Source organism: Salvia miltiorrhiza, chromosome 8 (assembly GCF_028751815.1).
Source record: "Salvia miltiorrhiza cultivar Shanhuang (shh) chromosome 8, IMPLAD_Smil_shh, whole genome shotgun sequence".
Lineage (NCBI taxonomy): Eukaryota > Viridiplantae > Streptophyta > Magnoliopsida > Lamiales > Lamiaceae > Salvia > Salvia miltiorrhiza.
The window spans coordinates 4,122,161-4,266,339 of record NC_080394.1 but is presented as its reverse complement, the minus strand read 5'-3'; the positions used below and the strand labels follow the sequence as shown (position 1 = coordinate 4,266,339).

The 144,179-nt window shown below is 37.1% G+C and overlaps 9 protein-coding genes and 4 long non-coding RNA genes across 14 annotated transcripts; 6 read left to right on the top strand and 7 right to left on the bottom strand.

Moving 5' to 3' along the window:
• Positions 1 to 7,041: 7,041 nt before the first annotated feature.
• On the top strand, positions 7,042 to 9,103 carry LOC131000167 (premnaspirodiene oxygenase-like). The gene is made up of 2 exons (XM_057925944.1): positions 7,042 to 7,941; positions 8,272 to 9,103. Exons 1-2 carry the CDS (start codon positions 7,042 to 7,044, stop codon positions 8,899 to 8,901), a joined length of 1,530 nt encoding a protein of 509 aa, XP_057781927.1. The 3' UTR covers positions 8,902 to 9,103.
• Positions 9,104 to 22,359: 13,256 nt separating this feature from the next.
• LOC131000165 (uncharacterized) lies at positions 22,360 to 24,161 on the bottom strand. Its single transcript, XR_009093677.1, has 2 exons — positions 23,847 to 24,161; positions 22,360 to 23,781 (listed from the first exon to the last, which is right to left on the bottom strand). It is a non-coding gene; the product is annotated as an uncharacterized LOC131000165 (long non-coding RNA).
• Positions 24,162 to 24,877: 716 nt separating this feature from the next.
• LOC131000166 (uncharacterized) lies at positions 24,878 to 26,003 on the top strand. The gene is made up of 2 exons (XR_009093678.1): positions 24,878 to 25,095; positions 25,731 to 26,003. It is a non-coding gene; the product is annotated as an uncharacterized LOC131000166 (long non-coding RNA).
• A 2,424-nt stretch (positions 26,004 to 28,427) lies between these two features.
• On the bottom strand, positions 28,428 to 30,229 carry LOC131000164 (uncharacterized). The gene is made up of 2 exons (XR_009093676.1): positions 29,915 to 30,229; positions 28,428 to 29,849 (listed from the first exon to the last, which is right to left on the bottom strand). It is a non-coding gene; the product is annotated as an uncharacterized LOC131000164 (long non-coding RNA).
• A 716-nt stretch (positions 30,230 to 30,945) lies between these two features.
• LOC131000163 (uncharacterized) lies at positions 30,946 to 32,088 on the top strand. The gene is made up of 2 exons (XR_009093675.1): positions 30,946 to 31,163; positions 31,799 to 32,088. It is a non-coding gene; the product is annotated as an uncharacterized LOC131000163 (long non-coding RNA).
• Positions 32,089 to 32,514: 426 nt separating this feature from the next.
• Positions 32,515 to 35,876, bottom strand: LOC130997149 (uncharacterized mitochondrial protein AtMg00810-like). Its single transcript, XM_057922407.1, has 2 exons — positions 35,054 to 35,876; positions 32,515 to 32,565 (listed from the first exon to the last, which is right to left on the bottom strand). Exons 1-2 carry the CDS (start codon positions 35,804 to 35,806, stop codon positions 32,515 to 32,517), a joined length of 804 nt encoding a protein of 267 aa, XP_057778390.1. The 5' UTR covers positions 35,807 to 35,876.
• A 7,425-nt stretch (positions 35,877 to 43,301) lies between these two features.
• LOC130997148 (pelargonidin 3-O-(6-caffeoylglucoside) 5-O-(6-O-malonylglucoside) 4'''-malonyltransferase-like) lies at positions 43,302 to 44,576 on the bottom strand. The gene has a single exon (XM_057922406.1). It carries the CDS (start codon positions 44,574 to 44,576, stop codon positions 43,302 to 43,304), a length of 1,275 nt encoding a protein of 424 aa, XP_057778389.1.
• A 31,232-nt stretch (positions 44,577 to 75,808) lies between these two features.
• Positions 75,809 to 87,501, top strand: LOC131000161 (pleiotropic drug resistance protein 2-like). The gene is made up of 20 exons (XM_057925941.1): positions 75,809 to 76,367; positions 76,452 to 76,572; positions 76,810 to 76,898; positions 77,066 to 77,150; positions 77,318 to 77,608; positions 77,684 to 77,774; positions 82,772 to 83,672; positions 83,764 to 83,924; positions 84,038 to 84,141; positions 84,248 to 84,404; positions 84,506 to 84,583; positions 84,671 to 84,795; positions 84,870 to 85,202; positions 85,292 to 85,582; positions 85,667 to 85,750; positions 85,851 to 85,984; positions 86,088 to 86,315; positions 86,421 to 86,592; positions 86,666 to 86,920; positions 87,008 to 87,501. Exons 1-20 carry the CDS (start codon positions 76,000 to 76,002, stop codon positions 87,278 to 87,280), a joined length of 4,341 nt encoding a protein of 1,446 aa, XP_057781924.1. The 5' UTR covers positions 75,809 to 75,999; the 3' UTR covers positions 87,281 to 87,501.
• LOC131000162 (uncharacterized) lies at positions 80,978 to 82,495 on the bottom strand. Its single transcript, XM_057925942.1, has 2 exons — positions 81,635 to 82,495; positions 80,978 to 81,095 (listed from the first exon to the last, which is right to left on the bottom strand). Exons 1-2 carry the CDS (start codon positions 82,293 to 82,295, stop codon positions 81,058 to 81,060), a joined length of 699 nt encoding a protein of 232 aa, XP_057781925.1. The 5' UTR covers positions 82,296 to 82,495; the 3' UTR covers positions 80,978 to 81,057.
• An 8,906-nt stretch (positions 87,502 to 96,407) lies between the features above and the next one.
• Positions 96,408 to 98,028, top strand: LOC131000160 (uncharacterized). 2 transcript variants are annotated; one of them, XM_057925940.1, is made up of 4 exons: positions 96,413 to 96,783; positions 96,874 to 96,984; positions 97,642 to 97,722; positions 97,811 to 98,028. In XM_057925940.1, exons 1-4 carry the CDS (start codon positions 96,526 to 96,528, stop codon positions 97,883 to 97,885), a joined length of 525 nt encoding a protein of 174 aa, XP_057781923.1. In that variant the 5' UTR covers positions 96,413 to 96,525; the 3' UTR covers positions 97,886 to 98,028. The 2 variants fall into 2 exon arrangements, with proteins under 2 accessions (XP_057781922.1, XP_057781923.1); XM_057925939.1 differs by having other exon boundaries at positions 96,408 to 96,783; positions 97,642 to 98,028.
• A 23,000-nt stretch (positions 98,029 to 121,028) lies between these two features.
• Positions 121,029 to 122,060, top strand: LOC131000159 (stress-response A/B barrel domain-containing protein At5g22580). Its single transcript, XM_057925938.1, has 2 exons — positions 121,029 to 121,446; positions 121,572 to 122,060. Exons 1-2 carry the CDS (start codon positions 121,328 to 121,330, stop codon positions 121,777 to 121,779), a joined length of 327 nt encoding a protein of 108 aa, XP_057781921.1. The 5' UTR covers positions 121,029 to 121,327; the 3' UTR covers positions 121,780 to 122,060.
• Positions 122,061 to 129,878: 7,818 nt separating this feature from the next.
• On the bottom strand, positions 129,879 to 131,079 carry LOC131000158 (uncharacterized). Its single transcript, XM_057925937.1, has one exon. The coding sequence runs from the start codon at positions 130,870 to 130,872 to the stop codon at positions 129,982 to 129,984; it is 891 nt and encodes a 296-aa protein (XP_057781920.1). The 5' UTR covers positions 130,873 to 131,079; the 3' UTR covers positions 129,879 to 129,981.
• A 1,395-nt stretch (positions 131,080 to 132,474) lies between these two features.
• Positions 132,475 to 133,981, bottom strand: LOC130997146 (uncharacterized). The gene is made up of 2 exons (XM_057922405.1): positions 133,949 to 133,981; positions 132,475 to 133,110 (listed from the first exon to the last, which is right to left on the bottom strand). The coding sequence occupies exons 1-2, from the start codon at positions 133,979 to 133,981 to the stop codon at positions 132,475 to 132,477; spliced, it is 669 nt and encodes a 222-aa protein (XP_057778388.1).
• Between the last annotated feature and the right edge of the window lie 10,198 nt (positions 133,982 to 144,179).

Below are 144,179 nucleotides of genomic sequence, written 5' to 3'. Positions count from 1 at the left end.
CAAGATTGAAAAATTGGTTTGAAAATATGTAGCTCAAATCAATGGGATTGCAGTCATGATCTTAATTCCAGTGACTAATGATCAGATAGGTTGTAATTGTCCGTATATCAACAGAGACATAGCTAGGGGATGGCAGGTGGTGGCAGCCGCCCCTCAAATTTTTTGGCTTCTTTATACATACGTATACATATTATAAATATTTATAATAAAAATATTAACATATATTAAAAAAAAAGACTAATTATTAAATTTTCTGGCTTCTTATGTATATGTATACATATAATTATTGGATCATAACATAATAATATTAACTAATTTCTAAGCTCATTATTCAAGTTCTAGTCTCAAATTATTAAAATTCAATTTAAATAGATTGGTCTTTACTTAAATAAATAACCCTATATCTTTGAATATATAAAACCAATAATAGAATTTAATTTGGAGGAGAAAAAGTGATTTTGTTTGAAACTTTGTGTGGTTGAATACGGTGGATGTCAACGATAGTGTTGACTTGATTAAGTGAGATATGCATGTTAGTTACTAAAATTATATTGTCAAAATTGAAATTAGTTGCATAAGTCAAAACTAGAATATTAAACTTTTGTGTTTATTCCGCTGTTTCTATGTAACTGATCAAATTTGAAATTAGTTGTTCTTAGTAATTACTACCGTATAATTTATCATTATAATTTTTTTTAAAAAATTCATGTATAAAATATTTATAAATTGTGCCAAAAATATTACTCTCCCCATCCACGATAAGTGTAGTCTTTTAGGCATTTTCGTCCATATACAGTAGGTATGTATGGTCTTTCCATTGTAAGAAATAAAACTTTATATTTTTACCATCATTATTCACACACTATTTGCAAAAAAATCAACTCAAACTATTTATTAATTATCTAACCAATCAACTTGGTGGGTTCATTTCTTCAGTTTATACACATCTCTCATCCACAACACACTTATCGTGGACGACGGAGGAAGTATTATGAATTAATATTAAATATATATCAAGTTTTTATACTTTGGATTTTAAAAAGTTCGCCCCCCCCCATATAAAATTCTTGGCTCCGTCCCTGCGCATATATTAGTATCTAAGAATTATTATTAACAATGACTAATATATGATTACTATATATTTGATAAATTTAAATGGATACGGAACATATACGGGTACATAAATTGTAAAGTGATATGAGAATCTAAATAAACTTTTTAAATATATAAGTTCAAAAGAAATTAAAGAAACATGCTCATATAACTTTATATGTTTTCTAATACTACTTCTAATAAATATCAAAAATACTATCACACTGCTGCTGCTGCTGCTGAAATAAGATTTTATTAAAAAGAAAAAAAGAAACAACAACGGAAAACCGAAAACCCTTGAAAGCACAAAGCTGCAGACTAAGGGCCGAGCCTCGTTAAAACCTCAAAACAGTAGAGGAAAAAGAGTACTCGTCAAGGACCAAGGTTGACAGAGCTGAGTTAGGAGGTCTCAAGGATTCCGGCCGAACCATTACCCTTAGGCCTCCCGGCTCAAAACCGATCCAGAACGAAGAGAAAAAGAAAAAAAAATCCCAAAAAATTAAGCGAAACGAGTAAAATAGGGAATAGAAACATCCTCCTTGAGAAAATCATTTAAACCAGCAATGGCATGAGGCCAAAAACCCTCTTCCCTAGCTTGAGAAGCCAAAAAATCCGCCGATCTGTTGCCCTCACGAAAAATGTGAGAAATGCGCCATGTGAAAGTATGGAGTTTGGAGAGAGCGAGCTGCCACCGAGGCTTGAATCTCCAAGGAACCGTTTGAGAGAGCGACTGAAGGAGCTGGACCACGTAAGAAGAATCCGACTCAAACCAAACTCTGTCCCATTTGGCACGATGCACAGATTCAATCGCAATAATAATAGCTAAAAGCTCTGCTTCGAATGCAACCCCCTGGCCGCCTGAGAAATGATAACAACCAAGAACGTCATTGAAGGCATTCCTAAAGACGCCCCCCGCATGAATCCTTCCTTCACGAACCGAACCATCAGTATTAATTTTAATCCAAGACGGCGGTGGAAGGTGCCAAGCAACGTAAATATAGGAGAAAGGACAAAATTGTTGGCAGCTTCACAAAGAAAAACCCGGACCTGCTTGAGAATCAAGTGGCGCGAAGGTGCTAAATTTTTGTGTATGACGTTGTTGCGGTGAGACCAGAGACTCCAGAGGAGAGAGACCACCCCAGCTTTCCACAAATTGCCAACTTGTTTCCTGTTCTTCTGGTGGATAGAGAAGCGAATCACGCTGCCCACGTCCAACGGCAAAGGTTGCTCAATCAAAAACCAACGAAAGACATCCGCCCAAATAGAAGCCGAGAAGGGACAGTTCAACAGAACGTGATCCATCATCTCTTCCGCTGCCGAGCATAAAGTGCAGCGGTTAGGCCCCTGAATACCAAAGAGGCGATTCATATCAAAAGTAGGAAGCTTGCCAACAATAGTGCGCCAGACAAAGAGAGATCGCCTAGCGGGGATAAAAGGGGCCCAAATCCAGGAGCCCCAGTCGACCTTAGGGAAATGTGGTCGAATGTGAGCAAAGGCCGAAGCAGCTGTAATGTTCCCGAAACCCGAGTGTGTCCAGGATCTGTCGTCCGCCAATCCAGTAATGGGGGTAGATATGATGTCTAGAGAAATGCGCGAGAAAGACTGTATAAAACTAGAAGTGAGGTGCCATTTATTATCAAAGTAGTAGTCTGAAATTTTCTGAGAGAAATAGGGTGTCATGAACTCCGGAATTTGAATTTTGTCGATCAGCCGATACCCGAGCCAATTATCTCTCCAAAAATAAATCGTATCTCCAGTGCCAATCGTGCAGAAGGTATCCGAAACAATCTCCCGAATCGTCCTTCTCACACCAGTCCAAATCGACGAACTCGCCCATTGGGAAGCCCAATCCATGGTCTGAGTGAGATATTTTTGACGAAGCAGCCGATAGCCGAAGCTGTTCATGTTCATAATATGCCAGCCCAACCGAAACATGAAACTATTATTGATGTCAGAGAAAGATTTGACTCCAATGCCGCCATGTTCCTTCAGAGCACGAGCTCTGTTCCAACTCACAGAAAAAGAAGGTTTCTTCAGAGTACTTCCAGTCCAGATGAATGCTTTACAAGCTCTGTCAAGGGCATGCAGAAGTTTCGCTGGCCATTTATAAACAAGCATGCTATGTACCGCAGCACTGTTGATAACAGAAGAAACTAAGCAGAGCCTGCCCGCCATAGAGAGTTGACCACCTTGCCACCTAGGGAAATGGGCAAGAATCCGATCAAAGATAGGTCGAAGCTTAGCCGAAGAAGGTCGACCCGAGAAAATAGGCACCCCCAAGTATGTGAAAGGCATGGAGCCAATGTTGAAGTCTAAAATCCGTTGAAGCCGAGAACGTCGCCCAGGAGACACCCATTTCCCGAAGTAAAGAGTAGACTTCTGCTTGTTGCAGTATTGACCAGAGACCGTGGCATATAGCTGAAGAATTGAGTCTATCATAATGCAGTTGCGCTTTGAGGCCTGACAGAACAGGAGGACATCGTCAGCGTAAAGCAGATGAGAAGGGAAACTCAAAGATCTCGAGAAACGCATGCCGGCGATTAAACCCCGATTAGCAGCATCCTGAAAAATACGGCTAAGAACATCTTCCGCCAAGGCAAAAAGAATGGGAGACAAGGGATCTCCTTGTCTTACTCCCCTGCCGCATTCGAAATAGCCATAGAGAGCACCATTGAACCGAATAGAGATGCGAGCTGAGCTGAGAATAGTTTTGATCCAAGAGCAGAAAATATTGGGGAAGCCGAACTCTTGAAGTACGAACAGAAGAAAATCCCATCTAAGCGTATCAAAGGCCTTATGAATGTCGACTTTAAGAGCCATGTTTTTTCCGTGAAAAGACCTCTCCATGCAGTTCGCCCCTTCCGAGGCAAGAGTGATACATTCATGAATAGAACGTCCCAAAATAAAGCCAAACTGATTGTTGGAGATGATGGTGGCCGCAACAGCATTTAGTCGGATCGCCAGAATCTTGGCAATAACTTTGAAAAAGAAATTGCCTAGAACGATGGGCCGATAATCAGAGATAACCTTGGCATCAACTTTTTTGGGAAGAAGGCTGAGAGTATTCGAATTGAGACCCGAAGGGAGATAATGATGAGTGAAGAATCTTCTGATGGCGGAAGTGAAATCCTGCTCAATAATGTCCCAGGCGGAACGATAGAAAGTACCTCCAAAGCCATCCGGGCCTGGAGCGCTATCTTTGTTCATAGCAAAGACCACCGCTTTTATCTCCGTGGCAGTCGGACAAGTAACCAAAGCCGACTTCTGGTCCAAAGTGAGGCTACTGGTGATATAATTAGTAATCCACGAAAGATCGGCCCTAGGATTTGAATCCGCCGCAAAAAGAGATTTATAAAAGTTTTCCACATGAGACGCCAAAGTGTTATGATTTTCAACCAGGACTTCGTTAATCTCAAGATGCTTGATGGTATGGCTAGCGCGCTTCATTCTCACCATGTTATGATAAAACTGAGTATTTCGATCTCCATCCTGGAGCCATCGAATTCTACTTTTCTGGCGAAGCAGGTCCTCTTTCTGAGAGAGCATGACCGAGATAGAGGCTTCAAGCTCTACTTCTTAATCAAAGAGCGCCTCAGAATAGCCTGCATTATCGATATGTGCCTGAAGAGAAGAGAGCTTATTATAGAGCTCCTCAAGCGAAGTGTTGAAGTTTCCAAAAGTGGATTTATTCCAAATTTTTAGGTGCTTCCTCAAACGTTTCAACTTGAGCATCATACGCACCATGGGGCAGTTCGAATCAACAACAGGGGCCCAAGAACGTTGAACCATTGGGATAAAATCAGAGTGAGAACTCCACATGTTCAGGAAACGAAAAGGACGAGCGCCAGAGGTATTAGGAGGAGTGGAACATTTAAGCAAAATAGGAGCATGGTCAGAGCCTAGACGAGGCAAAACCAGGCTTTCAGTAGAGTGCCATTGCGCAGCAAAATCCTCGGAGAAAAGAGTGCGGTCCAGCACAGACTCAGTAGTCATTGGAAATTTACGCCTGTCCGTCCAAGTAAAAAAAGGCCCAGAGGTGGGGGCTTGAATGAGAGTATGACGATCAATGAAAGCTTGAAAATCTCTACTGGAAACACGACTGGGAAGCCGGCGTCCACGCCGCTCATGAGCTCCAAGCACAGCGTTAAAGTCTCCAAGAATCACCATTTGAGGGACCATACAAGAAGAGATATCATCCCAAAGAATCCTGCGAGTGATATAATTACAACTCCCGTGAACAATAGCCACTCTGAAAGAATAGCTAGAAAACAAGATGTCAAAAATAACCAGGAGCCTGTTATTCTACCGATCTCACTCTGAAAGAATTACCATTTTTTCGGATTGTGGTGCTACATCCGACGAGACGAAGTCGTTTTACCTTTGGGGAAGATACGCCGACGAGACCGTCTCTTCGGTCTAGCTATTCTTTCAGAGTGGTGCTACATCCGACGAGACGAAGTCGTTTTACCTTTGGGGAAGATACGCCTAAACCGAAGAGCACTACCGGGGCGATAATCTTCTTGCGGGAAGAGATTCATCTCGACTCGACTTATTTTATACGTATAATTTATTTATACTGTATATTTCAGTTGTATAAAATTATTTGAGTTGTAATTTCTCAAATTATTTTCTTTGTAATATTTTCAATTATTTTGAGTTGTAATATCTCAAAATATTTATTGTAATATTTCGATCGTGTACCCGGTTGAAATTCAAAGCGGTATTTCACTAGTACCACTATTATAATAAAGAAAGATAACAATTGAGGTAATTTAATGAAACAATATAGTCAAATGGCTTTAATGAAGATTGAAAATCAATTTTTGGCTCATAATCTTAAAACATCAAAATATGGTCATTAATTAGGTGGTATGCCTAATTTGCCCTTTTTACTCGGCCGCTGGAGTGATTGCGCGACCGCTGAATGATTGCGCGGCCGCTGGAAGCTTATGGGTGAGTTGCGCGCTCGCGGGGAAAAGCCAGCGCCCGCTGCGCGTATGGCACTTATGGCACTAATAGTGCTATAAGTGCCATACGCATCATTTTATTACTTGGTTTTATTTTGACTTTCCGTTGGCACTTATGGTACTAATAGTGCCATAAGTGCCAAAAGAAAAATTTTAAACACTTCCCCGTAGGGTTTAGATGTTCCATTTAGGGTTTATATTATCCATTTATGATTTAGATATTCGATTTAGGGTTTAGATTGTCCATTTAGGGTTTAGATGATCCATTTATGATTTCTTGATTCTATTACTGTTGTTTCTGTTGCACGTATGACACTTATGGCACTATTAGTGCCATAAGTGCCAAAATGACCATTTTACTTGGTTTTATTTTGGATTTTCGTTGGCACTTTTGGCACTAATGCCAAAAGTGCTAACGGAAATCCAAAATAAAATCAAAGTAAAATCTTGGCACTTATGGCACTAATAGTGCCATAAGTGTCTAACCCGACTCGGCACGCGACCCGCGTGCCTGATCCTACCTGGTCCGCCTCATTAAGGGTAAAAACGTCTAAATCAATAAAAATGGCCAAATTTTATATTTTTTCAATGTGTGCCATAACTTGTGTTTTATGCTTCATTTTGGCTACTTCAAAATTTTATTCTAATTTAATTATGGATTATTGGCGTATAGATATACTAATTTTGGACCAATTCTAATTTTTAACATGAATTTTAAAAGGTATCAAAAAATACAACAATTTATTAATTGCAATAATTTTAACTCGAATTAATTCTATTTTCGGCCAAATTAAGCTTACTTAGCATGCGGGAATACTGATGTGGACAAACCAAATTGTAGTAATTTTAATACGAATTTGAATTGTCGGATTATATTAAATTGTAAGCTAGACATTTATTTTGGTTTGTCTCAAATTGTATCTATGAAAGTAAACAGCTAGAATGGGTGTTACTAATATATGTGATTTTGTTTTTAGGGAAAATGGTGGGTGTTGAATGGACGTTGACAACTACTTGTGCTGTGGTTCTTCCTCTTGTAATGTTGTTGTTGATGAAAATTTGGAAGAAATCCGAAAATGTTGGCGTTGATCTACCACCAGGCCCTAAAAAACTCCCAATAATCGGAAACTTGCACCTCGTTTCAAGTGGTTTGGATTTTCGTAGTTTCCGAGATCTATCCCAACAGTATGGCCCAATAATGCATTTGAAGCTGGGCAGCAGGGACATCATCGTCGTCTCCTCGCCTGAAATTGCCAAAGAAATACTCAAAGATAACGATCCCGTTTTCGCCGAAAGGCCCCTAAACATGTTATTCTGGTTCAACAACTCCGACATCTTTTTTTCCCCATACGGTGAGTATTGGAGGCAGATGCGCAAGATATGCACCCTCGAACTCCTCAGCACTAAAAACGTGCGTTCCTTCTGCTCCATCAGGAACGATGAGGTTTCTCATCTTGTTGATTCTATCCGTGTCTCTGCCGGAGAGCCCGTGAATCTAACTGAGAAGATCATCTCATTTATGAGCTCCATCATTTGTAGAACTGCGTTTGGGAAGGTGTGCAAGGATAAAGATTCAGTGCCCTGGTTAGTGAAAGAAGCCATTGGCTTGAGCGCCACCTCTCCAGTTTCAGATATCTTTCCATCTTCCAAGATAGCTCAAGCGCTGAGTTGGAGGACTAAGCTGAGATTTATAAGGATGCGTCGCCAGATTAATGTGATTCTTGATGGCATCATCGACGACCACGAAACAAATCGGAAGGATTCTAGGAGAGGTAATGGAGTGTTTGACAACAAAGATTTGGTAGATGTTTTGCTCGGGATTAAGGAAAGTGGAGGGATGAAGTTCCCAATCAACTATGTCGACATCAAAGGCATAATATTAGTAAGTCATACTCCCTCCGTCCACAAACATTGTGTGTTTATTACTATTTTCGTCCGTTCACAAAGATTGTGTGTTTTTTCTTTTTTAGAAATATCCTTTATACTTTAAACCTCATTCACACTCAATATTTACAAAATATCCACCATTTAACACTAAAATCACATCTTCCAACTTTTTTATTAAAATCTGTGTCCTCCGATCCACTCCACCACACATTCTTTAATTTGTGGACGGAGGAAGTATCACATCGTATACGATATACGTAGGTGTCAAGTCAAGTAGTCTCATTTCTAATTACACGAGTACGTATTTTTGTTATGCATAATGCAGGACATGCTCCACGCTGGAACTGATACATCATCGTCAACCGTGCATTGGGCAATGACAGAACTATTAAGGCATCCACAAGTGATGGCCAAAGCGCAAGCTGAAATAAGAAAAGTTGTGAAGGAAAAAGGCAACACTCATAGCATGGAAGAAGAGGATATTCAGAAACTAAACTACTTAAGGCTTGTGATCATGGAGACTCTAAGGTTGCATCCTCCATGTACCCTCATCCCCCGATTATCGAGGGAGAAGTGCAAAATAGGAGGATACACCATACCTGCGAAAAGCAATGTGGTTGTGAACGCGTGGGCGATGCATAGAGATCCTAAGTATTGGACTGATTCCGAAAGCTTCAAACCTGAACGATTTGCAAATGAGGCATCCTTGGATATCACAGGAAGTGATTCTCGATATCTACCATTTGGGAGTGGGAAAAGAATTTGTGCAGGAGTAACATTTGGGTGGGTTGGTGTTTCGTTCATTTTAGCTCATCTTCTTCATCACTTCGACTGGAAACTCCCTCATGGTGTCCATGCCCAAGATTTGAACATTCCTCAGACCTCTGCGGTTGCAGGGCCAGAAAAGGATTTGGTCGTCGTTGCAACTCCCCATCAATCGTTGCCGAATGAATAAATTTTTAAACACCATAGATTCAAAACCGAGGCTTCTGGCCCCAGACTTTGATTTCTATAATAAATAAATTTTAGTAGGCCCGTCGTATCAAATATATATTGTCCTTACAATATTATACTCCCTCCGTCCCCCATAAATATGTATAATTGACGACGGCACGAATTTTAATAAAAAGTTGTTTGGAATATTGATAGTTACAAAAGAGTCCTACATTGAGGGTATTGTTAAATAGTGCAAGTTACAAGAGTAAAATTGCGAAAATTATGTGTGAGGTAGTGTCCAAAAATAAAGTGTGCATAAATTTGGGGATCTACCAAAAATAAAAAGATATGCATAATATGGGGAATAGAGAGAGTATAAGTTAATATATTTGTTTTACTTCTCATACCCCAATTATATATATGAGTGAAAATTTAAAATGCTCTATTCCTTAAGTTTTATAGTAAAAATGCCATCTTTTATAAATATAAGCATTCTATGCCCTATTCTTTAAATACCCTTTGATTTGATGGGTTTGCTTGGTTTTTTGTGAAAGTCTTACACATTTGACCGATTTGACAGCTATCAGTCAAGAATACATATAAATGATGGGTGGCTAGATCATGTGTCCGCCCAGGCAGACACATGAAAAGAAAAGAGAGATTTAATTAAAAGTAGATTTTTTTAATATTATTTTTCTCATGATAAATTTACAACAAAAATGAACGCATCCTCAATCATTTACTTTATATACGTTCTAATTATAGACACTATTTATAATTAATTTTTATTACAAAGTCATTTTAAAATGTAGTTTAATTTTCTTTTTGTTCAGTGATTGAGTTTAAAGTAAATCATGGTGCATTATTAGTTTTGTACTACAAAAAAATATGTTTCTAGCGACGGATTTAGTGATAGAAAAGCGAATGAGTCGCACACTACGATGGATTTTACGACAGAAATTTCACATGGTTGTAGCCGAAATTCTATGACGGAATTTTGAGATGGAAATTCCATCTCTACGATTTTGCGATGAAATTTTCCGTCTCAAATCTTAATATAAAAAATTCAAAAATTTATTTAAATTCTAACGATAGATTATTTTATCTCAACTCGTAAAATTAAAATTATTATAAAAAAGAATTGAAAACTTTACGCCTTCTTTCCATCGCAAGATAATAAATCTAATTAAATAAATAAATAAGAATTTGTCGTGGATTAAGATTTTGGGTTTTCAAAAAGGTGTGGTCGAGTCGGTCGAGTCGAATTGTGAAAGGGCGTGTGATGCTTTGTTCTCGACTGAGAGGAACATTTTGGAGTTAGGCTGCATTGCTTCTTCTTGTCGAGTTGAGCTCTCTTCGATGCCGGACGTCTATTTGCGTTGGATCAAGCGTGAGCGTAATATTATTGCTCATTGTCAAGCTAAAGCTTCGAGAGATATTTCACATCATGTTTGGAATGAACCCCCGTCTTTTGCGGTGGGTCATCTTCATCTTCCATGTTCTTGTGATCAATAAGATTATAGTATCTCTTTTTCCTCAAAAAAAAAAATTAAATAAATAAGATACAAATTTTTAGAACAGAATATTTCAGTCACAAGATAATTAAATCAAAATCCCCTTCGTTCTTATATTCTTCAAAATTTTCAAATCCCTAAATCCCAATTCCGGTAGCTGCCGTCCACACTCCACCGCCTCTGTCAGCCACCCACCTCCGTCCACCGACTTCGACCCAGCTACCACCGTCCACACTCCACCGCCCCTATCAGCCAGCCACCTTCGTCCACCGACTTCGACCCAGCTACCACCGTCCACTGTCTCCGACCCACTCACCACATCCACCGCCACCGACTACACTCCAAAAATCCCCCATTCCAGTCGCCGCCGACATCCGTCAACCAGCCACCATCGTCCACCGCCGTCGACCACCGCCACTTTTTCATCACCTCCGCCTTCGACCACCGGATCTAACATCAGATGCTTCGTTTGGAGATTGATCAACCCTAAGTCCAATCATCTCGCCATTATTTGGGAATTAGCTACTGTTTTCACTATTTTTTCAGGTTTGCCTCACTCCCTTTCTATTTTTTTTTTTTTTTTTTTGCGATAACAGTGGAGGATTTGAGATTGTAATCGTTGCTTTTGTGTTGATGCTTGTTGCTTTGGTTATTATATACATCTTTCATTCATCGCGAATTTTATGATGAAAATTTCAGTTTCTTGGTTTAATTAGTGGACTGCATTTGTTTATTTCTAATTTATGCTTCGAAGTTTTATTCTTTTTGGAGTTGGATTCCTTTCCTTTTTCTTTTTCTCCATCTGCCGATCAAGTATGTGTGCTAGTTTAATTGTTGGATTTGTTTGGTTAATTCGAAAATATTAATTACCAATATTCTTAAATAAGTACATATACAATTTATTTTAGAATCAACATTCTTAACACAGATGCTAATGGCCAACCGCCAAGAGATTTATTTAAAAGTTTAAGGATCAACAGATTCGTAGCCAAGGACCACCACTGCAGCTTCGAAATTGGAATTATATTTCATATGTTTTCTAAATAAAAGTTTAAGGAGTATTACTTAGGATAGGGTGGTAATCCAAGATATATATATTGATATTATGAGGAAATTTAGAATTTAGGGTGGTTCAAAAAGAAAATTTTGAACTACTAGGGTTGCGCAAAACTAAGAGAGCCAAAATCCTTTTTGAGATATGGAGTCCGATCTTCTTCCATGGAAGTTGACAGCTACTTGTGCTGTGACTTTCCCACTTGTGATCTTCTTCTTGATCAAGAAATGGAAGAAATCCTCAGCCGGTGTTGATCTGCCTCCGGGCCCTAAAAAACTCCCAATAATGGAAACTTGCACCTCATTTCCAATCCTCCTTTCCGCAGTCTCCGAGACCTAGCCCAACAGTACGGCCCGATAATGCTTCTGATCGGGTGAAGTCGACACCGTCATCGTCTCCTCCCCTGAAATCGCCAAAGAAATGCTAAAAGACAACGATCCCGCTTTCGCAGACAGGCCCGAAAGCATAGCCCTAAATATATTCTGGTACAATCGGGGGCGGATCCAGGAATTCTGTTTGGGGGGGCTGAACTTGTACGGGAGTTCGGGGGCGGTAGCCCTCGAAATTTTTTTTTGGGGATATAATATATAGTAATTAATAAATAATTGTTTTTTTGTCATTAGTTCAACCATAATACTCCCTCCGTACCGGTATTAATGGCACGTTTCTTTTCGGCACGGGTATTAAGGAGAGTTATATTAGGAGATAAAGTGTATGTCCCACATCTTTAATGTTATGATTAATTAGTTTTAAATATTATTAACAAAAGAAAATCTCATTCATCCAATATTATGATGTTGCTGTCGACGGCGCTTTCATCACCGTCGAGGCCGGTGGCGCCGCCGTCGTCCCTTCACCTCTTCGTCACCCTCCACCCCAAAAAACAGAAATGTGATGAAGATCTGCCAATTTCCTTGTGCAAAAAAAGTTTCTTTAAGCAATTTATTTTAAACGATGGAGCAGACATCCGCAGATCTGGAGTCAGGTCTCTGAACTTGAATCAAAAGCTAAACGAATAAAATTAAGAAAACCCAGGACCAACTCAAGATTTGACGAAAGTGGAGGAGACGCCGCAGATCTGGCGGAAGTGGAGGAGCCGTAGATCTGGCGGAGGTGGAGAGATGCCGCCGCACCTATCTGGCGGACGGAGGTGAAACCCTTTTCCGTCCTGCTCTCTATTTCTCTCCCTGCTCTGTCAAGCAACGAGAAGGTGGGTGGAAGCGGCGAGACTGGAGGGCGGAGGTCGGCGGCGACAGAGAAAAGGGTCGAGATGGAGAAAAGCGGCGAGATTGAGGCGGCGGTGGGGTGGTGGAGAAAAGGGTCGAGATGGAGAAGGCGGCAAGGCCAAGCAGAGAGGGAAAGTGACGAGCAGATTTTGTGGGAGAGAGGCAACATGCGGTGGAGGATGGAGGCGGCGCTAGGCAGTGGAGACGGCGGAGCTAGGCAGTGGAGGCGGCGCTAGGGTTTGGTGGTGGAGGGATGAAGAAGAGGATAGAGAGAGATGGAAGGGGCGTGCGTGAGTTTAGAGGAGAGAGAGGGAGTTGCAAAATAATTGGGGAGATTTATTTAGGTGGACAATTAGTGAATTAATTAAGCTCTAAGTGATCCCTTATTATTTCCCAAAATAGAAACGTGCCATTAATATTGGGACAACCCAAAATGGAATACGTGCCATCAATAGCGGGACGGAGGGAGTAATAAAAACGTACAATAGTTTCATTCATTACCAAGTCTATTACTACATTACAAATAATCTATGAAATAATACTTGGCGAACTCGAGCTAGTCGTCTCTGTTTGAGAAAGCAATGACAGTTGATTTCGACGTGTACTCATTGACTGAAAACGTTGCAAAACCTTCTCGTTGTCAATTGTTGAGAAAATTTCCTTCTCAATATTCATATGACCAAATTAAATTGAATGTGGAAAACTATTGCAATTATAAAAAATAAAAATGTGAAAAACTATGTACTTGAAATACATAATTTAAGTTTGAGTTAAATGCATGTAATATCATGAACTTTAGTTGAATTTCAAATTTAGCACGACTTTTTAAAGTTCCAATTAATATGATCAACTTTGCCCCATGTTCAATTTTAACACCGATTTGTTTTCCGGCAGAACCACGTGGCAATGACGTGAACCACATGGTAATGACGTGTCTTCCAAATGACACGTCATAATTTATAACTTAAAATCATCCAATTTAAATGTGTAACTTTACTTCGTGTTCAATTTAAATGTGTAACTTTACTCCATGTTCAATCAAACTTGAGTGTTTGCTATCGGTGGGAGTCGAGTTCAGGAGACGGTGGTGGTTCAGATCTGTTGCTTGTCTGCCGAGAGAGAGCGTCAGTGAGGGCGGTGGCCTGTGGCTGGGTGGCCGCGATTTAGGTGTTTGAAGTTGGGGATCTAAGGTTTAAGGAAATAGAGCAGCGGCGACCGATGTTGGGCGATAGAAAGTGGTGAGGGGATGAGACTGAGAGGGGAGAGTTTTCAGTGAGGAAGAAAGGAGGTCGAAGGGTAGAGGCACGACTTGAGCTGTGTCGTAGCCGGAGGTCGCTAAGGGGGGGTCGGCGACGCGAGCTTTGCGTCGTGCTTGGAGGAGAAGAGGCGCTCGCCGGCGGGAAGAGAAAGGGGTGTTAGAGGAGGAGAGGAGCTTGCCGGCGGGAAGAGGAAGGGGTGTTGGAGGAGAGGAGCATAATCCGGTGAGTAAAACGCAGCATTTTGCTCGCGTTTTACTCGCCGGCCGAAAACTTATGCCGGCAAGCCACATCATTGACACGTAGGATTCAATTTGGGGGGAAAAAACGACGTTAAAATTGGACACAGGGCAAAGTTGGTCATATTAATTGGAACTTTTAAAATTCGTGCTAAATTTGGAATTCGACTTAAGTTCATGATATTACATGCATTTAACCCTTTAAGTTTTTCTTTATCTAGATCTCCAATGATTAAATTTAATAGAATATCAATGTGGGAATTATGAAAAGCTAAAATATGAATGAAAATTAAGCTTTTTATTTAGGTTGTTATGAGTTAATGTGAAAATGAGGATTATTTCAAATTATATACATGATGAAATTAAATTGAAAAACTTATTTATTTAATATATATATATATATATATATATATATATATATATATATATATATAGAGGGGGGTTCTAATAAAAACCTCTCTTAAAATGAAAACTAGGAACCTAATCTAAACCATTGAAATTTTAGATCTAGTGGTTTAGATTTGCTTAACTTTAAAACAGCCTAATATTGATTAGTTGGTTTCTATTTGGCGAGTTTTCATTTTGTAATTAATTTGGAGGATAGTAGTGTCTTTTACAATACTATTAAATAATTAAAAGATGCTTAAACAGTTTTCAAAATCTATACTACACGTATTTATCTAATCTTTTTTCAAGTTTAGGGTTTCTTCGTTTTTTACACTTCTTGTTTATGTTTTGTTTTTATTTTTGTTTTTTTTTTTTTTCTCATTCATTTTTCTTCCTAAGTGTTCCATAGTCTTCCATATTTTTAATATCAATTTTGATTGAAGCTAGTTGAAGCAAGTTTTTATATACAATGGGCAACGAAGGTATTTATGAATATTTAGTAATTGTTGTTTTTTGTAGATTAATTTCTATGATTTAGTTTCGAAATTTATTCCTCATCTTAATTTTTTGTTAGAACATTTTTTTTTAATTCATAAAATAGGTAGAAAGTTATATTTATGCAGTTTTAATTATTGTTGTTTCAATTGTTGATTGTAATATATATAAGTTTCATAATTTAATTTTTGACTTGCATAGCACATAAATTTCGCAAGTGCATGGATATGTGTTTATGTTGCACAGCTTTATTTAAGTATAGTTTGTTGCACATTTTTTATATTCGATGCACAAATGTTGTGCATGTGATTGCACATGTTTGTTTTCTAATTGCATGTATATGTTTGTTGTGGTGCAATAGCTTCTTCCACTACTTTTTCTTTCCCTTTCTCAATGTTCATGTCATCTCCACTGAAATCATCATCATCAATGCACAATGCTCCCTTCATTTTACGGACAACGCCCATTCTAGCACTTACAACTCTTAGCTCATTCACTGAAAGATTGGAAAAGTTGCACAAATAAGAATCCTACTTTGAATAATACTTAGTATTCCAATTATATATTGTGGGTTAAAGATCTTATGGATTGTGTCTTGAAAAGACGTTTGATCCTTTTCCTTTCCTTTATTTTTCGACAATTTTTCTTGAATACAATCATCGATAATTTTTCTCACGTTAACTGCACAACATGAATTATTTAACATTGCATGCAAAGAAAAATTAAAATTAAATCACAGATGACATAGTTCAAATATTTTTAATACCTTGTGCGTCATCATGTCCAAATTGCTCATTTCTTGCATCGTCATTTTCATTATATATATATATATATATATATATATATATATATATATATATCTTATTATCATTTTCTTCATTTCATATGATCAAATTAAATTAAATTACTTATTTGTTTAAAATATATCTAACTATCATTTTATTTATTTTAACTAAGTTCAATTTAAGAACCTATTTATTTCAGAAACATCTATACTTTTATTTAGGTTTGCAAATATTGAAATTTAATTTCAACTTTTTAGATTTTGAATTATAAAGTTTAATATTAATTTAATGTGAAAATCTACTGCAATTATAAAAATATGTGGAAAACTATTTATTTGAAATACATATTATAAGTATTTCTTCATATAGATTTTCCAATGATTAAATATAATATCAATGTGGAAAATATAGATGGGATTAATGTCTACATGAAGATTGAGCATTTTATATAGATTATGAATTGATGGAGTTTAATTTCAATGTGGGATAGATGAAGAAAAGATGTAAAAATGTCATATAGTATAGAATTGAGAATGATCAAAATACTAAGTTGTGAGGGTGCCACATAGGATAGAGAATAGTGGAGAGCTCTTCAATATGTGTAACCTATTATATGTTGGAGTATAAAAGGATAATTGGAGAAATTAATAAATATTGGAGGAATGAATTTCTTTAAATTTTGGCTACTATGTGGACGTGTGTGTGCGTGTGTATATGATGGAGAAAAAACTTATGAAAGCAAATTTGCTTATTTTCTTTTCTGCACATCACAACTCCAATACAAATACATATTTATAGGTGGAGATTGCCACCATATTTGACATATTGTTGCCCACCATATTTGACATATTATTGCCACCATATTTGACAAATTATTGCCCACCATATTTGACATATTATTGCCACCATATTTGAAAAAACTAATATTCTAGAATTCTTACTAAATTAAGTTTATTTATTCAACACTCCCCCTTAAACTTGATTTGTCACTCCGAGCAAAATTCTGAACTTGACGAAATCCTCGAATTTGAGCGGCTTGGTAAAAATATCGGCAACTTGATCTTGTGATTTCACATGCTCCACTTGGACCTCCTTCTTTGCGATGCATTCTCTGATGTAGTGGAAGCGGGTGTCAATATGCTTGCTTCGATTATGAAACACCGGATTCTTTGAGAGCGCGATTGCTGACTTATTATCCACGCAAATCGTTGTTGGCTCCTTTTGTGGCCATCCAAGCTCTTCCAGTAAACTTCGTAGCTAAACTGCATGACAAACACTGGATGTGGCAGCCACATATTCAGCTTCACATGTTGACAGCGTGACTATGGGTTGCTTCTTGGACATCCAGGTGAAAGTAGTGTCTCCCATGAAGAACACGAATCCGCTTGTACTCTTCCGATCATCATTATCTCCAGCCCAATCGCTATCACTATACCCAGCAAGCTTATAATCATTAGTACTTGAATAGAACAGGCCATAGTTGAGCGTACCTTTGAGGTAGCGAAGAATTCTCTTTGCCGCCTTAAAATGCGTAGTGGTTGGATTCTCCATATAGCAACTCACGAGTCCTGTCGCATAAAGAATGTCCGGCCTTGTGCAAGTTAAGTACCGTAAACTTCCAACCAAGCTCTTAAACAATGTCGGGTCCACTTTTTCTCCTCCATCATTCTTGGATAATTTTATCCCGCATTCCACTGGCGTGTTGATTGCTTTGCAGTCCTCCATCTTGAACTTCTTGAGAATTTCCTTGGCATATGCTTCTTGTGTGATGAAGATCCCATCTTCGAGTTGCTTGACTTCCACACCGAGATAGTACGCCATCAGCCCAATGTCGGTCATCTCAAACTCCTTTGACATGGCCTTCTTGAACTCCTCAATCATCTTTGGATTATTTCCTGTGAAAATCAAATCATCTACATACAAGCACACAATTAAGACTTCTCCTCCATTGGCTTTTACGTAGAGAGCATGCTCGTGAGGGCATTTGGTGAAGCCATTCTCCTCCAAGTACTTATCGATCCTGCTATTCCATGCCCTTGGTGCTTGCTTTAGTCCGTATAGGGCCTTCTTTAACTTCAAGACTTTATCTTCTTGCCCTTTCACCTCGTAGCCCATTGGCTGCTTGATATAGACTTCTTTGTCTATATACCCATTCAAGAAGGCTGATTTGACATCCATTTGATAAATCTTCCATCTATTTTGGGCTGCAAGAGAGAGTATTAGTCTGATAGTTTCTAAGCGAGCGACAGGAGCAAATACCTCATCATAATCGATTCCAGCTCTTTGGCTATATCCTTTTGCAACCAGCCTTGCTTTATATCTTTCAACTTCACCCTTGGAATTCTTCTTAACTTTATACACCCACTTGACACCAATAGCTTTGTGCCCTTTCGGTAGTGTCACGAGCTCCCACGTATCATTCTTCTTTATAGCCTTGATTTCTTCATCCATCGCGATTCGCCAATTTTCACTATCTGCTGCTTCTTCAAAGCTTACAGGTTCACAGTCAGCAAATAGGCAGAATAAGGTAAGATCTTCTAACCTTTCAGTATCCTCATATATCTCGCCCAAACTCCTTGCTCGTGGTGTGGCTCTTTCATTTAAGAAAGATGGTGGCGAGTCTTCAGTGACTGGCACTGGTGAAGCTGGTGGAGTCACTGGCTCTTGTTGGACTTCTCCAATTTGCTCTTCTGCACTTTGTTCTTCTAACTGTGGGATGTAGGTGAAGTCACCGTTGGAGCTGAAATCCCATACTCCTTCTTCGTTGAACTCGACGTCTCGACTTATCACTGTTTTCTTGGTCTCTGGGTTATATAACTTATAGCCTTTGGAGCTAGAGTCGTACCCGATAAAGATGAATGCTTCACTTTTGTCATCGAGCTTCTTCCTTCTCTCATCTGGTACATGCACGTAGGCTTTGCTCCCAAATACCTTTAGGTGAGAAATTCCTGGCTTTCTCCCGCTCCAGGCTTCTTGTGGAGTCATTCCCCACACGCTCCTTATCGGCGATCGGTTGGACAGGTACACCGCGCACGCCACTGCTTCTGCCCAGAACTCCTTAGGCAAATTCTTCGTCTTTAGCATGCTCCTCGCCATCTCCATGATTGTCCTATTTTTTCTTTCTGCCACTCCGTTCTGTTGGGGGGATCTCGGAACTGTCAGGGGCCGTCGAATTCCATTTGCTTCGCAAAATTCTAGAAACTCCCTTGACGTGAATTCTTCGCCTCGATCGGATCTCAGGGCCTTGATTTGTTGTCCGCTCTCCTTCTCGACGGCAGCTTTAAATTTCTTGAATGCATCAAATACTTCTGACTTCTGCTTCAAGAAATATACCCACGTTTTTCTAGAAAAATCATCAATGAATAGCAGAAAATAATTATTTTTACCCAGGGAGCTTGGATTTATTGGCCCACACACGTCAGCATGAATCAACTCCAGTGGCTTTTGAGCTCTTGAGCTTGACTCCTTTGGAAACGGCTTTCTGAACTGCTTCCCGAGTAGACAACCTTCGCAGAGTTGATCGGGATGTTTGATGGATGGTAGGCCTCTCACCATCTCTTTTTTAGACAATAACTCCAAACCACCAAAATTTAAGTGCCCAAACCGAAGATGCCACAACCAAGACTTATCTTGGTAACATGCTTTCAGGCATTTTGCCACATCATTTCTAATATTTAATAGAAACATTCTATTTTTCGACATTGGCACATTGGCAATAAGATTATTTTTGTCATCTCTTATTGAAAGGTTATAATCTCTCATGTGAATATCATAACCTTTCTCTAAGAGTTGTCCCAAACTCAAGATATTATTTTTCATATTGGGCACGTAATAAACGTTGGAAATAAATTCATGATTTCCATTCTTCAAGCGAATTAAAATTTTTCCTTTTCCTTTAACTGGAACTTTGGATTCATCACCAAAGGAGACGTTGCCACTTACTGACTCATCGAGCTCCACGAACATGCTTCTCTTCCCGCACATGTGATTGCTAGCACCAGTGTCGAGGTACCACGTGTCATCTTGTCTTCCAGCTTCTCCTTTATATGCCAGAAGCACACTACCAATATCTTGATTTGTACTTTCGGCGTAATTGGCCTTCTCTTCAATCCTTACTTTTTCACTTCTGCACTCGGAAGCATAGTGCCCAAATTTATGGCAATTATAACACTTTATCGAAGATTTATCGTACCTCGATTGCGGGTTGCTCCTCCCCCGACCATTTGTAAACTCCTTTCTTTCACTACTGTTGACGAAGCCTCCTCGTCCTCGTCCACGTCCACGACCTCTTCCTCGATCTTGACCTTGACCACGTCCTCTCCCGAATTGTCCATGGCCACTACTCGAACTTTCTTCTTTTTCTTTCGGGCTTACTTGCAACTTTAAAAGTTGCTCTGAAATTTCTTGCTTCTTCTATTGCTTCTCTTCATATGCTTGCAACGACCCCAACAAGAGATCGATTGTCATCTCCTCCAAATTTTTAGTTTCTTCGATCGTCACCACAATGTGCTCAAACTTTGGAGTTAGTGACCGTAATATTTTCTCCATAATTCTTACATCCTCCAATTTTTCACCATTTCTTTTCATTTGATTAGACACCGCCAAGACTCTTGAAAAATAATCCGAAATTGATTCGGACTCTTTCATATGCAAAGACTCAAACTCTCCTCTTAAAGTTTGAAGTCGTACCTTTTTTACTTGCTCTGCTCCTTTGCACGCGTTCTGGAGCTTCTCCCATGCTTCTTTGGCGGTGCTCGCGTTTGAGATTTTCTCGAAATCGTCATCCCCTAGCGCCTGATAAATGAGACAGAGAGCCTTCTTGTCTCTCTTTCTCGCGTCTCGCAATCTATCCTTTTGTTGTTGGGATAGTGCGGCCTCGTCTTGCGGCTCCTCGTAGCCGTTCTCCACGATCTCCCAAACGTCGTGGGCTCCCAATAGCGCCTTCATCTTGATGCTCCAATTGTCGAAGTTGCTCTTGTTGAGCATGGGGACTTGAAACGATTGTAAATTCGCCATACCACAAGTAGAATCTTGTGGCTCTGATACCACTTTGTTGGAGTATAAAAGGATAATTGGAGAAATTAATAAATATTGGAGGAATGAATTTCTTTAAATTTTGGCTACTATGTGGACGTGTGTGTGCGTGTGTATATGATGGAGAAAAAACTTATGAAAGCAAATTTGCTTATTTTCTTTTCTGCACATCACAACTCCAATACAAATACATATTTATAGGTGGAGATTGCCACCATATTTGACATATTGTTGCCCACCATATTTGACATATTATTGCCACCATATTTGACAAATTATTGCCCACCATATTTGACATATTATTGCCACCATATTTGAAAAAACTAATATTCTAGAATTCTTACTAAATTAAGTTTATTTATTCAACATTATATAATAGATTAGATAGATTATATAATAGATTTATATGCTTTGAAAGAAAAAATCATTTGGTAGACTGAATAGTGAATACTTATCGAAAAACAAGGATCACACAAAGGTCAAACTTATTGGCAATTCAATTTATTAGAGTGTGCTATTTAATTTATTTAGATTTTTTTTATTTAATTATACATCTTTATTTATTTTTATCATAATTATAACTATTAACATCCATCGTAGGAGGATTATTCTAGTACATTCTACCAAATATGACATTGATATGTCATCTAGTGAGAGACATATATATTAGTCAAACATATCACGTCTTATTCTATATCACATATCAAATGAATCCTAACAGAAGAACACATGACATGTTACTAAACAGTACCATATTTCTTAGGAACAAGTAGAAGTGTCTTTTTCTTGGCCACTAGTCCAGTCGTTGTATCTGTATCCACATCTTCTAGTCAGAGATGCCTAACGACAATTCCCAATAGAAACTATTGACCAAATTTGCAACTACAAGCTCCACATTCACAAGCCCCATAATCATACCGGGGCACATTCTCTGGCCTGATCCAAATGGAATAAGTCCGAAATCTTTTCCTTTTGAGTCGATATTGCCATTCAAGAATTTCTCAAGCATGAACTCGTCTGGATTTTTTCAGTATTAGGGATCTCTTGAGATTGCCCATGTGTTAATGTAGTAGCCCGCTCTTTTATTTATGATAAAAACTAGTAAATGCAATTTTTATAAATAAATCCAGTTTATGGTCCTAATTTTTTTTTTTATCAGAACGAAGTTATTATTTTAGCTTTATAACGTATGAGAAAAACGCGACGAGGATTATTGAGCTATTCAATAATTATTATTTCCAAGTTATAACTGACTTAGCAAAGTCATGTTATTTATTAATCGAAAAACAGAAGCAGTTATATTTTATTAGTACTACTTGAAGTCGAGAAATTATTCTGACTGCCACGCAGATTAAATCTACGGATTTAATCTAGATATTAAATGGCTTGTGAAGTGAATTAAATCTATGTATTTAATTTATACACGAATAATGAGCAGAAGCCAGTATTTGATTGCAAACACGCGATTAAATAGTAGATGCACTGAGTAACCAAGACACAAAGATTTATTATTATTTACAATTAGAACTTCAACCACCACTATCAATCAATGCAGTAATTGATTTTTTTTCTGAGTACAAGAAGAAATCTTTGCATATAAGCTCACCACTGGCAGCAAGAGTGACACAGTACATTTGGGTAAAAAAATAAAACTCTCGAATTTGCTGGCTTTAGGAGGAAGATCATGCTTAAGACAATCATCTTCCACTATCTAATTATTTATCAACCACTACCTCCACTTAACAAAAATGAGACCTACGCACTAGCCTGCACCACCACCCTTTTTCTCCACCAAACTTTCCACTTACTTCATTCCTTCTCTCATACACCAAGCACCAGAAAGGGAGATGAAGTTCCTGCTGCCAACTGCCAAGTATCGAGAGTTTCTTCTCCATTGAATTCATTATCAACAACAGCAGCTACCAACACAAAATACTCAAGGTAATTTGATATCCCAAATATTCAACTCAGTTTGCATCCATATCTAGCATATCACAGTTCATCTACATCAAATAGCCTAGATATTTCGTACAATAGAAAGTATAAACTTCACAAACAGGCTGCACTCTAGAACAACAAGCATATGAGTTTATGCAAAACAAAGAAAGAATACACCTTAGCTCATAATCCAACACAGGGCTCATTGACGAGCATATAACAACGCTGTTATTCATTTAGCACAGTAGCAAAATTTCCACGGCTTATAAACGGAATTAGGAAAAACCACAACCCCTCGTATTAAACTTTCACATCATAAGCAAATGAATCAAGATACAATAGTAGAATGAAACTAGAGAACTTAGCTTAAGAAATAGGGCCGATTGCCCTGCTCTGAATCGGGATTTAACGGCGCCGAGGAGTAGGCGAGGCGACACCCTTCGCCGGGAACAGCGACAGCAACGGCGAAGCCGGCCTCCAGTAGCAGCAGCGGCGGTGGCGTGGCACAAATCGAACCCCGTCGACCCCGGAGAACAACGAAGGCGGACTTTACCTGGTCGCCGGAGGAACGCGAAGGAGATGGCGGCGATTCGTGGAGGAGAGCGAAACCGGCAGTCAGTTGCCGGATTTACAGAGCCACGGCGACCAGCCATCAGATTCTGATGGAGACGCGGTGCAGCGGCGACCTGGTATTTGACGATTAGGGCTCGCCCTTCCACTCTCTTCTTCCCGAACACGGATTTGAGGCCGAGACACCAAGTTTGGAGGGGGGACGACAACTAGCGGTCGCCGGACTTACAGAAACGGCGGAGGATTCGATCTCAGGGAAAGCTAGGGCTCCTCCTCTCAGTCGAGTTTGAGAGGTAAATCGAGAGAGAGGAGATGAGGGAGCAGACCGACGTCGGGGTTCTGAGCAACGCTGGCCTCGCCGGCGGCTGGAATGGTCAGAGTACGGAGCGGCGACGGCAGATCTGCGGGAGACAGATCGGGTGAGAAATTGAGAGAGGGAAGTAGATGGAGAGAGAGAGAAATGGACCAGGGGCGATGTCCTCGGTTGGCCGTCGTTCTCGCCGGAGCCGTTCGCGGCGGAGCTCGCGTAGAGCGGGCGAGAGAGAGAGAGAGGTCTTGAGCGGCGCTGGCGAGATTTGGGAAGAGAGGCTGCTGATTTGGGTGGAAGAATTGAGGAACAGAAGCCGTGAAAATGAGAGAGAAAGAACCGAGATTTCATCTCTTGGTTGGGCCACTTTGATTAGTTGGGCTGGAGTTTAAAATGATGGGTTGATTCTTTTCTTTATTTGGGCTTCAATTATTTTAAAGTTTGGGCCTCACATTTTTAAGTATTGCAAGCCAAGATTTGGGCTTTTCCTTATGTTAAATTCGAACTGGGCCTTCTTTTTAGGTGGGCTGCAAATTTTAAGTGTTTTTGGGCTTGAATTAATTTAAGGAGTCGGGCTGATGCATATTTTATGATGGGCTATTATTCTAATCCCATTTATATTTCGTTGGGCCAGTTTAATTCATCATTTGGGCCGATTAAATTGCCTATTGGACTAAGATTAATTCTTTTCAGTCCACATTAATTATTATTTGGACCCCTATTTTAATTGTTTTGGGTCGAAGACTTTTTAAGTTGGGCTTTAATTCTTTTAAAGCTTGAGCTGAAGTTACTTCTTTCAGTTAAGCCTTGCAGTATCTATTTTGATGAAGCCCAATTATTTATCAGTGAGCGAGCCGATTCTTATTCAGTAAATGAGCCGCCCAGTTTATTAATTAATGTTTTTGGACTTCGGACTTTAAAGCGAACTATTATCATTTATTTCTTTAAAGCCACTGGTTTATTTAATTAATTGGCTACTCTCTTTTGAGCCTATTAATTATTTGAGGTTACGCTAGTAATGATGTTTCTATCGAAAAGCCCGATAATTTCTACAAGGTCACACCTCGTTTAAAGCCGAGTTAGTCCTTTTTCAATCAAGTACAAATGCGAGGTTTATTTCACAACTAGAATATTCCGATGAGGAAGGAAGAATCACAGTTTTATTCGACCGCGCTAGACGAGAATTAGCTAAATCTATTTACGAGGATTAATAGTAGAATTCCCGATTATCGCTCAGAAGATTAGTTCATGCATACCAGATTCATGCATAGTTACAATTACGCTTTCTCATTAATTAAGAATTTTCCTCGAGGCAATGTCTTATTTTTATATTCTCGTGATTAAGGTCAAGCGCAAGAATAAGAACTACACAAGGAGTTAGAGTACCTTAGCAAAACTTTGCTATCAGGTGGGCAATTTCTTACGCGTAAATAAAATGCTATGCAAGTGTTATGCTTTAAATGCAAATTGGATCTTCAAGTGTGGTATGCTTTATTACGCTTAAATGAGTTAAGCTTTATTATGATGCACGTTAAATGATTACGCTTATTTACACTTGAATGCTTTACGCTGATAAGTTTATGCTTATGTTTGATGCTTGCGTCTGTTGGGGGAGGCCTCCCTCAACAGTACGATGCCGTGTCCGCTGAGGAGGGCCTTCCTCACGGCGCGATGCCCGTGTCCGCTAAGGGAGGCCTCCCTAGCGGCGCGATGCCAGTATGCCAGTGTTACAGCGTCTATTGGGGGAGGCCTCCCTCAATAGTACGATGCCGTGACCGCTGAGGGAGGCCCCTCTCACGGTGCGATGCCCGTGTTCGTTGGGGAAGGCCTTCTCCACGACACGATGCGTGTTGATGATTGTTAATGATGAAAAATGCGCTCATGCTGTTTATGAATATGGAAATGTTTAATGAGCAAAGGATTTGAAAGAAACTTATGCCTCTTATGCGAAGTTGTGTTTTGTTGTTGATATTATGTTATATGCTTGGCACTGCCCACTGAGTACTATTGTACTCAGCCCTTCGTATGTTTATGTTTGTGCAGGTTGAGTTGTGATGGGCGATGAAGTGTTGCTGAGTGGAGTTTTTGTTGAACTTAAAGTAGGCTCAGAAAGGATACATGTCTTCATACATGTATCTCAGTTATGCATTCCGCTGTAAACCCTGATTATTTCAGTTACGCCTTCCGTTGCAAACTCTGATAATATTTTAGCCAAGCCCCTAACGATGCCTTTTCCTTTTAAGGAATATAACGCGTATAGAAATTCTTTGAGTACCCTTTTTATGCGAACTATGCCTTGTTCGTTTGTAAGGAATATTTCACGCGTATTCAAACTCTTTGAGTATTCTCTTATGCGCCCCTTTCTATCCCGCTTCTTATCTCCAATCCTTAGTCATGGTTTCCCGGATTAATTATCCCTAATTAAGGCCGGTCGTGACAGAGTGGTATCAGAGCAGTTCGTTTGCTCTGAGCCAAAGAGTTATTTAAGCCAAACTTAGAATGGATCACTAAAGTGTCTAGAATTCAATCGACAAAGCTCAGCACTTCATCGCATCACACTCAACGAAGCAGAATGGTAAGCTCTTTCAAGTTTTGAGATAATGTTTACAAAAAGTGACAAAGTGTGTAACTGTTAATAGCTATGTTATGTTGTTACTGAATGAAATGATTTACGCAAGCACGATTAAGTATGCCTATGGAATGAATCCCTATGAACATAGAGCTATTAAGATATGAGATCACCACTACGACAGAACATAGAAGCAAACATAGAAAAAAATTAGATTGTATCTTTTGGTGGCTATAGTGAAGGAAGCAAGATAAGTGATACGTATAGAAAAAAATTTTCTTAAGCTGATGATATTATAGCCACTATAAATCTCCATGACTTATGCTTAAGTATCCAGTTTAGATGATGTGATAATATATGCTTAAGGATTGTTATGACTCATAGATTTGAGATGCTAAGGACCCTTAAAGCTTACTACATCAATGATCAATGATGTCATTGGAGTCATGACTTGTTTACAAGTTATATTAAGTTGACATTTACAAGAATTCTTTTGAGGCTTGTATTAGATTATGCTAGAGTGTACTAATTGGCACATCTTTGCTATCAGAATGCCGCCTAAGAGAGGACGCCCTGCGAAAAACAATAACAATCGCAGAAACCGTAACGCTGTACCCGAAGAACCACAAGATGCTCGAGGACATAACCCATCCCCTCCGCCTCCGACTAGGAGAGTCGAAGAACTCTTTTTAAGGCAAAATCCACCTACGTTTGACGGAACGAGTGAACCGGCTGAAGCTGAGATTTGGGTGCGTGCAATGGAACGCATTTTCAACTTTCTACGTTGTACTGATGAGGAGCGCCTATCTTGCGTCTCTTTCCAACTAACAGGATCAGCTGACTTCTGGTGGGAAGCACGTCGAAAAATTCTGACACCTGAACAATGGGCAAGTTATACTTGGGAAGATTTTAAGACGGGATTATATGATAAATATATTCCGAAAAGCTATAGGAAGAAGAAAGAAGCTGAGTTCTACGAGTTGAAGCAAGGAAATAAATCTGTGGTTGAATACGACAAGGAATTCTGCAACCTGTCTAGGTTTGCTCCGCAACAAGTGGACACAGATGAGAAGATGGCAGAGAAATTTTGTGCCGGTCTACGGTACGAAATTAGGATGGCTCTAGCAAGCCACGGAGGACTCTCATACACGGAGTCTTTGAACAGGGCACTTGACGTTGAAGCTGCAATGCCGTCGGACAAGTCAGCCCCATTGTTGATCTCAACGCCAAATGATCCACCAGTAGCCTCACATACTCTCAAAGGGAAGCGCAAGTGGGACAACAACGAAGACAATATCAATCAGACTAGTAAGAAAGTGTGGCAAGAATATGAACGGGCCGAACAGTTTATTCAACCAAGGCACGAGGCACAGACTAACCTCGAGCGAACTGGGGGTAACCAAGGTCAGAAAGGAGTTTTACCTTGCCCAAATTGTGGTAAGATGCATAGGGGTATTTGTCGGGCTGGAACTAACGGTTGTTACAATTGTGGCCAAAAAGGTCACTACTCCACGCAATGCCCCAATAGACAACGAGGTTCAGCAGTTGGGAACACCCGCACCCCCTTGCCAGCAATACGTGGACACTTGCGAAATCAGCCTCAATCACATCAGTGAAAATCTTATGGAGACACCGCAGACAAGAAAAGCTACGTGGGAGCTTGAAAACAAGATGAAGGAAAAATACCCCGAATTGTTTTAGCAGAGATATGCAAATTTCGGGACGAAATTTTTGTTAAGAGGGGTAGTATGTAGTAGCCCGCTCTTTTATTTATGATAAAAACTAGTAAATGCAATTTTTATAAATAAATCCAGTTTATGGTCCTAATTTTTTTTTTTATCAGAACGAAGTTATTATTTTAGCTTTATAACGTATGAGAAAAACGCGACGAGGATTATTGAGCTATTCAATAATTATTATTTCCAAGTTATAACTGACTTAGCAAAGTCATGTTATTTATTAATCGAAAAACAGAAGCAGTTATATTTTATTAGTACTACTTGAAGTCGAGAAATTATTCTGACTGCCACGCAGATTAAATCTACGGATTTAATCTAGATATTAAATGGCTTGTGAAGTGAATTAAATCTATGTATTTAATTTATACACGAATAATGAGCAGAAGCCAGTATTTGATTGCAAACACGCGATTAAATAGTAGATGCACTGAGTAACCAAGACACAAAGATTTATTATTATTTACAATTAGAACTTCAACCACCACTATCAATCAATGCAGTAATTGATTTTTTTTCTGAGTACAAGAAGAAATCTTTGCATATAAGCTCACCACTGGCAGCAAGAGTGACACAGTACATTTGGGTAAAAAAATAAAACTCTCGAATTTGCTGGCTTTAGGAGGAAGATCATGCTTAAGACAATCATCTTCCACTATCTAATTATTTATCAACCACTACCTCCACTTAACAAAAATGAGACCTACGCACTAGCCTGCACCACCACCCTTTTTCTCCACCAAACTTTCCACTTACTTCATTCCTTCTCTCATACACCAAGCACCAGAAAGGGAGATGAAGTTCCTGCTGCCAACTGCCAAGTATCGAGAGTTTCTTCTCCATTGAATTCATTATCAACAACAGCAGCTACCAACACAAAATACTCAAGGTAATTTGATATCCCAAATATTCAACTCAGTTTGCATCCATATCTAGCATATCACAGTTCATCTACATCAAATAGCCTAGATATTTCGTACAATAGAAAGTATAAACTTCACAAACAGGCTGCACTCTAGAACAACAAGCATATGAGTTTATGCAAAACAAAGAAAGAATACACCTTAGCTCATAATCCAACACAGGGCTCATTGACGAGCATATAACAACGCTGTTATTCATTTAGCACAGTAGCAAAATTTCCACGGCTTATAAACGGAATTAGGAAAAACCACAACCCCTCGTATTAAACTTTCACATCATAAGCAAATGAATCAAGATACAATAGTAGAATGAAACTAGAGAACTTAGCTTAAGAAATAGGGCCGATTGCCCTGCTCTGAATCGGGATTTAACGGCGCCGAGGAGTAGGCGAGGCGACACCCTTCGCCGGGAACAGCGACAGCAACGGCGAAGCCGGCCTCCAGTAGCAGCAGCGGCGGTGGCGTGGCACAAATCGAACCCCGTCGACCCCGGAGAACAACGAAGGCGGACTTTACCTGGTCGCCGGAGGAACGCGAAGGAGATGGCGGCGATTCGTGGAGGAGAGCGAAACCGGCAGTCAGTTGCCGGATTTACAGAGCCACGGCGACCAGCCATCAGATTCTGATGGAGACGCGGTGCAGCGGCGACCTGGTATTTGACGATTAGGGCTCGCCCTTCCACTCTCTTCTTCCCGAACACGGATTTGAGGCCGAGACACCAAGTTTGGAGGGGGGACGACAACTAGCGGTCGCCGGACTTACAGAAACGGCGGAGGATTCGATCTCAGGGAAAGCTAGGGCTCCTCCTCTCAGTCGAGTTTGAGAGGTAAATCGAGAGAGAGGAGATGAGGGAGCAGACCGACGTCGGGGTTCTGAGCAACGCTGGCCTCGCCGGCGGCTGGAATGGTCAGAGTACGGAGCGGCGACGGCAGATCTGCGGGAGACAGATCGGGTGAGAAATTGAGAGAGGGAAGTAGATGGAGAGAGAGAGAAATGGACCAGGGGCGATGTCCTCGGTTGGCCGTCGTTCTCGCCGGAGCCGTTCGCGGCGGAGCTCGCGTAGAGCGGGCGAGAGAGAGAGAGAGGTCTTGAGCGGCGCTGGCGAGATTTGGGAAGAGAGGCTGCTGATTTGGGTGGAAGAATTGAGGAACAGAAGCCGTGAAAATGAGAGAGAAAGAACCGAGATTTCATCTCTTGGTTGGGCCACTTTGATTAGTTGGGCTGGAGTTTAAAATGATGGGTTGATTCTTTTCTTTATTTGGGCTTCAATTATTTTAAAGTTTGGGCCTCACATTTTTAAGTATTGCAAGCCAAGATTTGGGCTTTTCCTTATGTTAAATTCGAACTGGGCCTTCTTTTTAGGTGGGCTGCAAATTTTAAGTGTTTTTGGGCTTGAATTAATTTAAGGAGTCGGGCTGATGCATATTTTATGATGGGCTATTATTCTAATCCCATTTATATTTCGTTGGGCCAGTTTAATTCATCATTTGGGCCGATTAAATTGCCTATTGGACTAAGATTAATTCTTTTCAGTCCACATTAATTATTATTTGGACCCCTATTTTAATTGTTTTGGGTCGAAGACTTTTTAAGTTGGGCTTTAATTCTTTTAAAGCTTGAGCTGAAGTTACTTCTTTCAGTTAAGCCTTGCAGTATCTATTTTGATGAAGCCCAATTATTTATCAGTGAGCGAGCCGATTCTTATTCAGTAAATGAGCCGCCCAGTTTATTAATTAATGTTTTTGGACTTCGGACTTTAAAGCGAACTATTATCATTTATTTCTTTAAAGCCACTGGTTTATTTAATTAATTGGCTACTCTCTTTTGAGCCTATTAATTATTTGAGGTTACGCTAGTAATGATGTTTCTATCGAAAAGCCCGATAATTTCTACAAGGTCACACCTCGTTTAAAGCCGAGTTAGTCCTTTTTCAATCAAGTACAAATGCGAGGTTTATTTCACAACTAGAATATTCCGATGAGGAAGGAAGAATCACAGTTTTATTCGACCGCGCTAGACGAGAATTAGCTAAATCTATTTACGAGGATTAATAGTAGAATTCCCGATTATCGCTCAGAAGATTAGTTCATGCATACCAGATTCATGCATAGTTACAATTACGCTTTCTCATTAATTAAGAATTTTCCTCGAGGCAATGTCTTATTTTTATATTCTCGTGATTAAGGTCAAGCGCAAGAATAAGAACTACACAAGGAGTTAGAGTACCTTAGCAAAACTTTGCTATCAGGTGGGCAATTTCTTACGCGTAAATAAAATGCTATGCAAGTGTTATGCTTTAAATGCAAATTGGATCTTCAAGTGTGGTATGCTTTATTACGCTTAAATGAGTTAAGCTTTATTATGATGCACGTTAAATGATTACGCTTATTTACACTTGAATGCTTTACGCTGATAAGTTTATGCTTATGTTTGATGCTTGCGTCTGTTGGGGGAGGCCTCCCTCAACAGTACGATGCCGTGTCCGCTGAGGAGGGCCTTCCTCACGGCGCGATGCCCGTGTCCGCTAAGGGAGGCCTCCCTAGCGGCGCGATGCCAGTATGCCAGTGTTACAGCGTCTATTGGGGGAGGCCTCCCTCAATAGTACGATGCCGTGACCGCTGAGGGAGGCCCCTCTCACGGTGCGATGCCCGTGTTCGTTGGGGAAGGCCTTCTCCACGACACGATGCGTGTTGATGATTGTTAATGATGAAAAATGCGCTCATGCTGTTTATGAATATGGAAATGTTTAATGAGCAAAGGATTTGAAAGAAACTTATGCCTCTTATGCGAAGTTGTGTTTTGTTGTTGATATTATGTTATATGCTTGGCACTGCCCACTGAGTACTATTGTACTCAGCCCTTCGTATGTTTATGTTTGTGCAGGTTGAGTTGTGATGGGCGATGAAGTGTTGCTGAGTGGAGTTTTTGTTGAACTTAAAGTAGGCTCAGAAAGGATACATGTCTTCATACATGTATCTCAGTTATGCATTCTGCTGTAAACCCTGATTATTTCAGTTACGCCTTCCGTTGCAAACTCTGATAATATTTTAGCCAAGCCCCTAACGATGCCTTTTCCTTTTAAGGAATATAACGCGTATAGAAATTCTTTGAGTACCCTTTTTATGCGAACTATGCCTTGTTCGTTTGTAAGGAATATTTCACGCGTATTCAAACTCTTTGAGTATTCTCTTATGCGCCCCTTTCTATCCCGCTTCTTATCTCCAATCCTTAGTCATGGTTTCCCGGATTAATTATCCCTAATTAAGGCCGGTCGTGACAGTTAACATATACGATCATTTTGTGTTAAATTTCATAGCCATCTAGGATGCCCTTTTTAATTGTTTCTCTTGGTGCAAGAAGTGGGACAAAAGGGTATAGAATTATTTATCTTGAGACGAGCCTTAATTAGTTTATTTTATTTATTTAATCTGACAACTAGGATTAGAATAGAGTTTTTTCAAATTACTATTTCATAATACTTTTTGAATAAGAGTCATGCATAGTTAAATTATGCATTCTTATTAATTGAGAATTTTTCTCGAGCCAATGTCTTAATTTATATTCTCGTAATAAAAGTCAAACGCTAGAGTGAGAGCTACTCAAGTAGACAACACCTTAGCAAAATTCTTGCTATGATCAGGTGGGTATTTCTTACGAAATAAATAAATGTTATTGAAGAACTATGAAAGTTTTATGCTTTAAAATGCAAAGGTCCAAAAAAGAATAATTCTAAATATATCGTGTCATTTGGTAAGCCACGTCAAATTTTTGGAGCCAAAAAAATGAACGAATGGTACAATTTATACAGAATAGATAGTTCAAGATAAAAAAAATTATTTTCGATAATTCATGATATAATTAATAGTGTGAAAATAGTTTAAGGTTCAAAGTGACATTTACCATTTTTTTTTATCTGCAATAAAGTTCATTAATCATAATTAAATTTTAATTAATGAGTATGCACTGTGTATTCGTATGTATCAAAGTATGTTTAAGTCAATTTTAGATTGGAACAAATTGTGGTTGTGTTGGGACCGGACTTAATAATAATTCCGGCTGGTGACTCTCCATGATCACTAGTTTTAAGTAATTCATTTTCTGAATATCTTTATATATATATGGGTGAGCTACCGTGAGAGCTGTTGGAAATATAGATGTTATATATATGTGGGAGGATTTACAATGATGGAGGATTTGCTTTTGAAAATGTGTAAAGTGGGGTGGACGTGTATTTCAAAGAAAAATAAAGAAGTTGATTTGAAAGCTATCAACTTAATTTTTTATTTCTCCACTAACTTTTCTTCACACCTTAATTTGCATACAAACTACAAACATATTTATAGCCTACAAAGGTGGGTTACTAAACCGACTTAGTTGTTGCTAGAATAATCTAGTGGCTAAGCAATATTATATTAATTAGTTCTAGAATTCTCTAATATGTTCTCATATTTTCTTTTGTTTTCTTTTACTATTTAATATTTTATTTCTTTCTTTTAGTTTCTTGTTAATTCTAGAATACTCTACATAAATCAAGTTTATTATTTTTCCAACACTCCCCCTTAAACTTGATTTGTCATTCTCAGCAAACTTCTGAACTTGATAAAGTCTTCGTATTTGAGCGGCTTTGTGAAGATGTCGGCGACTTGATCTTGTGATTTCACATATTCCACTTGAACCTCCTTCTTCTCAATGCATTCTCTGATGTAGTGGAAGCGGGTGTCAATATGCTTGTGTTCGCTATTATTTTCACCACGCCGCAAGTATACGGGTAGTTGTAATATATGGAAGCAAGGTCGTATCCCACAAGGATTAGTAGTTCAATCTAGTGATTATCCTAATTCATTTTACTAGACTATTTAGACTAAACGAAGGAGTGATTGGTTTGATTATGTAACTAAATACTTAACAAGTGTAAAGACAAATAAAAACAAGTAAGCAAAGTGGATTAATAAGATGATTAAGGCGATTTAGGGACTAGGCATCGATAATTAAGCAAAAGACTTCAATTATAGCTCAATATTAATCTTGACAATCCTAATTATCTAGAGTGATCTCCCAACTAGTTCTAGCCCCCTCCCGGACGACTAGAACGGTAGATTACGGGTCATAGTTGCCGTCCCCGGTCAACTTCTAACCTATAACTCCCAAAAGCACACAAAGATCGACATACTCTCACCCAACTCTCAACCTCCCGGTTATCGAATTGATATGTTTCAAACACCTTATCTATTGCAATTATTCTCTCCCGATTCAAATTGCAAATTAGAAATGCATAGAATGTGGCCAATAAACCATACAAGAAATAAAACAAGGGTTTGAAAAGATAATGTGCAAAGGAACAAACAAGATTTATATTGAGCACAAATAATCAATCCATTACAATAATCATCTAGCCTAATCCCCAAATCAAAGAGAAATTTAGCCTATCATGTTCAACAATAACATACCCAATGAAAAGAGAAACATAAATGAAAGAGAGAGAAAGAATGAACAAATCCTATTGAGAAGCTTGCTTCAATCCTCTCTCCTCTTCAATGCCTTCTTCAAATGGGTAGGAATGAGTATTAATGGGGGTTAGGGCTTGGATATGGAGGTAGGAAATGAGTATTGAATGTAGGGGATGATGAATAATGTGAGGAAAAGGGGGAGAAAGGGGTGAAAAACCCGACTGGGGCTCACTTGGGGAGGCTCCGCCCTTTTCCCGCGGTCCTGGCCCGCGCCCGCGGCCGGCAAACGTGGGGGAGAGTCAGGGGACCCGCGGTCCCGCCCCGCGGCCGCGGGTGGTGACCGCGGGTGTCTCCTGAGTCGGGAACAGCTGACCCGCGGTCTTACCCCGCGGTCGCGGGTGGTGACCGCGGGGTACTGGGCGTTTTGCACAGTCCGCTCGTTTTGCTCCGTTCTCCCTCGTCCGGACTCGGATTTGGTCGCCGTTTGCGCTCACGGATTCCTCTCGAGACGTACTTCAATCTCATATCTTCAAAATCCTCCAATTAATCATTGATGTTTCCTGAAATTACTCCAAAACTACACCAATATATCAAATCTTCATAAAACTAAATATTCGGGCACAAACAAGCATTCACAAGCAAAACATGAAGGGAAATGACAACAAAACATGTGGAATTGAGGTACGAAAACCATGTTTGTCAGCTTGCTTCGATTATGAAACACCGGATTCTTTGAGAGCGCGATTGCTGACTTATTATCCACGCAAATCGTTGTTGGCTCCTTTTGTGGCCATCCAAGCTCCATTAATAGGCTTCTGAGCCAAACTGCATGGCAAACACTGGATGTGACAGCCACATATTCAGCTTCACATGTTGACAGCGTGACTATGGGTTGCTTCTTCGACATCCAGGTGAAAGCAGTGTCTCCCATGAAGAACACGAATCCGCTTGTACTCTTCCGATCATCATTATCTCCAGCCCAATCGCTATCACTATACCCAACAAGCTTATAATCATCAGTACATGAATAGAACAGGCCATAGTTGAGCGTACCTTTGAGGTAGCGAAGAATTCTCTTTGCCGCCTTAAAATGCGTAGTGGTTGGATTTTCCATATAGCGACTTACGAGTCCTGTCGCATAAAGAATATCCGGCCTTGTGCAAGTTAAGTACCGTAAACTTCCAACCAAGCTCTTGAACAATGTCGGGTCCACTTTTTCTCCTCCATCATTCTTGGATAATTTGATCCCGCATTCCACTGGCGTGTTGATTGCTTTGCAGCCCTCCATCTTGAACTTCTTGAGAATTTCCTTGGCATATCCTTCTTGTGTGATGAAGATCCCATCTTCGAGTTGCTTGACTTCCACGCCGAGGTAGTACGCCATCAGCCCAATGTCGGTCATCTCAAACTCCTTTGACATGGCCTTCTTGAACTCCTCAATCATCTTTGGATTATTTCCTGTGAAGATCAAATCATCTACATACAAGCACACAATTAAGACATCTCATCCATTGGCTTTCACGTAGAGAGCATGCTCGTGAGGGCATTTGGTGAAACCATTCTCCTCCAAGTACTTATCGATCCTGCTATTCCATGCCCTTGGTGCTTGCTTTAGTCCGTATAGGGCCTTCTTTAACTTCAAGACTTTATCTTCTTGCCCTTTCACCTCGTAGCCCATTGGCTGCTTGATATAGACTTCTTTGTCTATATATCCATTCAAGAAGGCTGACTTGACATCCATTTGATAAATCTTCCATCTATTTTGGGCTGCAAGAGAGAGTATTAGTCTGATAGTTTCTAATCGAGCGACGGGAGCAAATACCTCATCATAATCAATTCCAGCTCTTTGGCTATATCCTTTTGCGACGAGCCTCGCTTTATATCTTTCCACTTCACCCTTGGAATTCTTCTTAACTTTATACACCCACTTGACTCCAATAGCCTTGTGCCCTTTCGGTAGTGTTACGAGCTCCCACGTATCATTCTTCTTTATGGCCTTGATCTCTTCATCCATCGCGACTCGCCAATTTTCACTATCTGCTGCTTCTTCAAAGCTTACAGGTTCACAGTCAGCAAATAGGCAGAATAAGGTAAGATCTTCTAACCTTTCAGTATCCTCATATATCTCGCCCAAACTCCTTGCTCGTGGTGTGGCTCTTTCATTTAAGAAAGATGGTGGCGAGTCTTCAGTGACTGGCACTGGTGAAGCTGGTGGAGTCACTGGCTCTTGTTGGACTTCTCCAATTTGCTCTTCCGCACTTTGTTCTTCTAACTGTGGGATGTAGGTGAAGTCACCGTTGGAGCTGAAATCCCATACTCCTTCTTCGTCGAACTCGACGTCCCGACTTATCACTGTTTTCTTGGTCTCTGGGTTATATAACTTATAGCCTTTGGAGCTAGAGTCGTACCCGATAAAGATGAATGCTTCACTTTTGTCATCGAGCTTCTTCCTTCTCTCATCTGGTACATGCACGTAGGCTTTGCTCCCAAATACCTTTAGGTGAGAAATTCCTGGCTTTCTCCCGCTCCAGGCTTCTTGTGGAGTCATTCCCCACACGCTCCTTGTCGGCGATCGGTTGGATAGATACACCGCGCACGCCACTGCTTCTGCCCAGAACTCCTTAGGCAAATTCTTCGTCTTTAGCATGCTCCTCGCCATCTCCATGATTGTTCTGTTCTTTCTTTCTGCCACTCCATTTTGTTGGGGGGATCTCGGAACTGTCAGGGGCCGTCGAATTTCATTTGCTTCGCAAAATTCTAGAAACTCCCTTGACGTGAATTCTCCGCCTCGATCGGACCTCATGGCCTTGATTTGTCGTCCGCTCTCCTTCTCCACGGCAGCTTTGAATTTCTTGAATGCATCAAATACTTCTGACTTCTGCTTCAAGAAATATACCCACGTTTTTCTAGAAAAATCATCAATGAATAGCAAAAAATAATTATTTTTACCGAGGGAGCTTGGATTTATTGGCCCACACACGTCAGCATGAATCAACTCCAGTGACTTTTGAGCTCTTGAGCTTGACTCCTTTGGGAATGGCTTTCTGAACTGCTTCCCGAGTAGACAACCTTCGCAGAGTTGATCGGGATGCTTGATGGATGGTAAACCTCTCACCATCTCCTTCTTTGACAGCAACTCCAAACCGCCAAAATTTAAGTGCCCAAACCGAAGATGCCACAACCAAGACTTATCTTGGTAACACGCTTTTAGGCATTTTGCCATGTCATTTCGAATATTCAATAAGAACATTCTATTTTCAGACATTGGCACCTTGGCAATAAGATTATTTTTGCCATCTCTTATTGAAAGGTTATAATCTCTCATGTGAATATCATAACCTTTCTCCAAGAGTTGTCCCAAACTCAAGATATTATTTTTCATATTGGGCACGTAATAAACATTGGAAATAAATTCATGACTTCCATTCTTCAAGCGGATTAAAATTTTTCCTTTTCCTTTAACTGGAATTTTAGATTCATCACCAAAGGAGACATTTCCACTTACTGATTCATCGAGCTCCACGAACATGTTTCTCTTCCCGCACATGTGATTGCTAGCACCAGTGTCGAGGTACCACGTGTCATCTTGTCTTCCAGCTTCTCCTTTATATGCCAGAAGCACACTACCAATATCTTGATTTGTACTTTCGGCGTAATTGGCCTTCTCTTCAATCCTTACTTTTTCACTTCTGCACTCGGAAGCATAGTGCCCAAATTTATGGCAATTATAACACTTTATTGAGGATTTATCGTACCTCGACTGCAGGTTGCTCCTCCCCCGACCACTTGTAAACTCATTTCTTTCACCACTATTGACGAAGCCTCCTCGTCCTCGTCCACGTCCACGTCCACGGCCTCGGCCTCTGGCTCGATCTTGTCCTGGCCACGTCCTCTCCCGAACTGTCCATGGCCATTGCTCGAACCTTCTTCTTTTTCTTTCGGGCTTACTTGCAACTTTAAAAGTTGCTCTGAAATTTCTTGCTTCTTCTTTTGCTTCTCCTCATATGCTTGCAGCGACCCCAACAAGAGATCGATTGTCATCTCCTCCAAATTTTTAGTTTCTTCGATCGTCACCACAATGTGCTCAAACTTTGGGGTTAGTGACCGCAATATTTTCTCCATAATTCTAACATCCTCCAATTTTTCACCATTTCTTTTCATTTGATTAGACACCGCCAAGACTCTTGAAAAATAATCCGATATCGATTCGGACTCTTTCATATGTAAAGACTCAAACTCTCCTCTTAAAGTTTGAAGTCGTACCTTCTTTACTTGCTCCGCTCCTTTGCACGCGTTCTGGAGCTTCTCCCATGCTTCTTTGGCGGTGCTCGCGTTTGAGATTTTTTCGAAATCGTCGTCCCCTAGCGCCTGATAAATGAGATAGAGAGCCTTCTTGTCTCTCTTTCTCGCGTCTCGCAGTCTATCCTTTTGTTGTTGGGATAGTGCGGCCTCGTCCTGCGGCTCCTCGTAGCCGTTCTCCACGATTTCCCAAACGTCGTGGGCTCCCAATAGTGCCTTCATCTTGATGCTCCAATTATCGAAGTTGCTCTTGTTGAGCATGGGGACTTGAAACGATTGTAAATTCGCCATACCACAAGTAGAATCTTGTGGCTCTGATACCACTTTGTTGGAAATATAGATGTTATATATATGTGGGAGGATTTACAATGATGGAGGATTTGCTTTTGAAAATGTGTAAAGTGGGGTGGACGTGTATTTCAAAGAAAAATAAAGAAGTTGATTTGAAAGCTATCAACTTAATTTTTTATTTCTCCACTAACTTTTCTTCACACCTTAATTTGCATACAAACTACAAACATATTTATAGCCTACAAAGGTGGGTTACTAAACCGACTTAGTTGTTGCTAGAATAATCTAGTGGCTAAGCAATATTATATTAATTAGTTCTAGAATTCTCTAATATGTTCTCATATTTTCTTTTGTTTTCTTTTACTATTTAATATTTTATTTCTTTCTTTTAGTTTCTTGTTAATTCTAGAATACTCTACATAAATCAAGTTTATTATTTTTCCAACAAGAGCACATTTTAAAATAAGAAATAAGAGCAATTTTTAATGTATGAATTTTATGTAGAACACGTATAAATTCGTTGTATAAATTAAGGTATGAATTGTGAAAAATAAATTTTTGCTACATTTGGGATTCGAACTCAGGACCATAAATCCATCCAACATGATTACGAATCAACCGTAGATCTTGATGATCTAAGGGTTGAAAATGATTCTTATTTTATATCTTAATAAATGCTCTTATTTTAGCCCTTATTTTATATATATATATATATATATATATATATATAGGGTGCGGTTATAGTGAGAACCATAATTATCGTGAGAACATAAAAACCATTAAAATTAATGCATCTGCTATATAAATTAATGCATTCGTTGTTAAATTTAATGCATCCGAAAAAAATAAATTTTTTGCTCCCTTCAGGATTCGAACCCAGGATCTGCATTCATCCACCAAGATGATGCATCCACCGTAGATCTTGATGATCGAATGACTTAAAATGGTTCTCCGTTCTAATTTTAATTAGTGGTTCTTATTTGAACCCCTCCCTATATATATATATATATATATATATATATATATATATATATAGGAATATGATCATGTAGTATCCAAGCTTAAGGTAGTACCGTAGTATCCAATCTTGACCACACATTCGTGACATGTGGCGCATCAAGATTGTGACATGTGGCAAAGAGCTTCCGAGCATTCCAAGGCAAAATCTGCAGAGTGGTAAAATCGGAATATATTTTTCAGAATTAAAAGTTTTATATTTTTTCAAAATAAACATATTTTACATGCATATAATATCATATAAAAATGCATAAAGCTTGAAACAAAAAATGCATAACTTTGAACAGAAAAATGCATTTCATTTTTACAAATTTGGAATTTTCGCCACCCCACCCCACACCATCCCCCCAAACCCACCCCCCCAAAAAATATACATGTTTCACATGCATACATATAAAATCAGACAAAACTAGTTTAAATTATACAAAAAATGCATTTCATTTTTACAAATTTGGTATTTTCGCCACCCAATCCCCCACCCCCAACCAATTTTTTTTTTATTTTTTTTTCACAAAACTGATTTTTTGACCGTTGACCCCCACCCACCCCCCCAAGCCATTTTTTTTTTACAAATCTAAATTTTTCATAATTTTTTTAATAGCTAGGGTAGGGGGGTGGGGATGGGTCAGCGGTCAGTTTTGTGAAAAAATAAATTTTTTTTTTGCTTGGGGTGGCGAAAATACCAAAATTTGTAAAATAAAAAAAAGGCTTGGGAGGGGGAGGGGGGTAGGGGTGGGGTTCGGGGGGTGGTGTGGGGTGGGGTAGTGAAAATTAGGGATGCCAATCGGGTCAACCGACCGGGTTTCGGGCCAGTCCTATCGGGTTTCGGGTCAATCGGGTGCGGGCTAATCGGGCTGGGGATTTTTTCGGGTTATAAATCTCCAACCCTAACCCTAAACGTTAAGGTTTCGGGCTAACCCATCGGGCTAATCGGCTTAAAGGCGTAAAAATAAAATAATCATTTGTATTTTGTTATTTTTAATGATCTAATGTATAATGTATAAAATATACATAGAAATCAAAGATATAAATTATATAGCAAGCATTAAATGCAAAAATATGAGATATTGTAAAAAACATCAAGATTACATAACATATAAAATAAGTTGGTAACAATAAAATGTTCAATTTTGTTAAAGAAAAAATAATAAAATATCCAACAATAGTTTGAACTCATAGAACCAAAGCATCTCAAAAAAAAAAAAGTGAAATGATGAGATTTTATAATATTTTTTTATTTTTTTATTTTTATATCTAAATATTCTAAGGTAAGTACTCGGGTTTCGGGATAGCTCATCGGATTAATCGGGTCGATCCTATCGGGCGTCGGGCTATTCGGTTACGGGCTAATCGGGTTGTAACTTTTATCGAGTTGAAAATATTCAACACTAACCCTCTCGGATGGCGGGTTAATCGGGCCAGCCCAAGGATTTCGGGCTAGTGAAAATACATAATTTGTAAAAATATAATACATTTTTATGTTCAAATATATGCATTTTTGTGTGAAACATTATACATTTTTGTGTGAAAGTATATGCATGTAAAACATGTCAGCTTTTGGGGGGTGGGGGTGGGGGTGGGGTGTGGGGATTGGGGGGGACCGGGGGTGGGGTGGCGAAAATACCAAATTTGTAAAAATGAAATGCATTTTTATGTGAAATTTTATGCATTTTTTATATGAAACTTTATGCATCTTTGTGTGAAACTTTATGCATCTAAAATATATCTATTTTGAGAGGAATATATATATATATATATATCTATTTAATTCCGATAAATATATTTCGATTATACTCCTTTGTAGATTTTGTCTTGGAAGCTTCTTGCCATGTGTCACAATCTTTATGCGCCACATGTCTATTATAGTATTAATTCCCTGTAAATTCACAAAATTTCATTTATGCAATTTCATCATCATATGCAACATGGAGTATATATCACCATTAAAAGTTTGTTAGTGAAAATAAAAATACTCAATCAGTTATTTTATCAATAATGAAAAATAAGCGTCTACAGAAAACAATTTTTTGACTCTCTTTTAGGTGATGGCGAGGAGGGCCTTATGAACTACTCTTCGAAACAAGCTTCCCCCATCCGAAATCAGCTTCGCGGAATCCGAACCTACTCCAATTAGAGATTATAATAGTAATGGGACAGTGCTGACTTGTGGTTCAGAGTTTCAAACCCCATCAATTTCTCTTTTCCAGATCAAAATATAAACAATATTTTGTCAATTAAAGATCTCGATGAGAACTTTAATTTAATATATAAAATATAAAAAATAGATTAGAAATAAATAAGTTATGAACATTTAAAGTGTCAAAACTAATTGTATATATATATTTGTGTGTGTGTGTGTTTAATAGATATAAATAAATATTTATATATGTAATATTTTAAACAACTAATCCAATCATTACCCTTTTATTTCTTAGGTTAGTTTTTATTGTATAAATAAAGGGGTAATTACCCCTAAATACATAAACTTTCACATATTTCTGGAAGTTTACGTATTTAGGGGCAATTAGCCCATAAATAAATTAGAAGTAGTTACGATTCTTGCAACTAGGGCTGTAAACGAGCCAAGCTACTCGTGAGCTATTCGGCGTTCGATTCGATAAAAGGTTGATCGGTAATTTAATGAGCAGCTCGTTTAGCTAAACAAGCGAAGCTTGAGCAAGACGATACTCGTCTCGTTAACTCGTGAGCAAGCTCGTTAAATAATTTATCCTAAAAATATAATATTATTAATTGAATGTCGTATATTTTGTACTATAATTAGTAATATTTGGATTAAGTATCTAATTAACATCATTTCTATACAAGAAAATAGTAAATATATTACATTGTTGTGAATAAAATATCTTATAGTATATTTGAAAATTAACTTATGCATTAGGAAAATAATTAAAATTTTAAATTTAAGAAACTCGATTAGGCTCGGTATTGTATTCGACTCTATTAAAGCTCGATCAATAATTAAGCAAACAATTTGTACAATTAGCTAAACAAGTCAAGCTTGAACAAGACACTATTCGACTCGACTCGGCTCGATTACACCCCTACTTGCAACAACTACTAATTAATGTGCGGAGAAGTTCAATTTAATTTTGTGAAATCAACAATATAACGATAGTGAGAGGCTCAAAGACGACGTATACACTACAAATGCTTATAACTATCGAAATTAACGACTGAGATTTTCGGTAAACAATAGTACAAATTATTTGTAGGACCACATTTTCTGGTAGTGATAGCAACTAACACAAATTAATAAGTGTAGTTTAGAAGAAACTTAGTTATTTGTAAAGCAGAGATTCATAAACAACTAGCTAGGATATGAAGGGTTTGATCTCCTCATCTTGCTCAAAGTAATGCACTTCATTTTGGTTCAAATAAAACCATGCCTCAATCCCATCTCCCTCTCTGTCGCTCGTCAGCACCACAAAGTTGTTGATCGGCGGCCAAAATCCGTTGCCCGTCGAAACAGGCTTCCCCCATCCGAAATCAGCTTCGTGGAATCCAAACCTACTCCAATCAGTGATTGATATACCATTGATCTCAGGATCGCAAAAAAGTCTTCCGTAGCTTTCTATACTATTTGTGTAGATATCGCGTCCATCCCAATCAGGAGACAGTATCTCAGCATGACGAGCTATGGCGCCTCGAATAGAATCTCCCAGTAGACGAACAAGTTGATCAACACCAATTTCCTCCTCAGCTTCTATGCGTCGCGTCACTGTTGGGATCCAGAAATTCCCACAAGTGTGTGTTGACTGAGGTGGGATTGATCTCCCTCGCATGTTAACCCCTTGAAATACGACGGAGCTTCTGCTTCTTCCGTGGATGGCGCGATCTAGTCGGATTCGGGCTTTGGCCGTAACGGCAGACACAACACGCACTCCAGATAAGGGTTTTCCGTTGGTTTGGCTTATTCTTGATTTCAGCCTCCTTAAAGCCTCCTTGTTGAACAAAAGCCTCTTCACAACAACCTTGTGACCGGAACCCGGGGCCGGGGCCGGGGCCAGGTTGTCGGATGGAAGCAACGAGGGGAGATGAAAAGACGGGCTAATCACCCTCTTATCATGATCCGGATTGGTGGCGTCCGTCCAGGCGGCCACCAACGTCGCAAGCGACGACCCATCGAAGATCTTGTGGGAGACGCTGATGCCGATGGCGGCCCCACCACACGAGAAACGTGTGATCTGGATTGAGAGGATTGGATTATCAGGAGCTTCGTGTCGTCGGAAATGTTGGTCGGGGAGGAGATTTTCGAGCTGATCGGACTCTATTTTTGCTACGAGCTCGATCAGCTCGACATCTAGAGCCTCTGCTTCGACGAGCTCGGCTCCCTCGTCGCAGCAATCAATCGAACTATAATTATTGATGAATCTTCCTGCAAGAGGATAGAATTCAACCAAGATTCTGGCCAGTGATTCTTCCAACTGGAGGCCGCCGTCTTCGGGTTTCGATTCGTAAAACAGAATAACTGCAATATTTAACTGGGGGCTAGCCTCATCTAGATACGATAACTTGTAATTCTTGAGGTTTTGAGGAGTTGGGGTGTGTGGTTTTATCAACTTGCTACTCATTTTGTTCATCTTCATTTTTCAGTTTTTTTTTTTTTTAATATTGGAGTTGATACTTGAAATACACAAGACTAGTAGCTCTATATATATAAGCAATCCCAAGTCTCACAATTTGATATGCTCCACCATGTATTATTTTAATAATATTTTTATAAAAATAATTTTTATCATAGTATAATTATGAATTTATCTTAATTTTTATTTTCAAAAATTATAATTTAATTATATTATTTTATTGATTATCTACAATTAGCATTTTCCACGATAGCACTCAACGTGGATTTCATTGTTAGTGTTAGCATTTTGCCATATCAATACTTTATCGTAGTATTTTGCCACGGTAGCATTTTTTTCATGGTACTTAATATTTTTCCATGGGTTTACTGCTAATTCTAGAAGGACGCACAAAGGTGGGACCTCTACCTATCTAATATATAATAAATAAGCAATAGACACAAAGATAAGGTGAGATCTCTACCCACACAAAAGTGGGAACACTATCCATGCAAAAATGGAAAAACTACCTGCACACAAGCTGGATTTGAACCCAATACCTCTCATAAAAAAGAGTCTTTGGATGCCTCAACTTTGCCACTTGAGCTAAGCCTTATCGGCAAACCACTTATGCTTTAATTGGACTCGAAATGTGGGGAAGGAGGTTGAAGTTGTTGCTCGCGAGAGTCAAGATTGATTTTCACATGAAATAATAATATTTTTTTCATAACATAAAATATAATAATGCTTCTTTAAATAATACTGTTATTTATGTACACAATGATGTTTCAGTTGTCTTTTTTAGCACAAATTTTAATTTAAGTAGTTAATATTAAAAACATCAAAAACATCTTTGCAGTTACAACATATATAAATTCGCCCTAAGTAAAAAAAAAACATATATGAATTCGAATTTGGGAAAAAACGGGGGCAATTATGGAAAGTGTAGAAACTGTTTGTAAAAATGCCTGAATGAGATGCCCACGGATTTTGGCTACACATCGAGATGCATTTTCTTTGGGTTGGAATTAAATCTACCCACATTGATAAAACATCTTACAAAATTACCCACTTTGAAAGTCAAAGACCGAAAAGTACACTTGATGGTGATGGCTTGCTTGGTTTTTTGTAAAAGTTCTTACACTTTTCTTACACAAGTACAATTGTGTAAGAAAATGTGTAAGATATGTAGTTAAAAATGCACAAAACCAGATAAATGTGCAATTATTGTAAGATGATTGACGTATAATGCCCTAAGTTTGAAAATAATTAAGATAAGTTTGTGTATAATAAAACAGTAATACGAGGATGTAAAAAATTGTACTTTAAGTATATTTGGAAAAAGAAAAAAATTCTGAACCTAATGCATACATTACCCGCCAGTAAAAAATAGCCGCTCGCAAAAGCCGCCGGTCGTTTATCCCGGCGGCTTTTGCGAGCGGCTACTTTTTACTGGCGGGTAATGTATGCATTAGGTTTATAATTTTTTTTTGTTTCCAAATATACTTAAATTACAATTTTTTACGTTCTCGTATTACTGTTTTATTATACTCAAACTTATCCTCATTTTGAATTTCTTTTTTTAAAATATATTTTATGAAGTAAAAATACATAATAGGCTTTTATTTTGACAAATTTGGATTATAGTGAGGTAATAAGTCTGGAATTTTTTATTTTATTTTATTTAACATGAATTAATATAGCCTAACACATAAAATAATAGAAAATGTTGGATAAAAAAAATATATAATCATATATTATGAAACAGTAAAATATTAGAAAGCCTACCACATACATACCCGCCAGTAAATCGTATCCGCTAGAAGTAGCCGCGTGAAAGAAACCTGTAGCGGCTACGTCGAGCGGATACTTTTTACTGGCGGGTATTATTACCATGTCATTTATAACTGGTTTTTATATCACAATATATATAAATTTTATTTATTAGAGTTCATATTAATGGTTGTTGTATTTTTTTCAATTTTGAAGAGCTAAAGCTAATTCAATTGTGATTGGACAATTCAACCGGCAACTCTAGGATGGGAATCTATAGGCTTTGCAGAAAATTGTAATTCACGGGTATTGGAATAGAGCGGGCACGGCTTTTGTGGGATTTCTTTGACCACATTGAAGATTTGATATGGTCGAAAAATTGGGTAGGGCCCATTAGGGTAATTTTTTATGTTAAATTAGGGTAGAAGGTTGAGAAGCAGCCGCACCATCATTTGTTCAAACGGATACTGAATTTTTTCGTGTGAGAGTGAGAAGCAGCCGCTGTTTCATTTTTTCAAACGATACTTCATTCGGTCTTTCTTCAAATCCATTCACGCCATGGCTTCTTCTTCAAACCAAGTATACTACATTTTTAAATATTATTTGGTATATGTTCGGCCAAGTAAGTTTATTTGTTATTTGTTTTGTATATGTTAGATATATTTATATGTTAAGAATCTATATGTTTTGTATATGTTTAGAATTTTGTATATTTTTAAGTAAGTATGTGTTTTGTATGTTTCGAATTTTTATATGTTTTGTATACGGGTGAATTTTTATGTTAGAATTTATATGTTTTTATGTTAGAATTTATATGTTTCGAATTTTTATATGTTTTGTATAGTATTGAATTTTGATTTAGATATAGTATTTGTTAGATTTATTTATATGTTTCGTATATGTTCGATATAGTGTAGTTGAGTGTTGTTACAAGTTTGAGTATAGTTTCAGTGTTGTTAGAATTTTTATTTAGTTGAAGCATATTTAGATATATTTAATCGTCTATTTAGATCATTAGGTTAATTTTACTGTATTACGCATAAAATAATAACGTTTTTTTCTGCCTCACAGACCCAGTATCCGCCAGAAAATCGTACAACGGAGCCAGTAGCCGCCCTATCTTTTTTGTTAGCGGCTACTGATGGCGAAAATAATTTTATGGCGGATACTTTACTTTTTGGCTATAGAATATTATTTCATTTCCGAATATATGAATTTCAAAATAATTGGTATATAATTTCTTATTATTTTATGTGCAAGTCTATTATTTTATGTGCAATCAAATCATGCATAAAGTGAGTGTTATTACCCCCACTATAATCCAAATTTTGGCAGATTCACTATCTCTCATATTTCCCATCCATGTGTACTTCTTGTACTGTAAATATTTCACTATCTCTCATATTTCCCCTTGTAAAATTAAATAAAAATCTAAAAATAACGGTGCATATGTAACAATAAAAATTCACGAAGGATAAAAATTCACAATTATGTTAATTATGAACAATTTTTTTTTGAAGCGAAACACAAGTACCCGCCAGTAATTAGTAGCCGCTGAACAGTAGCCGCCGGTCACAAACGTGAGCGGCTACTGCGGCCGGCTACGAATTACTGGCGGATAAGTGGTTCATTGGTTTCAAAAAAAAATTTGCTTAAGAATTGACATAAATCTGTTAGTCAAAAGTTGCGGATTGTTAAGTCAAAAGTTGCAGCAACAACTTTTGTTAGTCAAAAAGGTTTGGCTGCTTTCTCTTCAAATATTGCAGCAAAGATTTGGCTGCTATTTCTCTTCAACTTTTGCGGCATAGGTTTGCCTATAAAAGGAGCCTTGCAGCAACACAACAAATACACCAAAGCAGAAAATCTTCTTCTGTTAGTAAGAGAGAGCAAGTTTGAGGGTTTGAGATAAAAGCTTAGTTAGAAGCTTTTGGTGTGAGAAAAACGGGTTGTGAGTTGAGTGTTGTGAGTGTTTGTAAACACTGTATATTTTTCTCCCTTTAAATAGATCTGCAGCAGCTCCGGAGACGTAGGCATAATTGGCCGAACTCCGTTATCAAATTTGTGTCTTTATTATTCCGCATTTATCTCGCTCTCGCATATCTGGTTAGAGGGAAATTGCACCTAATTTCCCAACAACTGGTATCAGAGCCACGTTGGTGGCAGATACTTTCTGATATATTTTTCGCTGTTACTATTCACGTGAATAGTGAATTCCGTGAATAGTGAAATTTGTCGGCGGTTCCAGTTTGTCGACAAAAAGGTGTTCTAAACACAGGTGGTTAGCTGAAAAAAATCAGAAACGATCCAAGGAGTCCAGATCGAGTGGGAGCGATGGCTGCAGATGAAGGAAAGGTGAAAATTGAAAAGTTCGATGGTGCGGACTTTGGCTTCTGGAAAATGCAAATAGAAGATTATCTGTACCAGAAAAAATTATATCAACCTCTCTCAGGAAAACAACCAGAGGGCATGAAGGATGAGGACTGGATCCTTCTCGACAGACAAGCCCTCGGAGTCATTCGACTGACGTTATCCCGTAATGTTGCCTTCAACATAGCAAAAGAAAAGACCACGGCGGGTCTTATGACGGCTCTCTCCAGTATGTATGAAAAACCATCGGCCTCAAATAAAGTCCACCTGATGAGGCGATTATTCAACCTACGGATGGCGGAAGGTGCATCGGTGGCTCAACATCTCAATGAACTCAACACAATAACAACCCAATTGAGTTCTGTGGAAATTGAGTTTGATGATGAAGTTCGAGCTTTGATTCTCTTATCATCTCTACCAGACAGTTGGAATGCTACTGTTACAGCAGTTAGCAGTTCATCGGGAAACAACAAATTAAAGTTCAATGATGTTCGGGATCTGGTATTGAGTGAAGAAATTCGGCGGAGGGAATCGGGTGAATCGTCAACCTCTTCGGCTCTACACACCGAGTCTAGAGGAAGAACTTCAGAAAGAAATACAAATCGCAGTAGATCCAAATCTAGAAGAGGCAAATCTAGATCGAGAAAGAAAGATCTTAGCTGCTATAATTGTGGCAAGCCGGGTCACTTCAAGAAGGATTGTCGAGCACTAAAAAGGAATGGTGGTGCTCAAGAATCTGCCAACGTAGCCGAGGAAGCAGGTGATGCTATGATTCTAAGCGTAAACAGCCCGATTGAATCATGGATTTTGGATTCAGGGGCATCATTCCATGCTACCCCATGCCGAGAAATCATGGAGAACTACGTCACTGGTGATTTCGGGAAGGTTCATCTAGCTGACGATGAAGCTTTAAAGATCGTGGGAAAAGGTGATATACGTTTGAAGCTGCCAAATCAGACTACTTGGAAGCTGCAAAATGTAAGACACATTCCCGGTCTTAAAAGAAATTTGATCTCGGTGGGTCAACTTGATGGAGAAGGTTATTGTACAACCTTCTCAGATCATGAATGGAAGATTACCAAAGGAGCACTCATCATTGCTCGTGGCAAGATGAATGGTACTCTCTATGTAACCTCAAACTTAGAGAATATCATTGCAGTAGCAGACGCTGAAGGGGAATCCAGTTTGTGGCACCAACGGCTTGGCCATATGAGCGAGAAAGGGATGAAGACATTGCTGTCAAAAGGGAAGCTGCCGCATCTGAAGAAAGTAGATGTCGGGCTTTGTGAAGATTGCATCTTTGGCAAACAAAAGAAAGTTAGCTTTGCAAAGATTGGCAAGGAACCCAAGACGGAGAAGTTGGAATTGGTTCATACAGATGTATGGGGACCATCACCAGTTCCATCTCTTTCAGGCTCAGTGTATTACGTCACCTTCATTGATGATTCCACACGGAAGGTGTGGGTTTATTTTCTGAAGAAGAAATCAGAAGTCTTTGATACCTTCAGAAAATGGAAAGCGATGGTGGAAAATGAAACCGGGTTGAAAGTCAAACGGTTGAGGTCTGATAATGGAGGAGAATACAGAGATAGGAGATTCAGAGAATTTTGCGCAGAAAGTGGAATTAAGATGGAGAAAACAATTCCCATGACGCCGCAGCAAAATGGCGTGGCAGAGCGCATGAACAGAACTCTGAATGAACGTGCCAGGAGCATGAGGATACATGCCGGCTTGCCCAAAATGTTGTGGGCTGAAGCTGTCAACACCGCGGCCTACTTGATCAATCGTGGGCCATCAGTCCCGTTGGACGGGAGAATACCAGAGGAAGTTTGGAGCAAAAAGGAGGTAAACCTTTCACATTTAAGAGTGTTTGGTTGTGTTTCGTACATACACATTGATTCCGCTAAAAGAAGTAAACTCGATGCAAAATCTAACAAATGTGTTTTTGTTGGATATGGCGGAGACGAGTTTGGCTACCGATTTTGGGACTATGAAAATCGAAAGATCATCCGAAGCAGGGACGTCATATTCAATGAGAATGTGATGTACAAAGACCGGATGACAGCAGAATCAAGAAGCCCAAACAACGATGCTGAAACAAAGGAGGAATTTGTTGAGTTCGAGGAGATTTCTGAAAAAGATGTTCAGGTCAATCCTGAAGCAGTCAATGGCGAACCAAGCACGCCAGTACTGAGACGCTCCTCCAGAGTTCCCAAGCCAACCCAACGCTATTCGCCTTCTTTGCACTATCTGTTGTTAACTGATAGTGGAGAACCAGAGTGTTATGATGAAGCCATGCAAGTGGAGAATTCAGCCAAGTGGGAGTCTGCCATGAAAGATGAGATGGACTCACTCATGTCAAATCAGACATGGGAATTAACTGAGTTACCACCTGGCAAGAAAGCACTTCATAACAAGTGGGTTTTCAGGATCAAAGAAGAGCATGACGGGAGCAAACGCTACAAAGCGAGATTGGTTGTCAAAGGTTTTCAGCAGAAAAAAGGTGTTGACTACAACGAAATTTTCTCTCCAGTCGTGAAGCTGACTACAATCAGACTGGTGTTGAAAATTGTAGCTGCAGAGAATTTACATCTTGCGCAACTGGATGTAAAAACAGCTTTCCTTCATGGTGACTTGGAGGAGGAAATCTATATGAAGCAACCAGAAGGCTTCATAAAAGCAGACAAGAAAAGCCTGGTGTGCAGGTTGAAGAAGAGCTTGTACGGTTTAAAACAAGCTCCGAGGCAGTGGTACAAGAAATTTGATAGCTTTATGGGTGAAATCAGTTTCACTAGATGCCAAGCAGATCATTGTTGCTATATTAAGAAGTTTGACAATAGCTTCATTATCTTATTGTTATACGTAGATGACATGTTCATTGCAGGTTCAGACATGCAAGAGATTGATAATTTGAAGCATAAATTGTCAAAGCAGTTCGCAATGAAAGATCTGGGTGCTGCAAAGCAAATTCTTGGCATGAGGATCAAGAGGGACACAAAAAGGGAACTTTGATGTTGTCGCAGGCCGAGTACATCAACAAAGTACTCTCCAGGTTTAACATGCAAGATGCTAAACCAGTAAGTACACCTTTAGGTGTTCATTTCAGGCTTTCCAAGAAACAATCAGCGAAGACGGAGGAAGAACGTGCACATATGGCTAAGGTGCCATATGCCTCAGCAATTGGAAGTCTGATGTATGTCATGGTTTGTACCAGACCAGACATTGCTCAAGCAGTGGGAGCAGTGAGCAGGTACATGAATAATCCAGGCAAGGTTCACTGGGAAGCAGTCAAATGGATCCTCATATATCTACGAGGTACCACTAACAAAGCACTATGTTTCAAAGGTGGAGATACGACATTGACAGGCTATGTGGATGCTGATTTAGCTGGAAATGTTGACGTCAGAAAGAGCACTACAGGGTATATCTATACTCTGGGCGGAACAGCAGTGAGTTGGGTTTCTCAACTGCAGAAGATAGTTGCTCTCTCCACAACAGAAGCAGAATATGTTGCTGTCACAGAAGCCAGCAAGGAAATGGTCTGGCTACAAGGTTTCTTGGAAGAATTGGGCAAGAAACAACAAGACAATGTCTTGTATTGTGACAGTCAGAGTGCTATCCATCTAGCAAAGAATCCGTCTTTCCATTCCAGAACGAAGCATATACAGTTGCGGTATCATTTTATCCGGTCACTTCTGGAAGATGGGATTTTGAAACTCGAGAAGATAAGTGGAGCTCAAAATCCAGCGGACATGCTAACGAAGACGGTAACCATTGATAAACTGAGGTTGTGTTCAACTTCAGTTGGTATGCTTGAGTAACAAGACCAGAGGAGCTGTTGCATTAATCGGGGTGTGAAGACAGATTGAAATCAGTCTTCAAGTGGGAGATTGTTAGTCAAAAGTTGCGGATTGTTAAGTCAAAAGTTGCAGCAACAACTTTTGTTAGTCAAAAAGGTTTGGCTGCTTTCTCTTCAAATATTGCAGCAAAGATTTGGCTGCTATTTCTCTTCAACTTTTGCGGCATAGGTTTGCCTATAAAAGGAGCCTTGCAGCAACACAACAAATACACCAAAGCAGAAAATCTTCTTCTGTTAGTAAGAGAGAGCAAGTTTGAGGGTTTGAGATAAAAGCTTAGTTAGAAGCTTTTGGTGTGAGAAAAACGGGTTGTGAGTTGAGTGTTGTGAGTGTTTGTAAACACTGTATATTTTTCTCCCTTTAAATAGATCTGCAGCAGCTCCGGAGACGTAGGCATAATTGGCCGAACTCCGTTATCAAATTTGTGTCTTTATTATTCCGCATTTATCTCGCTCTCGCATATCTGGTTAGAGGGAAATTGCACCTAATTTCCCAACAAAATCGTGATTTTTTTGGCCTTCGTATTAATGTTTGTAACACACAAACGTCCCCTAATTTATTCAAAATTTTCAAATCTATTTAATCTTATAATGCATGAAAGTGACGTGAGTTCACATTTTCTCACATTTTGTACCAATTTTAACTGTTTTCTTACACAACTCTTACACAATTTCCATCATCATCAACTTTTACACAAAAAACCAAGCAAGTCATCACCATCAAACTTGCTTTTCGGTCTTTGACTTTGAATGTGGGTAGTTTTGCAAGATGTTTTATCAATGTGGGTAGATTCCCCTATTAACACATTTTCTTTTATATATTTTTGAAGCATGCCCACGGATATTAGCTAGCTGAAGCGGCAAATTAATATTAGCGTGACTAGACATCTAACTATATTGTTTAGTACATCAGCCGTTTAAGTCATGTAAACATTGCAAGTGTTAGGTTTTAGCATTAATTTGATAGCAAATAGAGCTGTAAACAAATCAAGTCGCTCGCGAACTATTCAGAACTCGACTCGAAAAAACCTCGTTCAAGTTCGTTTAGAGAAGCTCGATAAATAAACAAACTAAACTTGAGCTTAGTAGTATTCGGCTCGTTAGCTCGTGAACATGTTCGTCAAGTGATTCAGCTTGAACAATATAAATTATTAGTAGTAAATACAACTTATATTTATCCACTAAAATTAATAATAATTGTATTAAATCTCTAATTAATTTTGTTTGTAATAAGAAAATAATTAATATATATTATTTTGAATAAAATAATTTATTTTTAAAATAAAATAATCAATATTTTGAATATAAATATAAATTTAGAAAGTTCGTATAGGCTCGTGAGCCTCAAAATATTCGGTAAGTAAAGTTCGAGATTCGATTCGATACTAAATAAATCAAACTTGAGCACATCACTATTCGGTTCGGCTCGGTTGGATTACATCCCTAATAGCAAATGACAATCATGTGAAAAATAAAAATAGTTGAAAATTCATGTATTTAGGTGCAATTTCCCTTAATTAAATCATAATTACAATGAATTTAATTTATGTAATGACTTTGGTGCTACCGACAATACTTATAATTTAAGATGCAAACGATATGTTTCCTATTTCTACTAGTCCAATTTTGAAAACTTAGTAGGTGAGAAATTTTGTAATAATAAAAAATAAACATTAAGAAGATAATGGCACAGAAAATTGATAAATCCTAACTAAAGGGGTGTATTCGTTCAAAAATTTTGTAGATTTTTAAATTTTAAAAGTGTATGAATTCCACACAAATTCTTTCGTGTATTTTGGAATTCTAATAGGAATCTACACATATTTTGAACGGATTTTATCATGAATTTAATGTGATTTTTACGGATTTGAAATCAAAAATCCCAGCATCCGTTGGCTCAAGCGAGCGCTGGACCCAGCGCCCAGTGATCGCTGGGAGCCCCGCTGGCTTCTTCTACCTGCTATCCGCGGCCGTTGGATCTCAGCCGGCGCTGGCATTTCAAGATTTCCGAATTCTCGTGGTCCGAGCTCGTATTTGTTCATGTGTATTTTTTGAATGAAATCAATGGAAATCAGTCCAATGTTAAAATCCATAGATTTTTAAATACACCCAGATTTTCATAGAGTTTTAAAAGTTTTGAACGAATACACCCAGATTTTTATAGACTTTTAAAAGTCTTGAACGAATACACCCAGATTTTAAAAGTCTGTAGAAATTTATTAAAATTCTAAACGAATACACTCCCCTCAATTTCAAACTCAAAATTTAGAAAATATAGCCCCTATTGGGAGTTTTAAATTTAATGAAAATTTTTATTATAAAATTTGAATAGTCATATGAGATTAAAAAAAAAATCTCGTACCTATCAACTATCATCCCAAAAAATCAAAATATGTCTTAAATAAAATTATTTGACCACAAAAATGTATAATGTCAACTCTCAACTCTTTCTCGCCCCACTTTCCTTGTCTAGACAAAGAGGGTGTTTGGCTGATCTTATAAGCTCCTCAAAACAGCTTATAAGTTGTTTAGGAGTTTATAAGCTCCTTCAAAGTGTTTGATAAAATAAGCTCATAAACAGCTTATAAGCTCCAAAAATATGTTTCAAGAGCTTATAAGCTCCCCAAAAAATAAGTTCTTTTACCCCAACTTATTTTTTTATAATCTCATATAAAACAATCTTTTTACAAATATTTTTCAATTATAATTTATTATTTTCATCATATATCATTCAAGATTATTTTTTTTTATTTTCTCTCTCTAAAAAAATATTTTCTCTCTCTAACTTATAAGATCAATTATCCAAACGCTTTGACAACTTATAAACTCTTAAAAATTACAGCTTATAAGCTCTTGAAACATCTTATAAGCTCTAAGAGCTTATAAGCTCTTTAAAATAAGCTTAGCCAAACACCCTCTAGAGGATGTTTGTTTGGTTGAGCTTATAAGCTCCTCAAAACAGCCTATAAGCTTCTTCAAAGTGTTTGGCAAAATAAGCTCATAAACAGCTTATAAGCTCCAAAAATAAGCTCCAAGAGCTTATAAGCTCCCCAAACAATAAGTTTAAAAGTAAGTCTATCTACCCCAACTTATTTTTTTATAATCTCATATGTAACAATCTTGTTACAAATAATTTTCAACTATAATTTATTATTTTCATCATATATTATTCAAGTTCATTTTTTTTTTCGATTTTCTCTCTCTAAAATTTTTTTCTCTATCTAGCAAAAAAATTCTCTCTCTAGCTTATAAGCTCAATTATTCAAACACTTTGACAACTTATAAGCTCTTGAAACATTTTATAAGCTCTTTAAAATAATCTTAGCCAAACACCCTCTAACTCTCAAATCATAATAATTTTTCTATACTCACAATTCTTGCTCTCCCCACTCTCCTTGTTTAGACTAACTCCCAAATCATAATGATTTTTCTACTATCAATCTTTCATTCTTGCAATAATCTTCATTTATCTTCTCCACTAAGTTAATTAATTTATGGGGCAAAATGAGTGTATTTCTATTTCTGTCTAGTAAAACTCGCTTACGTGGACAAATGCATTATAACTCTTGCTCTCCCCACTCTCCTTGTCCAGGCTAGCTCTCAAATTATAATAATATTTTCCAGCTCACAATTCTTGCTCGCCCCACTCTTCTTGTCTAGACTAACTCCCAAATCATAATGATTTTTCTAAGTCAACTCACAACTCTTGCTTTCCCCACTTTCCTTGTGTAGACTAATTCTAGAATCACAATAATTTTTCTATTATCAATCTTATTATTTTTGTAGAGGTGGTCTTCTGTACACCCGGGTGTACCATACACTTGAGTTGTACCCTGCACGGATTTTGATTCAATTGAACTATTTTGACCCATTTTTTCTTGGAATGACACTAACACTATCTTGAAATGACACCAACATTATTTTGTTTTATAAATGATATGTTATATAAATAACATTATCTCGAAATAACATTAACACTATATTGAAATAACATTATCATGTTATATAAATAACACTATCTTGAAATGACACTAATACAATATTGAAATGACATTAACATTACATGTAAATGACACTAATACTATATTGAAATGACACTAATACTTGACATCCGGGCAGAATAGTTCATCTGGGTCAGGATTCGGGCAGAGTACAACTCGGATGTATGGTACACCCGGGATGTACGTAAGATTTTGTGATTTTTGTAAACTATAGCTGCATTGTTAGTATTGATATATACAATATTTTTGGCTCTCCATATCTACACTCTCAAATCTCTAGCAAAAAAATCACAATGATCCTTCTATTATTATCCATATTTCTTCTCATAATTGTTACCTTAATTTTGGGCCAGCTTATAATACTCCGTATAATATAAAATTTATTATATAATATTTTACTACATAAAAAAAATTGATCTAATTGATTGTTTACATAAGGTTAAATTACAGTTTTTTTAAAATTGATCTAATTGAGTATACTATATTTAATAAAATTTATCTAATTGATAATATTATATTTAATTAAATTACAGTTTCTTAAAATTTAAATTATCATTAATTTAACCATCATTGCATTTGATTTGTCTAAAAAATTCAGATTCGTAATTTCAAAATGTTTCTCATGTAATGTTTTACGACTTTGATTCATATATATGGAAGTGATCACTATACAAACTACAATTATCGTATAAAATGAGTCCATTATGAATTCGCTATGAAACATTGTAATTAATTTGTTATAAAAATTATGAATTCATGGTACATGATTTGAACCCTGCACCATGAATTCATTTAGCAAAGTCATGAATTTATCATAGATCGTCACGATCTAAAGGTTGAAAAATTATTCTTATTTTATACGATTAATACATGGACTCATTGGATTGTGAAGATTAAACCTTTAACGCAGAGGATGTTCGCCCATTGAATGTCTCAAATGAACATTATTTTTTAAATTGATATTTAAACAAAATAACCGAGTAAATATGATTTGAATATGCATTCAATTAAAAGAATATGCTTTCTCCATCCTTGAAACATCTTCCTAAGGGGAGGCGATACAAGTTTTAATAAAAGTTCAGTTGTACATTTGATGAGTGGAGAAGTGGTCCCACAAAAGGAGAAGGATCTTCTTCGGTGGATCCCTCTTGTTCCTGTTTAGTCCCCTTCATTTCGGAAGCTGTTTCTATTTCTACATCTCTTTCTTCCGTTTTTGAGGTTTCTTTCAGTTTCTTAGTAAAAAGGGGTGACGGTATTCTGCCTAAATAGTAGACACAGGTAATAAATAAGAGAATACTAAAGATCCGAGCCATAGAATTTATCAATTCTGATACAAGGTACTTATTAGATCGAATGTACTTATTCGATCTAATAGAATGATTTTGCCGTATCCAGACTAATACCAACCCAAGCCATTTCATGAATAAAATGTGACCAATTAACCAACCAACAAAACTACTTGTTACAAGTATAAATTGTAAGGGTAATAGTTAGTGGAATTGTTTCCAAATATAAGAAAATGTTTTGAGGACAGACGAAAATGGAAATAAATGCAGATGTTTCAAGAACAGATGGAGTATTAAATTATATGCAAGTAGTAATTTTTTACATCTTAGGATATCGATATGATATCTAATTATTTCTACTTGCTTTTGATTTTTGACGAATTTATATATTTATATTTATTCTCAATTAAAAACAATTAATTTATATTTTAAGTAATGAAATTTTATGTGTTTTCTAATTAAGGTTCTTTATTGAATAATTGGTGTGGAATATGTTATTTAAAAAAATAATAATTTACACTTACTCTTATATATATATATATATATATATATGGTTGGGTTCCGGTGGATCCCTATGCTTATAATAGATCCGTAGATCCAAATCTAGACCACACATTTATGACATGTGGCGCATCAAGATGGTGACACGTGGCAAGGCATTTCAAGGCAAAATCTGGAGAGGGGTAAAATTGGAATGTAATTTTCGAAATTAAAAAAAAAAAAGAAAAAATTAGATTTTCTCAAAATAGGTATATTTTAGATGCATAAAGTTTCATACGAGAATGCATGAACTTTCATATAAAAATGCATAAAGTTTCATATAAAAATGCATAAGATTTCACCCCACCCCAACCCCACCCCCCACACCCCTGAACCCCACCCCCAGCCACCCCCTACCCCCCACCCACCCCCCCACCCCCCCCCCCACCAAATTTTTTTTTTTCAAAACTGATTTTCTGACCACTGACCCACCCCTACCCCCCACCCCCACCCACCCCCCCTACAAAAATTTTTTTTATTTTTTATTTTCTCAAAAACTGATTTTCTGACCACTGACCCCCCCCCACCCCCCATCCCACCCCCAAAATTTTTTTTTTTAAAATGAGTTTATTTTTTTTTTAATTTGGAGGGGGGTGGGGGTGGGCCAGCAATCAGAAAATCAATTTTTGAAAAAAAAAAATTGGGGGGGTGGGTGGGGTGGGGTGGCGAAACTACCCGATTTATTAAAATGAAATGCATTTTTTGTATAATTTAATGCATTTTTATGTGAAAACTTTATGCATTTTTGTTTGATTTTATATGCATGTGAAACATGCCTATTTTTGGGGGGTGGTAATGGATGGGGAGGGTTGGGGGTGGTGTGGGCTGGATTGGGGGGTGGTATGGGGTGGGGTGGTGAAAATACCAAAACTGGAAAAATTAAATGTATTTTTCTGTTCAAAGTTATGCATTTCATGTGAAAACTTTATGCATCTTTGTGTGAAACTATATGTATCTAAAATATATCTATTTTGAGAAAATCTAAAAAAATATATATATTTTTTTAATTATTAAATCCGAAAATTACATTCCAATTTTACCCCTCCAGATTTTGCCTTGGAATGCTTGGAAGCTCCTTGCCACGTGTCACCATCTTGATGCGCCACATGTCATAAATGTGTGGTCAAGATTTGGATCTAGGGATCTATTATAAGCATTGGGATCTATATGATCTCATTCCTATATATATATATATATATATATATATATATATAGGGTGTGGTTCTAGAGAGAACTTCATTATTTGTGAGAACGTGAGAACCATCAAATCTAATGCATTCACTGTAAAAATTAATGCATTCGCTGTTAAAATTAATGCACTCAAAAAAATAAAAAAAATTGCTCCCTTCAGTATTCGAATCCAGGATCTGCATTCATATATCCAACAAGATTATACATCCACCGTAGATCATGATAATCCAATGGCTGAAAATGGTTCTCCGTTCTTTTTTTATTTATGGTTCTTTCTTGAACCTCTCCCTATATTTATATTTATATATATATATATATATATATTTATATATTTAAAATATTATTTAATTTCGATGGTCGCCGTGCAACGCACGAGCGAAGATGCTAGTGGAGTTGATATTTGAAACAGTACTCAAACAAGACTAGTAGCTCTATATATAAGCAATCCTAAATTTTTGGGATGGGATTATTCTTCATTTTTAGATAAATAAGCAGGAATACAGTACATTTTACACGTAATTAATACATTATTTTATTTGTTGGTGAAACACATTTTACACAAGAATATAAATGTGATTATCTTAAGGATAGAATTATTATTTAATTTAAATTAGCCACAAACGTAGTTGGGCTAAGAGTTTAATTATGTTCGTACTTTTGGCCCATAAACTTGCGTCAATTTAAATTAAATATGAACTTTGGGGGATAGGAGAACTTGACTTTTTCTTTGGCAATTAACTATCTCTGCGGCTGGAAGAAGAATAATTGAGCAGCTAGTGAATTTCTAGTTTGATTTTTTGTTTGTTTTTTTTTTCTTTACAAGAGAATTGCCTTGGATGCGGGTGATCACAATTTTCGTAAGAATATGAGAACTATTAAAATTAATTATTGCATCTGTTATATAAATTAATGCATCCGTTATTAAATTTATTGCATTCGAAAAAAATAAAATTTTTGCTCCCTTCAGGATTCGATTTCAGGTTCTACATTTATCCATCAAAATGATACATTCACCGTAAATCTTTATGATCGAATGACTTAAAATGGTTCTCCGTCTTATTTTATTTCTTCGTTAAAACTAGTGATCATGTAAAGTCACCGGCCGAAATTATTTAAGTCTGGTCCCAACACAATTGTTGCCACAATTTGTTCCAATCCAAAATTGACTTGGACATAATTTGATACATACGAATACACAGTGCATACACATTAATTAAAATTTAATTATAATTAATGAACTCTTATTGCAGATAAAAAAAAGTCAACTTGTGAGATAGTCATATTAAGCAATGAAACTTAATATTTGGCCTCCCATTTTCTACGTTTTAGGACTGTTTTGCCCTTAATTAGTGCGGACCGGATTCAAATTTGCGCGCGGGTTGAGCTTCGGGTTTGGGTTGGGGCACGCGGGTTATGATGGTACAGTTGATACAAATGGGTAAATTCGTGCCAATTGTGTCATTTATTATGTACACATGACACAATTATGCCCATTTGTGTCAAATGTGACTGAAGATTGAATGAATGTACAGTTATTTCCACGATTTAGTCTTTTCTTCACTTCATACTTGAGGGCAAGTATGATTCAAGTGTGAGGAGATTTGATGTGTGCAATTTAGTTGTCTAGATTCGTGCTTATTATCGTATGTTTTTATTTGATATTGTCCAAGTTTGTTGGTGTTTGACGCAGGAATTGCATGGATCGTGGTTGGAGGCTCGTGATGAAGAAAGCTGGTAAAATGAGTAAATTTGATGAAGTGATCGTGTGAATTGGAAAAGAATTAGAGATTGAGCTTGGAGTTAATTATTCTAAATTTAATTAAGCTCAAAACTTTTGTTTTTTTTTTTTTTTTTTTTTTGGGCCTTGTGTTGGTAATCGCCGAATTAAGGGTTTAAATCCCTTGATTTTGTTTTTATTACTCGCAGCCACTAGTCTGGGAAGGAAAAAGTTAGGTTTTATTTTTAATTCTCTAGTGCTACATGTTTGATTAGTTTTAATTAAATTACTTGTTTTCTTGCTTTTGGATTTTTGAGATTGGCGGCTGGAACAAGATTGGAGCATACTACTTTTAGTTCTTAATTTGTGGTGACCTTTTATTTTAAATTTAATTTATTTAGTTTAACTTTCGGTTTTGAAGTGTGGTGATTGGTTTCGTTTAATTGTAATTTATTTTATTGTTTCATATTTGCTTTAATTTATTTGATTGTTCTTAGTTTAATTATGAGTAGCTAAATCATTAGTTCGGCGAGAATAGTGAAATATTGATTTAATAATCTGTGAGACCTAATTGAGCATATAATTGTTTCATGTTGATTCCGATTTATTCCTTATGTTTAAAGACAATTCTGATTTTGTTTAAGTCTGGTCAACTAAAATTTAATTGGATTAAAGTCAATTGGTTCCTCCAATCCATAATTGTTGGAATATGGCTGATTAGTGATAAAGCTACCATGTTCATTTTCTTGGTGGGTTCATTTTCTTCACTTTATGCACATCTCTCATCCACACCACACTTATCGTGGACGACATAGAGAGTATTGTGGATTAATATTAAATATATATCTAGTTTTTATACTTTGGATTTTAAAACAGTTCACCTATATAAAATTGAAACAACATAGTCGCATGATCATTTTGAAAAAGAAAACACAATATTTGGCCACTAATTGAAAAAATACAAAATATGGCCATTTTTTACGTTTTATGATTGTTTTGCCCTTAATTTGGGCGGACCAAACAGGTTTGCGCGCGGGTTAGACACACATGACACTAATAGTGTCATTAGTACCATATACTCAGTGTTGCACGAATGATACTTATGGTCATATTAGTGTCATTAGTGCCATATACCTGTGTGCTGATATTATTTAGACGGGTACAGTTATATGACCATTTTGAACACTTTTCCGTAGGATTTAGATTCTCCATTTAGGGTTTAGATTCTCCATTTAGTATGCTGCACGAATGGTACTTATGGCCATATTAGTGCCATATACTCTCTTATGTAGTGTTGCAAGAATGGTACTTATGGCCATATTAGTGTCACTAGTGCCATATACTTAGATTTTTTTTTTCGGTTGGCACATATGGCACTAATAGTATCATATGTTCCTAGCGCGCGCGTAAACCCGAATTCGACCCGAATCCGATCTGCCCTAATTAAGGACAAAATAGTCTTTACACGTAATGAATGACCACATTTTATGTTTTTTTAATTAGTGACCAAATATTGTGTTTCCTTCTTCAAAATGACTATTTCAAAAGTGCTCTCTATAAAATTTCTGGCTCCGTCCTTGCGTATATACTAGTATCTAAGAATTATTAACAACAATGACTTATGCATGATTACTATATACACCATCTGTCTCACTAGAATTGACACTTTTGAGTTGGGCACGGAGATTAAGAATAAAATATTATAAAGAGTGTAAAGTAGGTAACCAGGGGGCTTAGCCCACTGGCCACCAGGTCCTCACTTAAGTGAAGTGACCCGGGTTCGATCCCTCTTGGGAGCGAATTTGGAGATTGGAGATATAAGGTGGACTTTGGTGAATGGGAGAGATAAGGTGGTTCTTGGAGTGGATGGGGAACTAATTACTAACATCTAACATGACTTTGCCCGATCAAAAAAAAAAAAAAAAAAAAAAAAGAGTGTAAAGTAGGTAGGATCCATTTATTTTATGTGTGTAGAGAATGTAGGGACCACATACCATTTTAGGAAAATGTCAATTTTAGTGGGACAAACAAAAAAGGCAAGTGTGTCAATTCTAATGGGACGGAAGGAGTATTTGATAAAATTAAATGAGTATGGGACATATACGGGTACATAAATTGTAAAGTGATATGAGTATCTAGATAAAGAAAGAAAGATAACAAAGAAAGATAACAATTGAGGTAATTTAATTCTAGATTATTGGCGTATAAATATACCAATTTTGGACCAATTCTGATTTTTAACATAAATTTTAGAAGTGTCAAAAGTTACACCAACTTATTGATTGTAGTCATTTTAACAAAAATTCTATTTTTGACCAAATTAAAGCTTACCTAGCATGCCAGAATGCTGATGTGGACAAATCGGATTGTAGTAATTTTAATACGAATTTGAATTGTCGGATTATATTAAATTGTAAGCTAGACATTTATTTTGGTTTGTCTCGAATTGTATCTATGAAAGTAAATAGCTAGAATTCGTGTTACTAATATATGTGTTTTTGTTTTCAGGGAAAATGGTGGGTGATGTTGAATGGAACTGTGGTTTTTCCTCTTGTAATGTTGTTGTTGATGAAAATTTGGAAGAAATCCGAAAATGTTGGCGTTAATCTACCGCCAAGCCCTAAAAAACTCCCAATAATCGGAAACTTGCACCTCATTTCAAGTGGTTTTGATTTTCGTAGTTTCCGAGATCTATCCCAACAGTATGGCCCAATAATGCATTTGAAGCTGGGCGGAGGGGACACCATCGTCGTCTCCCCTCTGCCGGAGAGCCGGTGAATCTAACTGAGAAGTGTTGAGCTTTCCACATCATGTGGACCCCACTTTTGACATTGAGGATCAACTTTTGACATTTGCAGTGGATGGTTCAACAATTAGCTGCAGCCCACCAAATTGGAAGAAGAATTTGCAGCTTATTTTCAACATACGATAGCCCAAATCTCCTATAAATTGCGGAGCTCTGCAGAAGGTGAAAGGTGCAGAAGAGAAAAGAAAAGTGAGGCAAAACAAGAGAGAGTTTGGTGAGTGCATTTTGAGAGAAGAAAATTGTGAGGAAAAATCATAGGATTTTTTCTCTCTCTTAAAATAGTAGCTCAGTCCTCTTGTGTTTTCCAAGTTATTAAACTTGAGATTTGTGTTTCCCCTATTTTGTGTAGGGAGAATTTTGTAAGCCTACTATATACATAGTGGATGATTTCTAGACTACGGTCTCGTGGTTTTTCCCAATTTGGGTTTTCCACGTAAAAATTCTTGTCTCATATTTTCTTATATTTTGCACCAAATATTTTTCTTGGTTTGGATCCCATTTTGTAATCCAGCAAGAGGGAAAAGAATTATCCTGGTTCCGCTGTGCAAGTGTCATTTATTTTGAACACTCGTGAATATTTATTCACCACTTTTCCAACAAGTGGTATCAGAGCCACTTTGGTTCTGAGGCGGATTAAAAATGGAGGAATCGTCGTCGCTTGGTGGTATGTTCAAATTGAACGGATCAAATTACTCAATTTGGAAGCCAAGCATGTTGGATCTTCTCTATTGTAAGGATCTCTATTTGCCCTTACATGGAGATGATGCCAAACCAAAGGATATGAGTGATGATGAATGGGTCATCATGCACAGAAAAACAGTTGGTTACGTCCGGCGCTTCATTGAACACAGTATTTTTCATCATTTTGCTAATGAGGAAAAAGCTGACGTTCTTTGGAAGAAAATGGAAGCTATGTTTGAAAGGAAAAATGCTTTAAACAAAGCTTCGATCATCAGAAAAATCGTTCGCTTGCGATATGCGGAGGGTGCCAACATGACGGAGCACCTCAATGCATACCAGGGTCTTATCAACCAATCCACCAACATGAAGATTTCTCTTGATGATGAAGTCGTAGCTTTATTGCTACTTAGTTCGTTGCCGGACAGTTGGGACACTCTTGTAGTGTCAATCAGCAACTCGGCTCCAGGTGGAGCACTGACCTTGCAGATGGTCAAAGATTGTCTTCTTAATGAAGAATCCAGAAGAAAAGATCAAGAACGTTCTTCTGAGACAAAGGCGATGATTGCTGAAAACGGAGATCGAGGGAAAAGTAAAAGTAAAGGCTCTCAATACTCGAGAGATAAATCCAGGGGGAAGTCTAAACCCAGAAAAGACTTCAAATGCCATTATTGCGGTGGTCCAAACCACTATGAGAGAGATTGCAGAAAGAAGAAAAGAGATCAAGCGCGTGGAAATAATGAAAAAGCTGAGAATGACACAACAGCAATTGCAACTGATGGCGATGTTGTCGTAGTTTGCGATGATGCTTTTGTGAGTTCGTCATGCCAACAAACAGACTGGATCGTTGATTCGGGTGCATCATATCACATTTCACCACATCGTGATATGTTTGCATCCTACACCGGTGGCAGCTTTGGCAAAGTCAGAATGGCCAATCATGGTGTGACAGAAGTTGCTGGTATAGGAGACATTGTCCTGCTTACTGACACTGGATGTAAGCTTATCTTAAAAGATGTCCGACATGTTCCTGATATCAGACTCAATATTATTTCCACTGGCAAGCTCGACGATGATGGCTACATCAACCATTTCGGCGGAGGAAAGTGGAAGCTAATCAAAGGCTCTCTAATTGCAGCAAAGGGTAGAAAGCAAAATTCTCTCTACATAATGCATGCAACGTTGTCCAATGGAGAGGTGAATGCAGTCGTCAAAAATTCCTCCATTGAGATATGGCATAAGAGGCTAGGGCATCTAAGCCAGAAAGGTCTGGAGATCTTGGCTAGAAGAAGCCTCATCCCTGAGGTAAAAGGAATGCACTTGGAAACCTGTGTTGATTGTTTGGCCGGAAAACAACACAGAGTTGCATTCAAGAGCTTCTCTCCCTCAAGAAGAGCTCAACCTCTTGATTTGGTGCACACAGATTTGTGCTACATGAAAGACAGAACTCTTGGTGGCGCACTATATTTCGTCACTTTCATTGACGATTTTTCGAGAAAAGTCTGGTGTTTTGCTTTGAAAACCAAAGACCAAACGTTGGAGGTCTTTAAGAATTTTCAAGCAAAAGTCGAGAGACAAACAGGAAGGAAACTGAAGTGTGTTCGTGCAGACAACGGCGGTGAGTACCAAGGCCCGTTTGAGCAACACTGCAGGAACCATGGTATCAAGCTTGAGAAAAGCGTCCCAAAGACCCCTCAACACAATGGCGTGGCAGAAAGGATGAACAGAACAATTTGTGAGAGAATCAAATGCATGCTGTCGCACTCCAAACTGCCAAAATCCTTTTGGGGTGAAGCTATGAGGACCGCAGTTGACTTGATCAACCTTTCTCCATCAACTCCTCTGGGTGGTGACATTCCAGATAGAGTTTGGTCCGGGAAAGACGTGTCTTACAAACACTTGAGAGTGTTTGGCTGCAGGGCTTTTGTTCACATTCCAAAAGATGAGAGATCCAAGCTTGATGATAAAACCAAACCATGTATATTCTTGGGATACGCTCATGAAGAGTTTGGTTATAGATTATGGGACCCAGTTAACAGGAAAGTCATCAGAAGCAGGGATGTTGTATTCCTTGAAGATCAAGTTCCTGATGATGCGAAGGAAAAGCCTGAATCTAATTCAGAAGTTCCTGTCAACTTAGATCCAGTTCCTTCACCGACACTCCAGAATTACGGGGGAGATACCCAACCGGAGCATGGTGATCCAGTTGATGATGAAGCAGGTGACGATCAGACTCCACCTGTACAAGATAATGTCCCTCCAGTCAGAAGGTCTACCAGAGAAAGACAACCTTCTACCAGATATAGCCCACATGAGTATGTAATGCTCACTGATGGAGGAGAACCACAGAGTTTTGTAGAAGCCATGGCGCATGACCAAAAGGAGAAGTGGTTAGAAGCCATGAAGGAGGAGATGAACTCCTTAGTTGAAAATCACACCTATGACTTAGTGAAGTTGCCAGCCGGCAAGAGATCGCTGAAAAACAAGTGGGTCTACAGATTAAAGGCTGAGGAGAATAGCTCACAACCAAGGTACAAGGCGAGACTGGTTGTGAAGGGTTTCAGTCAGAAAAAGGGTGTTGATTTTGAAGAGATTTTCTCACCAGTGGTGAAGATGTCTTCAATCAGAGTGGTGCTCGCGATTGCTGCCAGTTTGGACCTGGAGATCGAGCAACTTGATGTGAAGACTGCATTTCTGCATGGAGATTTAGACAAAGAAATCTACATGGACCAGCCTGAAGGTTTCAAAGTCAAAGGAAAAGAGAACCTTGTATGCAGGTTGAAGAAGAGCTTGTACGGCCTGAAACAAGCTCCCAGACTTTGGTACATGAAGTTTGAGTCCTTCATGTCAACCCATGGCTACAACAAGACCACCTCAGATCACTGTGTTTTCTTCAAGAAGTTCGCAGGAGGTGATTTTATCATATTGTCTGTCTACGTTGACGATATGTTAATTGTAGGCCATGATGCCAGCAAGATTGATAAGCTGAAGAAAGAGCTGAGCAAGTCTTTTGCGATGAAAGACTTAGGCGCAGCTAAGCAGATCCTTGGAATGAAGATCTTCAGGGACAGGAAGAGCAAGAAGCTCTGGTTATCTCAAGAACAATATATTGAGAAAGTTCTTGAAAGATTTAGAATGAGCAAGTCGAAGCCAGTCGCCACTCCACTTGCGGGTCACATGAAGCTAAGCTCAGCACAATGCCCGACAAGTGAGACAGAAAAGGAAGAACTGCAAAAGATTCCATATGCTTCTGCGGTGGGGAGTCTAATGTATGCTATGATATGCACTAGACCTGACGTCGCTCATGCAGTTGGTGTGGTAAGTCGATTTCTCTTAAACCCAGGAAAAGAGCATTGGACAGCAGTGAAATGGATATTTCGGTACTTGAGAGGTACTTCTAAACTTTGTCTGAAGTTTGGTGATAACCATATTCTACTTGAAGGATATGTGGATGCAGACATGGCTGGTGACATAGATTCCAGGAAATCCACATCTGGATACCTGATGAGACTTGCAAGGGGAGCTATCTCGTGGCAATCGAAACTTCAAAAATGCGTGGCATTATCCACAACGGAAGCTGAGTACATTGCTGTGACGGAAGCTTGCAAAGAGGTGTTGTGGTTGAAGAAGTTTCTACAAGAGTTGGGCTTGAAGCAAGAGAAGTATGTGCTTTACTGCGACAGTCAAAGCGCAATTCACTTGAGTAAGAATTCGAGTTTTCACTCAAGAACGAAACATATTGATGTGAGATATCACTGGATTCGAGATGTACTTGAAAGAAAACTAATGCAGCTCGAGAAGATCCACACCGATGAGAATGGTGCAGATATGTTTACCAAGTCCTTACCCCGAGATAAGTTTGAGATCTGCAAACGTGAAGCAGGTCTAGTTGAATCTCCACATGACGTGGAGGGGGAGAATTGTTGAGCTTTCCACATCATGTGGACCCCACTTTTGACATTGAGGATCAACTTTTGACATTTGCAGTGGATGGTTCAACAATTAGCTGCAGCCCACCAAATTGGAAGAAGAATTTGCAGCTTATTTTCAACATACGATAGCCCAAATCTCCTATAAATTGCGGAGCTCTGCAGAAGGTGAAAGGTGCAGAAGAGAAAAGAAAAGTGAGGCAAAACAAGAGAGAGTTTGGTGAGTGCATTTTGAGAGAAGAAAATTGTGAGGAAAAATCATAGGATTTTTTCTCTCTCTTAAAATAGTAGCTCAGTCCTCTTGTGTTTTCCAAGTTATTAAACTTGAGATTTGTGTTTCCCCTATTTTGTGTAGGGAGAATTTTGTAAGCCTACTATATACATAGTGGATGATTTCTAGACTACGGTCTCGTGGTTTTTCCCAATTTGGGTTTTCCACGTAAAAATTCTTGTCTCATATTTTCTTATATTTTGCACCAAATATTTTTCTTGGTTTGGATCCCATTTTGTAATCCAGCAAGAGGGAAAAGAATTATCCTGGTTCCGCTGTGCAAGTGTCATTTATTTTGAACACTCGTGAATATTTATTCACCACTTTTCCCAACAAGAAGTTCTTCTCATTGATGAGCTCCATCACTTGTAGAGCTGCGTTTGGGAAGGTGTGCAAGGATAAAGATTCATTGCTCAAGTTAGTGGAAGAAGCCGTTGAAATGGGCACCACCTCTTCAGTTGGGGGACTAAGCTGAGATTGATGAGGATGCGTCGCCAGCTTCATGTGATTCTTGATGCCATCATCGACGACCACGAAACAAATCGGAAGGATTCTGGGAGAGGTAATGGAGCTTTTGGTAACGAAGATTTGATAGATGTTTTGCTCAGGATTAAGGAAAGCGGAGAGATGCAGTTCCCTATCGACTATGGCAACATCAAAGGTATATCATTATAGTAAGTCAGATATATATCATTATACTCTCTTCGTACCATGAGAAAGTTTCATATTTTTCATTTTCATACGTCGCATAAGAAAGTAACATATTTTCATTTTGGAACATGGCTTCACTTTCTATTTTTAATCATAACCACTCATTTCTGCATAACTCCACAATCAATTTAACCACAACCATTCATTTTCACTCAACACATTATCTATCAACTTTTTCTTAAACACATGTGGCATCTGATAGAGTTAATTGTTAAAATATGACCGTAATTTTTAGAGCTTTTCAAAAAGAGGATTATATGTTACGGAATTTGAAAATGAGGACTATAGCTTTCATTTTTCGATATCTGCCATTTGGGAGTGGGAAGAGAATGTGTCCAGGAATGGCATTTGTGTGGGCTAGTGTTGGGCTCCCTTTAGCTCATCTTCTTAATCACTTCAACTGGAAACTCCCTCACGGTGTTGGAGGGTGCTATAGCTCCCCCTAGCTCCTCCGCCAGTGGTCGTGATTGTGTGTGTATTAAAATAAGCAGTGAAGCCAATAATTCATCTTTGGTCACGAACCTTGGACATTAGTACTGGATTGAGAATTGTATTATGTGATTCAAATTTAGGTAATTAACGAAGAAGATCAGAAAAAGCTGGTGATGTTGAATCAAGATGGATAGCATATAGTTGTCAAAATATTGCACATTAAGTGATTTTAGATATCTATGGAATTGCAAAGGAATTTAGTTTTGGTTGTATAGATTACTGTTTGGTATGTTTTTTGCTCTTGAGCTTCTGCGCTTCACGACGATGTAGATGTCAAATGCTGATTGTGAATACTCTCTCTGTCCCGCAAAGCTTGAGCAGTATTCCCTTTCGGGTTGTCCAGCGAATCTTGAGCACTTTCCTTATATGACAAAAGTTTTTCCATTTATTCACTTTTTCATTTACCACACTTAACACACAAAATACTAATTCTTTAAAACTCGTGCCAAAAAAAAATTGCTCAAATTTCGTGGGACGGAAGGAATACTATGTTTGATTGTGCACGTACATAGCCAATGAGAAGATGTGACGAATTATGTATGTCAATTGTTTCAGATTATCTGAGAGCGTAATCCTTCTTCTTAAGATATATACTTTGTTTTTGAGTGATTCTTATTCAGTATAGAGTCATTTTCCTGCTAGAAAAGCTTTTTAATACTCTCACGTTCCCCCATATTTATGAATATTTTTCTATTTTGGTATGTTCTCCAAATTTATGCACATTTTATTTTTGGACGCTACTTTACATATAATTTGGATAATTTTACCCTTGTATCTTAGAGTACTTATTTTTACCCACATTTTTTATTTAACAATACCCATGAATACTTTAAATAACTTTTTACTATTAAAATTAAGTACCTTATGCATATTTATGGGAATGGAGGAAATACATGATATCTCAACAGAGATGGTCATGTATGTCGATCAATTCATGATCATGACCCGTTGTCTGTCTACAAAAACTTGACCCTTTCTATTTTTAGTAAGTTTATCTCATACAAACATCTAATTTTATTCTTAAATATGATTACTTCTTATTTACTAATATTGTCATTCTAGACCCACCGCACAATCAAATTAAACAATTTAAAATTACTATAAAGATGAGATTCTTAATCTGCTCACAATACACTCAACGAAATTTTTGAAACTCGTGCTGTTATAAAATAAATCAAGAATTGATGGATGAATGGAGTAAGTAATATTTAATTAAAATTAAAAGCGTGAGTTAAAATTTGATGTCTAGAATAGATATTTCTTTTGGTGTAATGTCTAGAATATATATTTAATAATTGATTTAAAGGGAATTGTTTTTTTTTTTTTTTGATCGACAAAGTCATGTTAGATGTTAGTAATTAGTTCTCCATCCACTCCAATCCAAGAACCACCTTATCTCTCCATATCTCTCCATTCACCAAAATCCACCTTATATCTCCAATCTCCAATTTGCTCCCAAGAGGGATCGAACCCGGGTCACTTCACTTAAGTGGGGACCCGGTGGCCAGTGGGCTAAGCCCCTGGTTATTTAAAGGGAATTGTAAGTAATTAAATTGTTGTTTTGGCCTACAATCATACGGCCGGCATTTGGTTTCGTCATTTTTATTTAATTGTCCGCATTTGAAAAGCGAGAAAACAGCATAATTCATGTAAAAAGACTGAAATGTGACAACCACGTCTTACAAGGCATTTTTGGCCAACCTGTAGACCTTCTAGAAGGTCTAAATAAATAAGTCTGCGTATAATTATATATCTTACCATAAATATAATCCTTAACAGAATCTTCCAAATTATATAGTATCTTACTATATGCGAGCACACACACACTCATAAGGCTAGCTGTAAAATTGATTGCAATCGAGTATTGATTAGGTTGCGAACTCATCATTCTCTAACACTAGAACGTCCATTTGTGCGATGCACGACGAACATCGAAATTAACGATATATTTAAATAAATATAAAATATATTTTAAAAATAAAATAAAATAATTCACGTCAATTATTCAATAAAATCTTGAATTTAAAAATTATATTAACAACTTTGTATAAAGTGTAATAAAAATTATTCAATAACAAAAATTAGCATTTACACATTATTATTATAGAGTTACACGTCATACTAAATATTTTCATATACAAACATAAATAAAAAGTTATAAAATTTTAATGAAAAGAGAGAAAATAAAATATTTTAAATGTTTCATAACTTAATCATTTTAAATTTATTTTTGATGTTTTTATAGAATAGTAATTTAAGATGCATATTGAAAAAAAATCATGAATTAAATTTGACAATATTTACAAAAGAATTAAATTATGAAAAACTAAAAGAAAAAAAGAATGAAAAAATTGATGGAAGAAGAGAGAGAAAAAGAGAGGGAAAAACTCCTCTTTTATATATTATATAGATTACATATCTTTGAGAGAAAAACAATTGTAAAATAAAGTTTTTTGGTACAAATACTTCCTCAACTAATATATAATAATGTTACAAAAGATGTTCTTGTAGCATTTTTGGAGTTCTGATTTAGGTTTTTGTAGATAGTAAAATGTAAAAGTAAAGTCTCCAAAAATCTATACTATATTAAAAAGGTAAGATTTCAATTTAAAATTGAGTGATAATTTTGTAGTTGTAATAAAATTGAAGATTTATTTGTAAATTATATTTTTATGCAAATATTTATTTAAAATATAAAAGTTATATTTATTTAAACTCTCATTTCTCATCTTTTTTTGGAATAAATCTATTTTTCAATTCTTTTTATTTTTAACTTATTTTTTTGCCTTTTCATAATATCAATTTTTATTATTGTGAATTCTTCTTTGTTTTTTTCAATATTCAGCAAAAATATACAGTTATAATTAATTTTTTTGTTATATTTATAAATATTGATAATTGAGTTGATATCAATTTTATATAAATATAAAAACATTTCCCATGTATTGCAGAGGGTACAAATACTAGTTTATACTATGATTGAGTATATCCACTGATTAAATTGAAATCATTAATTAACTAAACACCTGAAATATTATCCCAGGAAAAAACAAAAACAAAAGAACAAAAAAAAAAAAAAAACTCCATTTGTTATACCCTTTTAAAGGTCATTTTCAAAGGTGTTCAGTGCTATTAATTACAAAAATATAAGATTGGTTACAATTGGGACTATTATTTGGATTTTTAAATCCATAATCCACGTCAACACTAATTTTTAAAATGGCAGTGGTTTTAATAGATTAATTAAAATATACAACGAAATGCATTATTAGATAAATATCGTAGTTTAAAATACATCATATTTTGTATCGGCTTAATAACTTCCAAACAAATTAATACTCATCTTTTCTCTTCCATTAGTATTCTTTTAAATTTGAAGCTGAATATAATAACGCAATCAATTGTTTGTAAAATAAACTACCACGAGACCCATCTAATTTCCTTTACAAAACTCAGCCCATGTGACTACCACAAAATCTGGGAATATGATCGTTTAAATATATCATTATAGATTTGTAATAATATAATTTAGTATTTTGTTATTGAAATATAATTAGTTAATTAGTTATTAGTGACTCATTTGACCCTAAATACGCTTTTAAGCATACTCTTACATGATTTTGAACGTTTTGATGTTATTTAAAAAATATACTAGCAAAGTAGTTCGTTCCAGGAAAGCGGTGACTTGGCACGCTTTTCCAATACACTAAAATATTACTACTATTTATCAGATTTAAAAATATCTAATTCTAAAGCACCAACACGTTTTAAACGAGAGACCAATTAGTTGTAAGTATTTTACTCATTATTTGACATTTTGTGGATTTAAGCGAATCTTAAAATAACTTTAAAAGTTCCCCTCACATCTGTAAAAAAGCAAACTAAATTATTATTCTGTCTATATAGAACGCAGTTGATGACTACTATTATCGTCATTAAGAAGATTAATAATTCTCTTCCAAAAAAATAAGATCAATAATTCATAAAGTTGTTAACAATATGTCGATCCAATAATATTATTTATTTGATTCAATTGATAAAAAATGGACAAAGAATGACTAATAACATTGCACCTAAAAAGAAATATACCCTATGTTGCAAATATATATATATATATATAGAGAGAGAAATGTTATGCTACATATCTTATGTGAGCACCAATCATGTTTAGCCCTCGTTAGTGTTATTTTTTTTGTTTTATATATTTATTTTTATTCTAATATTTCGTAAATTTTTATTGAGATCATTAATTTTATAAATTACATAAAAATCAAAGTTTAATTTGTTCATATTCCCTTTAACTTCAAATAATTAATAAAAAGGACAAATCGGACTTTGATTTTTATATAATTTATAAAATCAATGATATATATCAATTACAATTCATAAAGTATTAGAATAAAAATAAATGTATAAAACAAAAAAATAACACTAGCGAGGGTTAAACGTTATTGGTGCTCACATAAAGTGCTCATACAAGGTATGTAGAGCAATATATATATATACAAGGTTTCTAGTTTTAAGATGAAGAACTGAAATCGTAACATTCAACTAAAAAAACATGGTGAAGTTCAAAAAAAATAAAAATAAAACACACATTAAATGAAGTAGGAGGAGGTACTTTAGAGTATCTTATTGAATTAAATGTTTCATATTAACATGCTCCGATTAATTATAAAAAGAATTGAACAGCGAAGTTTAGTGTTTTCGAATGGAGGAAAATAAATTTTGTAGACCCCAATTACTTTTATAACATGTGTATGTGTTGAAGAAATACTGAAATGCATAAGATATTATATTTATTTTTTAAGTTTAAAAGGTAGACCCTTTCAAATTTTAAAGAACTCTATCAAGCCCAAAATGAAGATAAACTCCAACTTAAACGAATAAAAGTAGACTGACCTGATTAAAAGGAAAAACACATATACCTAAATGTGCATTTATCATGTTACATCTTACTATATGGAGTAATTAATATATATGCAAAAACATATCATTGCATGCATAGTTATGTATTATTTAAAAAAATTGTTGTTAATTACAACACTCGATGCATTTCTTGAAGAAAAACATCTACATGATAAAAAAAGAAACAAATAAGATGTGTTTAAGTTCATTTCGGTCCACTATAAAAATTGTCGATTTACATTTGAAATTCAATGCCTTGAGCCTAGTGTTTAAGATTTTTAAAATAATATTATTTGAAATAAATATTAACTGACATAATAAAATCGTTAGTGGTATAAAATATTGAAATAATTTACTAAAGAAACAGACGGAACGACAGATGGCGAGGCGCTTCTAAACAAAACGGCCAACGTGGGAATCTTCACGATGCGTTTTACAACAATACGACGACGTGAGAGAAGAAGTTCCCATGAGCTGGTAACCACCACGTCAAACTCCACGTTCCAATCCGAGATCGCCACGTCATCATGGATCAAATCGGAAGCAATTTTACTCCCGAGCTTACAGTGGCTGCGTAACACCCGAACGACTTCATCTTTAACATTCAGATGCTTGACCAGTGTGCATCTCTAATTGTACCTAGTTTTCCAAATTTGACCAGACTCGAGCGCGTGGGCACACGCGCGGGCCCCCACGCAACATGCATGTGTATATAAATATATGTTCAAATCGTCTCTCACTCTGCATTTTTCTATTTCTCAATCTTCTTCGCCAAATTCAGTGAGAGAGAAACTGCAACTCTGCAAAGCATCTACGCAGACAGAGTGAATATAAACTTTTGATTCTTCTTTTTGTAAATTCCTCGACATTTTGAGCTACGCACGAGCAGAAGAGAGTTAAGGTGGCCGAGAGAAGTGGTTAATGGCGGCGGCGTTGGGGAGGGATGAGCTCGGGGCCTCGTCGAGCAGCCGGCGGAGCTGGCGGTCGCAGAGCATAAAGGAGGTGTGGCAGGGGCCGCCGGACGTGTTCACGAGGAACAGCACGCGGCGGCAGGACGTGGACGACGAGGCGGAGCTGAGATGGGCGGCGATAGAGCGGCTGCCGACGTACGACCGGCTGAGGAAGGGGATGCTGCAGCAGGTGCTCAGCAACGGCAGGGTGGTGCAGGCCGAGGTCGACGTCACCAACCTCGATGCGCAGGATAAGAAGCAGTTGCTCGACAGCATTCTCAGGGTTGTTGAGGATGACAATGAGAAGTTTCTCCAGAGCCTCAGGAACAGGACTGATAGGTCTCTCTCTCTCTCTCTCTCTCTCTCTCTCTCTCTTGCTTTGCATATATTCAATTGATTTTTTATGATGGATGATTCTAACAGGGTGGGGATTGAGATTCCGAAGATCGAAGTGAAATTCCAGAATCTAAGTATTGAGGGAGATGCATTTGTCGGAACAAGAGCGCTTCCAACTCTGCTCAACTCAACGCTCAATTCATTAGAGGTGTGCTTTATTTCTTCTAATCTCCCAATTTCTTGGATTCTGATTTGTTCAAGCACTTTGACTTTTTTTGCTTCTTCTCTCTGAACTCAACTAATAATGCATCTCTGAGATCCAACACCAAAATATTTAATTTGATGAAAGATCAAAAGAACTCAGCAGTTTAATGTAGGAATTAAACACTAGTTTTTAATTATCCAATTTTGTGTTGGTTCTGAGTTTGGAATAATGATGTAATAGGCAGCAATTGGGCTGATTGGGATGTCTCCATCAAAGAAAAGGGTTGTTCAGATACTTCAAGATGTTAGTGGTGTTGTAAGACCATCAAGGTATGCTTACATATCAAGCAGATTTTCTTTTCTTTTCTTTTCCCCTATAATAGAATTGACATCTTTCTTCATACCTTGATCCAATTTCGAACGCTAGCTGAAATTGCCCTTTTTTTGCAATGCATTTCATGTAATTTTTCTAAATGAAGCAATACAATTGTTTTCAGGATGGCACTGCTTCTCGGGCCACCGAGTTCCGGGAAAACAACATTGCTAAAAGCTCTAGCTGGGAAGCCTGATGATGATATGAGGGTATGCTGCTGCACCCTTTCTACTGCTTCTTTCAGTTTTTAGTATAAACTGCACATTTTCTATTTGCTATGCAAATACTCTTATTTCTTTAGTCTATCTATTTGTTTTGTGTTGGTTTTAGATATTCAAAATAGATCCTCTAAAGCTTATATTGCATTCTTGAACAGGTGACCGGGAAAGTCACCTACTGCGGCCACGAGTTCCATGAATTTGTTCCCCAGAGAACTTGTGCTTACATCAGTCAGAATGATCTCCACTATGGTGAGATGACGGTTCGTGAGACACTTGATTTCTCAGGCAGATGCTTGGGGGTTGGGACGAGGTATGATCTGCTCACTGAGTTGTCAAGAAGAGAGAGAGAAGCCGGCATCAAACCTGATCCTGAGATCGATGCATTCATGAAAGCCACTGCCGTGGTTGGCCAGGAGACGAGCTTGATCACAGATTACGCCCTCAAGGTTCCTTTGCATTTGCGTTACACCTTAAATTTTGATCTGCAAAGGAAAAGCCTAACATGAATGTGGATTTTTCAGATTCTGGGATTGGATATCTGCGCAGATATTATGGTCGGAGATGATATGAGAAGGGGCATTTCTGGTGGACAAAAGAAGCGTGTCACTACTGGTAAGCAAGCCCAAGTTGAGTTCAATCTTCTGTAGTAACAACTGTTGAAACATTGTATCATCATAATGCATAGAGAAAGAGAAGCTAAAGATTGTAATTGTATTTCTTATATCTTCTGCTGATACACTTCCCCCATTTATAGTGTTGGAAGGGAGATCATATTTAATATTTGCTTCTACAACATCATGAGGATTCCTACAACATCATGAGGATTCCTACACCATCATGAGGATCCCTATAATTAAGGGATCCTTGATTATCTTTTGACTAACTTTATCTTTTGACTAACTTTATTTGTCTGCTGACTTTTTATTCTCAACACTCCCCCTCAAGTTGAGTGACGGGATTTCCGATACTCAACTTGGAAAGAACTTCTGAAAAACTTTTGAAGTCTACAGCTTTGGTTAGGATATCAGCGAGCTGATCTTCGGACCTCACAAACGGGAGCTCCACAATCTTTTCCTCAATCTTTTCCTTGATGAAGTGCCTATCCACTTCGACATGTTTTGTTCTGTCGTGTTGAACAGGATTTTCTGATATGCTGATGGCAGCTTTGTTGTCGCAGTACAATTTGCACGTCTTCGTTGGGTGAAGGCCTAATTCCATCAACAATCTTCTTAGCCAAAGGACTTCAGTTAACCCACTCTTGATCCCTCTGAATTCTGATTCTGCACTTGAGAGAGCAACTACCTTTTGTTTCTTGCTTCTCCATGAGACAAGATTTCCTCCCACAGATGCAAAGTATCCAGCTGTTGACTTTCTGTCATTCGGGTTTCCTGCCCAGTCAGCATCGGTGTAAGCTTGTATCTCAAGGTGTCCAGCCTTTTTGAACAGCACTCCATAGTCAAAAGTCTTCTTCAAATATCTCACAATTCTGAGCGCAGCTTCCATGTGGTCAGCCTGTGGTTGGTGCATGAATTGACTAACAACACCAACAGCATAAGCAATGTCAGGTCGAGTATGGGAAAGGTAGATTAGTTTCCCTACCAGACGCTGATATTGTCCTCGATCGGCTAACTGAGCTCCTTCCACAATTTGTAGCCCATGATTTACGATAATAGGAGTTTCTGCTGGCTTGCAATCTAGCATCCCAGTTTCAGCTAGGAGATCTAGAGTATACTTCTTCTGGTTGATGAAGATCCCCTTCTTTGATCTGAGAACTTCAATTCCGAGGAAGTATTTTAGTTTTCCTAAGTCCTTCATTTCGAACTCTTTGAACAAGCTTTCTTTCAACTTTTGAATCTCCTCTGTGTCATCCCCTGTTATAATCATATCATCAACATAAATGACCAAACAAGAGATCAGATCACCTCGTTTCTTTAAGAATAAAGTGTGATCTGAGTTGCTTTGCTGGTACCCAAACTTCTTCATGGCTGCGGTGAATCTTCCAAACCAAGCTCTGGGAGACTGCTTGAGCCCATATAAGGTTTTCTTCAACTTGCAGACTTCACCCTCTCCAAAATCTCCTGAAAAACCTTGAGGCACCTCCATGTAGACTTCTCTCTCTTCTTCAAGCTCTCCATGAAGGAAAGCATTTGTAACATCGAACTGATGAAGATCCCAGTCCTTATTAGCAGCAATTGAGAGGAGCACTCTGACAGTGTTCATCTTTGCAACAGGTGAGAAGGTCTCCTCGTAGTCGATCCCATACATCTGTGTGTATCCTTTTGCGACCAATCGAGCCTTGTAACGCTCAATAGATCCATCCGGTTTCCTTTTGATTGTGAAGACCCATTTGCATCCTACCGTTTTCTTCCCCTTTGGTAGTCTACACTTCTCCCATGTATGGTTTCGATTCAGTGCACTTATTTCTTTCTTCATGGCATCTCTCCAATGTGGAATCTTTAAGGCCTGTTCCGCATTCTTTGGGATCTCTTCGTCATACAAAGCTACTTCATAGGCAGCTGCAGTTTTGGATAGGTTCCCTTTGGCGATACCCCCAATAGAATACCGAGAGTTCTTCCCAAACTTTTCTGGTGAATAACGTTTAGGAGGAATTCCTCGAGTACTTCTAGGGGGTAACACATATCTCCCCTTGTCTGCACCCATTGTATGCTCCTCCTGTACTTCCTGTTCTTCTTCTTCAACCACTTGAGAAACAGGATCAGTAGAACCCGAAATCATAGTAATAGGTTCAGAATCTCTTACCTCAGATATCAGTGGTGAAGAAGATATTTGGGGCGGCGGTGGATTGGATTGCTCAGATGTGGATGAAGTAAGCTCGGTGGCTAGGTTAACCTTTTCTGTTGGATCTGCTTCCGGGACTGGCATTGGTAACCAACTTAACAAGTCGATCTCACTCTCACTCTCCCCCTGACTGGTAAGGTGGTTATCGTAAAAATACTCAGTTTCAAGGAAATCACAGTTCATGGTGGTGATGATTTGACGGGTTTTTGAATTGTAACACCTATATCCTTTTTGATTAACTCCATATCCTACAAACACACACTTGACTGCACAAGGAGAGAATTTGGTGCGTTCATGTTTAGGAATGTGAACGAAAACAGAGCACCCAAAGACCCGTGGTTGAAGTGTAAGGGCAAGAGGTATGGAGGCCAGAGTAGACAATTTCTGTAATGGTGTTTGAAGTTTCAGAGTCCTAGTAGGGAGACGGTTAATAAGGTAAGCCGAGGTTGCTACGGCCTCGGGCCAAAATGAGGAGGGAACATGAGACTCAATCATCATAGAACGAGTCATTTCAAGTAAAATTCGGTTTTTTCTTTCGGCAACTCCGTTTTGTTCAGGAGTGTGGGGGCAAGTAGTTTGATGAATAATCCCTTTTGTTTGACAAAATATTTTCATGGAATTATTAACAAATTCCCCTCCATTATCAGTTCTAAGGGTTTGGATGTTTTTCTGAAACTGAGTTTGAACCATAGTATGGAAATGAGTAAATTTTTCAAAAACTTCAGATTTGTGTTTTAAAAAATATACCCATGTCATCCTAGTGCAATCATCAATAAATAACAGAAAATATTTAAAACCTTGTCCCCCTACCACGGGTGAAGGACCCCAAACATCAGAATGAACAAGAGAAAATATGGAGTTTACTTGTGTGTCATTAGGCTTAAAAGATTTTCGGTGGCTTTTAGCTAAAACACAAGTTTCACAAGATAAATTCTCACCATTTTTTATTAATTTAGGAAATAAAAGCTTAAGATACCCCATGGATGGATGCCCTAACCGACGGTGCCAAAGCCAGGCTTCCCGGTCAGCAATTCCGTGAGCCAGCATCACCTTGCCTTGTTGAGCTATCTCATCCACATAGTACAATCCATCCCGCTCAGTGCCACGCCCAATAATCTCCCCCGTCCTGATATCCTGAAGTAAACAGAAGTGAGGATGCATTATCATGGTACAATTGAGTTCTTTAGTAACATGACTAATTGACAACAACTTATGAGATAGGGACGGAACATATAGACAATTGGATAATCGCAAGGTTGGGGAGATTTCTATAGTTCCGGCCCCTTCTACTTGAGTTAAGTCACCATTAGCAGTTTGTACATGAGTTCTAAAGGATTTTGATGACTCAAGTATATCTGATTTGTCAAAAGTCATAGTGTCTGTAGCCCCACAATCAAAAATCCAATTTGTTTTTCTACTGACTTGTTTATTTGACACTTGACATGCAGTGGAGATTATTTTCGAATTTTCAGATAGTTTTGGGTCAAAATTTGAGTTGGGCATAACTATTGGGCTGTTTTGAATATCATGGGGTTCATTTTGGGATTTCCATAAACTTGAGGGACTAGACTCAAAAGAATGGGGTTTCTTTTGTAATTTACTGAAAATAGGGGACTGAATTTGAGATAATGGAAAAGTGGGAGGGTTTGATGAATAATCATCAAACCCTATACCTAAATCATGCGCCTCTTTTTCCTTTTGACCAATTCCACACGCCTCTTTCTCCCTTTGACCGATTCTCTCCACCTCTTTCTCTCCCTTGGTTCCACCTTCACCATTTTTCTCGGTTGTTCGGCCATTAACGCCGGCGGAGAAGCCGGCAGTGGTCGAACTGTTGCGTCCTCGGCCATCTACACCGACAGAGGCGCCGGCTGACGCCGAGCTGTTGTGTCCTCGGCCATCTCGGCCGTCTACGCCGGCAGCCGCGCTTCTCGCCTTCGTTCTGTCGTTTTTCCGGCCGTCAACGTCAGTTGCCGAGCCGGTAGTCGGGTAGCCGGTTGAGTTTTCTCCTCTTCCTCTCTCGAATATCGGCGGCCACTGCAGCGGCATGTAGGAGAGCTCCTCGGCGGGCTTCTCGCCGTCGCTGTTGGAGGCCAAGCTGTCGTAGCTGTTACTGCGGGAGAAGGCCGACGACACCCTGATTGGCTTGGGCAGGTAGACCTTGATCTTAGGCGGCGGGGTAGGCTCGTCGGCGGCGCTCTCGTCCTTTAACGGCGAGGGAGGGGTGGGCTTCTGCTTGGACTTCTTCTTCTTGGGCTTGGCGGCGAGGTTGGGGAGGTCTTTGTGAGGGGCGTTGGGCTTGCCGCTGCCGCTGGTTTTGGAAGCTCTCTTCATTTTTGGAATGGCGATCGAAACTGTCGCCGGTGAGTTACTCCACAAACTGATTTGAATTGGCTAAGAATGTTTTGGTTTTGGATTATGAACGATGATGATTCGTTTCTGAGTACCTATGGTTAAACCTGCTCTGATACCATGTTGAAACATTGTATCATCATAATGCATAGAGAAAGAGAAGCTAAAGATTGTAATTGTATTTCTTATATCTTCTGATGATACACTTCCCCCATTTATAGTGTTGGAAGGGAGATCATATTTAATATTTGCTTCTACAACATCATGAGGATTCCTACAACATCATGAGGATTCCTACACCATCATGAGGATCCCTATAATTAAGGGATCCTTGATTATCTTTTGACTAACTTTATCTTTTGACTAACTTTATTTGTCTGCTGACTTTTTATTCTCAACAACAACTGCATTTTGTTTACTGCTTCGACAAATTCCAATGCCGTTTGTGGTAAATGCAGGGGAAATGTTGGTAGGGCCAGCAAAAGCATTCTTCATGGATGAGATATCGACTGGACTGGATAGTTCCACCACGTTCCAGATCATAAAATTCATGAGACAGATGGTTCACATCATGGATGTAACCATGGTGATCTCTCTCTTGCAGCCTGCTCCTGAGACGTTCGATCTTTTTGATGATGTGATCCTCATCTCGGATGGCCAGATAGTCTACCAGGGGCCACGGGAGAATGTTCTCGAATTCTTTGAGTTCATGGGATTCAAATGTCCAGAGAGGAAGGGAGTTGCAGACTTTCTGCAAGAAGTCACTTCTAAAAACGATCAAGAACAGTACTGGTGCAGAAAGGATCAGCCTTACCATTATGTATCCGTACCCGAGTTTGTAGAGGGCTATAATTCTTTCCACATTGGGCAACAGCTTGCTGCAGAGCTTCGTGTCCCATATGATAAGACGCGTATGCATCCTGCAGCGTTGGTGAAGGAGAAATACGGTATCTCCAACTGGGAGCTTTTCAGGGCCTGCTTCTCAAGAGAATGGCTCCTGATGAAGCGCAGCTCGTTTGTGTACATCTTCAAGACTACACAAATCACTATCATGGCATTCATTGCCATGACAGTTTTCTTGAGAACTGAGATGAAGTCTGGTAAACTCGAAGATGCTGCCAAGTTTTGGGGTGCATTGTTCTTCAGTCTCATCAATATCATGTTCAACGGGATGCAAGAGCTCGCCATGACTGTTTTCAGGCTTCCTGTGTTCTACAAACAGAGGGACTCTTTGTTCTATCCTGCTTGGGCTTTTGCTTTGCCATTTTGGGCGCTACGGATTCCTATCTCTGTGGTCGAGTCTGGACTGTGGGTCGTCCTTACATACTACACCATCGGCTTTGCACCTTCTGCAGCTAGGTAAGACATAAAATCACATGATTTGGAGACTATGCAAGTACAAATATGTGATGTGGTGTTGGCTAATGCTAGATATGTTTCGCGATCACAGGTTTTTCAAACAACTCTTGGCGTTTATCGGGGTGCACCAAATGGCTCTCTCTTTGTTCCGTTTCATTGCAGCAGCTGGAAGAACCATGGTTACTGCCAATGTTCTTGGAAGCTTCACTTTGCTGCTGGTTTTCGTGCTGGGAGGCTTCGTCGTTTCAAGAGGTCCGCAACAAATTATATTGTTTAATGAAGTCATCCCTCATGTAAAGCTAGCTGTAAGCTATTCAATCTAGAAAAATGCTATCACTAACTCGATCTTCTTTTGAATTTCTCAGATGATATCAAAGATTGGATGATATGGGGATACTACATCTCTCCTATGATGTATGGACAGAATGCTATTGCCATTAATGAGTTCCTTTCTGAGAGATGGAGTTCAGTAAGTTCTCAAGAACAGTTGCATAATATTCGATAGAAATTTGATTTTTCAAAGCTACATCACAAAAACTAACATTGGTGTAACCATAAATTTTGATTCATTTCAGCCTACCAATGGCACTGAAAACACAGTTGGAAAGACCCTTCTGAGGGACAGAGGTTTATTTACCACCGAGTCGTGGTACTGGATATGCATCATAGCTCTTTTCACATTCTCTTTTCTATTCAACATTCTCTTCATCTTCGCCTTGACATACTTGAAACGTAAGCAATTTTTAGTCCATTTAGTTCGTGTATCAAATCTCATCCTTGTAGTAACTTGTGAGGGAGGCTGCCTATTAACACTGTTTGGTGCTCTTTCTCAGCTATGGTTGACAATAAGACCATCATATCAGATGACAACGACAAGAGTGGGAAAAAGCGTCAACATACTAATCTTGAAGGTATGCAGCTTGTTTTACAAAAGAGATTGTACGAGTAATATATAAATCATGGATCATTAACTGTCAGCTAAAAAGGTGTGATTTCAGGTGTGCAAATGGCCATTAGAAACACCAGCACAGGCGCCAGTGAACCGCGAAGAGGGATGGTTTTGCCATTTCAGCCCCTCTCTCTTACATTCAATCACGTGAACTACTATGTCGACATGCCAGCTGTACGTTTGTCTTCCTCGGAATATATACTATAAGAGTGTGTCGATTGCTGACTTGTGAGACTATTGCATTTCAGGAAATGAAAACTCAGGGGGTTGAAGAAGACAGGCTTCAGTTGCTGCGAGATGTTAGTGGTGCTTTCAGGCCTGGTGTGCTAACAGCGTTGGTAGGCGTCAGTGGAGCAGGAAAGACGACGTTGATGGATGTGTTGGCCGGTAGAAAGACCGGAGGCTACATTGAAGGAACCATAAACATCTCTGGCTACGCAAAGAACCAAGAAACATTTGCTCGAGTCAGTGGATACTGTGAGCAGAACGACATCCATTCGCCTTATGTTACCGTGTACGAATCGCTCCTCTACTCTGCCTGGCTGCGTCTCTCTGCAGACGTGAAGAAAGAAACACGAAAGGTAACCTGCAAAGCACACATACATGTCGTAGTTGGCAGAAACACGAGCATTGTTGTCTGATAGTAGAAGCTCTGCTTTCTCTGTTTCAGATGTTTGTGGAGGAGGTGATGGACTTGGTGGAGCTTAACCCTTTGAGGAATGCACTCGTCGGACTTCCCGGAGTGAATGGCCTTTCGACTGAGCGGAGGAAGAGGCTGACTATTGCTGTCGAGTTGGTTGCCAATCCCTCCATAATATTCATGGACGAGCCCACATCAGGGCTCGATGCACGAGCTGCTGCCATTGTCATGCGCACAGTGAGGAACACGGTGGATACGGGACGAACAGTTGTTTGCACCATCCATCAACCTAGCATAGATATCTTCGAAGCTTTTGATGAGGTAAGAAGATCTTCCTACTCTGTATCTTGGCAATAATTTCTGCAGAGATCGGTGTGTAGTTAGTTACAATGGTTGTTCTTGCAGCTACTACTGATGAAGAGAGGAGGGCAAGTTATCTATGCTGGACCTCTCGGCCGTCAGTCTCACAAACTTGTTGAATATTTTGAGGTGCATTTTCTGCTTCTCTTAGGCTAATATAACACTATTAAATCCTCAAAAATATTTAGTATTTGTAGGCTGATGTATTGATATATGTGGGACAATGTAGGCTGTGCCTGATGTTCCAAAGATTAAAGATGGCTACAATCCAGCTACTTGGATGTTGGAGGTCAGCTCCCCTGCTGCTGAAGCTCAACTTGGTGTTGATTTTGCAGAGATCTACGCCAACTCTAGCCTTTATCAGTAAGTGATGAATGAGACGACGCTCTTCACATTGCTCGTAATATATTTGCTTTCAGGCGGCTAACAAGTGAATTTGTGAATCTTGTTGTTGAAAATTCATCAGGAGGAACCAGGAACTGATCAAGGAGCTAAGCACACCAGCACCGGGGTCGAAAGAGCTCTACTTCCCCACACAGTATTCGCGGTCATTCTTAACTCAGTGCAATGCTTGCTTCTGGAAGCAAAACCAGTCATACTGGAGGAACTCAGAGTTCAACGCCATTCGTTTCTTCACAACGACCATCATTGGTGTCATGTTTGGTGTTATCTTCTGGGATAAAGGGGGTCAAATGTAAGCCAGCCACCCAAATTAATTCTTTGATCTCAATAGTGTTTTAGGTAGTTTTTGGAGTATTTCTAAACCAACAACACAATTTTGGTGAATTCTTTGCAACAGAAATAGACAGCAAGACTTGCTCAATCTGCTCGGAGCTACTTATGCTGCTGTGCTTTTCCTCGGAGCCACGAATGCTTCTGCTGTTCAATCTGTGGTCGCGATTGAGAGGACTGTGTTCTACCGCGAAAGAGCTGCAGGAATGTATTCAGAGCTGCCCTATGCATTTGCACAGGTAACAGAGAAGAAAACAAACACTCTCTGCTTAGTAAAAACTTATGTTGATGTCTGTCTGTGTTGGCGTGCAGGTCGCGATAGAGACAGTCTACATCGCGATTCAGACATTAGGTTACTCTCTGATACTATACGCCATGATCGGATTCCCATGGTCTGTAGAGAAATTCTTCTATTTCTACTACTTCATATTCATGTGCTTCACCTACTTCTCAATGTATGGAATGATGGTTGTTGCACTGACTCCGGGCTTCCAAGTTGCTGCCATTGTCTCCTCCTTCTTCCTCAGCTTCTGGAACTTGTTCTCCGGCTTCCTCGTCCCACGCCCGGTATGCATAATATCTTCAAAACATTCCAAATATATTTACTTGGATATTTTTCACTCAATATTCTAAAATGTGTTGTTTCAATGCCAGCTTATCCCAATCTGGTGGAGGTGGTACTACTGGGCTTCTCCAGTTGCCTGGACTATCTACGGCATTTTCGCTTCTCTGGTAGGCGATCTGACAAACGAGATCGAGCTCCCCGGATCCCTTACAAAAGTAAGGGTGAATGATTTCCTTAAAGATAACTTGGGCTATGATCATGATTTCCTTATCCCTGTTGTGATTGCCCATGTTGGCTGGGTTCTCCTCTTCTTCTTCGTCTTCGCCTACGGCATCAAGTACCTCAACTTCCAAAGGAGATGATGAGGTTTTCTTCCATTGGAAGCATTTTCACAATTTATAGATTTTAATTTAAACATCCATTAGGCTGCAGTGTGCATATGTTAGGCTGTGTAGGAAGCCATTTTTCTTGTGTTGTATAGCTTTGCTATTCTTTTCCTTTGGTGTTACTTCTGTATTTGTTTTTTGTATCACATGGAATCAATTCTTTTTGAGTGATTTATCCAAGTTTTGGTTTTGATTTAGTTTTGCTGCATTCTTGTCATAAATGATGAAATTCAAGTAAGCTTGCAGTAAATGATTTCACATAAATAATTGCCTCTAAAAATAGGAAGCTTTAGGCTGTGTCCATGATTATGAAGCATGTGATTGATGCATAAATGTGGACAATGTTTTTTACATTCCAAAAGAAATGAAAATAGTTTCCTACTAATAATTATGACTCATGAGCTCTGTTGTGTTTTGTACGATGGATATTTTTATTATTAACGTATCTCACATACGATGCACGGTGATTATTACGTTTACACTCGCGCAATATACATGGAACACTTTGTATAGTTCTTAATTTAATTTAATGAATTTGTAAATTTATAATTTACAAACGGTACAATTTCCATTTAATTTCTTGAATTTGCTTTGATTCGATGGCTTTTGACTGCTTCTTGAATGCTTCAAATTAAAATTAGTTCAGACAAAAAAATAGTACGGAAAAAGCAGGAGAAAAAAAAAAGAATCGTTTCCTTAAAAACTTTATGATGGAAATCTAGACAATCTGCCTCGTACAATTGCTTTCAAATTTGTTACTAACATTCAGAATAAATGTGGGCCTAAATAATGATGAAAAATTAAATAAAACAACGATTTGGCAATAAGAAATAACAATAATATCTACTTTACGCAAGACAAGTTCTCAATTGGCACATTATTAATACAACCTCACAACCAAATATTTTATGCACAATCTTAAAAGTAGCAACACACATATTCGTCTATTCAAAATTATGGTTCTTTCAACTGTTCTACCTTGAAAACAAACCCATTAAAAATCGAAAAAATTGGTCGGAAAGAGTAGCAAATCTTTTCTTTTAGTTGATATGTGTGGATTTTCTGCTAAAAATCAACATGAGAAAAACACACAATTTCAGACAACAGAAACAAAGAAAAAGTTGGAAAAGTTGAAGTTTGTAACACAAGCCTCAGCATGAAATGTAATAATTAACGGATAAAGAGAGAATTTCTCTCCTACTTTGTCTTGGCACCTAAGTCTTTCAATTTATTTCCATTTTGATGTTTAAGTGGGTAAACTCTTATTGTCTATTTAGACAAGCAGACTTTAAACCCAAGTCAAAAAGAACTTACCCCTATGAACTCCAACATTAATTAATGTCCATCATCTCTTAAGAATAAAAATTTGGGATCAATTCTTACAAGCCTTCAATCTCGACCTTCGTGCGCACCGCCAGCCGCCGTTCAGAGCTCAGCCGCCGTCCCAGATCTGTTCCATCATCGTCCCAGATACCAGGCTGAGTTTTTCAGTGAGAGACGAGAGAGAGAGTCTCGCCGGAGAAGAGAAGGGTCTGCCAGCGCACACAATTACGGCGCTCTTCTCCCCTGTTCTTCTGCTGAACCGTCCAAGGAAAAAAGTTCGCCGTCTTTCATTCTCCGTTCCGGCAGTTGGGGTTCGCCGTTTCCTTGGGCAGTCGGCCTTCTACCTAAAGCTAAGTCTAACTCTATCAATTCCTGTCGAAAATTCTAGTTGATAAGGATTGGGGAAGTTCTTATAACTTGCTATTCTAGAGTGCATGAGTGTGAGGCATATACATCCTTCTGTTGTAAAGCATCCCATGGCTATTTGAGGTAGATGAACTGTGATTATGCTAAATATGGATGCGAACTGAATTGAGTGCTCGAGATAGCAAATTACCTCGATTGTGTTCAACTGATTGGTTGTTGTTGGAGTTGAGTGAAGGGTGATGACAGATTGTTGGTAAATGATAATGGCAGAATAGTTCCAATTTAAGAGATGGGAGATGAGGTATGGAGAGAGGTGAGGAGACGAGGGGTGGTGAGGACCGGAGAAGATGGGATGGTGAAGAAGCAGTTAAACCAAAAGACTCAAAGGTTTTCGAAACATTGGAAAGAAAGAGACGAGAATGAAGCAAAAAGAGTTACATTCTTTTTCAACAACATTCCAGAAGAATGTAGCTTCGATTTTTTGAGGAGAAAGTTCGGTTCCGTGCGAGAACCGACAGACATCTTTTGTCCAAGAAAGAGAGACAAAAAAGGGAAACCTTTCGGTTTTGTTCGCTTCGAAGATGTGGAAGATAGGGACGGTTTGCTAGTGCAGTTGAATAAGTTGTGGATTGGGAGCTATAAAATTAGGGTGTTCAAACCGAGATTCGAGAGAGAAGTGAAGGTCCAACGAAGTAAAGGGAAGGGAATAGAATCTGACGCAGGTAGAAAGCCAGAAAAGCCAAAGCTCGTGCATGCCGCAAAAAGGATGATGGGGGTTTCTTTTAAGGAGGTACTCACTGGATCCAAAGAAGGAGAGTCAGGACTTTCAGATTTGCTTCAGTTTAAAACTTCGGATGAGGAAACACGATGGCTAGATGGAGCTTTCACGGGTTTCATCAAAGATGAGTTCTTGTGGGAAGAGATTAATGAGGAAATCAATAGTGAAAGTGCTGGCAAACTGAAAGTGACGACGATGGGAGGAAATTTGGTGTTGATTCGTAGTGTCTGCGACGCGCCAACAGAAAAAGTTTTAACGGAGATGGATGAATAGAGTGAGTTCTGGTTTCAATGGAAGAGGAAATGGAACGTTGTGGATGTGTTTCAACAACGAGTTGTGTGGACGAGGTGGGCCGGGATTCCACTACATGCATGGAATCCTCGTTTCTTTGAGTTGGCAACTGCAAAGTTCGGTCGGGTGTTGAAGATGCATGAGAAGACGAAAGAAAAAGAAAAATTGGATGTTGCTTTGATTCAAATATCCACGGGCCTTAGATCCATTGATCAAGTGACGGAGTGTTGTATTAATGGAGCAAGGTTCACGTTCCGCATTGAGGAAATTCACGAGAATCCTTTCACTTCCATGATCGGAGAGTCGGAGCTCGAGGATTCGGGGTCGGATTCGGGATGGACGAGCGGGGAGGACTCCATGGATCCGACATCTGCAACCTTCGGAGATCGGAACGAGAGCGGTGAAAGGGATGGTGATGTTTCGGTTCTCCAAGAAATCATCGTTTCGTCTCCTTTGATCCAAACCGTTGAAGACACGTTTGTTGAGGAAACTAATTATGAGGGGGCGGTGAAGGGAGGATCGAAAATGCTTTTGAATTTGGTTGAGGTCGAAGGTGAGACTCAGCCATTCGTTAAGGATGGGCAGATGGACTGCCACGCTTTTCAAAGTCCAAATCAGATTTTGGAGGAACAGAATTGGACCGACTTTCAGAATGTACAGGAAAAAAGTCCAACTGGTGGCTTTACTGGTGATTCTCTTGATGGGCCAGGAAGAAGCGTTTATGAGGGAGGTCATACTTTAATGTCGACCCAAGCGCAAGGAGAGAATAGAAGCGCTATTCCGAAAAGGGAAGAATCCGATTCAGTCGTGTACAGTGATTGTCAAGGTGCCAAAAATGTGGTGGAGGACAAGGCGTGGAATGAGGAAGGGCAAAGGATCGAAGTCAACGAGCTTCAGATATTAAGCTCTGAGGAAGAAAGTCGTTCAAAGCAAAGCAAAAGGTATTCAAAGCAAAGCAAAAGGTTTGATGAACAAAATTCAAAAGGAAAAAAAGGGAGAGAAAAGAAAAAGAATAGAGCCAGGGAGAAAGAGAAATGGGAACACTTCATTTCAGATTTAGAGCCAATTGATGGAAGGGGGGAGGAAGTGGCAGAGCAGGAAAGAGAGGGGGAGAACGAAGAAGGGCAGGAGACGACAGTTGGGGAGCAAATTTCAGGTCAGCAGATCTGGGATTTTGAAAAGAAGATCGGGCTTTCAAGTCAAATTCCAGACGAAGATGTTGCTCGACAGATTGAGGCGCAAGGTAATTTTCTTTCTTGCGTAAATGCTAGGAGTATTTTGAGGAATGTTTAATGAATTTGTTATCTTATAACATTCGGGGCTTGGGGAGTGTTGCGAAGCAGAGAGATGTTACTGATTTGGTGAAAGGGCAGAAGATCGATTTTTGTTGCTTGCAGGAGACAAAGATGGAGGTGTTCAGGGATTTGTTCTGTAAATCTTGGTGGGGGTCTAATTATACAGACAGAGCGATTAGGAATTCGGAGGGAAGGGCAGGAGGAATTGTATGCTTGTGGAATAGGGAGGTTTTCGAAGCTTCTAGTACGTGGGATTTACCGGGGGCGGTGGTGGTGAATGGTAGGTACAAGGAGGGTGATATTTTATGTTGCATCATCAACGTGTACGCACCAGTAGGCACAGGGGATAAGCGGATCTTGTGGGATGTCTTAAGCTCAATTGTGGAACAAAATACGGATAGGAGTGTCTGTATCTTGGGCGACTTTAACTCAGTTAGGAGGAGGGATGAACGTGTGGGCAGTGGGGAGACGTTTGGCGCGGCTGATGCAAGAAGTTTTGAAGAATTTATCCAGGAGAACGATTTGGAGGAAATTAAAACTCAAGGCCGGAAGTTTACTTGGCACAAACCAAATGGAAAGTGCAAGAGTAAGATTGATCGCTTCCTCGTTAATGAGAATTGGCTGGCTGCTTGGGAACGGACGTCGGCACGAGGACTTCAACGTTCAATTTCGGATCACTGTCCGATTATTCTCACTACAAGATCGGAGGATTGGGGACCAAGACCTTTTCGGTTCCTCAATGCATGGGTGAATCATTCGGAGTTCGAGGAGATGGTCAAGCAGGTTTGGACAGGGACTAAGGTGGGGGGATGGAGCTTTTTTGAGGTTAAGGAGAAACTGAAGAAACTCAAAGAGGCCTTGAAGGTGTGGAATCGGACATCGTTCGGTGAGATTGATCACAAAATTAAAGAACTTCAGAAGGAACTTCAAGAGAAGGATAAGGTGGACGAACAGAGAGGTCTTGAAGAATCAGAGGTGATTAGGAGAAATGAGATTCAAGCCCTGCTCTCCCTTCAACTGAAGAATAAACAGATGATGCTGCAACAGAAAGCCAAAATCAAATGGCTCAAAGAGGGAGACACTAATTCGGGTTTTTTCCATAGGGCAATTCGTGGGAGACGTGTTAAAAACGAGATTGGCGGAATGCTCTTTGATAACTCGTGGATATCTAAACCGGAAGAGGTTAAAGCAAGAGTGAGAAATCATTTTGAAGCTTTTTTCAAAAGGAAAGAACGACTGATGCCCGATTTCCCCCTAGACTTCATGAGGAGGAAAATTTCAAATGACGAGAGGCAGTGGTTGATCAGGGATTTTGATCTGGACGAGATTAAAGAAGCAGTTTGGAGCTGTAGTGGAGACAAGAGTCCGGGACCCGATGGATTTAACTTCACATTCTGGAGAGCGGCGTGGCACGTGGTTAAAGAGGACTTACTCCAGGTTTTGAAGGAATTTCATGAAAGCGGCAAAATACCGAAAGGTGGTAACGCCTCTTTTATTGTTTTGATTCCGAAGAAAGAAGGGGCTGGGTCGCTCGATGATTTTCGCCCAATTTCTCTGATCACTAGCTTGTTCAAAATTGTGGCTAAAATCCTGGCTGAGAGATTGAAGAGGGTTATGGGGTCGATCATTTCCGATAATCAAAGTGCTTTTGTCAAGGGTCGCTTCATCCTAGATGGGGTGGTTATCCTGAATGAAGCTATTTTTGAGGCAAAAAAGAAGAGAGTGGGCCGTATTTTCTTCAAGATTGACTTCGCAAAAGCATACGACTCTGTGCAATGGGATTTCTTGGATATGCTTCTCGATCGACTTAACTTTGACGGAGTTTGGAGGAAGTGGATTAAAGGGTGTCTGGAATCTGGAATGGCAAGTGTATTGGTGAACGGGTCATCGACGGGAGAATTCAAAATGGAGAGAGGTTTGAGACAGGGTGACCCGTTGTCACCTTTCCTGTTCCTTATCGTGGCGGAAGGCCTTAACGAGTTCATTGAAAGAGCAACGGAGAGGCAGTTCCTGGTCCCGGCGAAGATTGGCAAGGATAAAGTGCCCATTTCACATCTACAGTACGCGGACGATACTATCTTCTTGTTGGAGGCAGATGACAGGAATATGGAGAGCGTAAAAAAACTCCTGATTCTCTTTCAGTTCGCCTCGGGTTTAGCTGTAAATTTCGACAAAAGTTGTCTTCTGACAGTGGGAGTGGATGAGGCAGTTGAGAGGAGATGGGCATCGCTCCTCATGTGCAAGATCGGTTCCTTTCCGTGCAACTACTTGGGTACTAAAGTGGGGGGGCGCAGCAATGGTGTTGGAGATTGGAAGTTTTTGATTGAAAAAGTTTCAAACAAAGTGGCAAGCTGGAAGAAGAGACACCTTTCGTTGGCAGGGCGAATTACTCTAGTCAAGTCGGTGTTGCAATCCATTCCGGTATATCAATTATCCCTCGCTTTCATACCTAAAGCGGTGATTAAGGAACTTAATTCACTGTTCTCCAAATTTTTGTGGGGAGGAGGCACACAGACGGGGGGTATCACTTGGTTCAAGTGGAATGCCTTGTGCCTAAACAAGGATTCAGGAGGTCTGGGGTTTCGTAATATCGATTGGTTTAATCAGGTCCTGTTAAGTAAGTGGCTCTGGAGATTTTTAGGGGAGGGGAAAGCTCTGTGGGTAAGGGTGATCAAATCGATTTATGGGGGGCTAGTGTGGGGGAAAGGGGGTGAATGTTCGGTGGCGGGAAGAGGTGGACAGAAAGGGTGGTGGCAGAAAATTGTGGATAAGGAAGGAGGAAGGAGAGATCTGTGGTTCATCAATAATTTGAGGCGAAGAATTGGGGATGGGCTTGATACCAGCTTTTGGGAGGATGTGTGGGCGGTTGACAAACCCCTTAAGTTTGTGTTTCCGAGATTGTATAATTTGAGCCTGAACAAGAAAAGGCTGGTTGGTGAAAGCGGATTTTGGGAGGGAGGGTCGTGGGTGTGGAGGGTGGAGTGGAGGAGGGAGTTAAGGGAGAGGGAGAAAGGGTTTGCGGAGGATCTCCAGTTGGTTATAGCTGATTTTGTTCCTTGTGTAGATGTAATAGACGGATGGAACTGGAAGGCGACACCAGATGGATGCTTCACAATCAAGTCGGCATATGAAATTGTGGCAAAAACAAGAGAGGAGCAACAAGTTTTACCTTTGGAGATGGCAAAGGTTTGGAAGGCCCCAACACCAAATAAAGCCAAGGTGACGGCATGGAGATGTCTTAGAAACAGATTGGCAACATGTGATAATCTGAGTAGAAGAAATGTCCAGATCAGCGTGGAGGAGAGATGGTGCAATGCCTGTGTTTCTAGTGAGGAAACGACGGAACACCTGTTCCTCTATTGTCCGAAAGCAGCGGCGGTGTGGGACCAGATCTTTCAATGGCTTGACATCAAAACGGCAAATCCGAGAGGTATTTTTCAACACTTCATTTCTTTCATTGCGGCTGGAAAAAAGAAGAGAGAAAGAAGACTGCTTAAAGCTTTGTGGGTGGGAACAGTGTGGTTGCTCTGGGAAAGCAGGAATGGTAGTCGTTTTCGGGACAAGGCTTGGGATATTGATAGACTTGTTTTACAGATTAAGGGGAGACTTTGGAGTTGGAACGAGGCCTACAAAATCGTGGAGTTAGGAATTACTTTTACTTCTTGGTGTTCCAAAGACTTCAAACTTGTTTTGTTGTTTTGATTGGCATTCCTGATGCCTTGATCCCTTTTCTTTTAATAAAATTTTTACTTTACTGATCAAAAAAAAAAATCTCTTAAGAATAATGGAGAAATCTAGGTTATTTAAGATTAAAAAGAAAATATATGAAAGATTTATTTAATAGTGACTCTTCAACTAATTCCATATATATTACACATCTTTTGATTTATTTTTGGTAACTTTTATTGAGGCTTTCAAGTATGGTTGAAATAAGTTGGGAATCCACCACATACAAAGTGCAGTAGTTAGTAGAATTTGCAGCATACCTACTTAAGAAAACGGTATCTTCACCAGAAAGAGGTTCATATATATAGATAGACTTATATACATATTATATATATTAAAATAATTTCATAATTTACTTTCTACAGCAGATACTAACATTCAACAGTTAATCCTAGCTAGGACCTGTTACTAATAAATCACAAAAGTAAAGAAAAACACATAATTGTTTACCTATTTCTTCACTACGGTGACTACATCTTTGGGCGCTGCAAAGAGTGACGGAGCCAGGAATTTTCATTGGGGGCTGAACTTGTACGGCAGTTCAGGACCAATTTTTTTGGACATTTCATACGATTCACTTTTTTTTTCTTACTTTCTTTTATGAGGAATTTTTTTTTACTTAAAAAACAAATAACATTTTTTCGTTCCACATTTTCTATAAAGTACGATCAACTTCTACGTTTTTCTTACTTACAGACCACAGATCTACGTTTTTTGAAAAATTATCATTTCATTTTCTATAAAAGTAAACTAATTTTACTAGTAAAATAATTATATAAATTCACATTAATCCATTCACAAACTATATGTTTCTTTTCAAATTAACTACATCAAATCGACACAGATTGTACCTCAAAAATTCACCACAAATTAACAATTAAATTCTATCTCACAAATTACATTTTACCTAACAATGGAATTAAAATCACAATATATTAATATAAAAACAAAATTTGGGGGCTTCAGCCCCCCCGACTCCGCCACTGGCTGCAAAGCTAGAGATTTTTCACTATTATTTTCAAATACAATTACGTGGAGATTAGACGAGTCCAACTCCGATCCAATACGGATTTATTCTGCCAAAATTGACTAAAACACCCCTACTATAAAACCGGTTGATAACGAAAAACTATACTTTCAGACTCCATACTTCAACGGGATTAACTAAAGTAAGCCATTCACACAAATTCATCATAAATTATCAATTATGAGGTGCTGGGTAGTTTGGTCATTTCCTCCTTTCAAAATTTGTTGTGAAGCAAGAAAGTGAGAGAGAGAGCCTCACAACCATTTTAAAAGGCTCTAAACCATCTGTAAACAGGAAAAAGAGAGAATATATCAATATCATTTGAAAGCATAAAAGCAAAAGACAGCATATATATATACATATATATAACAAGCAATTAAAACTGGTATTATTAGCTAGATTGCAGTTTGAGCAAATGACAACACAGCAACAGCAGGCATTGGAGCTACAGCAATCACAGATGGTGAAGGTGAAGAACTCCGGCATGATCAGCCACGTAGGCAGCCCTACCGCGAACGAAGACAGAGACGAGGAGATGACGCGCTCTGCCTTGGCCGCGTTCCATGCCAGGGAAGAAGAGATCGAGAGGAGGAAGATTGAGGTCAGGGACAAAGTTCAGGCGCGGTTAGGCCGCGTCGAGGAAGAGACCAAGCGCCTAGCTCTAATCCACCAAGTAATTAATTTAAGTTGAATTCTTGTTTAATTTCCTCATCAAGAAAAGCATGTTGATGAGCTTCATTTTTGTTGCATTACAATCTAGTAGGAGCTGGAATCTCTGCATGATCCAATGAGGAAGGAGGTAGCCATTGTTCGCAAGAGAATCGACCTTATAAATCGAGATTTAAAGCCGTTGGGACTCAGCTGCCAGAAGAAGGTGAAATTAATATCACATTTCTTCATCCCAACTTATTAGAATTGTCACATTTTGAAGGAAATGGATTAAATACTTTTCTTGGTCTAGATGTTCAAGTGTTTTGATCTTGTGATCAATAATAAAAAAGATAAGTGGCCACCCGGTCAAATGATCTGGCCGCCTGGTGAAATGATTTGGTCGCCCGAGCGGCGGTTAAATGACCTCTTGATTTATAATTGTCAAATCGTTCTCTTTTTTAAATTTTCCTTATATATTTATGACCGATAACTGTCAAATCGGTTAAATGTGTAAGGTTTTTTCATAAAAAACTAAGTCATCAACATAAAGGGTATTTAAGTCTTGAACACAGAATGTTTTTGTTTATAAAAGAGGGCATTTTTCATGTACTCCCTCCGTTCACGATATCGATCGTTGTCACTTTTGTAATTTTGATCCGACCACAATATCACTTTCACTTCCATTTATAGTAGTAGGATCCACAAACTCCATTCACAATAATTCCTACTACTATCCACCACTTTCTTAAAACTCGTGTCGTCCATAACGCTATCGTAGACGGATAGAGTATAGTTTAAGGAGTGAGGCATTTTAAATTTTCACTCAAAATTAAAGGCCAACATTTACTTGTGATTAAAATGGATGATTTAAAAATGACAGGAAAAAGAATACAAAGAGGCCCTCGAAGCTTTTACTGATAAGAACAGGGAAAAGGGACAGCTGATAACCAAACTAGTTGAGGTAAATTCCACACTTTTTTTTTTTTTCAGTTTTTTGAATTGTGGCTATATTTTTGTTGTCATTTTTTTGATGATAAATTATTGGACAGTTGGTAACTGAAAGTGAGAAATTGAGACTGAAGAAACTGGAGGAGCTTAGCAAGAACATAGATTCCCTGCATTAAGAAATCTTAACAACACTTTCTTTCTTTTTTTCAAGAATTAATTTACATTTTGTTGTGTTTTCTGTTTTGTTTCAAGATTGTTTGAGACACAGTAATTGGGATGTTTCTGGTTTTGCTATTGAGTGCGAGAGTTTACTTAAAAATTTGCTCCTGTATTTGTGATACTAATTTTGTTACACAATGAATGATGGCGCCATTAATTAGATAGACTATTATTTGTTAGGTGTAATTATATTGAGTAATGTGATAAGTTTTTTCCTTTGATTCATCACAATATAAGTGTGTTATCTGAGGATGGCAGGCATTCTCATGTTCAAAGTTAATATTAGTTAGAATCTCATACTTTTGCAATATCATCCTCATTTTCCCTCTTCACTCCCTCCCAAAAAAGGGATATATATATATATATATATATATATATATATAGGGAGAGGTTCAAGAAAGAACCATAAATAAAAGAAGACCGGAGAACCATTTTCAGCCATTCGATCATCAAGATCTACGGTGGATGCATCATCTTGTTGGATGAATGCAGATCCTGAGTTCGAATCCTGAAGGGAGCATTTTTTTAAAAAAAATTTAGTGCATTAATTTTAACAGCGAATGCATTAATTTTTACAGTGGATGCATTAGATTTGATGGTTCTCCCGTTCTCACAAATAATGTAGTTCTCTCTAGAACCACACCCTATAGGAAAAGGTTCTAATAAAAACCTCTGTTAAAATGAGAACTAGGAACCTAATCTTGACCTTTAAAATATTAGATCTAATGGTTAGGATTTAGTTAACAAAAGAAACTGTGCATCTATCATATTTTATTGTGCAATTAAAAAATATGCAATTTATGCAATTGAAACCAACAATGCAAAATACTCAAGCAAATCGAAATTGTGCATCTATGCAATTGAAACTGTGCATCTATGCAATCAAAATTGTGCATCTGTAATTTAATCTCAGCCCTCTATTTTATTTAAATCAATGGCTTTAAATTGGTTCCTAGTTTTCATCTTAAGAGGGGTTTCTATATTAACCCTACCCTATATATATATATATAGGGGACGGTTATTCAATAAACCACCCTTATTTTAAGAATTACGAACCAGCAAAAATGCATGAATTTTATGTATAATACACATGAATAAACTGTATAAAGGCATGAATTGCGAAAAATAACTTTCTGCTACCTTTGGGATTCGAACTCAGGACCATGAATTTATCCAACAAGTGATGAATCAACCGTAGATAATCTAAATATACGTATTTAGTGCAGGTTTAACTTTTTCCATAGTAAGCAAATCTTGATAAAAATTGAAATTGACATGACTTCTACATTGCATATTATTGTCTACGTGATGTACGTACGTGTGTCAACACTATGGGCTAAGGTCAAAACAACGCCTTATCCTTAAGTAGAAAATAACGTCATTTTTCATGAAATTGAAATAATTATACATATATTTTTCATTTAAAACAATAACTTTTAGAAGCAATAAGAGTTGTGTCATTTTGACCATCGACAGTTTTAGGGGGTATACGACAATATTAATTTAGGGGTATATGAATTTTTGAAAAATAAAATGAACACTGAGTTCGTATATCTAAATTAAAAAATATAAAAAAAATCAAAAGATATTAAAAATTTATATATTTACGCACAAATAATTTTTAGAAAAATGTGGACAAAAAAATCACAATCACGGAGGAAGGGTCCAATTGGCCCATTGTATGGGTGTAAAAAAAATGGACCCCAGTCTAATGAATCATGTTATGGCCTTGGATTCATAGCCCACAAGTATAAAAGGTTTTTATTTTCAAAGGATGCGTTTATTTTAGTGGCAAAATTTTCGTTGGAAAAGAATGAAAAAAAATATATATATATTTATTTACTTTCTTTGTCTATAAAAAATAGCAGTTCATTTTTACCATTTTAAGACTCCACAAAAATTAGTCTCTTTCCACTTTTGACAACTTTCTATCACATGATGGGCTCTTATCTCCACTCACAATACATTTAATCATCATTATCAATACTATCATTTTAATTGGACCCTTTCTTCACTCACAATAAACTCAACTATCTTCATTAAAATTCGTGCCGTCCTCTTTTAGGACTATTTTTCTTATGGACGGAGGGAGTATTATTCTATATTTACTAGAGATGAAAAAATGATAAAATGTTGGAAAATATTTTCACACCCCTACCCTAGGATATATATCCAACATGGAAGAGAAAAGAAGTGAAAAAGAGCGAAAATGAGCTACCCAAAAAAATATTCCACTCATCCGGATAAAATTTTTCATCATAGTAAGTATGTAAAAATGATGGAAGTGAAAATACTGAAAAATAAGTGAAAATATATTTTTTCTCTCCTTTTCCATCAAAATAAACACACCCAAAATAGTCACTTTGTAACATACAAATTTACAATGGATCCCTTGTTTTTGTTTATTTGTTATGCCATAGATTTATAGTGTGACTCTTACTCATTCAGAATTTCACTCGTATTTTATTAAAAATATGTGTCATCGATATAGCAATTTTTTTTGTGGACAGATGGAGTAATTATTTTGAGTGATGAGATAAATTGATTAAGTATTTGAAGGATAAAATGATCAAACAACTTCAAAATTAATCAATTCATCAAAGTAGAGATTAGCTTTGATTATTTTATTTCTATTTGCTTTAAATAATCACAATATTAAATTTAATAGCGTCACAATGGACTTGAAATTAAAATCTTTTAACTTTAAATATTAATCATTTTATCACTAAATCAACACGCAAATAATTTGAATGATGGTTATCTATTTATCTTATCTCAAAATAAATGCACCTTACTCAATTAAATCGCACCACGGTGTGCTCGTTTGAGATTAATGAAAAACAAGCATCAAATCGTCAAAAATGAAAAACCATTAAACTTAACAAAATATTGAACTTTGAAATTCTATTATGAATTAAGAATGATTTTAGCATCAAAATTTTATTCACACTCAATAATTAAAGCTAGGTTAAAATGGTTCTACATATAAATTGTCAGATTCCTAAAATAGATAAACAGAATACATACTTTAAACTGCGTTAGAGCACCAACAGTGATGACTCGATGGGAGGGACTCAAGTCACCACTGTATCAGGTCAGCCCACTGTGGCAAAGAGAGACTCGAGGCTGGCCTAATAGATCGAGTGAGGCCATTTAATCTGGGCGTGTGCATTCGCGCATGTATTAACATTTAATTTATTTTGCTTTCTTCTGATTTTTGCCATTCATGCCTGATAACTCTTTTTTTGCCATTTAGTAAAGGATTATGTAGGATAATGTGTAACCAAGATATTTAGCGTGGATAATGACATATTATTAATACTGAGTTGGTGTTTGTTATCCTGGCTAAATATATAATATCCTGGTTTAAGTTAATCATAGGGGGGAGGTGGTATTATTAATCCTAAGAAATCTGGATTAATAATACTGGGTCGTGGGATTAAACCGGCTCATCCTCATTATTACTAAATAATACCAAAGACTAAACTGATCTGTACTAAATTAGCTAATACAGTGTATTAGCCAAATATCAAACACGCCCTTAATTTATTTCCTTTAAATCATTAAATTCTGTTTGTTCTTTTATTTCTTTCTTTTACTGAATAGCTTTTTTCAGTTGCTTTTTTTTCCTTTCGATTTTTTGCATTAAATTTATTACTTTTCATTTAATTTTTTAAAGATTGGTTGGTAAGTATAATTAAAATCAAATTGATTTTTTTATGTAATTTTTAGGATTTTAAAATTAATGCAATTTAAATTTGAAGTAAATTGTGTTATTTAAATTTATGCAATTAAATTTAAATGAAAAATACAAAAATCAAAACTAAAAAGATCAGGTCAGCTATCAAGTCACCCCACTGTGGCCTCCCGACTCAATGTGCCCCCCCTATCAGGTCACCCCTACTATGAATATCTAACATTATGAATTTCTTTTTACTTTTGATTTAATGAATTCTTTTTACTTAATTTACTTGTTTCTTATATACCAAGAATTATGAGTGAGGCTACTTTTCCAAGTAATTCATCAGCAACAAAACGAGCTGATTTGTGAGGATGCGAGAAGTAATTAATGACATTTGTAACATGTGTTAATAATACAATAAAAAATTCAAATGAATTCGAGGATTGCGATGAGCACTAAAATACGCATTCAGCAAAGATGCGTGTGTTGTTGGCGCACCTTCAACTCGGAATTTTCTCTGCCCGGCCCTACAAATCAAATTCGGGCGACTCTCGACCATTCACGGAGTTACGAGGGGGGGCAGTGGGGGGGTCGGTGGGGGCTAGGGATGGCAGTGGATCTTGGACCCGGTCCAAATCCGTGGATTCAGATCCGTTTTTACGGATCTGGATCTCAAATTTTTGGACCCGACGGATCTGGATCTGGATCTCAGTTTTGAAAACGGATCTGGATCTGGATCTTGAAATTTTAGATCCATGGATCTGGACCCGTGGACCCGCGGATCTGACGGATCTGGATCTGGATCCAAAATTTTCAGATCCACGGATCTAGATCTGGATCTGGATTTAGTATATGAAAACAGATCTGGATCTTGTATTGGCCAGACCCGGTCCAGATCCGGCCCGTTGCCATCCCTAGTGGGGGCACTGCCCCCTGCAATTTTACACATAATAATAATAATAATATTGAGAAATTAATGGAATTTTCCATTCTTGTCCCATCAAATTAATTATAAGTTGCGTTGAATATGAGTTAGTGGCAATTAAAAATAATTGTTATTTTCTAGAATCTACTTGTATTCGGTTCAGCTCGGCTGGACTCAGCTTATTTACAGTCCTGCGACCACACATAATTTAATAAATTTCTCATTAATGTAGAATCTTTCTCGACTATCAATATTCTGATTGTGAGACCATTTCTTCATTGTCAATATCTTAATTTTATTCGTTATCAACATATCAATAGCTTTTTCAATTAATTTTTATTAAAATTCGTGTTAAAAGATTTTAGGCATAAATACGGGACAGAGGAAGTATTTTCTTGTCTCTAAAAAATGCTTAAGGAAATTATATGATTATATTAAAGAACACAATCACCTCTTATAAAGAACACAATCACCTCCTGCTTCTTTCATTTATGTCCTTTTATGAAACACATAAATAAAAAATAAAGGAACCCCAACTCTCGAGTTCAAGTCACTTATTCTCCACAAAATTTACAAATCTTCAATATTTTGTTTTCTTTGTTTCTTTATCATAATAGTAAAAAAAAAAATCATTTCAAAAATTTATATCTTGTTGCTAATTTTCTAACTACATTAATGTTCTCAGCTTTGAATACATCTTCTATCAAGTTTGGAAATTTTCAATTATTTTGAAAATATTATAATTACAATGCGCTAATTTTATTTTACTCCTCGTTCCAGTTAAGTTGATCAACTTCTTTTCGATATGAAATTTAAGAATTTAGTATTTTAATTTTGTTTGATAATGAAGTGAATAAGTATTAGATATTTCTTTGCTTATATAATTTATATAATGACAGTTATCAATTTAATTGAGACGATCCAAAAAGAAATATTATTGATTAAGTTAATTAGTTGGGACGGAAAAGTACAAAATTATAGAATTGAAAGACTTTTAATCAATTTAACTGTGTACATTGTTTCATATATATATATATATATATATATATATATATATATATATATATATATATAGGATGTGGTTTTAGAGAGAACTACATTATTTGTGAGAACGTGAGAACCATCAAATCTAATGCATCCACTGTAAAAATTAATGCATTCGCTGTTAAAATTAATGCACTCGAAAAAATAAAAAAAAAATTACTTCTTTTAGAATTCGAACCCATGATCTGCATTCATCCAACAAGATGATGCATCCACCGTAAATCTTGATGATCGAATGAATGAAAATGGTTCTTTGTTCTTCTTTTATTTAGTGGTTCTTTAGTTAAAGATCGTGTGCGGCAATTAATCCTCAAAAATTAAGGCGGGCCAGTTTATCATTATTCGATCTATATTTTAATTTGAAGTCAGTCACATTTTACATGCACACGCGTGCATAGGAGATATAGAAAAGCCATGGACACCACTGTATTCCAAAATTGAAGAACTCTGCCACCTCCGTCTAGTCTCTCCTTCCCAGATCTAGCAACCACCGCGCCTTCGCCTCCGCTGCATGCCCGCCAAAACTGATTTCAATAGTCTCGAGGAATGGAGGGGACTTTGCAGCGGAGGGGGGCGGCGGAGGAGGAGATCCTTGAGCGACTGAGCAGAGGCGCAGCGGAGAGAGGGGGAGGTGGTGAGAAAAAAGTATAGAGAGAGGAATTGAAGAGGGAAAGTTGAAAGGAGAGATATAGGGCGCAAGATATTTAGGTTTAAATATAGGGGTATTGGCCAATAAATACATCAACTTTCCCAATTTTCTAGAATATAACATCACCCTTAGTTTTTGCTCCATAATACACCACTTTTATTATTTTTCTGATTTCTCCCATAAGAATTTCTGAAAAATTCTAAAACTACCCCAGACATAATCAAAATTACAGAATAACCCCATAACAATTAAAGCAAGACAGAATACCCATATTATGATTTTAAAACAGTTTAACAATTAATCAGGCCCAACATGCTTCCGTAACACTTCAAAATAATTCTTAAATTAAACCAACATTATACCTTCGTCGACTGGTCTTCTTCAGAAGTCGGTCTTGTTGCGTTTTACGGCTCGTCTGCCCACCCGGCACGCACCAACCACACACTCGCAAGAGATGGTTGCAACCCTTCTTCTTCACTAAGTGCCGACTAAATAATTTGTTGGAAAAATAAAGAAAATATTTTTACTCAACCCGGAATAGTTGGACAAAAACAAAGCGTTTATAGAGGATTTATATAATAATTAATTTATTTCAAAATAATCCCCCCAAGGGAGGAGACAACTTGTTCAGCTACTCATAGTAGCCGATTCTTGTGTACATAAATAAAAAGAAACTAAAACTAAAACGGAAAAACTTTGAAAACAAAATTAAAATTACAAAGATAATTTTCTAGAGAGAGGAAGTGGTGTGTGAAAATGTTGTGAATTTTTCGATGATCTTCTTCTCTCCAGCACTTGTGTTTATATAGAGGTTTGAGCCCCTCTATTATTGCTCGGTTGGTGGCCTCGGATTCTTTCTTCGTGGCCAGCTTGTTTGAAAATGACTTCCACCTTCTTTTGTCGGCCTTGATTGCTGACACTAGTTGGTGGTATCACATGGTGCTGGTCCCTCGCCTTATCGTCTTGTGATAATGCTGGTAGGGGCCGGCTACTTTTCCTTCCACTCACTTTTGTCCTGGAGCGTTGAGTGGTCCTCCTGTTCTTCCACCCACTTTTGTCGTTTCTTTTGTGGGTGCGATCCTCGCTGTGAATCACATGATTCACATTGCTTTGTCGGCCACCTTACTTTTTTGGTGCCCGAGGAGTTCTTCCCTTTGGAGTCTGACGTTCGTCGTGCTCATCAGACCGGAACCTCCTTCTGTCAGGTTTCGGGAGGAAACCTTTGCCGAATTCAGGTTCTTTCTGCAACGAACATTGGTCGCAGACTCTCTCGATCCAATGGCTTACATGAGCCATATTGCAGAATTTGCGGCGAGTCTCCTTGCTCCCCGCTATCTTGTTTCTCCAGATAGTTTGCCTCTTGTCTTCGAAAGATTGTTCGGCAAACTGAGTTGTGGTTCCTGTCATTGTGTTGACCAGGAACGTTCCCAGATCTGAGCTCTGAAAGAACTTAAATCTGGACTTCATTTTGTCCATCTCTGTGAGACAGACCCATAGACCCCATGCTCGCCTCGTGGAGATTTGATCCTCCGTGAATGTTGAGACGATTGCGGCATTAAACTCAGGAACTTTGATTCGGTTCAAGGCTCCTGTATCTGGTCTCCGAAGCTTAATAAAATGGAAGGCTTCGTAGACTCCTTTGCCTACTGGCTCTGGAGCTGCACTGAAGAAGTACAATTCCAGAACATCTCCCCTTTTGAGGGACTCGTTGTTCTCCCATGTGTCGAACACCGTTTTCTGGATCCATTTGGGTAGACCCTTGATCTCGGTGAAGGCCGGAGAAGTGGTATAAACTGAAGCTAATGCCCCGAATTCATACCATTCTTTAACATCATTTGGATTGGCTCCTGGAGTAAACCAAACCCTTGGATATTTTCCTGCAACATCAACCCGGCAATTTCCCGGATTAATGCCCCTTCTCGTAAGAAGTTTCTCCCACCTGTCTTGATAATTCTGCCAAGAAGGAGAAGAAATAATCAGATTAGTATCAACCTTAACTTGGCCTGTCATGGGCCTAAGGCTGATCTCTCCCTCTTTTACCCCAGAGGTGGAGGGTTGACATGTTGGTTCAGGGAGTGACCCCTTAACAACATCTTTTCCTCGAGCGTCCGGCTGTGAAGCCATTCTCTCAGGACTTGGGCTAGGGGTACTTGAATCCCCTGCTACAGGTAATCCGCCCTGTACGGAAAGCATTGCTTTTGCCCGATTTTCACGGACAGCGCGCAAGAGCGGCTTTTCAGTTGCTTCCTGAAGATTGAACATCTTCATGAAACAGACATCGATTTGGCTAGATACTTTGGCTTCATCAGCCGCTTGTATCTTTCCTGCTTGTTTAGTATGCAGCACACATCTGTGCCACTCTTGTTGTAGCAGCTCTAAGCTTTCAAAGAGCTGCCCTTGTATTGCCTCGATGGCCTCCGCTTCAGGGAGCTCCATCCCTTGTGAGGAAATCTGCAAGAACATTCTGATCAGATTTCAAAACGACAATATCATAGTCATAATATTGGCATTCTGCTTGCCATCTAATTAATCTAGCCTTTTCAGGTTTAGATTCAAACTTTTTTGTTAAGAAAGCTTTAACGTTAGTGTTATCAACTTTCAAAACGAATTTTTTAGCAAGTAAGAAAAGCGGCCATTTTTTAAACGCCTTCCGCACTGCAAAGAATTCTTTCTCGTTGATGTGCCATCGCACAGCCTCGTCGTCGGAGAAAAGACCGCTACAGTATCTGCAAGGTTCTTCTCCATATGGGGTGATCTTTGTAAGCACTGCTGCCCACCAGAAATCACTAGCATCCGTGTAGAGGACCAAATCATCCTCGTCTTGTGGTATTGAAAGCTTTGGGAGATTTTTGCAAATCTTTTTCAACTTCTTCATACCCTCTCTATGTTCCTCCTTCCAAATAAATGGAACATCTTTCTTTAGTAATGGACTAAAGATTTTCCTGTACTCCGCAAGATTTTTGATGAATATTCCTGCAAAGTTAACAACTCCGAGAAAGCTTTGGAGCTGCTTCTTTTCCCTGAGATCTTCTGGAAAATTCTGGACCTTTTCCACAATGTGATCTTGTAGAATGATTCCAGATTCATCGATCTCGATTCCCAGAAACTCCATCTTCTGGGTGGCTATGACTGCCTTCTTTTCTGACAGTACTAGTCCTTCTTGTTGGCAAACATCGGCAAAGATCTCCAGATGTCTGACATGTTCATGAATGTTTTTTGATGCAATAAGGATGTCATCAATATAAACAAACATAAATGCTGCATAATCTTTGAAAAGATTATCCATCTTTCTTTGGAATATCTGAGGCGCGTTGGCTAGCCCCATTGGCATGACATTCCAAACATAATGTCCCTGTGGAGTTGAGAAGGCTGTGTACTTCTTACTCCCTTCCTCCATGCGAATCTGGTAAAAACCCGATTTGCAGTCGAACTTTGAGAATACCCTTGCACTTCTGATGCAGTCGATGAGGTGTTCTCTACTTGGGATAAAATATCCATCAAATTCAAGAATGTCATTAATCCCTTTATAATTAATGACCAATCTTGGTTTTCCTCGCTTGATCTCCCCATGATTTCTCACCAGAAATCCAGGACTGCTGTAGGGTGATCTTCCATCTTCGATCAGCTTTAAATCAAGGTGTTCCTTGATTATACTCCTCATATCCCGTTGATCTTGAGGGTTCATCAGGATAGGTTTGAATCTAACAAACTCATGCTCCTTTCCAGTTTTAACTTTCAAGGTTGCTCTGAGCTGATTCTTGTCCCACCATGTCAAAGGATCCTCGTGATAACACTTCTGGATTCTCCTTTTGACGTCGGCAATGGACACCTGTTCTTCTTCCTTGATATCTTTGTGTGATATCAGGGATACTTTGAGGATTTGAATTTCCTCTTCGGAGAGATCTGGGAATCCCTCAGTTCTGCATTTGAGCAAAACTTCTCCGAATCTCCGTTGATCCTTCATTTGGGGTCGCCGGAGTCTGCCATCATCACCACGCTTGCTGCGGAACTTGATTGGCATCGATCGATGAAAAGCTCCTTGGAGCCTTTGCACAATGATTTTATGGTCACAATTGGTTGTGAACACAAGCCTCCTGGCCTCATTGTCTTGTATGTACCTCTTGAAACTTTGCAGAAAATTATTTCCGAATAATATATCTGCTCCGGTATCGTGGAAATATATTGGTGGAGTCTTGACCTTGTACCAAGGTGTTTGTCCTGCTCCTCCGATCAATATTTCCGTCTGTTTTACTCCTTTTGATAAGAGCAAAATCTTTTTGGAGAAATCCCTTCCTGCAATTCGAGGTAGATCTTCTTCCACTTCTGCTGGAAAGACTCCTCGTTTTGCTGTACAGATTCCTGCTCCTGAATCCACATAGGCAGCAAAATATTCTGCTTTGTATTTCTCGTATAACATCCCTACAGAGATGTATATCGAGAATGGACTTGTCATTGGATCATCACTCTTTGGCGTCCAATGGTGATCTCCATTCCTCCTGATTTCCATGACCATGGTTTATATTTGTCAAGGAAATCTCGTCCTAAGATTAGGATGTCTGCTTCTTGTCCGGCTTGGCCTTCGGTCTGGATTTCAAAACCTCCAACCTCCAGAGTTCCGATATATCGGTTATCGCCTGGATTTGCCAGATAATACAACATACTGCAAGGAAACTTGTTTTCCCTGTTTATTGTATCAAATCTTGTGGAAACCTGTCTCCATCCTTCGGGGCATTTGAATTTGACCCTTATGTCTGAGACTGGTATTTCCTGGATCGCCCTTCTCTCGTATGATTGAGAGAAGCTCCTTGTTATAGGCCCTGAGGTAAGCCTATTTCCTTGGAATGATAGCCTTGGTGCTCCCAGTCTAAGACTCTGAGTATGGCTAAGCACCGGCTTGTCTCCAATATCAATGTCGATTTCCCCGATTTGAGGAGTCGCCACTTTGTTTAGATTGACCGCCTTGGCTACTTCCTTGAATATTTCTGGTATTTCAATAAATTTCTTTCCCAGAAATAATTCCGTGTGATGGGAATTTGATAAGGCATACGAGACTTGAAAAGTCAGTGAGTATGGCCTATTTCCATCCGTCATTAGCTCCTTCTTCTTGTAGTCCTGATAAATCGTCAGGGCTCGGCTGAAAGATGCATCTTGCAGATTATAAGAGATTTGTGGATAGAATTCTGTTATAATCCTTTTGGCATAGAGGTTGCCTGAAAAAGCTCCAAGAACTGAAGCTTTGGCATCTCTGATCCTTTTGTCGCAAAGTACGACATCAATTGGTTGGTCTGTCCCTGGGGAGAGGGATGATTTGATCACCAACTGAATTGCTCCGATATGAATCCATTTTATCGTGCTTGCGACTTCTGGCTTCATTTTCTTGAGGTCTTGGATGATATCCTCGGCCGGAACCAGCTGGATTTCCACCTGATTACTTGTGATTTCGATTGGAAGCGCCGTTTCTTGGTTTGTAACTCCAAAATAGACATGATGCTTCCTCTTCAATGGTATCAAGCTATTTAAAACTCGATTCAATCTGCCATTAGAAAATCCTTGGTAGGTCTGTACCTCTCCGGATTCCCTATTGAGTTTCTTTACCAGTTTGTTCACCACCTCTTCCTGTGGAATCAGAAAATGGCTAATGAATCCATTCTGATCCTCCTTCTGGATGTGGTGGACCTCGTGTTCCTCTTTAGTCTGACTCGTCTCCGGTTGATCCATCGGACATCCTTGAATCCTCAGAACTAAAGATTTCTTCTTGCTCATATATACTCTCATCAGAGGATATATCTTCAAACTGATACACGGGTATCAATTTCTGGTAGAAGATTGCGTCCTCGATATCCGGTGTGGATTCGAATCTTCTCATCTCCCTTTTCTCATTGTCTGGGCAATTGGTTGAAATATGCCCCTTTGCACCGCACGTCCAGCAATTGCAATCTTTAAAACTTTCATTTGCTTTGGCTTGAGTGCGCCTGAAAGTTTTTCTTGCCGGGATTCTCTTTTGATTTGAGAATCGGTTTCTGGATGGTCCGCTCCGTTGGCCTGACTTGTAGGAGCGTGCCTTCTGCCTGGTCCACATAGTTCTTGGTTTCCAAGAACTTTTCCTGGATTTTCTTTCATAGGGTTGGTACCTATGTTTCTTTCGGCTCCTCCTTTGATACAGCAACTCAGCGCCAATCTCTGTTGGAAGATCAATGTTGTCGCATATCAATGGGGACTTCTTGTTGAGTCTTCTCAATTTCTTGAGATTCCTTAAGTCCGCCGCCTTCTGGCACCATTCGGACAGCTTCTTGTGCACGTAGGACATCCTTCTTGAAGCACTATCAAGAGGATATTCTCCTGGTGATACATACTCGTTGATGAGCATCTCCCTCCACGGACTCGGGAACTTTGTGAAGAAGAGGTCCTTGGCGGTTGTATCATCAACTACCCCCATATGAACATATAGGGTATAAAGACGTAGAAACTCATCAAGAGCTTTTGGCTCTAGCACTATTAATCTTAGATTGTAGAGTGCCTGATGATATTTCTTGCGTTTCTCCTCTGCAGATCCTTCGAAAAAACCCATTCCCAAGAAATGGATCTTAATTTGTTTAGTAGCCTCCTTAATGATGTCATAAGGTTTTGTGCTATTAAACAATTCTTCCCTTGCTGAGGTATCGATTTTATCCCAGTATTGTTTTGCCATTCCTGCCAAACTAGCTTCGAAGATTTTGGCAAACTCCTTTTTATCGTATTCAATTGTGGTGACTACGATATTCAATGATGAAGCCCATTCGTCGATCAGATCCTCCCAATCTTTGAAGCTGGCTTCGTCGATGTTGAGAATCAATCCATAGGGATGGATTGGTTCGAGTGTGGCCTTTCCTACAGGAGTATCCCGCATTTGTGGCCTGCGTCTTTTGGTTCGTTGGTAGTGGCTGGCATCATCTGAAGCCCCACCCCTTTTTGACGAACTTTCTTCTTGGTGCTCGGTTTTGGGCACCTCATCTTCTTGGTTCATCTTTAGATCAACCATGTTGAGGTTAGCAAAGGATTCTGCTAACTCCTGTAGATCTTCTAATCCGATTCTGTCAAGGCTATTCATGATATTTGCCTTTCATGATTCGGATTATGTCCTTCGGCTGCAACTCCTTGGGTGCTGCATCAAATATAGGGGAATTCGTCGGGTCGTTGGACCATTGCTTCCGGATTTTTCCGGAACATGGTTTTCGCCTTTCGATTTCCTTTATTCTTTTCTGGATATCACACAAGAGAGTAAGGATTTCCTCTTGTTTGAGTGATATTCTGCTCAGCTCCATCGGTAGATCATACAGCTTGACGCCATAATATTCCACCGTCTTTTGGATCTCCCGCAAGTTGACGTTGTCGGAAGAGCTTGGCTCGATCTTTTGGTAGCCTGGAAAAGCTACTCCCGCCTTGTCTTTTGGTTCCATCAATCGTGTGACTGATGGGCCTCGTCTCTGGTTCGTTCAATCGCCGTTCTGGTAGCGGCGAGTCCCATGAGGTTCTCATGGTAGAATTGGATACTCGTGATAATATCACGAATAATCTCGACCTCCTCTCCTCGTCGTACGTTGGTAACGAGGGCTCGGTTGTTCCAGTTGAGTCCGTCTAGTAGACGGGTGATTTCACTCTCTACATATTGTAGAGAATTCCTGTATAGTACACATCTCGGACACTCGTCCGGATCCATAAACTTTTAATGGAGTCTCCTCCCACATGGGTTAATCGTAAAATAAATTAAAAATTACATAATTCCTCTATAAAAACCCGCTCTGATACCATTTTCAAACAAGGATCTTTTAAACTGTTTTTTCTCTGTTTTTACTTGATAGTACGTGGCGTTGTCTCACAGTCCAGACCCAGATTACCAGGTAATCTATCGGGCACGAGGAAAGTTTCCAGCCGATATACCATTCAAGCCAAATCTTATTCATATTTTGGGTATAAATTGTCTTTAGTCAAAACAAAAGTTTTAGGGGTCAAAATGCAATAAATTTTATAATGGGGTAATTCTTTGAATATCCATACTTTGGCCATGGGAGATTTGAGAAAGAAATGAAAGGTGATGTATTTTGAGGCAAAATCTAAAGGTGGTGTTATAAACTAGAATTTAGTCATAGTTCATGTATTTAGGGGCAATAACCCCTTAAATATATATATAATTTAATTAGGTTCTAATCGTATATGGGACAACCCAGTAAAGATATACTCGTAGAGAAGCTAATTGTGTAGCTCATTCTTTAGTGAATCTCGCTATTTATTGTGATGATGTAAGAATTTGGGAGTCGGGTGGCTCCTTGATTTGATTCATCGGGATATAAGTTAATATATTTTCCCGTTTCCCCCTAAAAAAAATTAATAATATATGCCATCAATATTAGTAGCAGGAGGGATACGAGTTTATAATCACGAAAAATCAATCAACTCTGATGAAAATGGTGGTTAGAAAATTAAGTGTCAGATTTCATGCATGCGGTTACTAATAAAATAGGAAACAAATCAAATTGTGGGAAATTCTATCCCACCTGCTGCCACCTCAGCAACAAATATCACCTCTTCTCTATTAATATACAATTGCAGTCGTTTTCAGAGACGATATCTACAAAAAAAAAGCATTAATTAATTATACTGAATTTTGTTATATTGATGCTAGTCTTCCCAGAGAGAGAAGTGATGATGATGATGATTTTGGGTCCAAGAGAAGCCCTGTTTGATAGCTGGGGGAGTTAGAAGCATCCCTTGCGCCATGCAATCCATCAGCAGCGGCATGTTAAACATGGCCTCCTCGTCCACAAACTCACTTCCACCACCAACGTCGTAATTAACCCAACTCCAAACGTTGTTGTCGGTGTCAACGCGCAACGACTCGCCTCTTGCAGCAGCATTACCATTATCCACATCACAACACTTCACCTCGGCAGCCGCCTTTTTCCGCGGCCGCCTTGCCTGCTTCCCGCCGCCCCTTTTCTTCTCACCGCTCATCAATATTTAGATCAGCTTCAACCTTCCCAATCCAACTGGAATTCAATATGTGTGTGTTTATGTATCGAGAGAGAGAGAGAGAGAGAGGTATCGAAGTTGTGAATCTTCTGTAGCAATTCACCAAATATTGATGGCAATTACCCAATAGCGTTGACTTTGGATGAACTTGAATCTTCCCAATCCAAGTAGAATCGAATGTGTGTATGTTTGAGCATGCATCGTTACATATATATATATATGAGAGAGAGAGGGGGGAGAATATACATATGAAGCTTGTAGCAAGGAATAGCGTTGACTTTGGAGAGCCACGTGTTTCTTCTTTTTCAGGAAAGGGAAGGTCTGTGGGCCACGTGGCACTCTATGTGGCAAATATTTGCACGTATGCGGTAGCGTTATCAACGTTTATATATATATGCGTGTCACTTTGACTTTTGAGTTTATTGACTTTCTGTATTGTCAAAGCTTTAATTTTTCTAGGAAATCATAATATTCATCTTTTTGTAATGCTTTTAATTAATATTATCGTATTCTTGTAAATTGGTTTATCAAGTATGTGAGATTTTGACTTGTCGAATAGGATCAGATCAGGCCGTCTTGTTAGGTTGCGATTATAAGTATATATTCAAATAAATAACTTTGATCTGATAAGTCATATACATCGAAACAGTTCTTATCAAACATTCCTAATTATAAAGGACGGTTGTATGTAGTATTATTTTACTTTTGACCGATATATATTCTCGATCATTTTCCATGTGTATCCCTATTACTACAATAAAACTACTATTTGAATTATTTTTTCTCTACTGAAACTGTTAGAGTAGGATTTACTCCATTCTTTGTAATTGCCATTTATATAGTCACTTGGTAAGTCACGAATCGTGACTTACCAAGGGATACCCGAAGTGTTACCAAGCCGCACCAGAATATTAATTCCTTGAAGATTCTTTTAGAGATATGCTAGAAGTTTATGATATCTATGCAGTGTTATATTAATTTGAAGAAGACTTCTTTTATATCTTGGATCAACTCAAAGCTTAGTAAGGACTTGATCTCTTCTATATAAGTCGGATTGTCCAAGAAGTCCAGTTTCACTTCCTGTGCATTTATTCGAGTAGTTTGTGAGTACAGCACGCGTAGCATTTCGATTAATATTAATGTCAATTACCCCACCAATTAATTGTGATTTTTTTGTTGGAATAATATAAATTGAATTTTTGGTCGGCAAAATATAAGTACAATCATTTTATATATGTCTTCAAGTCTGTATAGTAATCTCGTTAACTCTCCAAACTCGTTTAAATTTATGCAAATAAGCTGTTCTAAATAATTAGTTATTTGTCTCAAAAACTCAAATATTTAAATATTAATAATAAATAGTATAAATAAAAAATACACGTGAGATTCCAAATTATTTATGATCTTCAATTTGTAAAGTTTCTAAAATATTACTTGTTAGTTAATCAGAATAATAATATCTGCTATCTTAAATTTGCTTATCCCTACCCACTTAAAAGTTACTACTAATTCTTAAATACTCGCTAATTAGTCTTTTTCATCTCAAATCTATATAATAATATCTGCTATCTTAAATCTGCCTGTCGTTTTAAATGAATTGTACAAATTCTATATATCATTTTATTGAGGCTCTAAATTAGTGAAATCTAATGAAAAATCGACAAGTATCGTTTTATTTAGATTTTCAATTGACGAATTCTAGATTTTTTTTATGGTGATTGTACAAAATTATTCTTTTATATAAATTTTTGAACTGGTGAAATCTCATGAAAAATCAATATGATATTCAAAATGAAATAAATCAAATTGAATTACTTTTATTTATTAAAGATAATTATGAGATCCTTGAAAGGCATTTGTCACGTATCATGTGTTTAGTGCGTCACCTAGATAAAATGTGTGATCTAGATTTAGATCAAAATATCACAAAAAGAGTGAATACTACATGATCTCCTCTCTATATATATATAATAATATAATTATAGATAAGTTATGGTTATAATTACTTTATCGTATGGAATAACTCATCCATGACGTACGACTCGGTACGAGTGGGCAAACTCAAACCGATTTGTTAAATTTCGGTCTGACCATTCTGTCTTTTCAAAATGGACTATTTTTTTTCTATCGAAAATCTAAAGTTCTTCAAATCAAAGTCAACTCAATATTCAACTCAAATTGAATTTGTCGGTCTTCTCTTTCTCCCTTTCGCCATCGCTCATGCCGTCTTGCAAGTCACCACTCAATTTCTTCTTTCAACATTTTTCACCCACGAGCCCCTTAAGGGCTTTGCAGAGGTGAGCCTCATTTAAGAATCCCTCTTTCATAATGAGGATCTTAAATCGAGTTTTATAATTTTTTTTAATTAAAATAAATATTTAATTCTAAAATTAAAATTTTTATTAAATTTAAATTTTAAGATTACAATAATATAAAAAATACAATAACTAAAAATGGATTCGTTTATTAAATGTAAAATAAAAAAATACAATAATTAAAAAATAGAAATTGAAAATTAGAGTTAAAACTATTTAGAAGCTACATTAAATAGATTTTGTATTGAATCACACATCGAAAAGTGCATGCTTTTGTACAATGTGTAGTGCAATATTAAAATGATAGGCTACGTTAAGTTGATTCTGTATTGAATCTCACATCAAAAGTGTGTGCATGTGTCTCTACAATATATAGTGCACTATAAAAAGACAAACTACTTTAAATTGATTTTGTATTAAATTTCACATCAAAAAGAGTTTAGGCTTGTCTAGTTAAAAAGTGAAGCTATATTTAATTTAAAAAATCATGAATGAAATGTATACTCCCTCCATCCCCCAAACATCTTCCTAAGAGAGGATGACACGAGTAATAATAAAAGTTAGTTGTGTATTTGATAAGTAGAGAATGAGTCCCACAAAAAATGAAGATTGTAAGAGTAATAGTGAGTGCAATTATTTGTAAAAGTAAATTAGGAATATGTTTTGGAAGATGTTTGAGGGACAGAAGGAGTAATATTTAGGAAAATAATTAAAATATAAAAAAAACAAAAAGAAAAGGATAGTGAAAAAAATGGTGTGAGAAGAGAGAAAAAAAGAGGGAAAAAAAATAAAGGAAAATAACTCCACTTTTATATATTATATAGATATAGATGGCGGTTAACTGAGGGGTAGTGGATGATTTAATTTGATTTTCATGTATTAATTTTAAATTTTGCATAGACTTTAACATTGATTTCTCCTTAATTTATAAATTTATCATTGAAATTGGTTTGAAATCAATTTGAGTTATCTTTTTAATGTAGTAGTATATATATAACAATGAAATACTCAAATTATAAACATTTTAACAATTACGTCTTAGATTTAATTTCCGATAATGAAATCTTTATGTGATACTTTAATAGCTGAGTCGGATTTTGATAAAAGAAATTATAAATGTGGTAAGAAGTCCCAACAAAATCGGACAAGGCGAGTATGGGCTAATTTGTTGGCCCAATTGAATTGGGCCGGCCCAGTGTGTATCGGAAAATTGTAATGTGTTCTTCGCCCGGACTAGATGGACTGTACTTGACATCGATCTCTGTGCAACATATTAAGGGTGTGTTTACTTTGGTAGTAAAATTTTCATTTGAAAATGATGGATAAGAGAAGGTGAGATAATATTATATTTTTCTCCTTTTTTTATCATGTGTTTACTTTGTTAGAAATAGATGGATAAACAAATTGAAATGTTGAAAAATATTTTCACACCCTCCCAATAGGATAATATTATCCAACATTCGTGAGAAAATGAGTGAAAATGGGTTGCCCGAATAAATTTTCCAGCCTGACCGGAGAAAATTATCCATCATTGGAAACATGTGAAAATGCTAAAAAATACTCCCTCCGTCCACGAAATGAGTACCCATATTTCCTTTTTCGTCCGTCCACGAAATGAGTACACATATTTCCTTTTTCGTCCGTCCACGAAATGAGTACCCATTTCCCTTTTTGACAAGTGTACCCCACACATTTTTTTAATTAATACACTCAAAAAGTGGGACCCTTAAACTATTCACACTACACTTCATACATTTCTTAAAACCCGTGCCGTCCACAAATGGGTACTCATTTTCGTGGACGGAGGGAGTATATTTTTTCTAACATTTTCTATCAAAGTAAACACATCTAATAGAAAAAAAATCGTTGCTTTTTAAAACAGTATACAAATATAATGAAACATCTATGAAACAAAACGTAAAAAGTATTAATCACTAATAGCTGTATAACAATATTAATTAGATATTAATAGCATTACTAGGTTTTAGCTATTAGTATTTGTCCACAAATGAGATGATGTCCACGAACAGGGGCGGATCCAGGTTTCAACATTAGGGGGGCTGAATCTATTAGACTACGACGATTAAAAACATTTACATGGGGGTTCGGGGGCGGGAGCCCCCGAAGCAAATTTTTTTTAGCATTCCGTACACTTTATTTTCATGTATTTTTTTAGCAATCACTTAATATAATAAATAATTGTTCGCAATTCAATTAATTCAACATCAAGTAGATTGAAAACATATAAAAACATACTTTTATGCATTTTTTAAAAAAAAGATGTTTCATCTTCTAAACAAATAAACTAATTTTTATTGTTAATAATTAGTAATTATACTTTTACCTCTAGAATTGACTCGAATTCAACATTAAAAATTAACTAAAAAAGAAAAAATGATAAAAATAATATAAATGTAACAACTCAATGTGTTAAGCAATTAATATGGATAATTAGATACTATAAACAATGTATACTATATTTTTCCATGTATTTCTTATTTACACACACACACACACACACACACACATATATATATATATATATATATATATATATATATAATAAAATAAAATATATATCTATACTAAAAAAAACTCAAAAATTGGGAGGGGTTCCGCCAGTGTCCACAAATGAGATGATGTAGTGATGTATGTAGCAAATGAGTTTTTCTCATTGGTCCATAATCAATGTTCCTTTTTTTACCATTTTAAAAAGTCCATAAAAAATATTCACTTTCTATTTTTAAACACTAGACTCCACAACATTAATTTACAATTAATTAATATGGGACCCAAACTCCACTCTTCCACCACACATTTTCAAACACTACCCCACAATAACACCTTTATTTTGGGACTCAAACTCCTCTCACAACATAATTTATTAATGTGGGATCCAAACTTCACTCCGCCACCATACATTTTTAAACACTACTCCATAATAACACCTTTAATGTGGGACTCAAACTCCACTCACTTAACATTTCTTAAAACATGCACCCAAAAAATTGGGGAACATTGATCGTGGACGGAGTGAGTAGTTCATTGTGTGTCCACAAATGAGATAAGGCATCCTATATTTTATTCACATCTCACACTTTACTCTCTTTCTTGTTTTGTTCTTTTCTTTTTTCTAAGTGATTGCAGCCTAATAAATGTTAAATAGGCTAAAAAATTTATGCATTAAAAATAAGGTACTAGAGAAACTTGATCTTGAAGCAACAAAATTTTTCAAGTTTCATTTTTTATGGGCCTCTTTTTTTTTTTCGTTTCACCCAGGGACCTTGAAATCTCAGGACCGGCCCTGTTGATGGGTACCTTTCTCCACTCATTTTTTATAGATCATTTTCTACACTTTATACACCTCTCCCTATTACTCCCTCCGCCCCACTATAATAGGCTCACTGATCTTTTGAGCACGAAGATTAAAAAACTTACTTTTTAGGAGGAAAGTGATATGATCCACACCAATTAAGTACATTTTTTTTACTCAAAATAGAAAACAAGCCTATTCTAGTGGGACATCCCAAAAAGAAAAATGAGCCTATTAGAGTGAAACGGAGGGAATATTTATTAAAATTTGTACCCTCCGATCCACTTTATCATACAATCTTCGTGGACAGAGAGAATATACGTTCTCAAAATAATATTGACATTGTTATGTTATAGTAGCTACACTAAATATTCGGTAGGTATCAATAATTCAAAGTTGAAACAATCTCTCTCTCTCTCTCTCTGGTTGTACGTGCAATATATGGATGGCATAGCAGGAAGGGCCATGATTTTGCGTTTGTTTTGGTTTAGAGCAATGAGTCTTCCCTTTCGATGGTAAAGTTGGGGATTTGTTGATGGAGATTTGTAGGATTATGGTCTTCAACTTTATGGAAATTTTGATAGCATTGCCTTGCATTATTATACCTCTTTTGCAGAGTACTTTTGGACGCACACTGAATTTGTTAGGAATTCCACGTTCTTGTGCACGAGCCACACCCCTTTTCTGTCGGCTATTTCCTCTTTTTTTTTTTTTTTTTTTTTTTTTTGAAAATAAAATTTCAAAGACAAGTGATGTTATATCATCAACTTTGTTCATGTATATATATAAGCAATCACATCACATTGGCTGGACATGGGACATACACAACAGTCTTAGTTTCTCTCCATTACTACTACTATTTCAAATCATATACTAATACTATCTTCCGTCTATGAAAGAACTTTCTAGGACAGAGTAACATAAGTTTTAGTCAAGTGTGAGAAAAGATTGTTGAGTGTATTGGGAGTGGTGAAAAGATGTTATTAGTATTGAGAATGGTGAAAAATGAAAAGTAAGTGGTGGAGTATAGTCCAAAAATAGGTATGAAGTTTATTTGTGGCGTTTCAAAAATGAAAAGCATGAAGTTTTTTCATGGACGGAGGGAGTATTATCTTCGTTCATGATATCGTTTCCATTTTATGGATAGATACAAATTTTAAGAAATTAATGAATATTGGTTGATAATATATTATTATGAGTGAAGTTTAGGTCCCATTATTATTGTGAGTCAGTGTGTTCTATTAGTAGTGACAATTAGGTCTATGAGGTGATGACGTTATGAAGTAAGAATTATTGAAAAATGGAACAAAATCACCTAATTACAAGAATCCAATTTGTACAATTTGGGAGTTGTGTGTGTCAGTGTGTGTTTCGTGCTCTAGTTGTACAAGGAATTAGAATTCCAGTAAGAAGGAGTTGTCATGACAACTCATTTGCTACACATTACTGCGTCACTAGTCATTCAGTAAATAAGAATACTTATTTGTAAAATTAGAATATTATTACTCCCTCCGTCCACGAAATGAGTACCCATTTGTGGACGGCATGAGTTTTAAGAAATATATGGAGTGTAGTGTGAATAGTTTAAGGGTCCCACTTTTTAAGTGTATTAATTAAAGAGATATGTGGGGTACACTTGCCAAAAAGGGAAATGAGTACTCATTTCGTGGACGGACGAAAGAAGAAATATGGGTACTCATTTCGTAGACGGATGATGGAGTATTATTTGGAAAAGGAGATTTCGTCATTCAGTAACAAGATACATTAATAATAGTGAAAAGGCTCTGACTGAATCCGATATCATTTTGATTCTTACTTTAATTTTAATTTATAATGTTGATATCACGTCACTTTCAATTTTTCATGTAAACGACACATCGGTCTTAATTTGGGAGAAATTTTACTCCGTGAAGCACTAAACTTAGAAAGCAATAAATTTATAAAGCACTGCATTCATCGTGAAATTAATTCCATTAAAAAAAATGAAAATTTCCCTTTTATGGGTTTGGAACTCAGGTACAACATTTATTCATAAAAAAAAATGCATTCCGACTATTGAAGAACTGAAATTAATTATTCATTCTTACAATAATTAAGAGTTCTCATTTGAATCATTTCTCTTCAATATATATATATAGACCCCCAAAATATAATAAAGAGCTAGCTGGAAAAACTCTTACTTCAAGAAGAATGTCACAATGGGCCCAACTCAATTGAAAATCCAAAGTTGAAAAATACAATTTATTTTGGCTGAGACAATGGGTAAAAAAACACAGAGGCTAGTGGAACAGACTACCTTTACAAATATTACATCTCAGATACTGTCCAGTGCAGTGATCAATGGTACTAATTAATGTGTGTTGACACTTTTGACTGTCCAATTTCACTCACAAACCCACCCAAATCATGTTACTTATTATATATAGTAATGCTGTGGTGAGCCATTTTGCTCCATCAATTTGGGCATGGCTGAATTCAATCATCTGGTGCTGGTGAAGTTCAAAGACGACGTCGTCGTCGACGACGTCTTGAAAGGTTTGGAGAAGCTTGTCTCCGAAATGGATACTGTCAAATCCTTTGTATGGTCAGTACTACTCCAAGTTTCCAACCATTTCCTCATCCTCATTGTAATAAAATTGTTGTGTACAATTTTTTTTTTTTTTTTTTTTTAGTATATGCTTGTTTCATTGTGATTTATATATTCGGCAGGGGGCAAGATATCGAGAGCCCGGAGGTTCTAAGGCAAGGATTTACGCACTCGTTCTTGATGACATTCGGCGGCAAGGAAGATTTCACGGCATTCGCCGCCCATCCCAATCACCTCGAGTTTTCTACGACGTTTTCTGCTGCGATTGACAAGGCCATTCTCCTCGATTTCCCGGCTAAAACCGTCAAACCTCCTCCCGTTGCAGCTTGATTACAAAAAGTGCGCTCATACATAACGGTTTTTCAAAATGTCAGTTATATATGCAGTGTTATGCATGAGAGTTTTTTTTTTTTTTTTTTTTTCTAGCAGTGATGATATATGTGAAGTGTGTGCACTGTGTGTGTTTGAGGTGCACTTGCATGGTTTTTATGGATTCTGTTAGCCTAATAATGGAGTTCTCTTTTGTTTGAATTTGTACTACTCTCCATCACCATTTGTATCAGAATTATGTTGAATGAGATATGGGATTAAAAAAATTTAGATTTCTGTTTTTTGACTTTGTTGCTTCACCATATGTAGTTTTCCATTATTGAGAGATAATTAATCTCCCCCAATCACTGCCAAATTTGTCTGCCACTTTGGTGAAAATTTTGAATTCAAACTTTCATGCTGAAAAAACTGAGGGATTGTTTTTTAATTTAAACAAAAAGGAGGAATTCCCTTTTCTTGATGTGAGAGAAGCAAGAATAAGAATAAAGGAGATGCAGAAAGCAGTGTGGAATAGATACTCTCCAATCTCCATTTTTCAACACAGAAGCAAAAAGAGATCAATAGAAATGAAGGGCTTCAAGAAACTGCATCTTCTTCTTCTCCATCTAAACATCTTGTTTTTGGCATCTGCATCTCAAGAAGTCCCAAACAAGAGCAGTTGTGGGAGCATCGAGATTCAAGAACCTTTCATCCCTCGAAATTCCTCATCACTCATCCTCTGCAAATCCGAGAAGCTCTATTTGAGGGCATCGATTGGCCTATTGCGAATCCACTCGATCAACTACACCAACAAATTCGTCATCGTCTCCCACGCTTCTTCATCTTCTCACACAAGGATCTCGTTCGACATGAAGGAACCACATTTTGACATATGATTCACGTGCCCGTGATCCATTTCGGATATCAAACGAATACATACAAAAACCATGTGCCTATAGCAAGAGGATGGAATCTTACTTGCAAATCCGGCAATGATCGACTCCAGTGTTGATCTTCCAACTTGTTCCCACGGCAAGACTTGACGTTGGGTGGCAACGATCTTCAAGTCCTCTCCTTTTCCTAGGGAAACGCGCCGCCTCACTTTTCTGTGTTCTCACAGATTTCTCTCTATTTTACCTCACGTAATGTCACAAGTGAATTAGAATTAGGGCTGTACCTATTATTTATACTGGGTATTAAAACCCTAAATAATAAGCCCATAATCTAATTAAACTAAAACAAAGCCCAAAGGCTTAAGTGAGAAATAGATGGACGGACGCCCCATATGGAGTTAAGCCTTTATTGGGCCAAGCGGGGATCTACTAGCTTGAATAAAGTTTGGCCTCCCAGTGCTCGATTTTCCTATTCAGCCCAGAATAAAATCGAGACACAAGTATTAATTTATTCCACTAGAAAATTAATACTGAATTACCTCTTTATTCTTTAGGTGAGTCGGGGCTAGTATTAGACTTAATTAATCCTCGTGTTTAAGATATCCAATATCCATTAATTAATTAATTCCTCTGACGATCAATTAATTAATTAATTATTCGTTTAATTATAAACGACATCTCGAGTGCTACCACTTAAACTTATTATCGTATCGGAACTAATTCCACCTGCAGGGTTTAATACGATAAACTTATTAAGTTCCTCGAGAGGATATTATCATCCTGTTATTAGCAGGACACGGTTCCTTATTGCAATATAATCGCATGTCGAATAATAATTGCTATCACCCAAAATATCGAGTATATTGAGCTTCAAGAGAACTCTCACCCATGATAAATCAAAGCAATAGTCAATATATTATTTACACCGATTAATCCAACTAAGGTTAAGATTATTTAAGTCGCCGAGATCTTGATTCTTAATTAGTCAGAATATAAGAATTCATCTCACTGTGATCCTGTTCAATACACGAAGGTACTAGCATAAATAAATAGCCAAGACAAACTATTTATCCATTTATGCTACAATCTAAACCAGCAACTCGTCCATAGTTGCCTCGATTGTGAACTCAATTTATATCTCAACTTTTTTCGATTATATGATCTTCTGTGATCTACAACATACCATATAATCTATAGTATGAGATAAATTGGACTATAATAGGATTATGCAATAACAATATTTCAGATAGAAGAATCACAGTGAACTAAGGAATCAATGTATACAAGCATAAAGTCTTGCTTTCAGTATACAACCCTTCACGACATTCCTGATCACGTGCCTGATCCTTGCAGCCAGTGTGAGAAGCCTTATGGCAACTGCGGCGTCGGATTGAGATGCGCTTGCCACCCCAAGAAATGCAGTCTGTTTAATTTCTAGCTATGTGTTATTGCACTACTTAATTATCCACAAATAGTATGTATGTGTTTGCTTGCTAATGGTGATTTTTTTTTTTTTTGGCAGGGGATAAGGTGATTTCATCAGCAGCTTTGAGGGCATGTGGTGTTTATCTGGTTTTCTTCATCTTTTTCTTACATGGATTTTGAGGTTGTCAAAGATGTTTGGGGCTGAAAGTGCTACTTGAGTTTGTTTCTTGCTTTAGTCTCTGCTTTTTTTTTTTGTTATATATGGTTAAATTTAGTAGTTTAGACCTATATTTTGCAAACTGTTTGCTGTGTTGGGTTAGGAAGCTGCTAAGTTAGATTTATTTTGCATGTATGTATAAAGTCTTGAGACAAAAAAATAAGAATTTTTGTGTAGAAAAATGGTAGATTTTTGAATTGTTCCGATATGTGACGGCCATCTATAGATGCAACAATAGGAGATGTTGTGCATTCTTGTGAAATTGCGAAAAATAAGAATAAATGGAGTATTGTTATTTGTGAGTAGTGAATTAAAAAGTAAGGGTAAATAGTGAATTTATGATGGAGATATAGCGTCCAAGAATAGAAAGAGAAATTTTTTTGGGAAAATTATTTGGAGGACGTAGGAAGTATATCATTTACTTCGGTCAATTTTGCCACTATATTGAACACACATTTGAATAATGTAAACTGCTTAATTTAGTTTCAACATATAAAGGTTCAAATAGTTCAAATGGGATCCTCTGTCCCAAAATATAGTGTGTACTACGTGTACCACTCTTTATTTCTTTATATTTTTAAATTATTTTTTATTTAATTTTAATTTATTATGCTTTTATATATTATAAAGATAATTAACAAGGGTTCACTCATCCATTTAGGGTTTATAATTATTTTTTTATATTTATTTGAATTAATAATAGATTATTTGGGTTCATTAATTCAAAGTTAGGGTATATAATTTTTTAAATTTTAATTTTTCAATGATAAATACTAATTAGAGTTTATAATATAATAATAATTTTTATTTTTATAAAAAACAATTTATAAAACAAAGAAATAAAGAGTGGTACATATGGTACGCACAATATTCTGGGACAGAGGATCCCATTTGCAAATAGTTGCGCTTGAAAAATGAAAAATCAAGATTTTTTTCGAACAAAATTTAGAAGAAAGGGCAAAAAGATAGGGCAATTCCTCAACATATATCTCTGGTATTTCACACATACTACAATTTCTCCACATTTTATGGTACCAAAATATCATGAATCGATATTACATTTACGTTACACAACTGTGAAGAAACATTTTAAGTTTCTGGGATTTGGATGTAACAAAATCTTGTTTCTTCATGTAAACTGCATCGATCATATGAAACAGCACTAAAAATTTTGCCACAAAATAAGCCTTCTCTCCAGCCTTTCTTGTCCAAACCAACTTCATCATGCACAGATTTCTCAGGTTGCTTCTGCAACGTCTCTGGCTCTTGTCCTGATTCGACGTCGTTTTCGACCAATTTATTTGCATGAGTTCGCCTGAAAACAATATGAAATTGAACAGCAAGAAATAAGACGATTTTTGTGAGGATCGTCGTACAGAGGAAAAAATACAGAGTTAAAATCATGGCTGTGGTTTGTGATTTTTTTTTTTTTTTTTGCTTTCTTATTTGTTCATTCTCATTTTTGACAGTCTATTATACTTTGTTTGAGGAGGTTTCAAGATTTTACCAACAGAAAAAAATTATGTAATGTATCTACCTTAATTTTGTCAAGATTTATGCTTGCCCAGGAAAAAAGTAAAAGTTGGAAAATCTCATTAAATTTGATCTGATCACAATTTGAAGAAATCTGTAGCCAAAATCCAGTCGCAATTATGTCTCGTATTTGACTGCATGCATCATTTTCAAAGCAGCAATATCTCACTAAATATTTATGTAATAATGTAATGTAATTAGATTGTTACGAGGAATCTTCAGAGTTACATTGTCGCTTACTCCCTCCGTTTTTTTTATGAGTGTCCTATTTAGCTCATTTTTTTTGTTTCTCAATAAGTGTTCCATTTCAAAATTTAAGAGTATATTTATGACATTTTTTCTATTTTATTCTTATTTAATACTAGTATAAATGTAATAATTAGTTGTATATATGCATTTGTACAAATATACAAATGTAAAATATCTTATTTTATTGATATGTGTATTTTGACGGCTGAGGGCACTTAATAAAAAACGGAGGGAGTAAAATATAACAGATCTTGTTGAATTGAGGACCTAGCTCTACTTCTATGGCAATTCCATATAATTTAATTTCTCTAGAAAATTAATGAATTGAGTGATGCTTTTGGGAATTGGAAACTCTTGTAGCCTGTGGGGATATTTATTTTGAAGGATTAGTTTTGATAGATAAAAATAGTAAGGTTAATCCATTGTTTATTTTGATGGATTAAAACTTTGGAATATTACAATACCTTTGATTATTTCTATCATTTAAGCTAGTTTTGTCTGATTCTTATCTCATTGAAAGAGTGGAATTGAAAAAATCACACTCTTGAAAATAAAAATATTCAATCATGCATCTGATCAATTATGCAAAAGTAAATTATTGTGGGGGATTTGGAATTTAGAATTCATGGACTATGGAGTATGGACCACATTGGACAATGAATATTATGTGAACAACGAAAAATATTGTATTCATTCATCCAAATCCTCCAATACAATATATCTCTAACCACAGAGAAAAATTCTTTCTAGCTCCAAACAAAATTAATTACACAAGAGTTGTCTATTGTTTTGATGCTCTGCAAGGGTTATGATATGCGCTAATATTAAACATAATCCGTTCGGTGAAATTAAAGAAATAGTTTTTTTTTGAATTAGAAATTAAAGAAATAGTTAATACATTACATAATTATACAACTGTATTAGTTGAATGTGTTATGGGTAGATTTCATGGACTTGTTCATTTCAGTTCATGAATTTCATTGATTTATTCATGTGTTCTCACTTCTCACCACATTTATCCATTCTCGCTGCATATATATTCGTGAATTCTAACCAAAAATAATGACTACATTTTTGAAAACATAAGAAAAGAGATCAATAGAAATGAAGGGCTTCAAGAAACTGCATCTTCTTCTGCTCCCTCTAAACATCTTGTTTTTGGCATCCGCGTCTCAAGAAATCCCCAACAATAGCAGTTGTGGGAGCATCAAAATTCAAGAACCTTTCATCCATCGAAATTCCTCATCACTTGTAATTAAGCAAAACCATCCTCTGCAAATCCGAGAAGCTCTATTTGAGGACATCGATCGACCTATTGCTCGATGGTCGATCGAGCATATAGAGCTTCTCAAATATATGTGCAATAAGTCGATCTGAGAAGTTGTATTATATATGTATATATAGGTCGATCGATGTCCTCAAATAGAGCTTCTCAAATTCATCAACTCACTTGTCTTTATGGATCACCAATTGGAAGTTGTATTATATATGCACATATATAATAGAAATGAACATATATAATACAACTATATGTGGACCGCCCCCTAACCCCAGGCATACCTTCAAGTTTAGTCTCCCCTATCGACAAATCCTAGATCCGCCCCTGAATGCATGTATATAATACAACTTCCAATTGGTGATCCACAAAGACAAGTGGGTCATGATGAAGGGCGTTACATCACATCATTGCATTTTGTATTATTGGGAGAATGACTGTTTCGAGCTATTTTATATATACATGGATATATAAATAAAATTCTTTAGCAGTTTTGCCCAATTGATTACTCTCTCCGTCCCAGCTTTTGGTATCCAGTTGAGAACGGCACGGGTTTTAATAAAGTGATTGATATGTGATAGTTAAAATAATTAAAGTGGAGTAAGGCCCCCACCTACTTTTACCAAAAATAGAAATGGAAACTAAAATGTGGGACGGCCAAAAAAGGAAAGTTGGATACTAAAAGCTGGGACGGAGGAAGTATTATGATAAAAACGAATATCGCTTTTATGTTGTTAGAGTTTAAATTGTTGTGCCGCGTATCTTACAAAGTTTCATCCTATGAGTCACAAATATTTAGGTGTCTTAATTTATCGTAAAAAAGAAGTAATAACAAAAAATTCTCCCTTCAAAGCTTTTTTTCTTCTTACATTCTATAAAAGAAAATTTCACAAATTTTCATTTCTTATTTTCATTTCAAAAAGGGCTGATTAATATTATAGATAGCTAGGTTGATATAAAGCGTGAAAATTTATTAGTAAAGTTGAGAGGGCAATAAAGACACAAAAAAACTGCAGCTCAGAACATGCAAAAATTTATGGGTTTACATCTGTTCATGTACACTGAGAACCACCAGTTGCATAGCCTGAAATAAGGGGCTTTTCTGTTCAATTTTTTTCAAGGCCCCATGAAAATGTGGTCCAAACATTCAAGCAGAAGGTACTAACAACACCCAGTTTGATGGGGTCTTCAGCTCCTCTGCCTTATCTAATCAAATTAAATTCCAACTTCCCCACCAAATATGTGTACCAATGTAATTCTTGTGACACCTTTTCAATTGTCTTCCTTAATTGGATGTTGCTTCATTGCTCATTTGTGCACTCTCAAAAACCCTATTAATTAATGAGTAGGTAAATGTTTTTCTATGTTGTTACAAGTAGGTTGATTATCCTTTAATGAGTAGGTAAATGTACATTCATCCATTTTGTATAATTTTAACACCATCTTTGAAACGTTATGCAGACAGAAAATACCAAGGTCGTACAACTGCTAATTGGCGACACCGGCTCTGATCAGGCATGCCACGTCAACTCTTCGATGACCAGATGGAGAATTTTCGGGGTGTTAAATTTGCAACAAATAATGTAAGGTTTGATATGCCTATGGTAAGATTTGAGAGAGTGAGTGCATAATTCTCAATCAATCTAAAACATTTTTGTTCCAAGATTATTTATATAAAATAAGGTCAAAAGTATACCTCGACTTTTAAGATTAATATATATTATTTAGTTTGTACATCAAATGAAAACGAAGGCATCAGAACTTGAATAGACCAACTAAAATCATGACAAATGTCCCAAATATTCTCTATTTTTCGACTTTTATCTTGTTTAAGGCAATCTTTCTTGAAATGTGTCAAAAAAGCAGAAAATATAAATCTTCAATGCTTTCCTTCCAAAACAAAATGAGTATTTTGGGGACCTTCTCTATCGTGTTAATAATTTATGCTTCTATCACAATTTCTGCAAAATCCTTATCCCTTGCATATGGGTGCCAAATTATGAACAATGTCGACAATCAATTATTAGTGAATTTCATCATATCGAACTACATTAGTACATACATTATATCACAAAAATTAAAGACACAATTGCAATTTATAAATCAAACTTTGAATCCTGTTTTAAATTAGACTCAATCTTGTAAATTATTTCATTAATAGCTCAATCTTTTTTATTTATTACAAATTCGGCCCTTCAATTTCTTTTAACGAGTTTGGAGCTAAAATTCGAACATTCATCCAACGTAGAAACTCATAATTAATTGAGATACGATTTTTCAAGCATGTTGCCCGGAATACCCTCTCTTATTGTCAATTTCATCGTGAGGCGTCTGCAGCTAAGTTAAGTAATATTCAAGGCGAAATCAGAGCATTTCCAGCGGTTCGAGTAGTAATTTCAGACAACAGGCTTCAAAAATCCTCGACCAATTTATAGAGTCTTTACGTTAGGTATAAATGTTTAAGTTCCTCGCTCCAAATTCGTATAAAAAAAATTAGAAATTGTCGAATTTGCAACAAATCGAAAGATTGAGACATTATTGAAAGTAGATTGAGTGTAATGTGTAACAAGACTCATAATTTGGAATTTGAATTGAATTAATTAAACCTCACAAAAAAAAGTAGAAAAAAATCAGACATTCTTACAAGCACAAATCATGAAGGAGAAATCAAGGCGATCATCATCACGCCGCATGATCTTGTCGTCGTGCAGCCACAATCTGCTCTCCAATCCGCTCCTCGTCTTGAACATGAACACCGCGTAGCCGGCGTCGGGATTGTGGAACCAGTCGTGAACATCCCACAGCAAATCCACCAGCAATCCGTCCAAGAATATCGTCTGATTCCCCCTGAAATTCCACTGCAGCTTCTTCACCCTGATCACCGGCTTCTTGTCGATGCACACCGACAGAATCGGGTGCCTCGCCTGGCTCTCGCCGCCGCACCGGATCGAGATGTCGTGCGCGCCGCCGCCGTCGCAGAACCGCGCCTTGGTCGCGCACACCGTGCTGCCGGAGAAATGCTCCTGCCGCGAGACCAGCGCGAATTTCCCCGCCTTCTTGCCCGCGAGCTCGTGATCCTTGTCGCCGAGGACGAGGCCGAGCTCGGAGTCGACGACGACGGCCACGTAGAAGCCGTCGACGGGCTCCGGGCCGGGCTCGTAGCGGGCCGTGGAGAGGTCCCAGAAGAGGTCGATTTTGGATGAGGAGGAGCGGAGCTGCAGCGATTTGCGGCCTTTGGATTTTCTGAACAGGCGGGAGCTGGTGGAGATTTTGAAGGCGGCGGAGGGATCGTCGTGGAAGCTGAGGGTGAGGCCGTGGGCGGAGGCGCTCCGGCTCCACGTCACCGTCGTCATCATCTGCTTCTCGTTGGAGAGAATGCTTCTGTATAAACACTTGACGCTGATTTGGATCGAAGGGGTCGAGGCTGAAGCAATGCAGGGAGCGATGTTTGTGTAGCTTGAGCACGACGTGTCCGAGACCTGCACCGCGTGCTCGCTCAGGCAAGATGCTAAGTCTCTCATGTCACGTTGTTTAGAGAGAGAGAGAAGATGAACTTCTGTTGAATTGAAACCAGAGATGAACTTGGTGTTACGTTGTTTAAATATGATTCTCTTTCTGAATTAAATTATGCATCTAGTGATGTTGGAGAGAATGGAAAAAATTTGAGACGGCAACCATCGACCTTTGATTTTTTTATTTCTTGACAAACTGTCGTTCGTATAAATATACTCCTAGATATGGAAATTTGGACGGAGGGGATGATGGGAAATTAGTTTAATGTGAGGGATATTAATTATTATTAAAAAATAGTTTAAACTTTGATCCCGCGATGACTTTTTAGATCGAGTTTATAAAAATTATAAATATAATTCTAACTTAATTACACTGTTCGGTTTTATAGTTTGAATCGAAATTTTGACCAACTAAGAGGTGTCATGACTCGAGGAAGCTGACTTGGCAATTAAACAAAAAATACATTAAATTTTTTGTTTTCACATCAACTCAGGTACGAAAGCGTCTAACAAATTAAAATTTGAACTCTTAGTTCAAACAGTGATAGTTGCGAGTGAAATTTTGATTCGAGCTATAAAGTGAACAATGTAAATTAATAAATTCATACTTCATCTGCTCAATTAAATAGGTAATGTTTACTTATTTGGATGTCTCATTTCAATGGGTTATTTCTTTAAATGGAAAGTCAATACATTTCTGATGGCGTTAAAAAAAAATCACGCTCCTTTTTTCAGTCGTTGAGAAAATTTGGGGTGGCTTTATGCTACAAAATGGAAAGCAACATTATTATTATTGTTGTTATTCATTATTATTATTGTTGTTATTGCAATAATTTATAGAGTGGATTTTGAAAATAGCCACTTTTATATAGTAAAAATAAATTTTACCCACTAATATAAAAACTTAAAAAAATACCCATATTTACCATTTTACCCTTACATATAAAAATTTTACAAATACCCACGAATTCACAACCAAAATTTATTATGGTTGTGAATTCAAGCTTTAAAACTCGAATTCACAACTGAATAACAAGTATTGGTTGTGAATTCAAGTTTTAAAGTTTGAATTCACAACTATAAATAGTGTTAGTTGTGAATTCGCTTGAATTCACAACCAACATTTTTTCAAGTTATGAATTCACAACCAATAAAACTTGAATTCACAATCAATACTATTTCAATTGTGAATTCACAACCAACGCCGATAATTCAGTTGTGAATTCATAAACTTGGTTGTGAATTCAAGAACATTTGTACAAAATTGCATGATTTTCATCAATTTCTTCATTGGATTTAAACAATTAAATTGGAAAAAAAAGTACTAGTTTTTTAAACCGAATCGAAATAACTGAACGATCAACTTGATTCGGATAAAAAAAAATTAATCCGTCGATCCACCACTAAAATATGAACATGAATAACTCAAATAAAAAAATTGATAACTAAAAAAAATGATTGGAAGTTGGATACAATAAAAATGAATAACTCAAATTTCAAACCAAGAATTGCTACAAACACCATGAAATTCAATACAACAATTGTTGCTGGCATAAAAAAAAAATCACAACCAAAAAATTCCCCCAAATTCAAAATCTAGGGCTCAAAACCTCAACACACCACCGAAAGCAAGCCGCCCTCGGCGGCGTCGCTCTCATCCAAGAACAAATCCTTCGTGCCCCTGACGGCGGCGTGGCCGCCGCACGCCACCAGCGCCACAATCAAGGCGACGAGGACATTCAACCCGACGTGAGTGAACACCAGCGCCATCACGGTGACCAACCCCAGAGACAGCAGAACCACGCGATCGTCGACGATTCTGCCCAAGATGACGACCGGATCTTCGCAGCAGAACCACGCATCGGACCTTCGCCGGTCCAAGGCGGCGGTGGCAGAACAGATCGAGAGGGAGAGATCTGCGATGAGAGAGAGAGAGAGAACGGCGGCGGCTGCATCAGACCTTCGCTGGTACAAGGCGGCGGCCACTGCGGGAGAAGAGACGCGGCACGGTTGGCCGTCGCTCCTTCTTTCACGGCGGTGTTGGCCGTCGGAAGCCTGCCGGAGCTCCGCTTCTAAGCTTGAGGCTGCTGGAGAAAGCCAATTTGGAAGGATTGGAGGCGAGAGAGAAAAGAGGGGAGAGAGAGAGAGAAAAGAGGAGAGAGGTGCCTGGACCGGGAAAAAAAAAGATGAGAGAAAGTGAGGATTATTTTTGGAAAATTGCAAATATTTAAGGAGGGGTATTTTAGTCTTTTCGCCCAAAAAGTGGGTAAAATTTTATGTTTTTATCTTAGTGGGTAAAATTTATTTTTGCTATATGAAAGTGGGTATTTTTATATATTGACACTAATTTATATATAAAATATAGCAAAATTCAGAATTAGGGCAAAATTTATGAATTGTGTTTAGCATGACTTATGGTCAATTGTTGACTAGAACGTAGGATATATATATGTCCGTGCTGTGTAAAACATATTATGGAGTTTTACTTTCCCATTTCGATATAGTAGATTCATATTGGTCAGACACACACACACACATATATTTATATATAGTATATATATATATATAACAAGTGGTAACAAAAAGTATAATTAACTCATAGAATCATCAGAAAGAAATAAGTCCGTCTTCAGTCAAAGTCGTGGTAACAAAAAATATAACTCATAGAATCATCAGAAATTAATGAGTAGGAATTGTTCATTAGTCAATAGCGGGGAACAATAATGGAATCGTGAAGAATGGTGGTAATACAGAAATAATAGACCCCTATATATGTGAATACCCAAAAAAGTAAAGGTAAAAACATCAAAATTAGTAATGTTTATTCGAAGTGGGAATATTTGCGATAAATGACTGACAATTTGATGTGTGCCAAGATGAAGAATGATTGACCAGTTTTTGTAGGATATTTATTTGCTGCCAATTGAAAACAACTTACTCCGTATTTATTAATTGAAAGGAATAAAAATAATTAATTATTTGTAAACTACTGAGCTTTTGTATTACTCTGATTTTACGTACAAAATTTTAAAGTCAGGCATGATAATTACTGAATTTTTAATTTAGTCTAATTTTTAATACCAACTTTAAAGTCGTTGTAATCTGATTTCCTACCCATTAGAATTTTGGCCAACTTTATTAATTACACAGTTAGTCAAATAATTGATGTTGTTTCGTAAGAAATGACATTGTTTCTAACAATCGATTACCACGCGAGAACGAGTATGTCAAAGTTTATTAATCTTTAGGCAATTAATTAATTCACAAAAAAAAAAAATGCATCGCATTTTACTTAGTGGAGGACTTGGTTGTCAAAGTTTAAGTCGTGCCAGCACTTCTACACCGTGTTGGTTAGAAAATGAGCATCTAGAATCCATCATTACATGCTTAGTTCATACTATTAAGCATTTTCATAGTTGAGCTCTTTTTATTTTTTAACTTTTATTTTCTTTAATTGTCCACAATCCCTATTTGTAGGTGTAATTTGGGTATTCAACATGAAAGGCAGTTTTCAATTTGAGATATATCATTATAATGTAGCTCAATTTCGAATTATGAATGACACTGCCGGCTCTTATGTATAAGAGTGTATATTTGGTGGTTCAATTTAAATTTGGATCGAAAATATGAGAATAAAATACAAAAGTTTTATCAAACCGAATCAAATATGAGAGTATTACTATCTCCTTTTTTATATGGGTGAGAATTTAAACTACCCACATTGATAATATATCTTATAAAATGCCAAATTGAACCAAACATTTAATTTGGTTTGGTTCGATCTTGCATACACATTTCTTAATGGGTTCTCCTTCTAAATTAATTATACTATAAAAAAAGATAAATTAAATTTAGTTGAAATCGTAAATTTTTTAGTCTATATTATTCGTATATTATATTTACCAAATGCGCAAAAAATTATATTATTATTTCCAATCAGAAATGGCATTTATCTCTCTATCTTTGAATAACTATCAAGAAAGTGGGTAAAATTAGTATATGTGTGTTGGCTAAGCGGTAAGGGGATAATGCCTAAATCCAAAGGTTTTGGGTTCGAGTATTATGTGGATCAACCTTTTAATTTCTTTATTTAATATTGTTAATATAGCAATAAAAAAAAGTGGGAAAATTTTACTTTTAAAATAAATCGGACAACTAAAGAATTTGTATTGAGGACAATAGTAAAATATGAGAAGTTTACTTGATAGAAAATGTTAGAAAAAGTATATTTTCCATCATTTTCACATGTTTCCTATGATGGATAATTTTCTCCGGTCAGGTTGAAAAATTTATTCGGGCAGCCCATTTTCACTCATTTTCTCATAAATGTTGGATAATATTATCCTATTGGGAGGGTGTGAAAATATTTTCCAACATTTCAATTTTTGTATCCATCTATTTATAACAAAGTAAACACATTATAAAAAAGGAGAAAAATATAATATTATCTCACATTTTCTTATCCATAATTTTCAAATGAAAATTTTACTACCAAAGTAAACGCACCCTTATAGTATAATTTTGTGATAGAACATCTATTAGATGATAAATTTTATTTTAAAATAAAGCATTAATTCGGAGTAAAAAAATAAGATTCAAGTGGAAAAGGAAAAGGTATATATGAAGTGAAAAATTGCGATTTGCGAAGATGAAATGATTAAGACGAGATGGGGTATTGGGGTGTGACAGTGAGTGTTTTCGGCCCCCCACATATTAATAAAAGCCCGACTCACCAACTTCTAATCAATACACGCTCTATGATTAAAATCATACGAATAATGTGAAATCAGCAAGTGCCAAGTGCCCCTTTATTGAACTTATATATTTATTTATTTTGTATATATATAAAAAAAATATTAATATTTGAATCGGTTTGCAGACTTATTATAATTATGATCAGGGGCGGAGCTAGGATTTTTTTTGGGGGGGGCTGAACTGTTACGGGGGTTCAGGGGCGGTAGCCCCCGAAATTTTTTTTTTGGGGGCATTCAATACATTTTAGACATTTTTTACTAAAATACAAATATAATCATAATAATAACAACATTTTTATAGATAATATAGTTCAAAACATTTACTAATTTTTTTTTTTTGGAGCATTCAATACATTTTAGACATTTTTTACTAAAATACAAATATAATAATAATAATAACAACATTTTCATTTATAATATAGTTCAAAACATTTACTAAATTTTTTTTTGGGGGCATTCAATGCATTTTAGACATTTTTTACTAAAATACAAATATAATAATAATAATAATAATAACAACATTTTCATAGATAATATAGTTCAAAACATTTACTAAATTTTTTTTTGGGGGCATTCAATACATTTAGACATTTTTTACTAAAATACAAATATAATAATAATAATAACAACATTTTCATAGATAATATAGTTCAACATTTACTAAAAAATTTTTGGGGGCATTCAATACATTTTAGACATTTTTTTACTAAAATACAAATATAATAATAATAATAACAACATTTTTAGACATATTATAACTTTTTTTTATTTTATTTTTTCAAAATTTGGGGGGGCTCTAGCCCCCCTGGCTCCGCCCCTGATTATGATAGGGCTTCAATAAAATATATACTATATATATGATAGCGTTCATTAATTGTCGACCTTTTTATTTTATAGATGGATATGTCGCTAAGAAGACATTCAAGCGATGCAAATTTCAGTATGTAAGCAACAAGATTTATGATTCAAATCAATGGCGGATACACATGTGATTAGGAGGGGGCTTAAGCCCCCATTAAGTTGATTTTTCAATTATTTTCTTCTATAAAATTTTAAAATTTATTCCTTCGTCCACAAAAGAACTTTCTAGGAGCGAGTGATACGAGTTTTAAGAAAAATGTTGTTGGGTGTACTGAGAGTAGAGAAAAGGTTATTGAGTGTACTGAGAATTGAGAAAAAATATTTTAATTAGTATTGAGATTGGTGAAAAAGTGAAAAATAAGTAGTAGAGTATAGTTCAAAAATAGATAAAAACTTTTTTTGTAGATGTCCTAAAAAGAAAATATAGGAAATTTTTCCGTGGATGACCCATGATCAATTAATCGAATTCCCTGAAAAATATGATAGTTCGGAAAATAACATTAAATAAAAATGACCCATTATCAATCAATTTTGTCTTTTTTTTTTTTGAGTGTACTCTTTTTTTTTCTATGTAACGTAGGGGCTTTTATATCTCGCAAAAGCGCCCAACAAACGGGCTGATTAGTATGGGGCCACATTTGTGTGTAGATAGATTAGATAGAGTGATTCTATTCACATCCCTCATTTTATTTTTTATAGTCTTCATATTTAAATAAATCTATTTTTTAATTTTTTTTCTATTTTTATTTTCACTTTTTAGCCTTTTCATAATATCAAATTTTATTATTGTGAATTCTTCTTTTAATACATATATGTTTGAAAAATGAATTTATGTTCAATTGATTGTTTTTGTCAATTCGACTTTGTAGTTGATATGAAGAGATTTTTATAGATTAATAAAGTCGCACTAAAGTTTTATCCGTTAAAAGTCTATAAGCGCAAAGTGTGAACTGGAAAAAAAAGATTGAAATGTAAAAATTGCAATCAATTTATAATTTGAAATTTTTGAAATTCATATTACAACTATAAATTAAATTCAATATATATTCACAACATTCATAAATTAAGGCAAATAAGTCTCAGTATCTAATGAGAAGTTAACAATCATTAGATAGAGGACTTGCCTTAATTTGTGAATGTTAGAGACCTAATTATATGAAATTGAGGACTGTTTGATGTTTTATGTAAGTATTGGTGGTGTATTTGTTATTGAACCCATTAAAAGAAGGAAAGATTATGTTAATTTTGATAATCATTAGTTATTTTTTGTTGGAAAACATAAAATTAGACATTTGGAAGAAAACATGGCAGATCGCCTTATGAAGCAGAGATGCAATGTGGAGAAGTCTAATAGGTGCATCAAAATTAAGAGGTTATCCAAAATATCTCCTAAGTTTTTAATGGAGTGGGGATGGGAGCATTTTGGAAATGTTACATTTAAGTATTGAACTATAATTATTGCATTAAATAGTTATTCTACATATTCATGTTTGGATGGTTTTTCTTACATATATAAATAAGTAATAAATATGTACTATCGTATTTAATTTACTTCTGGAGATGAATAGGCATTTATTGAGAAGTTCAGGACCCGTGTGATGAGGTCCTACTTTCCCAAATTAAACATTAGGTTATTGATGAATGATTTTATGTCACAAGATTTTTAAAAATATTTTATTTATTTTATACTTTATTCACTTAATCATGCGCATATATTAACTAGATCTCAGCTCGTATTATAATTAAAAGTTTATGAAAATAAAATTTAAAAATGAAAATGATAATAGACGGTTTTAAGGGTCGAATCTATAAACTGAGAGTTCCAAATCAAACACAAAATGACAGAGTTATCATTAAATTAGCACAATAATATAATTAAAATACTTAATATTAATTACTTACCAACAATGACTTGAAATGGGCTGTTTACAATTTTTTTTTAATTTATAAAACAAATTTCTCAAAATTAATGATTGTAGCTTTATTATAATTGTTGATTGTAATGTAGATACTAGTCCGGACTAAATATATATTTTTCTTTTTTTCTCTTTTGGACAGTCAGTCGACAACTCTAACATTAAATATTATTTTGTCTTTAGTTTATTTATTATTTGTATTTTCATAATTATTGTTTCGTGGTATTGAACGACACTTTGTAAACAAATCAATCTCAAGGCACGCCGGCTGCAAGATGGTGGTATGACACGAAACAAAGAATTTTTTTTTTTTGTGTGTGTATGATATGCCACTATGATTAGTTTGCTTGATTTTAATCAGACATTATTTAAATATTTACAATTGTTTATTAAATAAACATATAACATGACCTCATTTGCTAACGCACATAGTATAGCTTTTATTAGTCATTCAAATAAAATAGTGATGATTAATTTAACAACAAATTTAACAGCGATGATTAATTTAACAACAAATTAATAAGAAGCTAACAATTTTATTTTGACAACTTTATAAATTTTTTCGAATCGTGATCAACTATTCAAAAATTGGTAAATTTTCTTTGAAAAAAGGTAAAATTTTGCGCATCTACCCTAATTAGAGCATTCATATCAAAGTTCGCGCGAGCCTTGCATTGATGCTGGGGGAATCGAAGCGAGGCGCGCCTCTACACACCAGATGTAGAAGAGGAGGGAGAGAGGCGCGTGCAAACATCACCAGGGCATAGAGCGAGTCGGGCTGTGAGGTGGGGCTCGATGACTGCAGAGTCCAATGGCTCGGATGGAGGGGCCCATCTGCGAGCTAGAAATATGGCTCGCTCGAGGTGGATGCTCTTAGAATTCATCCATCTCTAATTTAAATTTATTAATTTTCAATTATAATTTATATATGTATAATTACAATACAATTATTGTGAACGCAGGTCCCAAAAATTTATGTGATTATTTGACTATTCTTATTCTTATTTAAATGAAAGTCCCAACATATTGGTGAGCAAGGATCCGGCGGTATCTTTTTCATCCAAAATGATCCGGCGGAAGAGCCATACAGAATATAATATAATTATATTTATATATTAATTTTATTGTCTTTTTTCAGCTGCTTATTTAGTCGCTTTTTGTCTTTTGCCAACTGCAACTTTTCATTTATAAACTAATCCAATATAAAAATGTCGACTGAGATTCTCAACTATAAATTAATTTATTGAGTCTCTTTTCGGGGACATCCCATAAATTAATCTACTAGGGGTGTTTATTTTACAAACTAATAAAATACATGATTAAATATTTTTATTTTTAATAAATAAAAATCTCGAAATATTTTAAAATTTTAATTTATTTAATTAAATACAAATTAATTTTACTATTTTTATCTATCAAACTAATTGGTAATGAGAATAGTATGTATTGCATTGGTTTGGTTGCTGCGTATAATTTGACAGCCTTGTCGCAAGCTTGAATTTGTCTGTGAATTTATTTTGTCCTATTATCCTTGCTAGTTTTCCCTATTTCGATTTTTGTTAATAGAAATATTACTCAATAACGGAAACTATATCCTAGTTATTATAAATCTACTGATATATATAATCCTTCTAGTTTAGACATGAAATCACTTTATATTGTAGTAAAATATTATGATTTGTAAATAATAATTATAAAAACACTTTTGTATTTAGGTAGGATTCAATCAATGGAAGTCAATTGAAGTCGTTGGTCGTGGAAAAGCGCGATGATTTATCAAAATGTTGAGACTAATATTATATCCAAACTCATTTGAAATATATGTATACTTATCCGTTTCAAATTTAATTAAAAAGCAATTTTATTACTTATTCTAATTTCAAACACTTATAATGGTTACAATAATTGGTTATCTGTCACAATAATAATTCAAACATTACAAATTAAACATTAATAATAAATAATATAAATAACAAAAGATAAAAGCTGAAGAAAATTTCACATAGGCGTGTTGATTAATGTTCATTTTAAATTTATACAGTCGTACATGTCCCAAAATTGATTTTTAAAAAAATAACTTTACTGCCAATTCTCGTTCTAAACCCGTACAGTAATACCCGTTAATTATCCAAACTCATTTAAATTTATACAACATCAAAATAATTAAATATAAGCTATTGATAATTAGTTATATGTCTCAATAAAACTCCAACATTACACAATAATCATTACATAGTATAGATATTCACTTACACTCCCCAAACTCTTTTGGATCAATAAAAGTAAATTATTATAATTCCGTAAAAAGTGAATCTTTATATATTTCTGTGTTTGGAAATACCAAGAAAAATATGGGCTATTGTCTATTGATAATCCCGTTTATTCTCGCTAGTCCGCTTACAATATTTATGAAATAAATTTTTGGGTCTACAATGAGTAATTTTAATTAGTACTGTTATAGCTGGGCCATCAGTTGACTCTTAATATCGGCCCACGATTTCATTTAGGCCCATACTATTTTTCAAAGCTTAAGCTTAGATGCCAATGCATATTGTTTTAAGGATAAAAACCTCTATGTGAGAGAAAGAAAGATGCCCTCAAATATAATCCTTGCTCTCAAAAAAAAAAAAAAAAAAACGAGCAACTCATTGATTAATCTAGTCGAAATTTTCTATGGCAGTTGATATTCTATTTACTTTTTCAACACTATCAAGTATCAACAATTGCATATATTTTACGAATAATATTATTTTCTCATCAAATAATCTTGTATTTTGTCCTCGCGCCTTGCACTCCGCGACTGCGCCCTGGGCTACGGTCGCGGTTTCACCAAAGCCGTGCTCGTGCCTTACACTCCGCGGGGGCGCGCCCTCTCCTGAAGAACCGGTCTCATTCATGAGACTGGTCGATCTCACAAAAAACTAATTCTTTTTATATATAACTTAAAGAGTATGACATTTTAAATTTTCAATCTATATTATCTTCTAGCCTTAAAAATATAAAATGTGATCCATCAAATGATTGTTCCGGGAAAGTATCAAGAAATTTCATGTGGGAATACAAGAAAAATCATGTTTTGACTCATCCCTTTTGATGTGGTCTTCGTATGTTTACTTGGAAAAAAAATTCTATTAATACATAATTATTTTTGTATAGTTGACTAGTCAACAATTAGATCGACCCATTTTCATTTTTCTAAAGTATACTGACCGTGAAAACATCAAAATCTAAGATTTTCTATTTTGGTATGTGTTTTTTTTGTTGTATCAGCATGTACTGATGTACTTTTTTTTGATCGGAAAAAAAAGGAACTTTTATTAATAGCACTGGTACCAGCAGTACCGATGAAGAAGACAACTCAAAGCAAAAACACATCTCCTGCTAGCCATGAAGCGAAAGTACAATCACGGTCCCAAAGTTTGAGTATCTTGATCCAGCTCCATAATCTAGTTTTGATATCTCGAATCAAGTTTTCAATTTTCCACGGTTTACCTTCAAATCTGTTTTCGTTGCGACTCTTCCAAAGAATCCATGTGGTACACATCCAGAGGGCCCTTAAGAGAATTCTGTTCTGTTTCCTTCCCAAGTTAGTAAAGGCATCGAAGTGCGCTGCGATATCCCGCGGTTGTGGTCCACTAACTCCCAGCCAGTTTTGAAGACCGGTCCAAACCTCTTCCGTCTTTGGGCATTCGATGAAAGTGTGGACCGCCGATTCGACAGGATGACAGCAGGCATTACATGAAGACTCAACTTCTCCGAGTTGAATGTACTGATGTACTACAACACACTTTTTCTTTTTTCGTTTGTATGATCTTTTGATGGTTAAACTAAGTGACAAACATATAATTAATTTATTACTACTATCTCAATTATTAATTTATTTTAAGGAAAGTATAAATTAATTTGAATTAATTATATTTTGTGTTTTTAACTTTTAGCGTTTTTTTTTTTAAAAATATCTCGCTATATCAAATCGGGCAATAGAATGATGAGTCATCACGCCAGAATTTTTAGATGGATACATGACCCTACATTTTATACATGTCAATAAAAATTTGGTTTTTACATCCTAAGAGCATCTCCAACCCAAACCAAAAACCTAAAATAGAGTAGAATTTTGCTCCAATTCAACATCAAAACTTATCACTATTCGTGCCTTTTTTTTTTTGGTGAATAGTAAAAACTTATATTTGAGTGATTGGAGTTAAATCATGCATAAGGATATAAGGATAAGGCAATGAGATGGTTTTTTGATAAATAAAGAATATTTGTAAGGCCAATTTATATTTGTTATCTTAATTTAAATATTTTATTACCGAACTATCTCGATCCTTATTAAGTATGTGTGACTTTGCGGTAATTCATATGTTTCACGTTTTGCCGTTGAAGGCATGGATAATGAATGGCGTTGCGAAACATGCCTAATTTAATAATTTACAGGAGTGTAACTCGTCAAATTTTAACGAAATTTTTCTTTATATTATAAGTAGAAATTATAAAAATATTTTTTTTATTTGTATAAGGTTTAGCCATCTGAAATAATTGTAACACCCCAAATATTTAGATTTATTATTATTATTATTATTATTAGTATTATTATTGTTATTATTTTATTTCCTATTAAAACTAGAACTCCTATTAAAACTAGAACTCTTTTTATCATCTTTATTCCTAATTTTATTAGGAGATATACATAAAATATAATCTTTATGATTATCAAAACTCTTTAGAAATTAGTATAACAAATTCCTTCCCTAAAGCAGACACACGAAAAGCTTAAGCGGTAGGCATTTTTTTCTTCTTTTTCGAGTACTTCCAGTAAGTTCGTTTCTTGTTATGTTGGCATATGAGTTATCATAGTTTCATTCACCGAATTCAATTAGTTAATTACTTTTTGTTCAATACATCAGAAATTCAGAACTTAGGTATAAGTCAAATTGGTGACTTTTGATTATTTTTTTTTTTTTTTGTTTCCTTATTTTTGAAAATAGCAAATCAGATGGCTATATATTTTTTTGAAAACTTCTTATAGTCTTTAACTATAACAGTAAGTTTAATTCCAATGATATAGGCGTTGACTTTTCAATAAGTATAATCAATAGAAGAGTTTTTATTTCTTTTTATTTTCTTTCGTAATATGTTAAAAAAAATTTATAAATTGATTTCTCAATTCATAATAGATACTTAAATTCTTTAAAGGTTTCCAAGTCATGTTTTTAACTTCAATTTTTTTTTTTTTTTTTTTTTGTAATTTCATACGACGACTAGATTGGTTATAGTATATATATGATCACATAGGATTTGATATAGGATTTTAGTCTAAATTTTTGTAGGATCTTTATTAAAGCATTGTATTTATTGAATTAGGTGCGGTGCGATTAAGACCTTCATTTCGAATTTGATTTTTTAGTCTCGACTTTAAGGTGATGGATTATATGTTTATTGTTATATTCATGTATGTTTGAATGTGTTTTTAGTTCATGTTTGATTATGCTTGCTCAGTTATATGTCTAGATACATGTTCAGAATATTATGTTCAAGTACATGATCAGAAATTCAGAATATCATGTTCAAGTACACGATCAGAAGTTCAGAATATCATGTTCAAGTATATGATCAGAAACTCAGAATATCATGTTCAAATACATGATCAGAAATTCAGAAACACTCAGAATTCAGAATATGTGTATGACAATGTGTTTTATTAGCATGTTTAAGTGTATGTGGATATTCGCATGGTTCTTCACTGAGTATATTTTCAATATGCTCACCCCTTATATTTTCA

What these genes read in the sequence shown, in the direction of transcription:
- LOC131000167 (XM_057925944.1), top strand. Translation starts at nt 7,042, where the DNA reads ATGGTGGGTGTTGAATGGACGTTGACAACTACTTGTGCTGTGGTTCTT. An exon ending in ACATCAAAGGCATAATATTA is followed by an intron (nt 7,942 to 8,271) that starts GTAAGTCATACT and finishes TGCATAATGCAG; the next exon opens with GACATGCTCCACGCTGGAAC.
- LOC130997149 (XM_057922407.1), bottom strand. Translation starts at nt 35,806, where the DNA reads ATGATTGAGGAGTTCAAGAAGGCCATGTCAAAGGAGTTTGAGATGACC. An exon ending in GAAGCAAGCTGACAAACATG is followed by an intron (nt 32,566 to 35,053) that starts GTTTTCGTACCT and finishes TTATTTCGTAAG; the next exon opens with AAATACCCACCTGATCATAG.
- LOC130997148 (XM_057922406.1), bottom strand. Translation starts at nt 44,576, where the DNA reads ATGAAGATGAACAAAATGAGTAGCAAGTTGATAAAACCACACACCCCA.
- LOC131000161 (XM_057925941.1), top strand. Translation starts at nt 76,000, where the DNA reads ATGGCGGCGGCGTTGGGGAGGGATGAGCTCGGGGCCTCGTCGAGCAGC. An exon ending in GGTGTTGTAAGACCATCAAG is followed by an intron (nt 76,899 to 77,065) that starts GTATGCTTACAT and finishes AATTGTTTTCAG; the next exon opens with GATGGCACTGCTTCTCGGGC. An exon ending in CGCCTTGACATACTTGAAAC is followed by an intron (nt 84,405 to 84,505) that starts GTAAGCAATTTT and finishes GCTCTTTCTCAG; the next exon opens with CTATGGTTGACAATAAGACC.
- LOC131000162 (XM_057925942.1), bottom strand. Translation starts at nt 82,295, where the DNA reads ATGAAGAGAGCTTCCAAAACCAGCGGCAGCGGCAAGCCCAACGCCCCT. An exon ending in AAAAGAGGCGCATGATTTAG is followed by an intron (nt 81,096 to 81,634) that starts GTATAGGGTTTG and finishes TGTTTACTTCAG; the next exon opens with GATATCAGGACGGGGGAGAT.
- LOC131000160 (XM_057925939.1), top strand. Translation starts at nt 96,526, where the DNA reads ATGACAACACAGCAACAGCAGGCATTGGAGCTACAGCAATCACAGATG. An exon ending in GCCTAGCTCTAATCCACCAA is followed by an intron (nt 96,784 to 96,873) that starts GTAATTAATTTA and finishes ACAATCTAGTAG; the next exon opens with GAGCTGGAATCTCTGCATGA. An exon ending in GACTCAGCTGCCAGAAGAAG is followed by an intron (nt 96,985 to 97,641) that starts GTGAAATTAATA and finishes TAAAAATGACAG; the next exon opens with GAAAAAGAATACAAAGAGGC.
- LOC131000159 (XM_057925938.1), top strand. Translation starts at nt 121,328, where the DNA reads ATGGCTGAATTCAATCATCTGGTGCTGGTGAAGTTCAAAGACGACGTC. An exon ending in ACTGTCAAATCCTTTGTATG is followed by an intron (nt 121,447 to 121,571) that starts GTCAGTACTACT and finishes TATATTCGGCAG; the next exon opens with GGGGCAAGATATCGAGAGCC.
- LOC131000158 (XM_057925937.1), bottom strand. Translation starts at nt 130,872, where the DNA reads ATGAGAGACTTAGCATCTTGCCTGAGCGAGCACGCGGTGCAGGTCTCG.
- LOC130997146 (XM_057922405.1), bottom strand. Translation starts at nt 133,981, where the DNA reads ATGGGTAGGAAATCAGATTACAACGACTTTAAA. An exon ending in CAGATTACAACGACTTTAAA is followed by an intron (nt 133,111 to 133,948) that starts GTTGGTATTAAA and finishes TTGGGCGAAAAG; the next exon opens with ACTAAAATACCCCTCCTTAA.